Source organism: Pomacea canaliculata, linkage group LG6 (genome assembly GCF_003073045.1).
Source record: "Pomacea canaliculata isolate SZHN2017 linkage group LG6, ASM307304v1, whole genome shotgun sequence".
In the NCBI taxonomy this organism is placed as follows: Eukaryota; Metazoa; Mollusca; class Gastropoda; order Architaenioglossa; family Ampullariidae; genus Pomacea; species Pomacea canaliculata.
Genome location: NC_037595.1, coordinates 8,601,051 through 8,743,876, shown reverse-complemented (window position 1 = coordinate 8,743,876; position 142,826 = coordinate 8,601,051). Strand labels below are relative to the sequence as shown.

General features: G+C 39.2%; 9 protein-coding genes and 1 long non-coding RNA gene across 28 annotated transcripts; 6 read left to right on the top strand and 4 right to left on the bottom strand.

The window, feature by feature from the left end:
• Window positions 1–2,874: 2,874 nt before the first annotated feature.
• On the bottom strand, window positions 2,875–5,029 carry LOC112565771. Its single transcript, XR_003099488.1, has 2 exons — window positions 4,535–5,029; window positions 2,875–2,930 (listed from the first exon to the last, which is right to left on the bottom strand). It is a non-coding gene; the product is annotated as an uncharacterized LOC112565771 (long non-coding RNA).
• A 384-nt stretch (window positions 5,030–5,413) lies between these two features.
• On the top strand, window positions 5,414–31,202 carry LOC112565766 (beta-1,4-galactosyltransferase galt-1-like). 13 transcript variants are annotated; one of them, XM_025241517.1, is made up of 12 exons: window positions 5,414–5,461; window positions 5,572–5,758; window positions 8,750–8,851; window positions 19,510–19,623; window positions 22,193–22,388; window positions 22,947–23,287; window positions 24,278–24,397; window positions 25,001–25,168; window positions 25,446–25,632; window positions 26,482–26,654; window positions 26,950–27,100; window positions 27,414–31,202. In XM_025241517.1, the coding sequence occupies exons 5-10, from the start codon at window positions 22,385–22,387 to the stop codon at window positions 26,622–26,624; spliced, it is 963 nt and encodes a 320-aa protein (XP_025097302.1). In that variant the 5' UTR covers window positions 5,414–5,461; window positions 5,572–5,758; window positions 8,750–8,851; window positions 19,510–19,623; window positions 22,193–22,384; the 3' UTR covers window positions 26,625–26,654; window positions 26,950–27,100; window positions 27,414–31,202. The 13 variants fall into 13 exon arrangements, with proteins under 13 accessions (XP_025097302.1, XP_025097295.1, XP_025097296.1 ...); XM_025241510.1 differs by lacking the exon at window positions 8,750–8,851 and having other exon boundaries at window positions 19,510–19,633; XM_025241508.1 differs by lacking the exons at window positions 5,414–5,461; window positions 5,572–5,758; window positions 8,750–8,851 and adding exons at window positions 11,799–12,764; window positions 15,760–15,849 and having other exon boundaries at window positions 19,510–19,633.
• A 987-nt stretch (window positions 31,203–32,189) lies between these two features.
• Window positions 32,190–37,732, top strand: LOC112566030. Its single transcript, XM_025241956.1, has 7 exons — window positions 32,190–32,343; window positions 33,077–33,177; window positions 33,644–33,839; window positions 35,429–35,746; window positions 36,867–36,986; window positions 37,297–37,470; window positions 37,700–37,732. The coding sequence occupies exons 3-7, from the start codon at window positions 33,657–33,659 to the stop codon at window positions 37,730–37,732; spliced, it is 828 nt and encodes a 275-aa protein (XP_025097741.1). The 5' UTR covers window positions 32,190–32,343; window positions 33,077–33,177; window positions 33,644–33,656.
• Window positions 37,496–40,915, top strand: LOC112565768 (beta-1,4-galactosyltransferase galt-1-like). 2 transcript variants are annotated; one of them, XM_025241521.1, is made up of 4 exons: window positions 37,496–37,997; window positions 38,951–39,123; window positions 39,595–39,733; window positions 40,039–40,915. In XM_025241521.1, exons 1-4 carry the CDS (start codon window positions 37,800–37,802, stop codon window positions 40,291–40,293), a joined length of 765 nt encoding a protein of 254 aa, XP_025097306.1. In that variant the 5' UTR covers window positions 37,496–37,799; the 3' UTR covers window positions 40,294–40,915. The 2 variants fall into 2 exon arrangements, with proteins under 2 accessions (XP_025097306.1, XP_025097305.1); XM_025241520.1 differs by having other exon boundaries at window positions 39,595–39,745.
• Window positions 40,916–44,586: 3,671 nt separating this feature from the next.
• LOC112565769 lies at window positions 44,587–50,247 on the top strand. Its single transcript, XM_025241523.1, has 7 exons — window positions 44,587–44,796; window positions 46,473–46,605; window positions 46,865–47,057; window positions 47,681–47,998; window positions 49,170–49,289; window positions 49,601–49,767; window positions 50,106–50,247. Exons 3-6 carry the CDS (start codon window positions 46,878–46,880, stop codon window positions 49,730–49,732), a joined length of 750 nt encoding a protein of 249 aa, XP_025097308.1. The 5' UTR covers window positions 44,587–44,796; window positions 46,473–46,605; window positions 46,865–46,877; the 3' UTR covers window positions 49,733–49,767; window positions 50,106–50,247.
• LOC112565770 (beta-1,4-galactosyltransferase galt-1-like) lies at window positions 49,780–55,201 on the top strand. The gene is made up of 4 exons (XM_025241524.1): window positions 49,780–50,291; window positions 51,345–51,517; window positions 52,012–52,162; window positions 52,453–55,201. The coding sequence occupies exons 2-4, from the start codon at window positions 51,384–51,386 to the stop codon at window positions 52,720–52,722; spliced, it is 555 nt and encodes a 184-aa protein (XP_025097309.1). The 5' UTR covers window positions 49,780–50,291; window positions 51,345–51,383; the 3' UTR covers window positions 52,723–55,201.
• Window positions 55,202–61,494: 6,293 nt separating this feature from the next.
• LOC112565762 (poly [ADP-ribose] polymerase 4-like) lies at window positions 61,495–89,568 on the bottom strand. 3 transcript variants are annotated; one of them, XM_025241501.1, is made up of 30 exons: window positions 89,458–89,568; window positions 89,000–89,105; window positions 87,328–87,555; window positions 86,331–86,529; window positions 85,892–86,040; window positions 85,032–85,172; window positions 84,702–84,860; window positions 84,408–84,545; window positions 84,092–84,268; window positions 83,464–83,624; window positions 79,888–80,025; window positions 79,253–79,351; window positions 78,036–78,219; window positions 77,572–77,725; window positions 77,015–77,148; window positions 76,518–76,742; window positions 75,948–76,112; window positions 75,339–75,452; window positions 74,700–74,837; window positions 74,101–74,287; window positions 72,298–72,371; window positions 71,794–71,984; window positions 71,155–71,425; window positions 70,917–70,997; window positions 70,388–70,468; window positions 69,542–69,642; window positions 67,277–67,396; window positions 66,860–66,976; window positions 66,093–66,158; window positions 61,495–62,369 (listed from the first exon to the last, which is right to left on the bottom strand). In XM_025241501.1, exons 3-26 carry the CDS (start codon window positions 87,454–87,456, stop codon window positions 69,604–69,606), a joined length of 3,528 nt encoding a protein of 1,175 aa, XP_025097286.1. In that variant the 5' UTR covers window positions 87,457–87,555; window positions 89,000–89,105; window positions 89,458–89,568; the 3' UTR covers window positions 61,495–62,369; window positions 66,093–66,158; window positions 66,860–66,976; window positions 67,277–67,396; window positions 69,542–69,603. The 3 variants fall into 3 exon arrangements, with proteins under 3 accessions (XP_025097286.1, XP_025097287.1, XP_025097288.1); XM_025241502.1 differs by lacking the exon at window positions 89,458–89,568 and having other exon boundaries at window positions 89,000–89,109; XM_025241503.1 differs by lacking the exons at window positions 89,000–89,105; window positions 89,458–89,568 and adding an exon at window positions 88,642–88,733.
• On the top strand, window positions 89,482–117,886 carry LOC112565761 (unconventional myosin-VI-like). 4 transcript variants are annotated; one of them, XM_025241497.1, is made up of 32 exons: window positions 89,506–89,615; window positions 90,950–90,974; window positions 96,593–96,730; window positions 96,842–96,911; window positions 97,274–97,347; window positions 98,199–98,328; window positions 99,072–99,236; window positions 100,082–100,179; window positions 100,564–100,728; window positions 102,031–102,111; window positions 103,691–103,871; window positions 104,148–104,292; window positions 104,640–104,797; window positions 105,037–105,128; window positions 105,391–105,463; window positions 105,971–106,098; window positions 106,482–106,577; window positions 106,668–106,859; window positions 107,189–107,282; window positions 107,758–107,888; window positions 108,308–108,515; window positions 108,847–108,937; window positions 109,140–109,290; window positions 109,786–109,926; window positions 111,110–111,186; window positions 111,477–111,555; window positions 111,817–111,866; window positions 111,984–112,091; window positions 112,482–112,585; window positions 113,185–113,316; window positions 113,708–113,920; window positions 114,246–117,885. In XM_025241497.1, the coding sequence occupies exons 3-32, from the start codon at window positions 96,614–96,616 to the stop codon at window positions 114,434–114,436; spliced, it is 3,735 nt and encodes a 1,244-aa protein (XP_025097282.1). In that variant the 5' UTR covers window positions 89,506–89,615; window positions 90,950–90,974; window positions 96,593–96,613; the 3' UTR covers window positions 114,437–117,885. The 4 variants fall into 4 exon arrangements, with proteins under 4 accessions (XP_025097281.1, XP_025097283.1, XP_025097282.1 ...); XM_025241496.1 differs by lacking the exon at window positions 90,950–90,974 and having other exon boundaries at window positions 89,482–89,615; XM_025241498.1 differs by lacking the exons at window positions 90,950–90,974; window positions 102,031–102,111 and having other exon boundaries at window positions 89,482–89,615.
• A 1,852-nt stretch (window positions 117,887–119,738) lies between these two features.
• Window positions 119,739–126,157, bottom strand: LOC112565763 (acetyl-CoA acetyltransferase, cytosolic-like). The gene is given in 10 exon segments (XM_025241504.1): window positions 119,739–119,933; window positions 121,240–121,350; window positions 121,461–121,615; window positions 121,950–122,076; window positions 122,204–122,343; window positions 122,709–122,826; window positions 123,061–123,111; window positions 123,113–123,243; window positions 125,037–125,171; window positions 126,020–126,157. Coding segments are annotated over 10 exon segments (1,182 nt in total). The 5' UTR covers window positions 126,063–126,157; the 3' UTR covers window positions 119,739–119,762.
• A 795-nt stretch (window positions 126,158–126,952) lies between these two features.
• On the bottom strand, window positions 126,953–136,898 carry LOC112565765 (protein FAM228B-like). Its single transcript, XM_025241505.1, is given in 9 exon segments — window positions 126,953–128,854; window positions 131,455–131,687; window positions 132,158–132,238; window positions 132,580–132,692; window positions 132,695–132,776; window positions 133,885–133,962; window positions 135,386–135,403; window positions 135,765–135,872; window positions 136,637–136,898. Coding segments are annotated over 9 exon segments (1,047 nt in total). The 5' UTR covers window positions 136,757–136,898; the 3' UTR covers window positions 126,953–128,640.
• Window positions 136,899–142,826: the final 5,928 nt, after the last annotated feature.

The following is a 142,826-nucleotide window of genomic DNA, read 5'->3' as shown; positions in this document are numbered from 1 at the left end:
TTTTAATTATTTGTTTCGTTTTTCTTTAGTTTGTTTTCTTGACGAATTGGTTTGTTAATTGATTCATGTATTAATTCATTCATTTTTTTGTTGTTCTGATTCCTTTGATTTTGCTTTGTGTTGAGGGGTTGTTTTAATTTCCTGCGCGATTTCGCAAAGCCTGTCTGCTCCACCGTCTGCGACTGCTGGGAATGCTAGTGTCTCTTGTCACGTGATCTAGAAAGTGCAAAATAATTGGATGGACGGACGGACAAACAGAAAGCAGAGAAGGTTCAAGGTAATTCCCGGTGCACGGTATTCCAGTGTGTTACATGTGCACCAATGTTTTGTACCATCTCAGTACTGGTGTACTCATTCTATGAACCAGTACAGTACTCGTGTACCCATGATTTGTACCAAAGTGTTGTCCTGTGTACCAGCGTCTTTCAGTGGTTGACTTTACTGAATACTTCTATACCAAGTTTTCTCCTCCCGACATAATCCAATCCCCTTGGTTAGCCTGACATTAAGCTAGATAACTCTTCTCCAATAAGAATATTTTAAGAAACTCATAAAGTCTTGGACAGGCTGATCGATCAGATACTCGGCCATAAGCCCTCAACGATTTCCAGATACTCTTCCTCTCCCTCCTTCCTCAATTTGATTGCTTTACTCCCAAGCAGTAACCAAATAAAAATGATAGAGGCTGGAGGTAGGAGGAGGTTGTGAGGATACCTTGGAGATAGAGACCGGAAGCGTTGTCCTCAAATCGCGACCCGGTGCATTGTCAGGATCCTCGTCCTGGATCCGTGGCTGAGTGACTTCAGTCTTCAATGAACCCAGTGGTCATCCTATGAACCCAGTGGTCATCCTATGAACCCAGTGGTCATCGCTCTCTCTCCAGGTCGTGCATTTGTGTGAGACCAAGCTTTGTAACTGTAAATGTTGATGGACATTAGCCACGTGCAGTGTGAGATCACTGTCATCAATCACACGTGTCCTCCAACTTCTTTATTGCACTCCCGTGTTCCATCTGTTATACTTTATTATTTCCATGCAGGATTACATCACATGGAATGGTGAGATGTGATTATTTCAAGTAGTATGGTGAGGAAAGGAGATTAAGATATTATGATTTCGAAAAAGAAATTAAGAGGAAATTTTATTTGACTCTTTCTCCTTTTTCCCTTTTTCTCTCTCAGCCTCTTAATTTTGTGTGTCCCGTTAATGCATTTACAAGCCCACGAGAGAATCTCCATTCTTTTGTTTACCTTAGTGATCTATAGGTGCGCGTGAATGCGTGAGTGCGTGAGTGTGTGCGTGTGTGTGTAAGAACTTTCCACACCACTGTCCATTTTCAAAAATGTCTAATCTTTATCGCCCTGAACTCTCTTCAATAGAAACACATTTATCACCTTTTTTAAGACAAGTCGTGATTAAATTTCTTCCGCCAGGTCGAATGTCAGGTGTAGTTTTTAGAAAAGCGCGAACGCCTTTTTGATCACAGGCCTCGAAATCCCTCCGCTCCTCTCGCACACGTTTGTTTGTTTGTGTGTTTTCAGGGCTGAGTTGAGCTCACCAGTAACCACTTTAAAGGAAACAATACTAAAGTATACTAAATACTGATGTAAAAACACATTGCGAAGAAAAACAAATCCATAAACTTCAGGTACAGGCTTGTGATGTTAATGCAATTACTGGGTGGTGTGTGGTCAGTAGTTGATACCCCACCTTGTCTCCTCCACCCCGACCTCCTTCCTCATCTCACGCACACCATCCACCCGGCTGACTGCAAGCACCCTAACATCAAAGTCGCCATTACCGCTGTAATACCTGACCATCTATCGATGCCAGACGTCCTGGTTAGCGTGACAAGAAGTCTGGGAGGCCGAGGTCCTCGCGCTCGGCCTTCATTAACCCTCGGCGTCCTGAAGTCGATAGGATCGGGGCCCTGCTCGACAAGGAGGAGACATCAATGAAGTCTAAAGAGTTTATGTGTATATCAATATACGCCCGGCCCTCTACCTGACGGTAAGTCGCCAGCCCTGAAATCTTTTCTGTCCCCCTTATTCATCGATTCAGACTTTCCTTCCCTCTCAGACCTCCATGGCTTGCTTCAATGCGCCCTAAATCTAGTCCCGTGTTCCAAGACTATACACTTCCAAACTGTCCAATCCACTGTTTTGTATTTCGCTTTATTTTTATTTTTATTTTTTATTTTTATTTTATTTTATTTCTTTGCGTGTTGGCTGCGTCTTCTCCGAGAAAAAAAGAGAAATAAATAGCTGTCATCGAGGACGTCAAAAGACACGAGCGCCTGAAAGATGGCGGCTCTGTAACATCCGGGCTTTTCACGATATGGCTGCACGACATTTCGCTGCTCAAATAAGAGACTGACGTCTGCGAAAAAGAACTAATGGAGAGCCATCCTTTATTGACTTTGAGTCGAGTGACACATTTCTTTTCAGCCTTTGGCAGGCTCAGCGGCTTTTTTTTTTCTTCTTCTTTTTTTTCTTTCTTTGTTTTGTGGGGTGGTATGGGGTTCATTTCTTTCTTTTCTTGTTTTCTCTGACAAACAAGTTCTCAGCCATGCCAGCGTCTCTACCTCCTCCTCCTCCCACTGTGGGGCTGACTGGCAGCAGCACTTGACATCACGCCGTGTCTACGTCACGCAGACGACCGTTCACCGCCCATGCGCACTTCGTACGGAGATGCCGTGCCCGCCATCTTGCACACATCTTGACATCTGGAGAGGGGCGTGGAATTCGCGAAGCTCATCAACGACGTCGTCTGCCTGCTGATGGCGGCTGCAACCTTTCACCTCTGTCTTCTATGATCTCGATCCCTGAAATGTCTGTGCTCCTGCTGCCATCTTTGTGGACATTTTTTTTCTTGCGACAGTTCCACTCACCAAAAGCAAGACCAATGACGAATTCTGGTAGCGGTACTTTCTGCAAGGTTAAATTAACTAATTTCAATGTAGTTTTTATTGGGGTTTGTATATTTTATTTATATAAAAAGAGGCTTTTCTGTTTCTTGCACACAATTTTGTGTTTCACTTTGTGGAACGCATGATCTAACCCTTTGCCGCAAAGCACACAAAAAGAAAACTTTATTCAGTAATGGGTTTTTATCCTTTTGGGATATCATAGCTGCTGAAACCGAGGCATCCATCCAACCGTCCACTTGTGTGATGGTTACAACAGCGAGGGATGGGCGAGTTAAGCGGCGCCAGCAGGGTGGGCAGACCTCTGTCGGGAATGTGCCGCCTGGTTTTCTTGCTATGCAGTGAGCCAGTCCTGGGCTTTCGTGTGAAGCACATCAGATCTGACGCCTTCTGACCTGGGAACGCCACAGCCACATCAGAGGATTCCCATCCCTGCAAATTTTCCACCATGAAGTCCAAGCAGCCTGTCATCTCCTTTTTTTCATTTTTTTTTCGTCCCCCCTATCTCTCTCTCTTATCTTTTTTTATTTGCTTGGTCGGCTATATTTTCTCGTCACATATGTCAACTGGCTGGTTCAACCGGTACAAATGTCCAAGCAGGGTGAGTGGCTGGTTCAGCCGGTACAATTGTCCAAGAAGGGTGACTGGCTGGTTCAGCCGGTGCACTGGGACAGAGTGGTGACTGGTCCAGCAGAAACAAGTGAAAGGACTGTGAACGGCAGATGCGAGAAACCTTGTAGGAAATCCTTTATAGGTTTCTCCATTAAATTCCCTCCATTACCACAAAGCCTCCGAGACTTCTTACACTAAGGAGCTCAGTCGGGCCACTCGGGGCATTTACAGAGCTTTTCTTCTCCTTCGTTTTGTCCCAAACGTGACTAGCTAGCTTCAACAGCTTTAGCAAGATCTTTCAATTGATAGTGTTTGTCTGTGACTGTTTGTTGTAAACGAGCTAACATTTGATGTTTATGCATCTGTCTACAAATACACATAAAGTGTAAAGAAATAACTACTAACCAACCCCGAAATTATCAGTAAATAAATCACTCAAACAATTAAGTAATCCAGGGTTTATATATAAGTTATTTGTTTTGCCAGTTTCCGCTCTTCAATTAAACTGAAGATTAAAGATAATTTTCGTCATTTATAAAGCTATAAATAGGACTCATGATGCCCATGGTCATAGATAACCAGTAAGAGGGGAAAAGAGTAAAATTAACCGTACCGTGGGAACTTCGGTGGGTCGTCTATTTTCATTTTGGTAAACACGAATAAGGCGGTGAGCACAGCCACAGTGATGTGCCCTGGTCGATGTACTCCTCCATTTTAAAGGAAAGTGCCTGTCAAGCTAAACAGCATGATCCTAAAAAATTAACCAAGATTGCTAACAAGGTTAGGGGGAAGGTGATGGTCAAAGTCGAGAAAGTACACCCTCATACCTCTCTCACGCTCTTTCACTCTCTCTTTCTCCTTTTTCTATCTCACACACAAATGAGAAAACAAAAACAAAAATACCAACCGTCTATTTCTAATGGACAAGCCTCCCCAAACCCCACTTAGATGCCGACTTTTAAAGCAGTGAATTGCTGATTGTCCTCGCAGTCTAACCTGGAAATGTAGAATATGTGTTCCCTGCTGGCGCTGAATGGGAGACAATTTCCTCCGGCCTGATCAGTCGATTTAGCGAACAGCCTGCCCCGTCTCCCTCCTGGTCCCTCCTGATCCCTCCTGGTCCCTCCTGGTCCTGCCTGTTTAATGTAACCTGAAATGACACGTGTGCAAGTGTACAGGCAGACGGACGTACGAATAAAGGAGACTTGTTGACGCATGAACCAACGCATGGATGGACATGTCATATACACGTACAGACGTAATGAGACAGATGCTCATGGATAGTCACTCAACGACTACAGTCTGAAACATACCCTGGTGCACACCTGGCTTTATTTTGTGGGTGAGGATGGCGGCTGGCTCTGCTGCACGGGATTTAACGAACACATATATATATACCCCACGAACTTGTATTACTGGACTACTGGCAGACGATTTTTTTTCCAGTTAACTGCTAAAACGAGGCTGGTGTATACGAAGTTTCCGGTAAAAGTCACATTTCAGCTTAACTACTAAAACGAGGCTGGTGTGTACAAAGCTTCCGGTTTAGTCACATTAATTGTTTAGGCTCGCCGAGACCGACAGCGGAGAACTTCGCAAGAGGCTAAGTGTTGGTCTCGGTAGACAGACAGCAGTCCACCTATACACGTCCGCGCACACACAGACAAACACAGAGATAGACACACTCACACACACACACACACACACACACAGACACACACACACACAGACACACAGAGACACGCGCGCGCAGCTAATATATTTTTGAAAGCTTTGCTGGCAAACGTCGCACTATCTATGACGATAGTCTGCCTTAACATAACGTCTATACATGATAAATACGATGACGTCAGAGATATGGTGGTAATTAGTAATGGGAAAGGGACATGACTCCTGTGATGTGCATTTATTTAGGAGGTAGGGGTGAGTTACAAAAAAAGTGGATGTGTGAATATTTCATCAGACTTCCAGCAAAAAAGCAACACATAACATTGAATTATTTATTTATTTATCCTGTTTGTTTTCATCATCAGACCACATCGCAGTTGCGGGAATGCCAAGTCAGTCGTAACGGTATCGCAGACGACGCCACCCTTGAGCGTGTGATCACAACGTCACCCGACACACTGGGGGTGCACGAGTCGTCGGTGTAGATGTTGTTGTTGAGCGGACTGTCCACCCCGCGCAGTGTGTCCTCTGGGGTAATTTGCTGATGTACTGGTAAGTAGGTTTTTTTTTTTTGGTATGATGTTTTGTCTGGTTTGGTTGGTTCCTCTAAACACACTGAAGTGAACAGTCGTAGAACCCAGGCTAGTAGTGTTCACTTGTTTCTATATATTTAGTGTCATGCATTCATCTATATATTTTGCCATGTTGTCACCATCTGTTGCACATATGAGATTGTTATTATCTGATGTTATGGCTAATAATGCCCTCTGGTCTTATATCCACTTAATGAAATGAAAAGAGTTTCCTCCCGTCATCATCTTGTGCGCGGTTCTTCTTACTTTCCTTCTCCCTCCGACTTTCATGTTTTATTTTACAAGACTCTCCAGTATCTCTGTATCTCACATACTGCGTCAGCGTCAGATAACTCTATAAATACACACGGAGAACTAGGATGGAGAATTTCTGCTTGAAATATTATTGTTGCCTGTGAAGCGGGATTCAAATTTCCTCAACATGCATCCCCGTCTGTAAATGCGCCAACGGCATTCTGTGGAGATGATTTGCGATTCTAAGGAGGCAAGCCAGTGGTAACCCACCTCCCGCAATCTCCTGGGAAAGCCATGTTATTTCACAAACCTTCAATAAAGTGGTTAACAGGAGCCATGGGCAGGACTGACAGTCGGGTGGTGAAGGTGGACCTGAGACCAAGGGCTGGAATGACCGAAGTTTGCATGCCATATGGCAGCGTAGTTCTTCCATCTGACTCAGATGCTGACTGGGTACCTAAAACGAGTTGTTTAAGGGAAGGAATGAAGGACGTACTACAACATCAATAAACAACCAACAAACAACCAACAACAAACCAACCAACAAACAACCAACAAACAACCAACAAACAACCAACAACAACCAACAAACAAAGAATATAACATAGAATATATAAAACAAACGGCTAGCTTGAAGGAGTTATCATTGTTCTCTCATAATCTCATTATCTTGTAGCTAGCACTTTTTTGTTAATTGTTTTGTTTATTTTTGTATCTGAGCCCACCAGTTTAAATGCCCACAGGGACTAATAAAGTTTGTCATTGCACTAATTCTGCAAAGTTGTTACCTGGATGAAATTACTGCCACGTTGAAAATTGTCTACCCTTTAATACTCCTCGAGAGAAATTTCTCTTGCAGTTACTTGTTAGGGGCAATTATTTTAAAGAACTGCCTAGTAATTATGAGCAGCAACAGTAGTAATTATACAGCAACAATATTTCATTCTTCACTTAACAAGTCCTATAAAGTGCACTCTGTGAACTGATGATCTCGGGTCCCCTCTCACACTGGTTGCACTTCTTGTTATCAATGGAAGTACGTTTATTTTTATCATCAAAAACAGTTCTGTCAGCTGTGCTGCCCTCACCACCATCACGATGAGAACAAACGACATCAAATGTGGCTGTATGCCCCTTCTCCCTATAATTACTCTGGTAAATTGAATGGCAACGCATCTGGTAATGAAAACGCTTGGGTGTGCGGGTGTGGGGCCTGTGGTAGTGAAATGGAAAAAAAGTCTGGCAGCTAGAAGTGCTGTACTTCCGGTGATGAGTTTTAACCACAGGCTAAATCACAGGGTCAAATTTGTTTTTCAAACGCAGGAAAAACAAAGTTCAACATGTAATCAGAACAATATCTTGTTTTAAGTTTTCAAGATTTTTTTATTTCCGTGATCATTATCTTTTCATCACAGGCGTATTCAGAATTAGTGATTAGACTAAAATGTGACGCGCTCCAAATAAAGATAAGTACTGCTTGATGATGCTCCTTCAAACTCAAATCGTTTATCGATAAGATTGAGGCCTTGTTGAAAGAGGAAGAAGTGTAGAAGAAGTGTCCATGAGAAGGGGCAAGTCCGTACTTATCTTGTTTTTTTTAAAGGCTTACACATACACATACACATACACATACACATACACATACACATACACATACACATACACATACACATACACATACACATACACATACACATACACATACACATACATGAAGGAGACTGGCTGACTGCTGGAACTGAATGCGCAATCAGGAGGACTTCCGTATTACGAAACCATCACTACAGTCATTATCAATTAACCTTGGAACTTTTTTTCTACTGCTGTCACGAGACACAACGATCCCAGTCTGGGAACAGAGTAGACATTTATGCAAATAAGGACTACCACAACACGCACACAGTCGACACACAACCAATAGGAATTAGGCTTTCAAAGAAGCAGCTCCTGAAAGAGTCGCGCACTGCGACTGGACAGTTCGCTTACAACACCAACAAAGGGGGAAGGGGAGAGAAGTCGTCTAGGAAACAGGAAGCTGGGGTGCAGCGACCCACGTCAGTCAGACTTCATCCTCCGCGGACGGCTGGTGTAGTAAATGAGATTATCTTGTGTCCTGCAGTCGGGACGGGATAGGCTGTGATATTTCAAAGCACGCGACAAGATGACGTGGATTAACGGTAATTACCTGCTGCCAGAAGGTGGAATTGTGAGAAGGTAATATTTTTGTAATTGTTCTTTGGGTGGGATAAGTTTGGTCTAGAGGTAACAAGTACAGGGATAGGAAGATACCTCTGGTCCATGACTACGACCCTTCGCTGTTAATTTTTTTTTCCAGTGGTGTATGTGTATGTGTGCGTGCATGCCTGTGTACGAATATAGAAATAACCTGACTCTGTCATCTATCTGGATGCAAACACTTCGCTTGTCATGTTGGTTCCCACTCTTTCAGTGCCTTGTCCCTCTCCCGATTGTGTCGCCACCTGTAGTCTCCCTTTCCCACCTTCTGTGCTCGTCTTGTGAGATTTTATTTATTTCCTCGTTCTCTCTGTCTTGTTATTCCTTCTGTGCTGTCCATGGAGCATCCATAGTTGTATGGACAAACGAGTTTACAGTCAGCTGACATGGAAGCACTCGCTATCCTCACAGTACACGGGCAAGTTCGAAAATTGTCGCGGTCTTCACTTCCGCACTCTTTCCTTTCTGTTTCCTCCCCTAGCACCTGCTTTACCCATCATCCACCGCGCTAAATGACGTCACCGAGCCAGTGTTTCTCAACGCACGTGGGGTTCAGATCCCACAAAAACTTGGCAACGATTCTGTAAGTAAATCATTTCAGAATAAGAGAGTTTCGGTTTGGAGAGGATGTCTGACTTTTTATTTCCCGTACGTCTAATTACTGTCGTCAGCAATATATCTAATTTCTGTCGTTAGAGAATGTCAGTGATGATCGTCATCGACAGAGTATGTAATTATTGTCGTAGACAATTCACTTGATGTAAATGTACTGTACTAGTCGAACTGTAATCATACATTTGAGTGGACTGCGCGTGTCTTCGCACTCCGTCCGTCCGACTTTTGTCGTCTTCTCTACTGTCTCTAATTTTGTCTTTCTGTGTCTCCATCTCATCTTTCTTTACTTTCTATACTTATTAATCTGCATCTGAACAGTTACTTAATCAGCGAAAACTTTAACGATTTTGATGCCGTACGGATTTCAAGGGAATTCTTTCCTTTCTCTGCTGGAGAAAAAGGAGATAATATCCTTTGGTGCTGAAGCCACACGAAGATTGCAAAAGGAAGAGGAGAAGGAAATGAGTAATAAGAAGAGGAGGAATGGATGTGGAGAAAGACCAGCATTGTGGGAACTGGTGTTAGGAGCAGTGTTTCAGGAAAAGATGCTTTTTCAATGCACATTTGAATGATTCAATAGTGGGTAGATGGCGGATATGGAAAGTGAGACAGTTCCATTTTTTTGCTGCACTGGAACTATAATCCTGTGACCATGTGTTGTTGTTCTGGTGACAGGAATAGTTAGGAGACGGTCGTCAGACGAAGAGTGGAGCTGTCTATCTGGGATATATGGAGAAGTTCAGAAAATTAGTCAAGCTATTACTATTCTAATCGATGTACTGTTGTGTCTCTTTTAAGAATTTAATCTTCAAATTAAATTAAGTTTGTGGTGTAAAACTTTGTATTGTGTCGAGGCTACAATCAATGGGATAGTTAACCTACAGTTCAACAGACTTAATATGAACACCACACATTTTAATTCTTTTTCCTCCACAAATGATGGTCACAACATTTAAAGGTTTCTGTCTTCCGAAAGAGAAAAGGATTATTCGCTCGGGAATATCATTTCACGAAATAAAACTCATTTAAAAACTTTTTCCTTCCTGCTGGGTCTTTAAAGTCCAGTGACATTTAGTGCTCAACTAAACTGATGTCTCTGCGGACTCGTGTCTGACAATTTGTTTTTCACAGTTTGATTTCATCGGGCGTCTGGACCTTGCCGACCTTGTTTTGCTGACATTTGGCAGGTGAGAGCCAGAGCATTTCAAATGTCTACTGCGTGGAAAGTTGTTTTGATGATCAGGGGCCAGTTGCACAACAGACTACTAGTTTTAAACACTTTTAGGTCTCAATATTACTGAGATATCAGTTTTATGAAACAGCTTAGGTTACAATTTTAGAACTTTCTAGTTTAATTGTATTAAATAAGAAAAAAAAATAAGCTGGACTTTCATTCCCGTCATCCCAATTTTACTATCCCTCTCATAAAGTTTATTGGAATGAATTCTCTCTAGCATCAAGTTTTTAATCCTCTTCCGATTATGTTACATCAGCAATTTCTGGTCATTATAACCATGTGATCAATTTTAAACAAATTTTTTTTAGAAATTGAACCAACTCAGACTTTAATGTATTGCTGGTGGCAAGACTAAAATACGGGGATGTAAACAAATCCTTATTGTTTGCCATCGCTTCAACTATTGACCAGAAGTAAACTAGCCAACCGCAAAAGCAACAGCATCCAATCACAGGGAAGCAGCATACTTTCTGATCTCAGCCGCGCGAGAAGAGTAGCAAGGGCATTCACTCGAGCTGAATAACCTGCCTCACGTGACCTCATGCAGCAACATTTTTCTACTGGTTTATGTCACTCTAGTCGGCCACGACATTCAGAACTTTAGTGTTATTTTTTCGTTCCTCCTAGTGTTATATTTTAATGTCGTTTAGTGTTTTTGAGCCATTCAGTAATTTTAATACAATTTCATGTTTTCGGTTTATTGACATTTTGCGACATTCAGATAAAAAGTTATCGTATGTCTGCAGCTATTACAGTACAGATGATTTAGTCAATCACCGAATTACACTAAGTGTCCTGAAAAAAGAACATTAAATGGCCAAATAATATAACACTTACAAAATGTCATTAAATGTATTTCATAGTTTGCGACATCCTGCCTGAAGTGGGATTTCCGCATTGAGCTTCATTCTGTCCAACTTTGTGTTAAGCTAGTTTTAACCGAGTTGGGTTAAACTAGTATTAATTTAAATTTTATACCCTGCAGCTTCGTGTCCAAACAGACTTCGCCATCAAATAATAAAAACACAAGAAAACGAAAAATACCAGTAAACAACACAAACACACCACAATCAGCCACCACGACAATCAATCAACAGCAAACTAGGATACACACAATACACGCAGCCACCAAAGCCAACAATCAACAAGGATAAACAGGAACGAAGATTAAAGTTAGGAAATTAAGAACAAATATCTAACATTGGAGAGAGTTTTATTGCCATGAAACGCTTGGTCGTCTGTAAATGTTCCGTGTATGTCCTGCCTCCGTCGGTAGCCATTGTAGAGAACAGAGATGCTTGGAGAACAAGTCCAGCAGCCGAGCCCTATATTCTCTTATTAATAAACAGTTAATTATGTTTGGCTATTTATATGCATACACACACAGTCATATTCGTGTAGACCGTTTAAGAAAGTATTAGTTTCCTTTTTTTCGTTCTGTGAGTGCGGGTGTGTGTGTTTTTTTATCAAGAATCGCTCGGTTGTCAGGAAGTCCATGGTCTTGAGCGATGAACTGGAGTGTTTGTCCGTGTTGTGCGTGCGTTCCTCCTCCCCCTATGCTTAGTTTCTGCTCGATCCTCCTTTCATTACATACTCTGCCCCCTACAGTCTGTCTCGCCCTAGGGTTTATAATTGTTATTTTGGGACTGTGTCGTGGTGCACAACACTTCGAGTGTCAATACTTCCTTGTGGCCATTGCCTGCAGTGCAGACGGACACAACCGGAACTTGATCCCCTTACACACATTACTACAGGATTAAGAAGCAATTTGAGACTTCAAAAGCCGGCATCAAGAGTGAGAGATGTTGTCGCCATCTTGTGGTTGAGGAGCGAAGAGTTGGCTGGGAGCAAAGGAGAGATGGAGAAGAGCACTACGACCTCCTCGTGTTGGATACGATGATGCAGGCGTTGTGATGATGTGAGCAAATGATCGAGAAAGTATACTTATCTTCCCTTTCACAAAGGTTTCGCTATTGTTTGGCTTGAAAGTTACTGGAAGACAAATTTCTCCTCTTCCTGTTTTTTGGAGGTATGTCAAAGTTTCATGATCGGGGTTATTTCATGAACCTGTCTCGTTTCATCAGTTCCTGCACGGATGTATATCGCTTGTCTACTTGCACACGCATTTTCCGCATTAACATTTGAACTAAGTTCGAATTCGCTTCCTGTTTATCAGTAACCAGATAATGCGAGCTTTCGTGTTGGTGGAGTTACAAAAGTTCAAGCATTGTGATCTGTTGTCCTTCAGTTTATGAGCTCTTCAGTCGTGAGAAGAGGATGTCGACTACTTTGACAAAAGGAAGACAAAAAGTAACACAGGTATTGCAGCTTTACTGTTGACATTTATAACTTTACTGGGGTTCTGAATAATAAACTGAGATTGCTCGCAGAGACCTGACAGCCTACAGCTTCCCACAAGGCTTAAGTCCTGTTCTCGGAAGACCACCAGTAGTTCAGAGAAATACGTTCGTGGTTCCTGAAGTTTTTTTGGTGAGACCTAAGTGACCTAGCAAAATAAACAAGTAATCAGGAATTACAAGAAGAGAAGATAAACATTTGAAGAGAAGCTGAAGTTGTGGATAAACACTTGACAGAACAAGTGGTGGTAACCGAGTGAGGAGACGACCTCAAAACGTCCGGTAGGGTAAGTGTCTTGTGATTTGTTTGATGTACAGGACTTTTTCTCGAGTGTTTATTAAATCCACAGCCTCGTAACGGTAATGCAAAGATAATCAACTGTGCCTATCAATTGAGCCATAATCACGAAAAAATTAGAGAAAAGTTACCAGCCAGCCATCGACTTGTGTCCCGAAGTAAAGGGAAGGAGAGTTCTCGCCCTTGTCTGACATTCAAGAGACAACAGAAAAGCTTCTCACTTCTTTCTGTTTTATTGACATTAACATGGAAATTGTACCCTGCTATTGCTATTTTTATTTTAAAAATACTAATAACCCTTTTTCTTCTGCTAACCCCTTTCTTACTGTCGTGACATTTTTGAAGGTGTATCCGGGTAGAAAGGGTACAAGGATTGTGGAGGTTCCTGCATGTATGTACGTGAAGTTCAACGTGTACACGACTAGTAACAGCAACAGTGCAAAGCTACAATAGCTGTGGAGCTAAAGACAAATTTTAGGGATTTTAATATTAAGTGATGGGTTTGACACTGGGATTCTTCCTCTCCCTTTCATTAGCCCGACGCATAGAAGGGAGGAAGAGATGAAGGAAATGGAAAGTCCAAAATACAGAGGAAGAGATAAAGATACAGATTGACAAAAATACTCAAAACGAGTGTCACAGCTGTGGTTGTTTACTGTCGTATCACAAGGTTGTTGTTGGCAAGTGACGACAGTATAGCCTCCCTGCCCACGCTCTTATGAAAGATTAATACTACAGATAGCATGCTGTGTACCAGATGGCAGTTAACAGGAGTGCAGAAAGCACGGTGAACTTCTCTCTTTCTCCTTCACTCCTGCTAGTCTCGTTTTCATCTTGTTAACATAAAGATTCTCGAGTAATCTACGGGAACAGTCAGCATCCATTTATCCTGCAAGTTTTGGTCAGAACTGGAAAAAATGTCTGGATTTGTATAGTACTAAGAACTACTTACACATTCTCTCTCTCTTTCTTTCTCTCTCTCACACACACACCTGTCCTACCCCATGTTTACACTTTATTTACCGCACACGTAAGCACAAACCTTTGTATATATCGCTCGACGTTTATCTGAAACCAAGGGAGTGCTGAATCTTGATATGTTCGACCAGAAAGAGAATGAACCTTGTGCACAGTTTCAGATAAGAACTTCTACCCATGTCGTTGACAAAACACTTCACGCCATTTATCTCTAAGACACAATATCTCATGTCTCTACAGTTCGTGTCAACACTTTTTATTGGTGTGACTGATCAGGAAGCAGTTTCTTGTTTGTCCCAACCGAAAAGCTTTCGCTCCTAGGTTTCATTGAAAAGAAAAGAATTCTAATCTTCTGTCTTAATTTAACTTGAGCTATTTTGCTCCATTGGTCTGTGGAAGCCAGAGGTTTATGTTGGTCCTCTTTGAACCTTTAATGCATCTTGCCGTTTTTGTTTGTTTGTGTTGGTTTTTTGTTTTTGTTTTGTTTTGCTTTTTTTTTTGTTTTGTTTTGTGGTTTTTTTTTCGTTTTTTTTTTTTTTGTTTGTTTGTTTGTTGTTTGTTTGTTTGTTTGCTTATTTTTGTCTGAAAGACTCTCACTATTGAAAGACTTTGCTCCATTGGTTTATCTAAAAGTAAAAGGCTTTGCCCCTTTGGTCTGCCTGAAAGCGAAGGACTTTGCTCCATATTTCTACCTAAACCTGAAAGACTTGGAGTCGTTATGTCTGTCAGAACCCAAAACACTCGTGTTGTTTGTCGGCCTGAGCTTGAAGGATTACCCACAATCATTCTGTCTAAACCTCAAAGACATCCCGCCACTCGACTGTCAGAACCTGCAGAACTTCTGTCTTCGCGTGGAAGACTTTTCGTTGTCCTTAGTCCGTCTGCACACGAACGACTTTTGCCTGTTGTCCATCTGAGCCTCCAATACCGAGCCGTTGATGTGTCTGGACCTGAGAGGCTTTGGTCCGTTGGTCTTTGAAAGCTCGACGTCTGCACGCCATCGATTAGTTACAGGTCGTGGCTGGCTCCTCGCGCCGAGTCGCTTTCAGCGCGCGTACAGTAAACGCGATTAGGGCTCTTAGGGTCGACAACACAGCTACCGGTGGCGACACCTAGGGCCACACCGAGTCCGGGAAACCCCTATTAATGTCAGATCGCACCACTACTTGTGGCAGAGTGAATGGTCGGCAAGATCCACATCTGGCTGGCCTCGATGACAAGCAGATCTTCACATCTTAGAGAATCTGTCCGGAACGTGGCTAACGGATGGTTTGAGGAAACCATCTGCGTGCGTGCGTGCGTGCGTGCGTGCGTTAGTGTGTTAGTGTGTTTGGGCGCTCCGGCATACACCATCACATACTCGTGGGGTGAGGGTGGAAATGTTCCTGTTTAGCTTCAAAGTATTTTTTAATGATTTGCACACTGTGGCTGAAGATGACAGTGTGAACAGTTTGCAAGCTGTCCTGACGTAGCAACACCCACTTGCAACTGTCGTAACGTTTTTCTGCCTCTGCAATGTCGCCATGGTATCGGTGAGAGAGAGAGAGAACTGTGTGTGTGTTTCTAAGTACATGTATGGGTGGGTGTGTGTGTGCGTACATTGAATGACAGGTGTGTTTTATATCTCATGGGACTATTCTTTATATTTTAATGAACTCGTAACATGTGTGTGCTGATGTGGAATAAAAATGAACCGTGGTACAATCTGATCATTGTTTTCCTGTTTTAGATTTTTTTATACTGCTTGTTCAATTTTTTTAAACGGCGCTGTGGCATTTTTATTTTCAACTTTTATTTTCCTCTAAATGGAGAAAAGGTCTTAGCTACATGACACGTTTACATTTCGCCAGTTGCGCGTGCAATCACTTCCCCCTCTTCTCTCTTTCTCTCTTTCTCTCTCTCTCTCACAAACACATGCACACACACACACACATGTAGGGGCGCTCTACGCTACAAATATATCACCAATCGTTTCTCATTTTCTAATGATCCTGTCAATGAAACAGGAAAACAGATGGAGGTAAGATCGAGGACAGTTTGGGGAGCGCCAGCGATGGAGGTCACGTGACCGGCTAGGGGAGCGCTGTGGCTGCGCGGTACGTGAGGGCAAGGTTTGCTCCGTAACTTGTCTGACCTTTCTGCCTGAAAATTCTCTGCATTTGCAACACCACGCCAGGTGCAAACACAGGTAAATCCGAAGAAAGAGGGACCTAACCTTTTTTTACGCCCCCTACCTGCAGTTTGAGGTGCAGAACTCCCCCCTGGCCAGGTGTGGCCCTCATCTGCTGCTGCATCCCGGACTGAAAGGTGGGTTCACTTTTTCATGCGCGGAAACTTTCAGTTATTACATTGCGGATACAGGTGGCGCTCTGAAACGAGTTTATTGCAGTTATGTAATGGACTACAACATAATACGAAATGTAGATAACACGAGTATCGTCTGCTTGTAATTAAATCTTACTTTCAGATTGAATCATTTATCGGTCGGTGGCTTGGTTGCTTAGGTTTGTACATTTTAACTGCTCGCGGTTCTGTTCCTGCGCTGGGACTTGGCTGGCAGGCTGGTCACACAAGGTATTACTGTGTATCACCTTCTAACTATTTATGCTCCCCTTTCCGTCACAACCTTATTCCCGTTCATATCCCTGGCAGAAAATCGCACATGTTGTGACTCCATCCTATCGGCAGATGTAAGCTCTTTCGTCCCCTCCCCGCCTCTATTTGTCTTGTCTGCCATGATCGCTTGGCGGATTGGTCTTGTGTCCTGTCTTTTTGAGACTTCTGGTCCCGTGGATTTGGCTGCCTTCTGGGACAAATGAACGGCCAACACAGAGAAATATGCACCTTACCACTGTATTTTGTGATTATTAGAATTATTACTTATGTTCCTCCTGAATTCTTGTCAGCAAGATACTCCTAGTAGCAAAATGGTCTTGCAAAATGTATTCTACACTAAAATTATTTAGAAACCGAAAGTTACCATTCAGTTTTTGGTTACCTAAAAACTATTCCTTTTAATGCGCAGGTACAATAGTATAGCCATCTACAAACTAGATTAATATTGTTAATAGAATTTTAAGATTAAGTCTTGGTAACACTTGCTTTTACATAAGTTAAAGTACGAATGAAAAAAAAATCCTTGGAATATTTTAAAATGACTGTTTGCATGTTTTTAATTACTTGTTTGATGGTATGATGAACACATACATCCAGAGTATTATCTTCCCAAATTTTGATTTTACTTATAATCTACCTCGCTTTACAACAGAAAGGGTTTTGTAGAAATAATATTCAGTGTGTATACGAACGATGCCCTGGTCGTCATTACACTGCTTAATTAAGGTTCTTGTAAGTATTCAAAGCTCTGGGAGATGATGCAGTACCGTACTAAGTACTATCAACCCATTGAAATAATAATTTAATAAGATCACGAAGAAGAAATAGTTGAAGATAGGGAAGAATGACAAGAAGAAAATATTTTCCTTTCAAAACACAAAACATAGTTTGCTAAGTTAGGATGCCACACATTGTTCCTACTCGATGCCGCTGGTCTTTGCTTCACTTTGAGTTGAGCGAGCGAGAGCAAATCTCGGGCCGGACGAGACTCGGCGAGAGTTGGGAGGAGAAGGGGGCAGGATGACTCGCAAGAGAATGCACTCTCTGCCCATCGAGGGGTGCAACTGTTCAGGCAATTATATAGAGGTCTGCATCATGTTTGCTTTGTCCCGCCTGTCATCAGATCCACTCGTCCGCTCCTGCTTGTTCCCGAGCAATTTTTTTAACTCAGACCTTTTCGTGTTGGCAACATTTTTTAGTTTCAAATCTTCAAAAACTCCGATCCCTCAGACGTGGCTGTCATTTACTCCTAGTTGGGGCTGCTGTTTTTTTTTCAATGGAATGTAAAAAATTTAATCGTATGACTGTGCATTTTGAGCTTGATTGATTAGTGGGTGGATGGGTGGGTAGGTAGAAAGAAAAAGGGAAAGAAGGATGGGTGAAATCCACTGCACGTTGTCATGGGAAAAAATAAGTTCCATCACTCTCTAAAATGGTTGTCGTTCTCCTGTTTTTGTTCTGAGGTTTTTGGCTTTGGTAGGAGAGTGTTTGAGGATTTCTGTGATGCATCGGCTATCGACAAGAGTCTGCAGATCTCATTACCACGAGCTGTTTTCCACCGATTTCCTTGTTTTTTTCTTCTTCTTCTGTCTTTTTTTTTTTTTTTTTTTTTTTTTTCAAAAGTCAAGATTTTATCTTGAGGCATGAATTATCTTGCCCAACCGCTTGCTGAAATATGAAAGAGAGACACGTGGAATATTGTTGATTTACTAATAAAATGATTAATAACTAATTTAAAAGCTAACTGTTAGGGTTTTGAGGACGCAATCAACGACAGCTGGTCAGGTAGACAAACAGGTGGTCCTTTCATTTAAGGGACAGGACGCGCCGTTTGTCTAAAGCCAGAATATGTTATCACTCAAGACGAGCGTCGGTTTAATTTATTTATTTTATACTGATCCCAGATGACCGATTATCTTAGAGAAACTTATCGATTCTAATTATTTATGGTGATCCCAAAATGATTTATTATCCTGGATTATCCCGACATGTTGTTCTACCTGCACAGGAAACTACCTAATGCACATATCTGAAAAAGAGATGGAGTAAGCGATAAATAAAGGAAATGTTTGTGCACAATGAAAAAAACAAAAAAAAACGATGACGACTACAATGAGGATGCGAGGTCACGTGTCGCTCCAACATATTTCTTTTAAGACGGTGGCGATTCGCGTTTTTATATTTTGTCTGTTCATTAAAGGGCCAGAGGGCCCGCGCAGATCCTTCAAACTATTTGAAACATGTGTGAATGTATAAAGGGCAGGAGGCAAAGATAGGCAACGAAGCTAATTGTCCACCTGTACTTGCCTCAAATATGTGTGTGTGTGTTTTTATGTCAGAGACACAGACACCCCGCAGACACCATGGTCCCTAAAGTACATACTCTTCATTTCGGAACGGTCCTCTTCACATCGTCAAGATGGACAGCTGACAGATTTACATCGTTACTCCACAGGAGTGTCTGTACTCTCCCCTCACTCGTCGGTCGTCAAAGATCTCACGGCTGACAAGCACTTGCAGACGACACTGTCGAGAACTCTCTGGTGGCCCTGACTTTTACTCACGCACCCTGTTCCCTTAGTTGGCGAGCCCCTAAGTGCTGTCGGTTCGTCGTCGGTTGGTGACGTGGCCTTTGACACCCAACCCACCCCGCTGGGCGTGTTTGTCTCTCCTCGTTTTGAGTCATCCATGGTGAAATCGGTCCGTCCGACAGACCGGTTGTTTTTTTATTGTTTTGGGGGTTTCTTTTTTTTTTTTTTTTTTTGTTTGTTTGTTTTGTTTTGTTTTTTGTCTTTTGGGGTTTTTTGTTTGTTTGTTTTGTTTGTTTTTTTTTTTTTGTTTTTTTTTTTGCAGAAAGGTTATTCTCTATTTTTCGTTTTTCCCATTCCTTCAACACTCACCATTTCCTCCGTAAGTTAAACTAAGATTAAGGACTACACCTTGTACAGATAATCTCGATTCCTTATGCTTTTGTGTTCAGATGCTGCATTGATGTAGTCATGTCTGTATGTGTTTATTCGTGTGGTGTACATTATGAGTGTGTGTGTGATTATGTTTTACGTGAATGTATGTATTCATATATGTATTTATGTGTATTCTCCATGTGAGAATCTTTACAATATCCGTGCACTTTGTTGCAGGTGAGAGCGGCTGTACACGTCCCAATAAGCAGGTCAAAGGTTGTGAGCGGACAGGTGACCTCACATCACCATCTGCCATCGCAAGTCTCAGCTTCACGATACGCTCACCTGTAGGTATGATCAGGTACACACCTTTACACTCTTTTTACCTGCTTGTACAGCCCTCAGCCTGGTACACTCCTTATCTGAAGGTGAGGTCGGATAGGTACCACCTTCGTACTGTGCTACCTGACTCAGTAAGCTTCGAACTTTTTAGTTTGGGACCCACTGATTTCTCCAAGATGTCAGGTCTCTGACAAATTTCAACAAAATTTAATAAACGTCTGTTGACGATAGTTCTAAGTGTAGATACCCCAGCATGTATATCTATCAACCTTGATTTATAAACAGCAAGGTCTGTCCGGCAGTACTGGACTTAATGATCACTTCTTGTCGGTTGACCATGTCCTGATTCGCTAAAAGCACGTCGACATCCATCTTCACCCTTCTTACTGAGTTCACCAATCTCCCTGACACAGGATTCTAGCATCTTCTTATTTATTGGGAGATAAATCACATCACTGTGAAGAGCTCAGTAACGTTGAACGAGCAAATGATATTGTCATTGAATAACAAAAGCAATGAAGGGAAAATTATTTCCTCCACATCAGAGGGTAGATGTATGATGTGTTCTCTGTGTGTGTGTGTGTTTTAAACCATCGTGACCTTCTTGCTTTAATGAGAGACGGTCCACCTCTTTGATCCCTCCCCTCCCCCTCCACACCATCAGAGTTGAAAGGCGCCGGCTTTGAAGCTGGGTAGGCGTACCGTTATGTGTACACTCGTAGTCGATGGCTGTACAATATTTCTATGTTTCTGTTTCTGTGGAGAAGGGGAGTGGCATCCCCCTCCATTCAACAAGCTGGCCCCGAAAGGTTTTTATTATCTCCCTTCGCAGTGACGTACCACGGGTCTACCTGTAACTTATTTCTCAGGTCATGTTTATGTAACTTTGTTTTCATGCTTCTGTAACATTGTCCCCATATTTCGGAATTTTTTATGTCTTATTTTGTGATTCTTTCGTAATATTTCTCCACTTTTCTTGGCTCTTCTGTTGATTTGCTGTTACATTTTTACCAGCTCATAAAACTGCAATATCAAGCCTTATCATCTTAACATGACTTTTGCTGTTTTCCTCGCTTTGTTTTGTTTTTGATCAGAACATTTCCTATTTTATTTCGCAAATGCATGCTGTATCGTATTATCAAGCATCACATGTTTACATGTCCTCTGTGTTTCTCATCACTTTTTATGTACATTTCTTAGAGCTTGTTCCGATGATGTGCACTTTATCACATCATCAAGCATCATTGTTCACATGTTACCTCTTGTCATCAAGGAAGAGCACCTAAAGCTGGAAAGAGTAGGTTGGGAAAGTTTCATCAGGAATGGACTTAAGGCTAGGGGTGGTGGTCTACTGCATCGATGATCGTCTGATGTCAAGTGTTAAATATTGAAGTTGCACACATGGTGTGAATACTACGTTGATGTGAGATAGAAACTTGATACACAAGTTAACGTAGTTACCTTGGAAACGACAGCTGTGGTTCTCTAATGATAAAAGGTATCAGGAGGCGACAGTCACCCTGGCTGGACTAGAAAGTTGGAGCAACGATAGGCAGATAACAAAGATAACAGTTTTAGTCTCCAAAGAACATCCCGGGGAAAGGAGGAGATATAAAGGGGAAAAGCCGGAGTTCGTATGCCGATGCTAGAAAAAAAAAATCTCCTAAACGTAGGAAGTACGAAAAGGTGGATTTTCGACAAAACAAGGGTCGATAACTCCTGGACAGGTGAGGTTGACTAAAACTCTCTGACAAGGTTTACAAAGTGTAGCAAATACCGCAATATTTTCATGTCTATAAAAAGTATATTCTGCTGTAATCACTTTTTATATAGAAACATGTGCCTTAAAGTTCGACCCCCTCATGTGGGTCAGGTGTCGTAAAATTAATTTTAATTTTTTTTTTCGCCGTTTTTGAAAAGCATGTGGCATGAAGTGTCAATAAATGTAGTTTCAGGTTCGACCAAGGTAACAGAAGGTGAGAGTCGGGAGGAAAACGTCGATTATAAACGATTATTATAACGATTTACTCAAAACATTGCGAGAAAGTATTCTTTTAAAACAAAATGTCTTGAAATAATCTATTGCTTACGATGGTCTCTCTCTTAAAAATAAAGGTTACTGGATAGAAATAAAGAATCGAGAAGAAACATCAAGGCATTGATAAAACAAAACAAATTATAAACAGCGATATATATTTATTTAGTCATTCAAATGTACCCTTAAAACAAATTTGTTAAAGAGATATTTAGGGTTAAAGGTCACAAATTTCAGTCTGTTCACAGGGGAAGGAAGGGGTCGGAGAACAAGTGTTGTAAAAGTGATCGACCTAAAGTGCATTCACTACCAGTGACAGAAATAGTAGCATATATAAACACGATGTGAGTCACAAAAATAGATAAGTTTGTCCGACAAGGTGTGATGGATGGGGACAACAAGACACCGCTCATTCAGGTGTGTCTGATCGCCGACAGCCGGTCTCTTTTCCACAATCAGTGATTCAGTTTGAAAGTAGACTTGGCTGAAGTGTGGTTTCTTCTATCAATCATGTGACAATATTATTGGTGTTTCTCTGAGCAGGGGCGGCGTGGCCATGGCTCGTTGCTCGCGGGCCCTCATGCTCCTCTGCGTCGTGTACGCCATCGTGCTCGTGCTCTTCCATCAGTCGCTGTCCCCCTCCAGCAGCAGCACCGCCGTCGATGACCGCAAGATCCCCGTCATGGTCCGCGACAACGACCCAGCTGAAGACGACGCCGCCAACGACACCATTCGATGGGTAAGACCGGGTAAAGGATTTTCATCCGACCCTCATTTCTGTTCTATGTTCTTTCGTTCGTCCTGCCTTGTTCTGTGATATATCTGGAGTCGTATTTATGAAGCAACGGTAAGTTGTTGATCGGAGGCCAAAGTTGACAAATTTAGGAAAAAAACTTGTCTTTGTAAAATTTGACGCATTTTCACAAACCTACAGATCTTTCATTATGTTATGTGGCATCGTTACCACTGCTTTAAAACTATAACCCCAGGGGTGAAGGTATCCGTGTAGTCTAGATATAACTATGGAGACAAAACGTTTACCCTTGATATCTATGTTTTACACTGATACAATGACTTAACCTCACGTCACGATGACTACCTTTCCATTTTTACAACAAAAAAAAACCTTGTCTAAAACTCAACTTGAAATGTTTGGAAGTGTATGACCAAATGAGACAAGATAAGTGTCGCCTCGAAAAAATATTTTCTCTGTGAGAAATGGCGTCAGTACCATAACCCAACAACCGTAAGGTCACGAGATGACCTTTCCCATTTTTTTTTTAAACCTGTCATCCAGCTGCGAAGCGCGGTGGATGTGCACAAGCGGCTGCAAAACTAGAGGTGGGGATGGTGCAGCTGGAGAAGCAGGTGTTCGACATGAAGATCTCACTAGCAGAGCGAGCCCTGGGTGAGAAGCGCGCCCGCCTGCTCGACGCTCTCAAGACGCGTGGGCCGCACCAACAAAGGGAGCTAAGCAGCAGCGCCGCCGCTGGAGCCCAGTCGCAGCCGCAGGGCGTGTTGTCCGCCTTGAAAAAGGAGGAGGAAGAGGAAGCTCTGGACTACACCAACAGCACCCTCATCAGGGTCAGCGAGGGCCTGGCTGTCTTCTCCGCCTACCACGACGACCGTCAGGAGGAGGTGAGAGGTCGGGTATTGTGTGGGACTCGGGTGAGGGGGAGGTGAAAAAAAAAAAAAACAAACAAACAAACAAACAAAGAACAAGCTGTGTTTGCGTGTATGACTCTTTTGATACTTAATTTTGTTTGCTTTAAAGATGGGGAGTGGGGTTGTGAACGTGCTAAAGAGGGATAGCCGAGTTGTTAGAGCACTGGCGTTCAAACCGAGAGGCGCGCAGGTTCGATACCTGGTGTCAAAGGGAGTAAATACTGTGGAAACGACGAGGGCCATAAGCTCTGGAAAATGGTGCGGATGCAATACACGAGGATGTGAAGGGTTCGAAACCCTCATCAGCTTTACACTCATGTCTTTATAACTTACACTCTCGAAATGAGGAATTTCACCCCCACTTAAATAAGGTCACAAAGGCAGTAATGAAAAAAGACATTCTCGTTGTACTCGATGATGAAACGCTAAGGTCAGCCCAAAGATGCTTTGGAGGGAGGTCGAGACCGCGGTGGCCAAAGGTGAACGTGAAGTAGTGGACTGACCGTCGTGTGCAGGACCCACTAATCATCGCCCCAGACAGGCATGAGTGGCGGGCTTTGTCATCTATTTGTCGTCTATCCATTTGCTCACGCAACGACAGATACCGGTCAAGGGACGAATGAAGGAATAAACGACCAAAGAAAAAAAAATTAGGGCACGACCTTTCTTTTACCTTAGCCATTAAGGAACTGAAGATTCTGACTGCTTTTGTGGCAGTTCACAACAGATACCTTACGAAATCTGTTTTTACACGATACCGTCACAGTTAACACTTTCCCATCTAATGTTCTCGTTCATTATCCCATACATTCAACAGACACTTGTCGTCTGTAAGTTGCAAGGGGTCCGTGACAATAAAGCAAAGGTAAGTCACTACCCGTGGCCAACATTAGGTAACCGATGGAAAACAAACGCTAAAATTGTATTGATATCTAGTATTAGACTTCTTTTACGGTATTTCAGGTGTGGGTGCGTATAATGGTGATTATACACGGAAATGTCAACAGCCAGCGACTGCTCTGCCACTTCCACTACAACGGTGACAACACCGCCACCTACATCATCGAGGCTAAACAGTATGAGGTGCGCGTGCTTGCAAGAGGGCGTGCAGGATTAACATTTTTAATTCGGAGTTTTGTTGTTTGTTTTTTTTGTTTTTGGTTTTGTTTTTTGTTTTGGGTTTTGATTTTTGTTTGTTTTTTTTGTTGGGATTTTTTTTAAATCTCGGAGTTTTGTTGGGTTTTTAGGTTTTTGTTTTTTTGGGGGGTTTGTTTTTGTTTTTTGTTGGGTTTTTTGGTTTTTGTTATTTGTTGATTTGCTTGCTTGTTTGTTTGTTTGCTTCTTTGTTTGTTTGTTTGGTTGGTTGGTTGGTTGGTTGATTGGTTGGTTGGTTGGTTGGTTGTTTTACTTCCTTCGACAACACTACTGTCGTGAGTACGTCTATTGGAGTTCTCGAGCACGAAACAAAATAACAACCCAGTATCTCCACAATGTTTTTTAATACTTTTTCACTATGGACTCTTCAAAGTGTATTCAACAAAAGCGAGACGCGCGCGCCAATCTCAGTTACGCAGTCTTGTCCATGACATCAGAGAGACGTCATTAAGTGACGTATTAAGACCTGTGACTTCCTTCACTCACCCACTCACCCACTCACCACTCACTCATTTCACATCGATGTTGCAGATGTGCGAGAATCACAAGAAGACATATCTCGGCTTCATCTACTCCTGCTCTGTGCCGTTGGGGCGCCACCTGGACTACACGCTGGCGGTGTCGCACGTGTCTAGCAACGACAGGCAAGTTCCGGTTCCTGTACAACGTGTGTCGCCACCAGTCACTTCCGGTCAAAAGGTCTGTGACGTAGCATATTTCTGTGTTTTTGTGTTCGCTTAGCATTGACTCCTCTGTATGTTTTTGTGTGAAAGAGACAGATAAATAACCACAAACAACAGATACTATGAAGCATTCTGGGAAGAAGAACTGCTTTTCTCATCATTTTGGAAAGATTGTTTTTTTATTTAACGATCTGATCGAATGCGTCCTTTTGCGGCAGTAAAGAGGAGGATACTCGATACCCCTCCGTCAAAAGGTTACTCATCATGGCTTGTACCCGTTGGTGTCCGTCCAGGTCAGCACAGACAAGTTCGCCTACAACTTTAGCATCTGTGTCTCCCCACTCTTTGGCTCCGTGAGCCCCAAGCGACTTGTGGAGTTTCTGGAACTCACACGGCTACTGGGTGTTCAGCAGATCTTCTTCTACGACTTCTCCACCTCAGAGGTAGTGCAACGGGTGCTCAGGCATTACGAGGGCAATAGTAAGTCTCGGTGTTATAATTCCCTAGAATTTATTGATGGATGGATGAATTGTGCGTCACACTCTCTCGAGGAAAATCTTTCTCATCTGCGAAGTCATCGTGTCCGCCTTTCTGTCAGATGGAGCAGCAAATATGTGGAGGGCAAGAAGTCTGATCAATACACTGCCTATACATCAGCCGTGAAGTGTGTTGAAGTGTAAAATTCATCGCATTCGTCATTTACTTCATCACATTGTCCTTTTCCCTTGCTGGTTTAAATGTTTGTGAAAAGGAAAGTTACTGGGACTGAAAGAAAGCGATCAATTCCGGAAATTAAATAACACCTGAGTGACAGAATCTAGAGAGCTCCATTCACAAAGAAATTGTCATTTATAGAAGACTTTGAATGCAAGCTTTTAACATTCAGAATAAAATATTCAAAATCCTTTCCAGACCTTGCACCCACAGCTTGTTTCCCATTTCCTTACCACTTAAAATTACACTGTCCAGACCAGGTCAGTCTAGCTGGCCGACCGAACTCATGTAAGATTTGTATAACTTCTGTTTGCTGTCAGACAATCAAATTTCTTCGCATGGATAACTAGAAATAAATTTTCTCCCACGACAAAATAATAATAGTTGAATGGCACCAGCAATATAAGAGAAGGGACCTCTACGTTTAGTAGTTCTCGTATGACCGATGACAACAATGCTAACAATGAGCTAAAGATAACATTCTGCTAAATGCGCACTACTGTTAAACACCAAATTCTATTCGATGCAAAGAGAATATTATAGTCATGGAACTGAGTATGAAGACATTATGAAGCAATAGTATACAGTCCATCGTTTTGTTCCTCTCACCGTCAGCGCTGGGTTACGGTTATTCCTTGGCGAATGCCGGAGAAGATGTCCAGCAACATCTGGTACAATGGTCAACTGGTGGTCAACAACGACTGTCTGTACCGCACCATGGCGCAGTCCGTCTACACTGCTTTCCACGACATCGATGAGTTCATCGTGCCTCACTCCAAAGATGCAAGGTCAGGGTCATTTTGGTAAAACAAATTGTGTCCACCGAGGAATTCATGAAGGTTTTCAGGATGGTACACCTCAATGTGTGTGTATTAACAGTTTGATGTAATGTTAACTATTTGATTTTTGTGTAATAAATAATAAACGACTTAATACTAGCAACATTCGGTTGTGTAACTACTAGTTTAACATAATCATACCTATTTGGTCTGTGTAAATGCTGGATAGAAGGATTGCCAACCATGATGCCATGTAAAGTCAATCTTCCACATGTAGTCAGACTTAATTTGTTGGATGCTTCAGAATTTACTCCGACATCATTCCGCCTGAACTGCCAAACGACACGTGTGGCTACAGCTTCGCGTCGGCGTTTTTCGACGCTGGGGTGGCCACCCAGTTCCCCGACGACCTCATGACCGTTTTCTCGACAGCTAGGTCAGAGGCCATTAGCAAAGTACGTGTAACATTTTCCTTGAATCGTTCGCTTTATAATAATAATTATTGTAAAATAATAATTAGTCTTTTATTATTACTGCTGTTATTGTTTCCTCGTCTTCTTTTAACCGCCTCGCATCGGATGCAAGAGGCTTTTGCATCTCTTGTTTCCACTCAGTGAGTGCCCGTACAATCAGTTTAATGGACGATGAATGCAGATTGTCACTAATGCAGTCTGGCATTATTGGAATGACAATATGAACACTGGTAGACATATTAGTCGGTGTGTAAGAAAAACCCAGTGTGTTGCAAGTTTTGTGTCTTTTTTCCAGGTTAGGACTAAGGTCATGGTGATGCCTCGCGTGTGTTCGAAGTGGGAATACACCACGTCAGCAAGCAGCTGCTGGAGCCCTGGGAGTCCCGCCCCTTTAGCCCCGAGAGGGCGCTCCTGCACCACTACAGGGAGTGCCTCGACGACTATGGCATGCGCTGTGACTCTGGGTGAAGGACACAACCATTCGGGATCATTACATGCCTGAACTTAAGATCCGAATGGCAACTGCTGTGGAAGCCCTCAAACTTTAACCTGAAAAAGCTGAGATTCAGTATTAACAGCGTAAAACCAGCGATGTGTGTGGACAGTCTTTCTTCGAGATCAGGAAATATCGTCAACGAGCGGAGAGTCAGTGAACCCAAGATCGATTTCTACTGAAGAAGCAAGTAAAATGAGCTAATATTGATTATTACAATAATAATTATATTTGCTCCGACATCTTCCAGTCTACAGATGTATTTTCTGAATATTTCGCCTCACAAGGAAATAGTCAACTGAAAGGAATCAGCGAATTGTACATTTTACTGACTTGCTTTGAGACAGACACTTGGGTCTCTGCAGTCGAGAACCTTTAAGGCTCCTATGGACTTTGGACGTCGCCACTGGTCTTCCTTTAAAGTGCATTTTGTTCGTCGGCAGGGATCGGACGGAGCTGTTCGTCCACGATCTGTGCCGAATGCTTTCCGTGAGCCAAATACGGTGTGCTTGCTCCAATGCAATATATTTTCTCTGTGTTTGTGTGTGTGTTAGCAAGAACATTTTGGGTCACTTATGTTTAGGGGGAATGATTGTCATTCTCTTGTTAAAGAGAAACGAACAGCGCGGTTTGAAATGTCTGAGCTTCCAGGTGTTCGCTTTTTGTTGTGCAAATGTTTGGAGCAACAAACGGCCTGACAACAGAACTCCCACTAATATTTATAATTCTTTACAATGTGTTTAATATAATTATTATTTATAATAGATTTTTGGCGGCCGCAGATCTAAGTTTTTTTGTATAGCATTGTATCTGCATAAGCATTGGCATTTCAACTGTCTTCACATTGGCATTCCGTCAATGGACAGTAGTGGTTTTGTGTCTTTTACCTCTCTCTGACTTTCACAAGCCCGTAAAGGGCTCATTGTGATGTCAGTCAAAATTCTCGCCGGTACAGAATATGCTTTGTCCTTTTGAGCCGTCATTTTGCTTGAAGATTATGTTACAGAATTCCAATGATTGAGGTATGATTGACATTGTTATATTAACAATGAAGATGCACATACCACAAAACTTCATTCTTATTAGGATTTGTTAATCTTTAAACACAGTTTGAACATTGACATTATTTAATCAATGACTTCAATCGTAAACATTGAAGTTAGTAGATGTTTTCACAAAATGTAAGATATACGAGGACTAATATTTCCACAGTCTTCTGCTCTCTGTTTGGCATCACTGAGGGACGGTGTGAATGAACTTTGGTTATCTTTCTGCTTCCATCTGCGTTTCTTGTCTAGTTTTTCTCCATGTTTTCGATGTTTTCATTCAACATCCTGAAACTCATTTTCAGTCTAGTCAGTGTTAAATGAAAATGCAAGTGAAATGTCGTGTTGGACTTAAAAGATAAGCATTTTGTGAAGTTTTTACTCATGATGTTGGATTTCAAAGAAATTAATTTTTCCTTAATGAAATCTTTATTCAAAACATCATTATCTATCATTTAAGCCTACCCTGTTCTTCCACTTGCCATTTCCTGTAAGCGAATTGTCAATACAAATGTGATCAAACAATGGATATATTATAATTATCTGATATTTATTCCTTTAAACCAGAATATTGTCTTGTTCTTTGTTTTAATCCTTTTCTGTACAGGTTCTTCATGATTAACAAGAGTTTTACAAAGCAGCTGGAACTGTACACAGAATCACACGGATTCTGACTTTATTTTAATTTTATACCGTCTGTATGCCAAGTCTCAGCTGGACAGCAGCTGTGAGTGTAATCTATGGTCATATGGTCATCTTCCCTGTTCCATGTTACTTCTTCCGTGTCCAGGTTGTGACTAGACTTTTAGCTTCCCGGGTCACATGACTAGATCTGGTTAAATTGTGATACAGGAGAGGACAAGGTTCCGTGACATTGCTTCTAAAGGGAGGCATGGTGTTGATATTTGCTTGCCTCCGCTAGTAGCCCCATCCTCCATGCCACCCGACGCTTTTGATTTACTGCAAACATCGTTCTCGTCATCAGTGTCTTGTACCCGCGCTTGTCCTTCCATGTTTGGTCAGACACGTGCTGTGAATGCGACTGACAGTTCTTCCATCACGAGAAATCACTGCTATAGTAGACTTTGGTAGCATTGACAAACAGTTCCTACCTTGCCCAATATGGGTAGAAAGCAATTTCTGTTGAAACTTCAAGGCACGCAAAGGTGCTAGTCAACTATCGACATTCAAGAGTATTTATTTTCCCATCTTTGCTATAGACATTAAAGCTGTTTTTTCCCCTTTTCTGTTGGCATACTGAATGTCCTGTTTTAGTTTACACCGTTGTTTCGTTGTGTTGCCTGATTTTCGCGTACAAGCAGAGCTTCTTTTTTACTCTCCAAAATAATCCATTGGTTCTCAGAAATTGTAAAGCTAAAAACTGAGCCAGATTGTCATGCAGTCGTGTCTGTCGTTGTATAATCGAGGTGAATATTAAAGAACTGAATGCATAAATGTGATAGTTTATGCCATCTCCGGACCAAAAATATAATCAGCCAAGTGGTAAAATTCATCATATGATGATAAGGCCCTCGATCTTAAGCCATTCTTTTATATTCAGCTTTTACCGGCAGAATGTAAAGTTCTTCAGAAATCAAGTATTTTAAAAAAAGATATTGTATGTGAGATTCAAAGAGAGTTCGACACCTTATCCCTGGTCTTTGACCCACCCGACTGTTTGAACACATTCCACTTACGTCTTTAACCTGTTCTATTCTACTCCCTCGGCCTGTGGGTCACTTGGACAGCGACGCTTGCTGTGAAGCCCTACATCAACATTCCTTTAACTTTCATGTCAGACATTTGAAACTGATGGAACAGAATAATGTTATTAGTTTTTTTTTATCTAATGGAAACACTTGTGTGTTTATGTTGCTACTTGCGGCGAATTCTTTCATTCCTAATGCTTGGCACTCTACTGTTACTTAATGTTACACAGGATATTCCTATCTCGAGAAGTGGTTATCACAGGCTGGATATTTTTTGTAATGCGTTGTGGCCCTAGCGCTAATTATTTCCTATGGTTTTATGAAAGTAAAATATTCAGTACATATTCCCAAGCCATTCCAGAGCTTAAAAACCTTTTTCAGGTATGTCACCAAACTCTTTGACTGATTTTAAGGAACATTCCAGATGGTATCGTCAAGTTCAATGGTGTCATATCCTACCTGGATTTTTCTTTTGTTATTTTCTCAAACATTCCAACAAGTGTTTTTGAGTGGAAGACTAAACGAAAGCTGAATTGTAAACTGAGTGAAAGTTATTTCCACATTCCCCACAACTCAAAACGTCTTGCTTGTGAGAGGTTGGAACTGCATAATTGTGTTGAATTTAATATGGTTATGTTTGTTAACAGTTTATCACTTTGTTTCTCAAATATACAGTGATTAACAGCGTTTTAATTAATCAAACTCTTCAGGGGGGAGCCAGGTATTGTCTCTAAACTCGAAGGAAGTGTGGATTTGCAAAATATAAAATTTGTTGATCTCAAGAGACGATAAACTTCGTGCATATTCTGACAACAAAATAAATATTTGTGATACATTGTGCTTTGGCTTTGTTCTGTACATGTGGTCACGTTATACATGTGCTTGCATATAATAAAAGTTGTGAAAAAAGGAGCAAAAATACAGATGCGAAATAGACAGCAGTGAAAAGAAAAAAACCCTGGAAAAAACAGCTTGATACATCTTTCTCCTGGTTGGAAAAGCGGGTTAAAAAAAAAACATTACTCCTACTTTTGTGATATTTTGCCTCTTGAGAAAAATTTTGTCCATCTAAATAGCATATGTATGGTCGGACACAATATGATGAAATTTATTTTGACGATTTAATAACAGAAAAGTTTTCCAAACAAAATTCTCAACGGAAGTTCATTCAAACCCTAACAATTTCACGCCATCAGAATGCAAATCCAGCAGCACTGCTCCTCCGCGACCTTCCTCACACAAACTACTGTTTCGTGCCCCTTCTGATCCCCACCACCTGCTCATACAGTTAGTAGCCACTAAAGTTCTGCCGAGCAGGGGAGTGGATGATTATCAAGATTCTGATTTTATGGAAAAGCGCTAGAATATATGTTTATTTCGCACTTAAAGCTGTTTAGGAACAAGACAAAAACAGACGAACACCTGGCTTTTATCAAACCGTCGTCCGTATCTGCTACGTCGAAAACGACTAAAGGGAGAGAAGTATTGAGTGTGTTGAGGATTGGATTAACTCCCTGTGTACTAACGACCTGTCAAAGCTACGCGGGGCAACTGATATCCTTAAAATTTATACCGTTACCAGCACCTCAAAAATATCTCCACCGTCAAACACACGCAGCAAAGGCTAATTAATAAATGTGCCCCAAACTGCTGTTCTAACTGAGCAGAAGACAATCTTTTTTCAGGGAGCGTAGCAGACGGGCATCAGCCTCGATCTAGATACGAGATTAAGCCATGTGATCCAGGTGGCCAATCAGAAGAAGGGGCCAGACTTTATTTTCATTTAAGAAAAAAACCGCGCTAGATCTCGCTGCAGTTCTAGATCTTTCTAGTGATTGTGTAGTGTGACTAAGGTTAAGTCTCACAGTTTAGAATGTTCGGGGCGAAAGACAGCATGCTAGAAAGGCAACTGTTTCTTGATTTTTATTTGTAGTAGCTAAGAACAGTACGGATGACAAGCTCCTAGCTATAATGCAGGTAATAATAATAATAAGTGGGAATTAATTTATAAACCACAAAATCTCAGCCAAAGGAGAACGTATTCCGCTGAACAAGAAAACTGTAGATTTTACGGTAACGACTCCAGAGAATAAGGTTAGTAACATCAGGAAAATACTTGGAGGTTATTTATAAATCTTGAAGAAATGTTATCACATGAAACTGCAAAAAGGTGATCATCACTTCAGTTTATTCAATGTACCTCAAGGTCGCTGCCGAAACGAGTGAAGCGGGCGGAATGGAATCAGGCCAATAGATATAAACAGTTGGCCCTTTAAAATAACATTATATAACATCCTGTTGCAAACCAGAAGAGAAAGAAAACTCAGATAAAGCACGTGTAAACATGAAGGTCCAACATTTTTATCCAAATCGAACCACGACAACAAAACATAAACAATATCAAGGAGAGCAGATCACCTCAGCATGTGAGGCGAAGGGGCAGTTAGAGCACGGACGAGATCGTTCAAAGTATTATCGTTAAGCGTGTGTCATCTTTAGTCTGCGTGTCTGCTGATTCTGATGCTGGGTGTTTCAGCGTGTGTCGCCTTTAACCTGCAAAACCCAACGATTTTTAAACTTTACACCTAGATAAGTGTGACTTATATCATTAGAAAGAGTGCTCTCTGATGATTGTAAATCACTATAAATGTTTGCGTGTATTCCCCGTGTGCATCTATTATCTGTAGAATAATCCTGCACTTTGTTGCAGGTAATCATGGCTGTACACCTCCCAGGAAGCTGAGGTGAAAGGTTCCCAGCAGAGAAGTGACATTGTGCACCATCACCATCTGCCCCAATCTTTACCTTCACGTAAGTCTCAGATTCACAACATCTTTACCTGTAGGCATGATCAGATATATAATACCTTTACACTCTTTTTACCATGCTACCTGCAAGTATGGTCAGTGATTCCAAATCCTTACACTCTCACTACCTAAAAGTTTTATCGAAATAGTACCACCTTTACACTGTGTTACCTGTAAAAATCATCTGTCCCATACTCGCTTTACTTGTAGTTTTGCACAGTCTTTGATGGATACATGTTTCCTTCTCACTCCCTACTCTCAACGCAAAAAGCAGATAAGTGCGATATTACCAATCCTTCTATCCCCTTCTAAACTATTTTAATCTAATTGTAAAAGCGCTGATTACTAATCTATCAGTGCTACTGGCTCAATCTGTGCGGGAAAAAGATATAGGGAAAAAATGTCCGACTGTACTTTTCTTAAAGGGCCTCTTCTGCGAGTCATTTGACTGTGTGAGATTTTCCATGCAGGTGCGGTGTGACTATGGCTCGGGGTTTGCGTGCCATCATGCTCTTCTTCGCCATATACGTCACCGGGGTAGTCCTCTTCTTTCAATCGCTCTCACGGCTCAGCAGCAGCAGCAGTAGCGTCAACAGCAAGTTGCCCGTCATTATCGTTTACAGCGACTCAGATGAAGAAGCCGCTACCAACAACACTATTCGATCAGTAAGAGCACGAAAATGTTTCAATCAGGCTAAAGGTACAATAACCAGTCCAACATCAGTCTCACACACATATATTTGTGTGGCGTGTAGTAATGCATTATATATATATCTTAGACAGTATTCATGAAGCAAGGGTAAGTTGCTGCCTGAATGGAGAAATGAAGATTAAGCTTCTTGTCTCTGTAAGTACGACGCACTGTCAAGAATTCACAAATATTACTTTATGTTATTCTATCCCAGGGCATATTTGCCACTGTTTTAGAACTTGACCCATGGGTAAGGCTGCATGTGTAGAGTCTAAATGCTACTAAAGCCCACTATGGAGTCAAAAAGTTTACCCTTGATTTCCCTGTTTTACCTTGTGACAGCCCTCAGGTCATAAGACTACCTTTCCGTTTTCCTTTTCACAGCAACTTAGCTTGGACAGTTTTAGAGGGTACGACAGTGAGAGAGTGAAGATGGGTACTGCAGAGGAGGTGTCACAACCAGGCCAGTTCTTAGCCCCCGCGGGGCCCCGAGGCAAAGGGCATGTGCGGGGCCCTCACGCCACGATCACACGGTTTTAGTTGGGATCTAAAGTCACATATCAATCAAAAGCGCGGGGCCCCTTGAAGCGCGGGGCCCTAGACAGATGCCTCGTCCGCCTGCCCCTAAGCACGGCCCTGGTCACAACGAACTTGTATTACATGACTGCTGGCAGACATTTTTTTCTAGTTTACTACTAAAACGGGGCTGGTGTATAATATACAAAGCATCCGGTTTAGTCACATTCATTGTTTCGGCTCGCCGAGCCTAACAGCGGAGAACTTCACAAAGGCTAAGCCAGGGTGCCCAACGTACGGCCTGCGCGGGTGCCTCATCCAGCCCACTCACTTTAACAAGACACAACATAATTTAATTTTAAACGTCATGGTTCTGGAAAAATCCACCGTGTTCTGAACGAGATTTTTTATCATGTTCAGTGCGGCCATCGCGGCGAAAAAAAGGTTGAGTGTTACACGAGAAGCAACTTTACTTCTCAGTGCGCAGGCGCAGGAGTTAAGAGGTCATGTCCGTCATATGACCGTAGCTTGTAGTTTTGTGTAACACTTACTTTTACAATCGACACGTCTTTGATCCGCGAATCTTCCACAATTGATAATGTTGTTAAAGACATTCTGTCCTAGCACATGAGCAAAACCTCTTCTCGTGCTCACGCTCCTCTCACTGTATATTCCCCTTTTACACGGTTTGCGTATGCATCATCTGTTGACCCATGCGCCTGCGCACTGTGGAAATAAAGGTACTTTTCGGGTTAAGTTGCAGACCGTGACACCTGCGCTAAAGTAGATGGGGGGGGGGGAAGATGTGAGCATGGGGGGACCGCATTTCGCCCCGCAAAGTGCAGCGTCGGGATGAGACAGTCCGTAATAAGTTAGTGCCCTTCTATGAATGCTTTGCGGGCTTCCAAAGGCCCCAGAATTCTATTTGCCCCAGTCCCCGGATCCCCTCAGCGCCTGGCTCCGGGTATCTCTAGCACACCCCATACCGCAACAACGGTAAAGTCACGAGAGTACCTTTCCGGATTGATGTTACCTACCTTCCTGCCAGGTGCCAAGCGTAGAAGACACACGCGTGAAACTACAGGGCCTAGAGGAAGGGATACTGCAGTTAGAGAGGCAGGTGTTCGACATCATCTCGACAGTGGATATAATCCAAAATGGGACAAGCCTTCGCCTGGTCGACGACATCATGAGGATTGACAGAGACAACACCACCGCCGCTGGAGACCGCTTGCAGTCGCAGGACATGCTGTCGGCCGTGAAGAAGAAAAAGAAGAAAGCGCTAGACTATAGCAAAAGCACTTTAATTAGGGTCATGGACGGCCTGGCTGTCTTCTCCGCCTACCACGACGACCGCCAGGACAAGGTGAGCGGTTGTGTATGGTGGGGAGGAGAGGAGAAGTGAGAGAGAGCGGTGGGGAAAAACGAAGCGCAATGTATGTTGCAAACTTCGACCTCATTGCCATGATCAAGTTGAGTGAATGACTCTTAAATTTGACTTAAATTTGTTTTACACCGTTAGAAGAGATTGATTAAGGGGTGGGTATAACAAGCGCTAAAGGGAAGCGAAGGGCCGAGTGGTTAGAGCACTAAAGGTCAAGCGCTTTGATATTCGTGTAGCGCAGAAAACGTTCACCCAGTCGGCCCATTGAAAGTAAAACAATTCGCCCATGATCTAGAACGGTACCGAGGGGATATTTTTTCAATTAAATTTTTATTTCATGAAGATCAACAAACATTACAGAACAAAACATTGCAATGACAGCTCTTCGCCCGTCCAGAACTGTCACGTCAGAAAAGTGAAAGGTCAATCACTTTAAAAAAAAAGTGGGAAAAATCAAATTAATATACAGCATAATATTTTAAATGCAGGATCGATGCACATTTAAGAAAAGGGTAGTTATAATCGGTAGAAAAAAAATCTCTTTAAACCATTTCTTAAAATAATAATGCAACAGGAGTTAAAAATAAAAGAGTAATGAGTGTTCATTTCAGTGAGAACAGGTAATGGAATTACCAGCAAAAGTTTCGTTCAAAGATGATGTTACGGTGCATAATTTAGGAATTCATCAAAGCCTCTTTAATGTAGGATTTAAATACAAGAAAACTTGAGACTGTACATCAAAAGTGTTCTGATCATTAGAAGGAATAACAATGACGAGGGTAAAACAAACAGAAAAAAAAAACAAAGTTTTTGTTCTTTTACATATAGTCCTCAATTCCAAGAGAGAGAAAGGACAACAGCAGCTAACTAGAAAAAACAAAGAGGTAAATTAGATTGATCGAGGGGGACAAAAACTCGTCGCTGCTGCATCAATTACAGTCCCGTGGTAGTCAAGACGCTTACCTGTAACTTCCACGGAACAGCGACTTCGCTTCATGATCTCTTAACCCGTATTTAATGACAAAACCTAATGAATATTGATTCAACACACGGCATTTCACGACAAGACCTACTGATTTAGACTTCTTTTACGGTATTTCAGGTGTGGGTGCGAATGATGGTGATTATACATCTCAACTCCACCAACAAAGCGGGACTGCTGTGCCACTTCGATTACGGAGAAAACAATGGCGTCTACACAACGGAGGCTGCACAATATGAGGTGCGCGCATGTGTAAAATGTTATTGTCTTTGCTTGTTCAGGAGCGCTACTCTCGTGAGTACTTGTAACGAACGCCAGACGCATACTACTTTGTAAACACACACTTATCTCCAACAATTTTTACATACTCAAACGACCATTTTTACTCAGACTTCTGTAAAATCTTCATCCTATCTTTGATGCAATGGAGATGTGCGCGCCCATCTCTTTACCCACACTCGTCTTTGACGTGTAAGTGCCGTCATGAGTACCCCATTGAACACCTGTGACCGCCTTCATCGACTACTCTCCTTTCTATCCCATTTTCCAGATGTGCGAAAATCACGGTAAGGAATATCTCGGCTTCATCTACTCCTGTTCTGTGCCGTTGGGACGTGACCTTAATCTATACGCTGGCGATACTGTGTCGCACTTATCTAGCAACGACAGGCACGCTTTGCGGTTCCTGTACAACGTGTGTCGCCACAGTCACTTCCGGTCAAAGGTCTGTGACGTAGCTATGTCTCTCACTTTGGGTTTGCTTAGAACACTGATAGCACTTAAACCTTTTATAAACGTTTACAAAGTGTTTTCTGGGATTGACACCTTGTTCTGCGAGTGTGTGTATGTGGAGGAGACATGAATAAACAGAAAAACAAGCTATTAAGTGAAGCATCCTAGGAAGAAGAACTACTTTCTCTTGTCATCTTGAAAAGATTGATTCTTTTATTTAGCGATCCAATCTAATGCGCCTTCTGCGGCGGTAAAGAGGGAGTGTGGGGCGTAGTCGATACCCTCCGTCAAAAGGTTACTCATCATAGCTTGTACCCGTTGATGTCCGACCAGGTCAGCACAGACAAGTTCGCCTACAACTTTAGCATCTGTGTCTCCCCACTCTTTGGCTCCGTGAGCCCCAAGCGACTTGTGGAGTTTCTGGAACTCACACGGCTACTGGGTGTTCAGCAGATCTTCTTCTACGACTTCTCTACCTCAAAGGTAGTGCGACGGGTGCTCAGGCATTACGAAGGCAAAGTAAGTCTCTCTCCTATGATTGATTGGTTGATTGTGAACAGGGAAGTTACTTATTGTTTGTTTATTTGTATTTTACTCCGTTCCAGCAAGGTTAAGATACTGAAGTCGAAAAAAAACCTTCATTTCCGACAATTATAATATCTGAGTGACAAAATCCATTTAGAAATAGTCTCCTTTTACAGTTCTAGATTGCAAACTCTTAAGCTTAAAATAAAACACTTTAAAATCTTTGTAGGTCTTGCACCCACAACATGTTTCCTATTTCTTTACCACTTTAAGTACACCGTCTAGTCCAGGACAGTCTAGCTGACCGACCAAAGTCACGTGTAAGATTTGTGTAGCCTCTGTTTGCTGTCAATCTGCAGTAATAGTTAAATAACCAACAGTGTACGAGTGTATCTGTAAGTTCAGTGTTATCCTCATCCGGCCAATGACAACGTACCCATGAAGTCTGCGTAACACGTGAAGGGATGGATCTGCTGTCCACTGGGGGACTTTCTCTCTCGCGCGCGCATGGCCGTCCCGGCTGGCATCAGTTCACCCAAGCTGTGTCCCCTACGACTAGTACTAAAGTGAAGAGCTAAAGATAATAACAATAACCTAATAATTAATGTAACTCCCGCGACGTCAGTAATCCAGCACTAACCACTAACTCAGCAAATGCGCCTTCAGACATGAATGGAACAAAAACCATCGTCCCATCGTGTTCTTCTATTCGACTAGTACTAAAGCATTCGAATCTTTATTAACCCAGTTCAAAGCAAGTACATGTTCCTCGTAAATAAGGGCAAAATAGCGGAGCGAATTCTGCAAGCAACAGCAAACTTAGATACAAAATGAACAAATTTTGTTAGATGCAAACATCATATAGACATGTGAATGGATTCGAAGCGCTGCAAGACATCATGAAGCTCTAGTAAACATTGTGCATCGTTGTGTTCCTCTCGCGTCAGCGCTGGGTTACGGTTATTCCTTGGCGAATGCCGAAGGAGATGTCCAGCAACATCTGGTACCATGGTCAACTGGTGGTCCACAACGACTGTCTGTACCGCACCATGGCGCAGTCCGTCTACACTGCTTTCCACGACATCGATGAGTTCATCGTGCCTCACTCCAAGGATGCAAGGTCAGGGTCATTTCGATGTCGACTTTAGAGTGCATGCAGGTTGGCGCGATGGTTCACGGTTGCGTGTGTGCCGGTGTGTGTTTATCAGGATTGCTTGTGTGTGTGAGACATTACATTTTTCTGCTTTTGTCTCTGTGTGTTTGTTGAGCATCTCACTTTCACGTAATTAACAATATGCGTTTGTGCAATAAATAACACATTTAACATACTGTAAACATACTCTTTTCTGCTTGTCAGGTTGACGTAATTGTTAACAATATGTTTTTGTGCAGTAATGAACAAATTTTACTTACTGTGACAACATTCTCTTCCGTTAGTATTTGTCAGTTTGACATTTGTACCTGTACGATCCCAAACTAATGACTAAACTTGGTGCATCTAGCTGGATAGCGGATAGTCGACAATGACTCCAGGTAAAGTCGTTCTTCGCTCCTTCCACATGTAGTCAGACTTGTATGTTGGATGCTTCAGAACTTACTCCGAGATCATTCCGCCAGAACTGCCAAACGACACGTGTGGCTACAGCTTTGTGTCGGCGTTTTTCGACCCTCTGGTGGCTACCCAGCTCCCCGACGACGTCATGACCGTTTTCTCGACAGCAAGGACAGAGGTTATTAGCATAGTACGTGTAACATTTTCCTTGAATCGTTCACTTTATTATTATCATGATTATTATGATTTTTTTTTCTTCTTTTAATCGCCTCGCATCGGATGCATTAGGCTTTTGCATCTCTTGTTTCCACTCAAAAGAGTTTACGTAGTGTCAGTTTAATGGACGATGCATGCAGATTGTCACTAATGCAGCCTGGCATAATGGAATGACAATATGAACACTGGTAGACATATTAGTCCGTGTATTAAAAATCCAGTTTGCTGCAAGACGTGTTAGCAGGTTGTTTTGTGTCTTTATCCTAGGTTCTGACTAAGGTCATGGTGATGCCTCGCCGTGTGTTCGAAGTGGGAATACACCACGTCAGCAAGCAGCTGCTGGATCCCTGGGAGTCCCGCCCCTTTAACCCCGAGAGGGCGCTCCTACACCACTACAGGGATGCCCTCGACGACTATGACATGAGCTGTGACTCTTGGGTGAAGGACACAACCATTCGGGATCATTACATGCCTGAACTTAACATCCGCATGGCAACTGCTGTGGAAGCCCTCAAACTTTAACTTGAAAAAGCTGAGATTCAGTATTAGCAGCGTAAAGACCAGCGATGTGTGTGGACACTCTTTCTTCAGATCAGGAAATATCAACGAGAGGAGAGCCAGTGAACCCAAGATCGATTTCTACTGAAGAAGCGAGTAAAATGAGTGTATATTGATTATTACAATATTGATTATATTTATTGTGACATCTACCCGTTTACATATGTATTTTCTGAATATTTCGCCTCCCAAGGAAGTACTTTTGTACATTTTACTGACGTATTTTGGGACAGACGCATTGGTCTCTGCAGTCGACAACCTTTATGGCTCCCTTTGGACTTAGGACGTCGTAACTGGTCTTCCTTTAAAGTGCATTTACCAATACCAATAACAATAACCAACTTTATTTGTCCCAATGGGCAATTTAAATGGGAAGTGTGCTCCGTTTTCAATATATATATATAAGTCATTACAATTACAATGCAGTGGAATAGAGAGGAGCAATGAGAGATATGGGCAAGACATTCCTATGCACACCTACACACACACACCGCTGACTGTTCATCAGTGATTGAGCAGCTGGACTGCTGATGGCACATGTTCAGGTATTGACAGAATGCGGGAAGCTTTCCTTACTAATTGTTGGTCACAGAAGGAAGTCAAGTCCCTCTGTTTGATGCCAATGATCTTGAAACAGATGTAAACAATGCATTTGTTCAACTATTCACTATCTTTGGACTGAAAGGGCCGTTGAGAATCAGATCCTGCTCAAATTGTTACCATCGGTGCAGATAGCAAAGCTGTTCTGTTCTTCCATACAAGAGCTTTTCTCGGAGTTTGCTTCTATGGCGGACACTAACAGTCCTTTGTGCAGCTGGCAGCTGAGAGTCTCAGCCGTTCCACGAGAAGTGCAAATATTTGTAGTTAGTTAATAAGGGCGATCACTTCTATACCGTTTTAAATCAAAATTTCTTAAAATTTAACACAGTGTTTTACAAAAAAAATTCATATAAAAAACAAGCCGATTTTGCAAAATTCCTCTCCTACGGTTGTAGATCTATCTTTTAGGTAACTATTTCAAAAAGAATTTTTGAGTCTACTCACAAAATTGACGAAGTTATAAGCTTTTTAAAATGTTTGTTTGGGCGCCATTTTGGATTGTTTTCCATGGCAACCGATAAGCGCGACGAGTACAGTAAAATCATTTTTAGAAACTTCATTCAAAGGGCTAAATAGCTGATACAAAAAAGTCCTCGCTTTCACGTGAAACAAAAAATCTTTTTTTTTTCGACCAGTGCCTTGGAGGCTTCATACGTTGTCACACAGGCTTGTACACTGGGGCCCAAAAACACACTATGGATGGTAAGAAGCCCCGAAAGATGGCATCGGCTTGGCTTTGTATGCTGCAGGGATTGTGCCATAACATAAATCCAGTTTGGTATTATTCTGGGTTGTTGGGCAGGTCACATACTGGTTATAGGTTTTGAGAGTCTTCGGCAGATCACAGTTGTTCAAGTCGCCCAGAATAAATTTTGGTGCATCTGGTGACAAGGAATCGTGTCTGTGTATCACATCAGCAATGACCCTCCTGGATGACGTAGCATTCGCTCTAGGGTGAATCATACACTACTGTGAAGAACAGTTGTGGAAATTCCCTAGGGAGATAGAAAGGGCGAAGGGAGACTGACAGCAGTTCGATATCCGGGGTGCAGATTGTTTCACGCATACAACAGTTTTACAGTATCTTTCGTTAACATACAAACAAACACCGCCTCCAATTGATTTACCGGTGACCGTTGCGGAGCGGTCACAGCGATATTGAAGACCGAATCAGGAAATAAACAGCTCATCACCATCGTTATCCTTTAATCACGTTTCGGTGCAGGTAAACAGACATGTCTCGTGATACTCTTTCATGCACAAGACCAGCGCCTCCGACTCGTCCACCTTGTTGCGCAGAGACTGCATGTTGGCGAGTAACACAGACTGTGGTTATTCACTCCATATTTACGCTGTGTACTCTCAGACCTCTCCGTGAGATCAGTTCATGAGGGGTCGAAAAGAAGAGCGGATGGTCGGAAGATCTCAGTAGGTGTGCTGATTCGTGACTTGAACATTTTATAAATAGTCACATCCAACATCATGCATAAATGAATAGCGAGACTGAAAAACTGACACACTAAATAGAGGAAATACGCGACCACAACGGTCCCGCCGCCCCACTTGCGTGAGCGCCATAATTCATTATCATTCATTTGTTTGTCGGCAGAGAGTTGTACGTGAATATTTGTAAAAATCATTCTTCAAAATAATGTAGAATCTCTTTGAATATATATCTCATGTTTTCTGAAATGTAAAGTTTTGGCGGCAAGCTCTCTTTTATATCGGCAACCAATCCGCTCCTGCAAACATCTTTAAAGTGCGGACTACTATAATCCTTGAAATAAGCCGACGATGGAACTCTGTCAAAATGGCTTTTGCCACAGTATTTAAAAAATATCCGAATCGTAAACATTGAATTCAGTAGATGGTCTCACAAAATGTAAGATATTTGAGACCTAATATTTCCATAGTCTAATGCTCTCTGTTTGACATCACTGGGAAATGTGTTGGACTTGAAAGATAGGCAGTCTGTACAGTTTTCACTCAAGATGCTGAATTTCAAAGAAATTGTTTTTCTAAATGAATTCTTAATTCAACACATCTGTATCTATCGTTTAAGCCTACTTTGTTCTTCCACTTGCCATTTCCTGTATGCAAATTGTCAAACGTCTTGCTTGTGAGTGATTAGAACTGCATAATTGTGTTGAATTTAATATGGTTATGTTTGTTATCACTTTGTTTCTCAAATATAAAGTGATTAACAGAGTTTTAATTAATCAAACTTGCAGCGTGTTCTTCAGGCAGAGCCAGGTATTCTCTCTAACCTCGAAGGAAGTGTGGATTTAAAAAAATTTAAAATTTGTTGATCTCAAGAGACGATAAACTTCGTGCATATTCTGACAACAAAATAAACATTTGTGATACATTGTGCTTTGGCTTTGTTCTGTACATGTGGTCACGCTATACATGTGCTTGCATATTAATAAAAGTTGTGAAAAAAGCGGGTTAAAAAAACATTACTCCTACTTTTGCGATAATTTCCCTCTTGAGAAAAATTTGTCCGTCTAAAGATTATATGTACGGTTAAAGATTCGAGATATGATGAAATTTGTTTTGACGGTTTAATAAAAAAAATATTCCAAACAAAATTCTCAACCGGAAATTCATTCAAACCCTAAGAATTTCACGCCATCAGAATGCAAATCCAGCAAGCACTGCTCTTCACCTGTGACCTTCCTCACACAAACTCCTGTTTCGTGCCCTTCTCCCCACCACCTGCTCATACAGTTAGTAGTCACTAAACGTTCTGCCGAGCAGGGAGTGGATGATTATCAAGATTCTGACTTTATGGGAAAACGCTAGAACATATGTTTATTTCGCACTTAAAGCCTGTTTAGGAACAAGACAAGAACAGACGAACACTTGGCTTTTATCAAACAGTCGTCTGTATCTGCTACGTCGAGAACGACTAAAGGGAGAGAAGTATTTAGTTAGGTGAGGATGGGATTAACTCCCTGTGTACTAATATCCTAAAATTTATACCCTTACCAGCACCTCAAAAATATCTTCACCGTCAAACACACACAGCAGCTCCCATGCCATAAAACTATCTTCTGTGCTGGAAGAACATAGTGGCTGTACACTCTGCTGTTCATCCTATCCCTCAACCACGCCAGAACTATTTTTTTCTTCCTTTTTTGCCTTACCTTCTTCCCCTTTTGGGGATAATGATCATGATTATGATTATTATAAAAATTTGTCTAGCAATACGATTGCATCATTATACATGTATTATAGTCATCTAGTCGTCGTCACGTGAGGATACCTTTTAGAAAAAACAAATTTTTTTTCTAAAATCTTGTATTCTTTACTGAAAGACTAATATAAGCATTTATAATATGTGTCTTTTTTATGTTACTCAGTCATTTCTGTAATTTCTGTATTTCTGCATGCCTAGTCTGATTTGATATCCATGTGTCATTGTTAAATTACACTCATGTACATCAATCATGCATACGCACGACATTTACACTTCTGCCATTACGGGCCCTAACGTTCGTAGCACAAGTAGACTGCATCTCGCTCTCACCTCCACTCGCTCTCAAACACACGCAGCAAATGCTAATTATAATCGCGATTAATATGTGTGCCCCCAAACTGCTGTTCTAACTGAGCAGAAGACAACCTTTTTTCGGGGAGCGTAGCAGACGGGCATCAGCCTCGATCTAGATACGAGATTAAGCCATGTGATCCAGGTGGCCAATCAGAAGACTCAACCAGGGGACCATACTTTATTTCCCTTTCAGAAAAAAACCTCGCTAGATCTCGCTGCAGTTCTAGATCTTTCTAGTCATTGTGTACGTGTGACTAATGTTAAGTCTCACAGTCCACAATGTTCGGGGCGAAAGACAGATTTCTTGAAAGGTAACTGTTTCTTGATTTTCAATTTGTAATATCTAAGAACTGTACAGCTGACAAGCTCCTAGCAGAGCCGTTCTTCTATAATGCGGGTACTAAGAATAAGTGGGAATTTATAAATCACAAAATATCAGCCAATAGATGCAGACAGTTCGCACTTGAAAATAACATTATATAACGTCCTGTTGCAAACCAGAAGAGGAAGAAAACAGCTAAAGCACATGTAAACATGAAGTTCCAACACTTTTATCCAAATCGAACCACGACAACAAAACATAAACAATATCAAGGAGAGCAGATCACCTCAGCCTGCGAGGCGAAGGGGCAGAACTCTCTATCGCTGTCAATTGCCCTAAAGTCAATTAAGATATAAAGACTGGCTGATAAAAAATTTATTTAGCATTAGAGATTTAATGACGAAAAGGGAAGATTCCACAATAAGAATATTTTAAACAATTCTATCATCTAAATACAAACTTAAAAAAAATATTCAGTTGCGTAGAAGCAGTGAAAAAGTGTTTCAAGTAAGTATTCATCGACGAAAACATGAAAAGTGAAGTATAATTTTCTTATTACAATATATTAAATGACAATGAGTATGAGCCAAACTGTTATAAGAAATGAATTTTAAAAGTTGCAAAGCGAATTAAGCTTGAAAAAGATATTTCTTAAAATAAGTAAAATCCATGAAATTGAATATTAATAGTTCCACGTTAGCATTGTGCATATACGAATTTAGATACGAATTTTATTTTGAAACAGATTTAAACCACATTACGTTTTGTAACCGAGAAAAAGAAACGATCGAATACATATTTTTGAAATGTAAATATATGTTCTAAAATTTTGGAAAGCATTAGAAAAGAGAAGAATTATATAGACAAATGAAAGTGAAAAGATGCACAGCTCTTAGTAATATGGAACTGGTAACTTTTGTCTTTAACACGTCAAAATTTAATTTGTTACTAAAATGTTTTATATGTATGAACTTGTGTACATTATAATATTATAAATAATATACATTATGCACTAAATAATAACTATATTAGTTATGTACCAAAAAAAGGGATGGATCAAACATCAACAAATGAGTTCTTAGAACTTGATTCAGAAGCAAAACCTGTTCATGGAGATAATAACGAGCCAGGTTCAAAGATGCAGACTTCTTTTTAATTCGACTTCTTGTAGACATTGTATAAGTAGTAAAATTTGATGACACAGTGCATGTGTGTCGATGTGTATTTGTATTTTGTTTCCTTGTTGTTGGTTTTTTTATGTTTTTAACTACTTTTCGTACGGCTCTTTATATAGCTGTATTATATTATGCCATGAAATTTAAAAAGAATATACACCTAAGAACTTAGGGTTTATGAAGATCGAAAGGAGTTAGAGCACGGACGAGTATAGTAATACAAGTTCGTGATTAAGTGTACTCAGAGATCGTTCAAAGTATTATCATTAAGTGTCTTCTTTAGTCTGCGTGTCTGCTGATTCTGAAGCTTAGTGTTTTAGCGTGTGTCGCCTTTAACTGCAAAAAACGATTTTCAAAATTTACACCTAGATAAGTGTGACCTATATCATTAGAAAGAGTGCTCTCTGATGACTGTAAATCACTATACATGTATGTGTGTATTCCCTGTGTGCATCTATTATCTGTAGAATAATCCTGCACTTTGTTGCAGGTAATCGTGGCTGTACACATCCCAGGAAGCTGTCTGAGGTGAAAGGTTCCCAGCAGAGAAGTGACATTGCGCACCATCACCATCTGCCCCGATCTTTACCCTTCACGCAAGTCTCAGATTCACATCTTTACCTGTAGGCATGATCAGATAAATAATACCTTTACACTCTTTTTACCATGCTACCTGCAAGTATGGTCAGTGATTCCAAATCCTTACACTCTCACTACCTAAAAGTTTTATCGGAGAGGTACCACCTTCACACTGTGGTACCTGTAAACATAATCTGTAAAGTCCCATACTCGTTTCACCTTTAGTTTCAAAATGTCCGACTGTACATTTCTTGTAGGGGCCTCTTCTGCGAGTCATTTGACGGTGTGGGATTTTCCTTGCAGGTGCGGTGTGACTATGGCTCGGTGTTTTCGTGCCATCATGCTCTTCTTCGCCGTATACGTCACCGTCTTAGTCCTCTTCCTGCAATCGCTCTCACGGCTCGGCAGCAGCAGTAGCGTCAACAGCAAGTTGCCCGTCATTGTCGTTGACAACGACCCAGATGAAGAAGACGCTACCGACAACACTATTCGATCGGTAAGACCCGAAAATGTTTCAATCAGGCTAAAGGTACAATAACCAGTCCAACATCAGTCTCACACACACACATATATTTGTGTACTGTGTAGTAATGCATTATATATATATATATTTATCTGGGACAGTATTTATGAAGCAAGGGTAAGTCGTTGCCTGAATGGAGAAATTAAGATTAAGTTTCTTGTCTCTGTATGTACGACGCACTGTCAAGAATTCACAAATATTACTTTATGTTACTCTATCACCTCGAGATTTTTTATCATGTTCAGTGAGGCCCTCGCGGCGAAAAAAAAGGTTGCGTGCTACACGAAAAGCAACTTTACTTCTCAGAGTGCGCAGGCGCAGTGGTTAAGAGGTCATGTCCGTCATATGACCGTAGCTTGTAGTTTCGTGTAACTCTTACTTTTACAATCGACACGTCTTTGATCCGCGAATCTTCCACAATGGATAATGTTGTTAAAGACATACTGTCCTAGCACATGAGCAAAACCTCTTCTCGTGCTCACGCTCCTCTCACTGTATATTCCCCTTTTACACGGTTTCTAGCATTCCCCATATCGCAACAACGGTAAAGTCACGAAAGTACCTTTCCGGATTCATGTTACCTACCTTTCTGCCAGGTGCCAAGCGCGGAAGTCACACTTGAGAAACCACAGGGCCTAGAGGAAGGGATACTGCAGTTGGATAGGCAGGTGTCCGACATGATCTCGACAGTGGATATAAACCAAAATGATGTGAACCTTCGCCTGGTCGACGACATCACGAGGATTGACAGAGACAACACCACCGCCGCTGGAGACCGCTTGCAGTCGCAGGACATGCTGTCGGCCGTGAAGAAGAAAGAGAGGAAAGCGCTAGACTATAGCAACAGCACTTTAATTAGGGTCATCGATGACCTGGCTGTCTTCTCCGCCTACCACGACGACCGCCAGGACAAGGTGAGCTGTTGTGTATGGTAGGGAGGAGGGAGAAGTGAGAGAGAGAGCCGCGGGGAAAAATCAAAGAGCAATGTATGTTGCGAACTTCGACCTCATTGCCATGATCAAGTTGAGTGAATGACTCTTAAATTCGACTTAAATTTGTTTTACACCTTTAGAAGAGATTGATTAAGGGGTGGGTATAACAAGTTGTAAAGGGGAAGCGAAGGACTGAGTGTTTGGAGCGCTATAGGTCAAGGGCTTTGATATTCGTGTAGCGCAGAAAACGTTCACCCAGTCGGCCCAGTGCAAGTGAAACAATTTGTCCATGATCTAGAACGGTACCAAGGGGATATTTTTTCAATTAAATTTTTATTTCACGACATTACAGAACAAAACATTGCAATGACAGCTCTTCGCCCGTCCAGAACTGGCACGTCAGAAAAGTGAAAGGTCAATCAAAAAAAAAAACAGTGGGAAAAAATCTTGAGTTCAGATTAATATACAGCATCCTATTTTAAGTTCAGGATCGACGTACATTTAAAAAACGGATAGTTATAATGGGTAGAAAAAAAATTCTCTTTAAACCATTTCTGAAAATATTGCAACAAGAGTTAAAAATAAAAGTAATGAGTGTTCATTTCAGTGAGAACAGGTAATGGAATTACCAGCAAAAGTTTCGTTCAAAGATGATGTTACGGTGCATAATTTAGGAATTCATCGAAACAAGCCTCTTTATATGTAGGATTTAAATACAACAAAACTTGAGACCGCATAGCAAAAGTGTTCTGATCATTAGAAGGAATAACAATGACGAGGGTAAAACAAACACACACAAAAATTAAAAACAAAGTTTTCGTTCTTTTACATATAGCCTCGATCCAAGAGAGGGAAAGGACAACACCAGCTAACTAGAAAAAACAAAGAAGGTAAATTAGATTGATCGAGGGTGACAAAATTTCGTTTCAGCTGTATCAATTACAGTCCCGTGGGTAAACTAGCATCAGCGGAGTGTAGACGCCTCTTTCTAACTGCGGAGACAAGACGCTTACCTGTAACTTCCACGGAACAGCGACTTCGCTTCATGATCTCTTAACCCGTATTTAATGACAAAACCTAATGAATATTGATTCAACACAAGGCATTACACGACAAGCCCTACTGATTTAGACTTCTTTTTGCGGTATTTCAGGTGTGGGTGCGTATGATGGTGATTGTACATTACAACTCCACCAACAAAACGGGACTGCTGTGCCACTTCGATTACGGAGAAAACAATGGCGTCTACACAATGGAGGCTGCACAATATGAGGTGTGCGCATGTGTAAAATGTTATTGTCTTTGCTTCCTTCAGGAGCGCTACTCTCGTGAGTACTTGTAACAAACGCCAGACGCATTCCACTTTGTAAACACACACTTATCTCCAACAATTTGTATATACTCAAACGACCATTTTTACTCAGACTTCTGTAAAATCTTCATCCTATCTTTGATGCAATGGATATGTGCGCGCCCATCTCTTTACCCACACTCGTCTTTGACGTGTAAGTGCCGTCATGAGTACCCCATTGAACACCTGTGACCGCCTTCATCGACTACTCTCCTTTCTATCCCATTTTCCAGATGTGCGAAAATCACCGTAGGAATATCTCGGCTTCATCTACTCCTGTTCTGTGCCGTTGGGACGTGACCTTAACTATACGCTGGCGGTGTCGCACTTATCTAGCAACGACAGGCACGTTGCGGTTCCTGTAGAGCGTGTGTCGCCACCAGTCACTTCCGGTCAAAAGGTCTGTGACGTAGCTATGTCTCTCACTTTGGGTTTGCTTAGAACCACTGATAGCACTTAAACCTTTTATAAACGTTTACAAAGTGTTTTCTGGGATTTACACCTTGTTCTGCGAGTGTGTGTGTGTGGAGGAGACATGAATAAACAGAAAAACAAACATTCAAGTGTCCTGTGAAGAAGAAGAGCTTTCTCTTATCATCTTGAAACGATTGATTCTTTTATTTAGCGATCCAATCTAATGCGTTTTTCTGCGGCAGTAAAAAGGGGGGGGGGCGTAGTCGATAACCTCTCCGTCAAAAGGTTACTCATCATGGCTTGTACCCGTTGGTGTCCGACCAGGTCAGCACAGACAAGTTCGCCTACAACTTTAGCATCTGTGTCTCCCCACTCTTTGGCTCCGTGAGCCCCAAGCGACTTGTGGAGTTTCTGGAACTCACACGGCTACTGGGTGTTCAGCAGATCTTCTTCTACGACTTCTCTACCTCAGAGATAGTGCAACGGGTGCTCAGGCATTACGAGGGCAAAGTAAGTCTCTCTCCTATAATTGATTGGTTGATTGTGAACAGGGAAGTTACTTATTGTTTGTTTATTTGTATTTTACACCGTTCAAGCAAGGAAAGTTACTGAAGTTGAAAAAAAGCTATCAATCCCGACAATTATAATATCTGAGTGATAAAATCCATTTACAAAAAGCTTACTTTTGCAGTGCGTTATAGATTGAAAACTCTTAAGCTTAAAATAAAATACTTCAAAATCTTTGTAGGTCTTGCACCCACAACATGTTTCCTATTTCTTTACCACTTTAAGTACACCGTCCAGACCAGGTCAGTCTAGCTGGCCGACCAAACTCACGTGTAAGATTTGTGTAGCCTCTGTTGGCTGTCAGATCTGAACAACGACCCAATTTCTTTATCGGGCAAACTAAAGATAAAATTTTCCCCACGACAAAATAACAATAATAGTTAAATAACCAACAGTGTACGAGTGTACCTGTAAGTTCATGTTATCTTCATTCGGCCAATGACAACGTACCCATGAAGTCTGCGTAACACGTGAAGGGATGGACCTGCTGTCCACTGGGGGACTTTCTCTCTCGCGCGCGCATGGCCGTCCCGGCTGGCATCAGTTCACCCAAGCTGTGTCCCCTACGACTAGTACTAAAGTGAAGAGCTAAAGATAATAACAATAATCTAATAATTAATGTAACTCCCGCGACGTCAGTAATCCAGCACTAACCACTAACTCAGAAAATGCGCCTTCAGACTTGAACGGAACAAAAACCAAGCTGTATAAGCAAATACAAAGTTCTGTAAAATATACAAAGAACATTGTTTTTGCAGCAAGCGGACCAAAAGATACAGCATTCGAATCTTTATTAACCCAGTTCAAAGCCAGTATATTCTTTGTAAGATAATGACAAAATAACAAACTCTGCAAACAACAGCAAACTTAGATACAAAATGAAAACCATTTGTTAGATGCAAACATCATATAGACATGTGAATGGATTCGAAGCACTGCAAGACATCATGAAGCTCTAGTAAACATTGTGCATCGTTGTGTTCCTCTCGCCGTCAGCGCTGGGTTACGGTTATTCCTTGGCGACTGCCGGAGGAGATGTCCAGCAACATCTGGTACCATGGTCAACTGGTGGTCAACAACGACTGTCTGTACCGCACCATGGCGCAGTCCGTCTACACTGCTTTCCACGACATCGATGAGTTCATCGTGCCTCACTCCAAGGATGCAAGGTCAGGGTCATTCCGAGGTCGACTTTAGAGTGCATGCAGGTTGGCGCGATAGTGCACGGTTGCGTGTGTGTATATCGGGATTGTGTTTATGTTTGTGGACATTACATGTTTCTGCTCATGTGTTTGTGTATGTGACATTACATGTTTCTGCTTTAGTCTCTGTGTTTGTTGAGCATCTCACTTTCACATAATTAACAATATGCGTTTGTGCAATAAATAACACATTTAACATACTGTAAACATACTCTTTTCTGCTTTTCAGGTTGACGTAATTGTTAACAATGTTTTTGTGTAATAAGGAACACATTTTACTTACTGTGACAACATTCTCTTCTGTAAGTATTTGTCAGTTTGACAATCGTACCAGTACGATCCCACGTTAATGACTAAGCTTGGTGCATCTAGCTGGATAGCGGATAGTCGACAATGACTCCAGGTAAAGTCGTTCTTCGGTCCTTCCACATGTAGTCAGACTTGTATGTTGGATGCTTCAGAACTTACTCCGACATCATTCCGCCAGAACTGCCAAACGACACGTGTGGCTACAGATTTGCGTCGGCATTTTTCGACCCTGTGGTGGCCACCCAGCTCCCCGACAACGTCATGACCGTTTTCTCGACAGCAAGGACAGAGGTTATTAGCAAAGTACGTGTAATATTTTCCTTAAATCGTTCACTTTATTATTATCATGATTATTATTTTTTTTTCTTCTTTTATCCGTCTCACATCGGATACATGAGGCTTTTGCATCTCTTGTTTCCACTCAAAAGAGTTTACGTAGTGTTAGTTTAATGGACAATGCATGCAGATTCTCACTAATGTAGCCTGGCATAATGGAATGACAATATGAACACTGGTAGACATATTAGTCCGTGTATTAAAAATCCAGTTTGCTGCAAGACGTGTTAGCAGGTTGTTTTGTGTCTATTTTCCAGGTTAGGACTAAGGTCATGGTGATGCCTCGCCGTGTGTTCGAAGTGGGAATACACCACGTCAGCAAGCAGCTGCTGGAGCCCTGGGAGTCCCGCACCTTTAGCCCCGAGAGGGCGCTCCTGCACCACTACCGGGAGTGCCTCTACGACTATGGCATGCGCTGTGACTCCTGGGTGAATGACACAACCATTCGGGATCATTACATGCCTGAACTTAACATTCGCATTGCAACTGCTGAGGAAGCCCTTGAAAAAGCTGAGATTCAGTATTAGCAGCGTAAGACCAGCGATTTGACTCAATAGGTATCTGTATTAGTATTGAGGAGAATGATTAGTATTAATGGGAGACCCTAGATAACTAGCCAAGATTGGGAATTACTTCATTTGCATTTCCTTTTTATTCCTTCATTGTTTTTGTAAGCTCTCGGCATTTTGTTCTTGTGATGCGTTGTGTTGTTAGTTGAGTTGTGCTCTGAGGGCTCGAGTCAGTAATTAGCGTTAGACCTTACTACGAGGCTCTGCCCATCACAAGTGCCCAGACCCCATAGGGTTACGACAAACATGTTCACAGTGGCGCTATTCCTGACTTGACTTCCTGTCAATGGTATGACAGCTTCCTTGGCTTGAACGCCCCAAAATAAAGGAAATAATCTTTGACTTTAGGATGAACAAGCCTGATGTAGTCATCAGTACTCTCCATGGTGATTCCATCGAGATAGTCTACTCTAATAAATATTTAGATACTATCTATGATAATGGGACGTCAATACCGACATGATTCTCAGTAATAGACGGAACCTTCTGTACCTCCTACAGACAATAAAGCCTTTCTCTGTCAGTTCTCTCATTATTATTTAGATTTATCAGTCCTTCGTAGAGAGTCGCATCACTTTTTCTTTCATGTCTTGGTTCTGCCTATCGCCTTGTTAATATTTGTTCCAAGCAACCAGTGGGAACAGCGGGTTAAAAGGGGGAACATACATTACTCCTATAGTTATTTTGTGCCTTGTGAGAAGAATTTAGTCAGTCAAAAGTAGCTTGAAAGCAGACATATAACTAGGTTGGATTGTTAGTTGGCTCGATTGGCAGATTTTTCTCTTGGTAACTTTCAACTTCGAATTGGAATCAGATGAGTCATAATACATCTCATACGTGCGTGCGCGCACACAAACACACACGTGTAATATACACATATACATGCATGCTCAGAGACAATGGCGTTATAAACTTTATTTTTATTAATTAATCAGTTTTTAATTCAAACTTTACAAACGACATTTTCCTACGCTAAGCCAGTCAAGCCTAAGAATTTTACACTATCAAAATGCAATTCCAGCAGCACTGGTCTTCCTCGACCTTCCTAACAAGACCTCGGTAGTTTCTTCCCCCTTCTGTACCCCCACCCCTTCATACAGTTAGCAGCCGCTAAAATTCATTTAAGCAGGGGAGTGGGTGGTTATTAAGAAGCTGACCCTGTGGGAACGTGCTGGCAATTATGGTTGTTTCGCACTTAAGGCTGATTAGAAACAAGACAAATACGGATGAATACTTGTCCAACTTTTTATAAAACCGTCATGGAACTACTTTGCCAAACTTGACCAAACGTTCGTTCATATTTGTTTGGTCTCGCACGGCTAAGGATAGAAGGCATGGAGAGAGGGGAAAAGGTCACTTCACCCTCGGCGACATGCGCAAGTTAAATTTCTCCCTCTTCTAATGATGATGTTTGTAGTTACAAGACTACATCATTATTATCATCATCACTGTCGTTGCCATGATCTGCTCTTCAAATTAAAAACTAAACAACTTGCATAGTTTTGATTCAAGTAAATTAATGCACACCTGATATTAAATGCAAAAATAGTAATGTTTCAAGAAGTCAGATGTCGAAACACTAGAAAAATGCAGTAGCTCAAATTTCATACTGTATCTAATCAAGCGAGCATAATTTTAAAATTCGAACAGCCTAATTTATTCTATAAAAATACACCGATGGTTGAAATAAATTCAAAATAATAATCATCACATTTACATAGCGATTTTCTCCAGAATCAGCAGGAATCAGAGCGCTGTACATACAGACAGGCGGGCGAGTACACCTTTTTAGGGCAGGCACCAAGTGCACCTTCATATACAATGCACGGCAAAATATAAAGTTGATCAACATTGCTCTTTCCCTACCATCAAAGGAAGGTTCAAAATGCCACACAAAAAATATAACAATCATCAAGGACGTTGGTCTCAAAGAAAAAAAAATAAATAAAAATTACTGCGAGCCCCTGTAGTGTAACCACTTGTTCCAAGAAGGTGAAAGTCGTCAGCACAGATACGGTAGGCATGGATTCCACTGGATGGATCCTTCGATGAAAAGCTGTGCTTCAAAGAGCAGTCGACAGTTATATGACCCTTGTATGGGAGCTCAAATCATTATTTCCTGTGATGCGGCTCAACTTTCAATGACAGAAACATCGTTCCATCCATCAACTCTTGTGAAAACAAACGGTCATTGCAGGATCAGCCTCCCGAAAAGTACAATGTTTGCCGCATTTGTGCACTGTACACGAAGCTTGCTGAAACAGCATCAAAACTCTCCGAAGTGATCGCAGAAAAAAGAATCGGGAACAAAGGAAAAGATGTAAGAGATAACAAAAATGTATGGCACAGTAGTTTCGTGGGCTGTAGAAAAAAAGCGTTACATTTAGTGAATATGTCTGGAAAAAAATTCTCGACTATTAAAATATCTTGAAATGAATATGTGGCTGTATTGTTTTTTACATTTGCAGCATCGTTAGTAAGCATGCAATGTGATAAAACATTTAATGCAATAATTCTCCCTACTTTCCTTTTCATTGTTACAAACTTGTAAGAAGTGGGGTGGATGAATTGGTGTTTTACACCGCCGGCAGCTAAGGCTATATCACAGTGAGGCAAGCAGCCCTGTAAACAGATGCCACATGCCACAAGAGAAAGAGAAGCGTGTCCAAGACGAGAGGTGAAGCCAGGACAGTCAACCTTCGCTGTATTGGCGCTAACCGTTGGACCACCGGACCGCCCGACTTGTAAGGAAACAGCAATTCAAAAAACCACATAAAAGACTTTTTTTAACACCCATCACAGATATATCTGAATATCATACAAGGTACATGTTACAAGATTCAAAATTAAAAGCGTTGTCAAAAGCAATCTTACAAAACCTTTACACACCGGAAAGCAGGATACAAACTACAAGTCTTGTCATCAAAACAAGCGGGAAACTTTAAAGCGGGTTCTGTATAGACTACTCAAGTCCAAAAACCGTTCTTTGTCGAGGAAGCTGTGCAATACCTCAGGCTAAGCCGAGTAGGTTGACGCAGAGAGTTGGCCAATCGGATGCCAGCTCCAGCGAGGAACAGGACAACGGATGGCGTTCGTCCATGACCTTGCAGTAGCACAGCGCCTTTTCGAGGCGGTTCATAAGGTCGTTGGGTAGCTCGAGTTTTCTGCCCTCTAAGGCCAACCTGACCTTGCACTGCAGCTCGCTGTCGGCGAACCTGGCGATGGAGGCTTTGAGCAGCTGCACCAAGTCGGGCGGGGACAGCTCGGGCAGCAGAACTTGCAGGAGCGAGATCAGCACCAGTAGAGTGGCCACCACTTTCTGCAGGCTGCTGGCAGCAGACTCGCCTGTCAAAAGTGGGAAAATGCATTGATACACACACGTGTGTGCTTGTGTATGCGTGTACCTGTGTGTATGCGCGCGCTTGTGCGTGTATGGGCAATCACAGATCAGTTACATACAGCGCCTGTTCCCCTTCTCACTTCCAATGTCTATGGTAGAGGTTTTTACTTTTTATGCGAACCTCCTCGTGAGGTTTTGTAATAATGGCAAGCAGGAACAAATGAGCACAGCTGTATCATCCATAAAGCGTCAAAGCCACACTAAGCTGGTAAACACGTATATATACGTGTGTATACCACCATTGCTATTAGCCTTCCCTGCTTAAGATACAGATCCGCGTAGCCTTGTCGTCGTGGAGACTGTGAAGGTAAGTGAACCATTGTGTCTGGAGCGTGGCATGTACAAGACAGAGCCAGCTCTCTCTTTCCGCTACCTATGTCTTGCCTGATAAATCTGATTTCTTTAAGAAAGCTGCTGGAAGGGTGGGACATTTTTTAAACCATCTACAGACCCAGGTGGGTCTTGAACTGGCGACCTTCTGCTCCACAGTTAAGAGCGCTAACCACATAGGCCTTCCTATGTTACAGCGAACAGTGACAAAACGTTGTCTTTCCTACAGACCCGACCTTTATTTCTCCAATTCTCCCTCTTCCTCCACCCGTCCCTGGACTTCGCGAACGGGACTCACAACATACCCACATAATGAGTAAGTAGTGTTTACTCACCAAAGGAGCGAAGGCCACTAGAGAAAAGAAGCTGTCGACACGCCTCGACGTCGGCATGGAGGACGAGTCCCAGTTGTAGGTCGAGGGACCACTCACCTTCCTGTACAAATAAGAAATCTCATTATTTCGTTTGATCTGGTCTCATTTACACCAACCTACCTAAACAGCATTTGAACAGTATCACCTACCGAATGTTTCAAACTTTATTTTTATCCTATAATATACAGATACACAAAACATACATAAAGTAATGTATTTAACAATACAGATACACATAACATACACATAAGGTAAGACAGTCATTAGCAAAATGCATCATTATAACACGCCATCCAACAGAATGTATAGACATTTTTTTATCTTTGATGATAGGCCAACCAAAGAATATTACAAAAATCTTTATTCTTCATCAAGGTATGGTCAATGTCCTTGTCATTGTCAGCGTCACCATCAAGAAAAGATAGTCGGTTATCATCATTAAGGCATTCTCCTCGTCATCATCAAGGCAGAAGTTACCTTGTCTGGCAACATGAGCAGCGTTTTCAAGACGTCCGGCTGCAGCCATTGGTCGATGGTCCGGTTACTCTCCGCCTCTCGGATGGCAGGCACCTGCCCTTTGGCGTCGGCAGTGTAGTCCATCAGCCCGGACTTGCCCCCGACCTGAAACTCCAGCTGTCGCTGAAGGAAGTCGATCTCGCTCTCAAAGCGACTGATTATACCCTGTTCAAGGGAACCCTTCTTCTTTGTCTTCTTTTCTCTCAGATCTAACACCGCTTCTTCCTCACTCACCAATTTCTCCGGACCACCAGCGGCAATGTCTTGCGTTTGGCGAAGAGACTTTTCCATCATTTTAGATAGGGGACGTTTGACACTTGGCTGTGCTCCTTGCTCTTCTAACATTGCTTCGTCATTAAATACATCCCACCTTGTGCCTCTAGCCTTCGGGGATTCAGATCTCTCTTGGTCTGACTCTGCTCTCGAGCAGGATGCATGAGGCCTAACAGAATGATAGTAGGTTGTATCCGGGCTCACCTGGGATTTGCATGATCGTTGTATCAATGATCTTCGTTGTTGTAACAACGTTCCAGCGGCAAATTTTATTGCTAAACGTGATTCTGCTAATCCTTTTATCTCGTCTCCTGATTTAAGTTGTTGTGGTGGTGCCGGCGGTTCTTGTCTGTCTAGCTGCTCACTTGAGAACTCCTGTGATATCCTGAGTTGATTAGAACAAGGTCGTCGTTTCGGCAGTGAGTCAGCATTTGACCTTTTCGCTTTGTGTGGTAGTGGTGATGGTGGTGGCTGATTGGCTGCGGTCGATGTTAGATCGTCGTATACGTCTTCTGAATCAGATAAAAAAAAAACACTGAATGTTTGATGATACTGAACTTTGTGCTGAAGCACTTTCTAGAGGTGGAGATAAAAGCTTTTAGTAATGAATGGTTACTTCAGAATACATGCAGGTGTTAGTCCTAAGAATGTATACTATCCATAGATAGCTAAACATTGTGAAATGAACTGAAACTGGAAAGTGTGACTATACACAGTACTTTAATGATCTGTACTTGTTTTAATACATGTTGACTGCGTCCCTAATGCTTTAAATACGCACGAAAATCACGGAAAATAAAGCAATGCCTGTACTGGTGAACCAAACCTTTCAGTGCACAAAAAAGCGACCCAAAGTAGCTTCCGCGTACAGAAAAATGAACTGGGTCATCAGGAAAGAGATGAAAGCAGTAAAGGATAACTTCATCGAGGGCCAAATCATTACCACAGAGGAGGGTATAGCACGGGGTGACAGCAAAAACACTTACCAATTACTAAAGATACTCATCAAGACGTCAACACAAGACCTTAATCATCGAAGACAGCAATGGCCGCCTTCTCACGGAGATAATTGCTGTACTAAGCTGACAGACTGAATATTGCAAAGACCTTTGCAAGTTAACAATGTCCAGCAGAAGACAAACGTAACATCGGTAAAAACAACCAGATTGAAACTAGCGACCTTGCAGACTTACCAATCCAACGGGAAGAGCTCAAAAGAGTGGCATGCCATCGAAAGGCAGGAAAATCATATGAAAAAAGACAAGGAAGGGATGAAATAACAAATGCTCTCAATGCTCTGTGCCGAATGGCTCAATGAATAAATCCAGTAAATAGTCATACATACCCCTTCCAAAAATAGAAAACAGTAGCGCCAGAACTACAGAACTATGCGTCTGATCAGCAATTATGACACTTCAGAGTGCTGAATGCATGTCAGTAAATGGCAGTCACCTTTATTTCTTTTATTATTAATTTATTTATTTATTATCATTATTTTTTTTTTTTTTTTTTTTTTGCTATGCCGAAGTGCTCTGACAGGTCCTGTGACTTTCTGATTCGGGGGTCGGGAGTATTTTTGACTGCCTGTATCTTGGAACAGAAATGATTTAGAAAAGAAATTACTTTTCTCACTTTACTATCGAACAAATAATCAAAGTACAACATGAAAAGTCACACCTGCGGATGATTTTTTGCGAGATATTCTCTGACCCTTAACTCTTTGTAAGCAGTATAATACAATTGTTATTGCGCTTCAAAATGTAGTATTTTGCAGGTTAAGTCTTACTTGTTCTTACTGCTCTCGTCTAGATAAAGTGCAAATTGGGCATATTACTACTACGAATAATAAAACAGTTCAATTTGTGAAGCGCACTCTCCCGTGTGGATGCGAGGTCCATGCGCTGCACGCGAAAGACTACAAACAAACCGACAGAAACACAGCGTTTGTAAAGGGAAAACACTACGGCAAACACAAATTAAATGTATGAATGAAAATGATGAAGATTAGGAGTCAGCAGAATAGTTCCAGCTGAGTGATAACTCGAGTGGTCAAGTCAAGGCACTCGTGTAGGAGACGGGACGTAATCGAGTCGAGAAACAAGATTTCTTTGGAGAATTTCTGACGATCTCCTGACCTGGGACTCGGCGACAGGGACAAACTCAGGAGGAAACACCAAAACTAGAATTGTGAGACTGTGGGTCCATCCCCGACTTTTTCAGAAAGTATTTAAAGAACATATCAGGCGGCTGTTCAAGAAGAATGGTAGAAGGCACCTTAGTTTTGGCTTAACATCTGGCGCACAATCCGAAATCAATCCCTACTTGATGAATATTAGTCTGGCTTGCCTTTTTTTTTAAATCGAATGTTTGAAGAACTACACCAACGCTTTGTCATCTCCCTGTGACACAGGAAAAAATATGTGTGAGCCGTGAGGCTCGCCTTTCTCCACTGGCTTTCAACCGATGCCGCGCTCTCTTTGCAATTGTTTTCAAACCTCAGGGATGAGCCATGGGGTAGGTTGGCAATCAGCGACACAGCGGGTGGAGAGCGGTGCATGTCTGTCAAGGACAGCGCCTACTTCCAGGTTGTAGAGGGGTGCTAGGTCATCAAAGACAAACTGCCGACTACAGACGTCTGCTCTGAATGCAGATCGATGCAGACTAAGTTACAGGAGACAGTTTAGTCGTCCCGGATCGCTTTAAGTCCAAGTGAAAATGGTCCCATAATGGCATGTCGGACACAAGAAGAACCATGGATGAAGCAGAACTGAAAGTTAATGTCGGTGTTATAATAAAAAAAAATCAGAATCGAGAACAAGATCTTAAAAATGTTGGACACCATGAAGAATGGTAACCACAACAAATAAAATAGGGCAATCAGAATCTGTCGATCAAAACAAAACAAAAAAAGCAGCATGCAATCAAAAGAACCTGTGAATACAAAAAAAAAAAGAAAAAGCTTCGGAGACCCTGACAACTTGCTTTGAGCTGCGAGTTTCTGCAAGTGTATTTCACAGGTTATTACTCAACAATTCAGATGCATCAAACAAACCTGGAAAGTCGCCATCTCTTGCGAAAGAAAGGAGTTGGCTCTAAGCCAACCGACTTTTCTGAAACGTCCAGTATTCATATAAATTATTTACATCCACTATTAGCTTGTTAGATCATTTTAATTTTATAGATATCAACAAATGAAATTTTTCTTGTGTCAAATAAGAAGAAATTTTAACGTTTACTGGAGGTCTTCTGCTAATTCATATTATATTCAAATGATATGGAATATTTTTCCATTAGTTTTCTTTGCTTCTTAATACCAAACACGGTAAACAAATAAATAAACAAACAAATAAAACAACTGAAAAAACAATAAGACTGCTTGCTTACCCATTGGGACACACACCGGCACTTCGGCACTGGCATTTGAATGTGAGTGGCGTTGTACTGTAGTCTGTGGGAAAGGTGTTGATGACGGTGCAGTCTGTGAGAAAAATGCTGCTGGCGGTGTAGCCTGTGAGAAAGGTGCTGCTGGCGCTGTAGCCCGTGATAAAAATGCTGCTGACGGTTTAATCTGTGCGAAAGGTGCTGCTGGCGGTGCAGTCTGTGAGAAAAATGCTGCTTGCGTTGAAATCTGTGGGAAAGGTGCTGCTGACGGTGTAGCCTGTAGTAAAGGTGCTGCTGACGGTGTAGTCTGTGAGAAAAATTCTGCTGGCGATGTAGCCTGTACTAAAGGTGCTGCTAACGGTGTAGTCTGTGAGAAAAATGCTGCTTGCGTTGAAATCTGTGGGAAAGGTGCTGCTGGCGGTGCAGTCTGTGAGAAAAATGCTGCTGACGGTGTAGTCTGTGAGAAAAATGCTGCTGGCGGTATAGCCTGTACTAAAGGTGCTGCTAACGGTGCAGTCTGTGAGAAAGGTGCTGCTCCAAAGACTCCTGAATGTGCGTCCCCTCCAAATCCAAATGTTGTCCCAAAACCTGTTGCCTTTGAAGAATCCATGCCTCCAAATCCAACTAAAGGGGATCTCGCTGAAGCTAACATTTCAATTGAAGCTGGCATTGAAGCCTTGCAACCAAAGAGACCTACTGAAGCCACTGCAGGTCTGACCGTGAACGTATAGGGCCTAAAAATACACTCTGTGCTGCTTCCAGCTCTGGTTCTTCTTCAGATCTACCCGTGGGTTGTTGAAAGGAACATGGTTTTACAGAAAACGGTGCGGCTCCAAACATCAGATTCTGTCCTTGGGCTGCTGGCTGAGCTTGTACAATTCCTCCTGCGGATGAAGTTGATTGTAAAATTTCCCCAAAACTCTGCTTTTGATACGTCGGAGACCTTGGAGAGTATACGGGATGGCCTCTACCTCTGTTAAGAAGCTCTAATGCTTCAGATTCTTCAGATTCTCCAGCAGATGCTTTAAAGTATGGTGCTGACGCCATGTCCTGAACATCAGTTCTTTTCGCACTACTCCGACGAAAGAACGAATCCATGTCTGCTGACTCACAACTCCGGGTTACCATGAATCGGTCTGCAGAATCTTCACTGTCCAGGTATGCTTTTCTGCCTCTACCACCTGGTCTTCCTCCTGCGAGTCTTCTTCTGCTGATACTATTACTTTGTGAGACGGAGTCTGACATACCAGACAAACATGGCACTAAAAAAGACTCGGACGAGTGCTTCGAGAATCTGTCAATGTTGACATCTTCGCCACCCCACTCAACATCTGTAACATTCATTAATCTTGTGAATTAGCGAGGTCTGTAGCCACATGCTAACACACGCTAATCGTTATGGCTAACATAGAGCACATGGAAAACACACTGAAAGACTAAGTAGCCTGCAGAAATTATAGACTAAAAGAAAATGGAGAATGGTGATATGTACAAAAGCTTTAATCTATGGTCATCACTGTGAACAATTATTGTTGTCAGTAATGATCAGAATTTCAGCTGTTACTGTCTATAGTTTCCTTGCTCATGTTTCCATTCTAATAACCTATACCTCCACAAACTCACTGCACAAACCATTCACCTCATTACCTTTCCCGAGACAGACGCGCGCGCGCAAACAATCCCACCGTCCTACCCACTCACGCATAAACTGATAGAGAGAGGGTAAATCATGAGGGACAGCCGGTCTTTATTTGGTCATAGTATACAGATTTTCTTCCAGTTTTATAGCATTTTCTCCCTGCTGTTTAGCTGAATATTCTATTCACACCTACAAATCGACCATAGTGACCCATTGTTTAAAAGGCATTGGACGACACTAGGTGTATTAGATGTGAGAAAGGTCCAGGGTCATTGAAAGCAAACAAAATTTAACAATGAATCGGTCGAGGCCTGGATCAACAACGACCACGCACCACCCCAGAGAACTCCAGGAAGAGGCCAGCGAAAAGTGTGCTACTGGAGCAAAACCACCAGATATAGCTGGGAGGGGACTTTGGTGCGCGTAGACGTCCGCACATCCGTGAAGCAAGATGAAAGAACTCACGAGCTAGACCGATACAGCCGAGACAATGAAAGGCTGCCAAAGGTCAGACGGCCGTGACCTGTAGCGAAAGCAAAAGACGAAGGTCACGTTCTGGTACAGTGGGAAGGAAACCAGACAAGGCTCAGACAAGATCATATCCAAATGGCAATATAGGCAGCGACATGCTCGTGTTAACCAGCCTACGTTAAAGCTAAAGATGAAACACCATGTCACCTACCCCATAATTCTCTTTGACTTGGAGAAGCTGCAAGACCTGAACGTTGTGGAACAAGTAGACTGCAATGTAGACACCCTCGCAGAAAGCATCCTAATGGTACTACTTTTAACATCCTAAAAGGTTTTAGGGAGGCAGAGGAAAAAGAAACAATCCTGGGTCACGAATGATATCCTAGATCTTTGTAGCCAAAGACGGGCATTTTTAAAAAAAAAAAAGAAAAGCAGAAGAAGCGAACTGCGAGGCCAGGATAGTGATGAAGATACCCATGGAGATCTGTATTGAGGACCAATACCGAACCACTGAGGGAGGGAATGGCGCAAAGTAACAGCAGGAAGGCCTACCCGCTACTGAAGACCTCACCAAGACAGGTCACCACAAGTCTTTAGTCAAGGCAACCACAAAGAAAGCAACTGCTAAGCCGACGTACTTGGACCTGTACAAGTTCCAGCTGAGGACAGCCGCCATCATCATTCCAAACAACCAGAGAGCCTGCAGACCTACCAGTCTGACGGGAAGAGGACCTGTGAGCTGTACGCAGGCTAAAGGGAAGGAAGTCACATGGCGTTCCAGAGTAGGAAGAAACACAAAATGTCTTTACTGCTCTAAGCTAAAGAATCTGAGAACTCACATACTGGCCTAAAGAATGGACACAAACACTACTTCCTATACCTTTCAAAGAAAGAAAAAAGTGACAAATATACCGAACCGTAAGTCATGCTGAAAGTAATCCAGAATCGTATGCACTCAGCCACACAAACCTAGCCGAGCAATTGCCTGGCTTCAATCCAAGAAGGAACACAGCTGAACAGATCTTCAACTGTCACATTCGGATAAAAAAAAAATACCATACCAGTGGAATATCTTACGAAACTTTCATCATTAATTTTAAAGAGGTATTTCATACAGTCTGACTCAAGATGCTGTGCCATGTGTTGCCAAATTTACCATCGTTCGAGTCATGAAAGCGATTTATAAGAGCTCACTGAAAGCGTTTCTATTCAGCAATTAACTAGAAGACTTCTTTCAGACAACCAGTGGGTGTCTGCCAAGGCTACTTCCCTGTTGCCTGTCCTGTTCAACATCTTCTTGGAGAAGAAAATCCTTCACGACCATCACGCCTAAATTTCCATCAGTGGCAGGCTCTATGCAACCTACATTTTGCAGACGACATCGATCTCATGGAGGAACCAACAGCGAACTGCAAGACCTTACCAAGAGACTGACAGACAATGCTAACGCAACGTGGAAGAGAGACCAGCACAGATAGGAGTGAAGTCATGATTAACACCAACAGCAACAAAGATGCAGAGATCTACATGATCGGAGTTCAGCTCCAGTACATTCTTTTTAAAGATGGTTTCTGCACTTCAGAGGTCTGCATCAGGATCATAACCAACAATGGCAACGGCCGGGCAGGACAGGATCTGGTGCAACAACGCCATCAGATTTTCTACAAAGGAAAACCTATATAAAAACCTAACCTTCGAAGTTGCCATCCTACTGTAAGGATGTGAGACACAGACTCTGTTTGCCGATAGTGAGGGAAGAATCCAGGTATAGGTGAACAAGTGCCTGATGATGAATTTTCTACATGGAACAGAAAACCGGTGACTTTATTTTCCTACCCTTGTGGGACACCAGGACCCAGTTCTCGCAACAGTCAAGCAGTGCTAGCTAGTCTGGTTCGGCCGTGTTACCCAGCACGACATTCTGAGATCACTCTTCATTGTACGTAGGTGTGCCAACGCTGACAGAGGAAAAAGTGGCGATCATGAAGGAGTGGTCAATCTATGCAGACCTGCTCATCACCGCTCACGACTGACCTCAGTGGCAAGACTTGCCAGCAACTGCATCTATCCACCCGTTCTCCCAGATGACCAGCACCGGTGGACCAGCATAAGCATTCGTTAACTGTCAAGGGATGAACAAATGACCATAGCAAGACCTTGAAGGAAGAAAGAAAGGAAAAGTGGGCCTGAGGCAGCTTCCCAGTACAAAGCATTAACAGTGACATCAGAAAGGGAATGAAGGCATCTAGAGAGAACTAGACAGAGGAGCAATGCCATAAAATAGATTAAAAAGATGTGATGAGGTGACAACAAAACGGCCTACAGGTACTGAACAGTTCACCAAGACAGATTAATATAAACTTCGGTCAGCAAAGACAGCAATAGCCACCTCCTCACAAAAAGCATTGTCAATCAATGAACCGAATATTGCAATGACCTGTACAATGTCCAGCTTTAAGTTCCTCCAGAGGGAAAAAACCTGAATTCCTGCTACTACTGAATAATGTGCTTGAGCAGACTTTCTAGAGTTGGAAATTAATTTTGGAATATACTCCTGCTAGGGTTAGTAAGTAAATTATTTTTCTGAGAAGAGGCAAGGTGTTGATCTTAAGAAGGTATTCTTGCTTTTTAAAAAAAAGTTATCTTCGGATGAATGCTTCAATGTGTGATACATCTGAACAAGCACCCAATCTTCATTCAAAGCCTCTTTGGCCATTTCTTCTATCATCTGACCAAAGTGTAAATTAAGCATACATTCTGATACTTAAAGTGAGCTAAGTTGTATTATGTTGTAGTGTACAACTGATCCCTTAATGTCTGCTGTATGCTTGTCATCCCTTGTCAACTTTCTTTTGTGGTGCAAGTTGTTTTGTGCGAGTGTATTTCAAAGGTTATCTTGCAACAATTTTGGTATTAAGATTTATGTCCTATGCATCCAACAAACCTGCACATTCATAACTTAACAATTCATCAAAAGACCTTTCTGCATCTTCATCCGAGCAAACCATCTCTGAAACATTCACAATTCATGTAAATTACTTCACACCTTACTTTTAGCTTTTAAGATCACATCACTCTACTGATACCAGCAATTAAAACATCTATTTTTGTGTCTAAATTCAGGAAGAAATTTTGACCACTTTTATAGAGAATCCTCTATTTCTTCATTTTAAATTATGTCTTCTCATTGTTCTTTATTCCCTCTCCATTAGTACCAAACTGGAAGCAAAAAAAGACAAGCTATGATACTGCTTACCTTTCTCTTTTGCAAGCTCACATTAACAAATAACAACTTTAGAATATTTTTCACTTTGACAAAGGTGCTACTACTACAATAATACAATTATGTAGATAAACATGCCATTATTATTTACAACAGCAGTTAATTATTTCTTAGAAAGAGCACACACAGACTCATAACTGTGGTACACTAAGGAACTCAGCACAAATAAGAATGAAATGACTTATCACTGCATTCAGTTATCATTATCTAGTTTACTCCTTAACGAATAAGCAGCTATCAAAACTAACATATGATCTATTCTGTGATTACTACTTATTAAGTCCAAGAAATTTTGTACAACAAATAGGTAACAATATTTAACTTGTTTAGATAAAGATCATCCCATTACATAAAGAAAAGTGTAGTATTTAAAACAAAATAACGACATTGCTGTCAGTTTTAGGAGGATTCTGACAAACTCCTGTGACCTTTACTCTTGTAACTTTGATGGAGAAGTTGAGGTGAATCCACAGATATCTTCTTGCGTTTCATTCTTCTGCTCTTCTTTCATATTTCGCTGATGTGATCACATCTTCTTCTTCCACCTAAAAAAGAAACAGACAAAGTTAAAACATCATGTCATGATGAACTGAATTTTCACAAAAGTAAAGTGACAGTTTGTTTTGAAAACTGCCTTTAATTGCTCACATGTTTTTAGGCAAAATTAGGGGATAATAAAAGTCAGGACTGTAAGGTGGGAGGAACAAAAAGAATAAAACAATGGTTGAAAATGAAAATATGAAACTATGAAAAGAATTATGACATGCCTACCTGATGCAAAGAAGGGGGAAAAATATGCATTGAGAGTTATCACGTCAAACATAAAATAATCTTTAAAAACTCACAAGCTGGTCTTCTTTTATGTCCATCATCTCTTCCTGCCAGCTCATGTAGTCCAGAATGTCAATGCTCTCCTTGCTGACAAGTTCAATAATGGAGGGACCTTTCTTGCTCATGTCTTCATCCTAGGAAAAAGAAATAGGTTACTTGGTGATAATAATTTCTCTAAAAATAGCCATATTCTTATCATCATGGGTGTATCTGGAATACTGGATAACAATTTTCTAAATACAGGACAAGGAAAGGCTGGTGTATACTTCTGTTGTTCAATAGATACAAGGATACATCAGTTAATGACTTTTCATCTTTTCAATCTTTTTGGCTTGCATTCCACATCCTGAGACCTATCTGGAACTCCAAGGCACTATCTCTACGCACCACAAATGTAAAGTCAGTCCTTCTATATGGATCTGAGATATGGTGTATGACAAATACCATCCCCAACAAGATTCAGACATTTGTCTACAGATGTCTGCGCCACATCCTCAAAATCAGATGCACCCAGAAGATCTCCAACACAGATCTGTGGCAGAGAACTAACCAAAAACCTGCCAGCCAAGACATCAAGAAGCAAAAGTGGGGCTGGATCGGTCACACCCTGTGAAAGCTGGCTGACAATTTAACAAGACAAGCTCTGGGCTGGAACCCACAAGGGCAGCTAAGGGTTGGGAGACCCAGACAGATATGGAGGAGATCAGCCCACAGCAAGACGGAGGCAGCTGGCATGACATGTATCCAACTGGAAACAGACACCCAGAACCGGATCCGCTGGTGTGATGAAGTTGCAGCCCTATGCTTCAGTGAGTGGGTAATGGAATAATAAGAAAAAAGGCTTGTGCATACTTCTGGTGTTCATTAGATATTAGGACACATCAGTTAATGACTTTAATATTTTCCATCTCCTCTACTTTTTAGAATAATAATAATTAGTAGAGTGCATTTTTCTTACTTGGGGTAGTTCAATGCATTGTACACAAAAGACCACAAATGATCTGAGAGTCAACCACAGTGAAGCAACACAAGTATCAGAAAACAGATGATGCCATGGGAAAGACAAACTAAAGTGTATGAATGAAGATGAAGAACTAAGGAATGAGAAGAGTTATTACACTTTAAGTATGAAAGATACTTCTTAAGATGATGGATTTTGAGGCTGCATTTGAAAGCTTCAAACGCAGAAACAGGGACAGAGAATTCCTAACAGTAAGGCCTGAGAATGAGTATTTGCCAAATTTCTCCTTTTTAATGCATAACATAGAGAGAAAGGTAAACAGGCCGACAGAAAAAACTATACTCAGGTAGTAAGGTTTCAGTTTACTTAGACAGTTGTGCTGGAATGAGGCTGTGAAGACAACAGTAATGATCAGTAACAAATGTGATCCCTGCTGCAAGCAGATAACAAATCATTCACCAGCAATACTTATGTCCCAGCTGAAGATTCTGATATTGTATTCTGCAGAGATCAGTTTTCCGCCTAGTTTTGTTCACCACTGTCTAGTTTAATTGCGAAACATGCTGAAATTCATCAATTACTTGTTTCCTTATTACATCTCTCAATTCAGTATGTGCAAACCAACAGCCATTCCCTGATACACTTCTGACTTCTTTTCTTACTCCTCTGCCATTATGTGTAGGCTGCAGAAAAATTTAACTTTTTAATTGTACAAAGAACTTGTTTCATTATAGAATTTAACTTACCAATAAAACTACACATTACAAAAGTTTGCCTTGTCTACTGTTATGAGTTGAAAAGCATTGGCTCTGTTTTACATAATATAGATACGAAAAAAACTATATTATGTTACTTCCTGCATCACTTCCAGATTCAGTAACTATAATTTATTCCTTGCTGGTTGTCCTGACATGATCTTCAGCCCCTTAAAAAAATCTGCCACCATGTGCCCAATATTTGATGGTCCATCCACATTTCTTTTGCTCTCTCTCCCCTCCTTGTAAACAAGGCTACTTTAACATAAGCAATTCAAATGCCATTCACAATGCTATTGCTCAATCTCTGTTTACAGGACTCAGCTTTGGAATTCTTTTCCTTTTCAATGGTTGCATGATATTAGACATTCTTATCTCACTTTATAAATATCACTTAAAATGCAGTTCTTTCACTGATATTTTTGCTAACTCTTTCCTGTCTTTTTAATGTGTTCTTTGATTGTTCCTATGTGATTGGCTCTATATGTAAACCTCAGTCCTTAGGTTAGGCACTTTATAAATAATAAGAAGAAGAAGAAAAAAAAGAAGACTTATATTCCCACCTTGTCCCGCTTTTCAACAGCTATAAAGGAGGTGAACTGCGTGACTATGGAGTACTCCTTGCTCAGCTCAATGATATTCTGTTTTCATCCATTCGAACCACCTGCAGATAATCAGAACAAACTAGCGATGAATTACGAATGCTCACTTCATTCTTAAGGATTGTCTTTAATAGCATAGTTAATTTTCATGGCTACAATCACCTTTGGCTTAAAGCAGTAAAAAAAAGAAATCTGCATACTATGTATTCTGATTCATGGAAACATAACTAAGTGGGAATAGATAAAATGTATATAATGTACACATAATACAATCTTTAGATCCCTTTACCAACCCAAAAGGCAGACAACAATGTACAGGAAAATAAAGCATAAACAAAAATGCTCCATGGTTATTGTCAATTAAAAAAACAGCCCCAGCGAACAGCTGAGAAACAAAGGCAATCAAGCAGTAGGACAGACTAAAGAGCATGATGACAGCAAGGTGTGCATCTAGCGTAGGCCATAAACCAAACAAAAGCATTGCTCATTACTTTTTATAAAGATTTATCTTGTGGTTGAGGGTGTGGTTGAACTCCTTGAGGACAGGACCACTAACCCCACAGAACATGAGTAGTAGTCACTTGGTTAAAGAGAAGTTATAGCTCCAAAGCTCCTAATAGTTGGGTTGTTAAGTAAAATTAACAGAGAAACAACTCATAGCACTGTCCTAACACTGTGTCTCAAACCACTGCTCCAAGATCTAAAGTGTATGCTAGGCTTCAGGTGCAAGGGCAGACTTGTAACTTTGCTATGAGACAAAAATATGTCAGGAAAGAAGGGAGGTTTTCCTTTGTTCTCAATGCTAACCTCATGATGTGTGCGGTCATCAGACAGCATTCCTGTTTCCCAGTCCTGTATCAAAGCTCGAGCTGTCAGTCTGTGTACAACCTTCACAGAAATGAAACATTTTTTTTTAAATACAAAAGAATTATTAATTTAAGAATTTACATTTTTACAAGAAACTGTCACTTACTTCTCTGAAAATTTTGTAGTAATACGTAAGAAGAAATAAATAAATTGATCAAATGCATTCATGTTTATATGTACAGACATGAACACACTCACACACTATATCTTGATATGATTGTTGTCTATTATTTTTAAATGTTGACATTTTTTAAAGAAGTCTTTACAGACAGTAACAAGCACCAGAGACTAAAATATTATAAAATCATATTTCCATTACTATGCAGAAAAAAATTTAAACCTACAGTCATATTTCAGTTAGACTTGCAGGACACTACGTCTCTTCTCTCTATATCAGTCCATCATGCTAATGACCAGACATCCATAGGAAATCAAAATCCACATCTCTATAGCTTGCTAATTATCTCACCAATCCAGTTGTGATGGCAAGATCAGATGTTGACACAACTGTAGAAACTTCCTGACCTCCCACAACAGCAGAAAGAAATGCCTGAAACAGAAGAAATACCAACATAATATGGTTATTCTTTCTTTCTCCCTCAACTCCTGCATCTGTTTTTCCCAATGAAATCACTGTCATCTCATTCCCTGAATAATAAAAATAATTGTTAAAACGTTCTATAAAAAATTAACATAGCATCGCTCACCATTGTACAATTGGGCACAAAGCCATAGATGACCTGTCGAGCTCCACTGAACAATGCTGTGATACGGCATGGAGCTTGCACAGGTGGTGGCAAATTGTCATCATACTGACGCCAGTCAACACGGACAGATGTCAGGCCTGGCTGGCCAGCTTTTCGCAGCTGGCCCTTCACTTTTTCTTCCCATTTGGATTTGACTTTGGTGTCAAAGAACTCAAATGAGCCAGCAGATATGCGAGCAAGAGCTCGCAGTGAGTAGGCATTGCAGGATGAGCTAAGATTAAAAGTGAACTTCATTTTCAATCCATATTAAAAAGAAGCAAAACTTCCATTTCCTTCCTTTGATGCATAAACAATTAATTCACAATAAGTAGTAGCTCTTTGTTCAGTTCATATTTATACATTGAGTCATGAAGGTTATGTTTATAAGTGTGTTCATGTGTGTTTTTGTAAGTGTGCCAGCACACGGGCACATGCTTGTTGGTGACTGCACATAATTTCTGCCCATCCCTTATCTTTTTCTTTTCCCCTCTTCTACCTCTCACATTCTTTCTCACTTCATGTCTCTCCTACTTCTCTAATTTCTTCTCTCTCTCCAAACTCTCTCCCCTCTTCTCTTTCTCAGTCTACCATCTTTCTCACCTGACACCAAAAGTGAAGATGCGGGTATGATGATAGTTGTTGCTAGCATCCTTCAACACAGAAGATTCATTGTTAAGATGACCATCTGATATCAAGAACACATTTCTCAGGGCTTGGTTAGCTGGTGGCAAGAGGAAGTAAGCATGAAGAGGTCGGAACACTTCAGTGTTACCCATATCTGCTTGGGCTTGCTGCAAGATTAAATTGCATTATAGTCCCATTAAGTCCTTTTTATGGTATTTATTAGTTTATTTATAAACAAAATGCTGAACTGTGGTGTAATGATAAAGTTTCAGGAAAAAAATTAATACACTATTTGTATCTATAATTTACAAATTTTGATTAACACTTAAAACTGTTTAAACAAGCAGTAATTTTTAGTTCACGTTAGTTCGAAAAATCCCTTTTTATTCTTAGATTAATTTTATGACATGAACTGATTTTTCAAAAACAAAATGAGCTTTAAAATTACTTTAATCTATGATAATCGGCAATTTTTTGAACCTGTACGAATTTTTCAGCTTCTTGTAATGTGGTCTCATTTTTTGGTCGAGCACATGGAAATAGCTCACTGTATCCTGAAAGCAAAAACTTGGACATTCTACTGACAATTGTAAAATTTATTTTAAAGAAAAGTAATAACTAAATTGGTGCAACAAAGAAGATTAAGACATAAAAGAATGAGATGAGTATGTTCAAAATATTGCACAGTACTTTAACCTCTTTTCTGCAGATTTTACTTTATAGCAATACCATAAACATTCTGCACTTGGGCTATCTTCTGCATAGTTCTGACAGTTATTGCCTTAACAGGTAATGCCTGTAGTTGATAACTAGAATCAGTATGTTAACAATATTCTGTTTAAAAATACAAGAAAGCTGAATACAGAAAAGCTTTCTCTGTGATACTTTCCTTTCAGACTTCTTCTTGTCTTCTTGTTCCTAATCACCCCCAGTGGAGCATAAGGCCACAACTACACCACGCCATTGGATCAGGTTCTAGGCACCCCTTTCCAGTTGGGACCATGTCATGCCAGCCTCATTGTGGACTGATCTCCTCCATGTCTGTTTGGGCCTCCCAACCCTGCGCTGCCTCTGTGAGTTCCAGCCCAGAGTTTGTCTTGTTAAATTGTCGGCCAGCTTTCACAAAATGTGACCGATCCAGCCCCACTTTCGCTTCTGGCTGGAAGGTTTTTGGTTAGTTCTCTGCCACAGGTCTGTGTTGGAGATCTTCTGGGTGCATCTGATATTGAGGATGTGGCGCAGACATCTGTAGACAAATGTCTGAATCTTGTTGGGGATGGCATTTGTCACACACCATGTCACAGATCCGTATAGAAGGACTGACTTTATATTTGCGTTTAAGATGCGGATCTTGGTGTGTAGATCGAGATAGTGATAGTGCCTTGGAGCTCCAGATAGGTCGCAGGGTGTGGAATGCAAGCCTGGCTTTATTTATTCGGCTTCTTACATCTTCATCTGCACCTCCATATTTGCTGACTATACTGCCAAGGTAGGTGAAATGGTCAGAATCTGCAATACATTCCCAATGTAGTTGTAGTGGGGCTTCTTATTGTCGACTTGCATTACCTCCGTCTTCTTAATGTTGATGGTCAGGCCAGTCATTGCTGCTTCTTCTGAGAGTCGAGTGAGCTTTGTCTGTGCGTGTTGCCGCTTGTGGGACAACAGGCTGATGTCATCCGCAAAGTCGAGATCCTCATGTTGCCTGGTGAAAGTCCACCATATTGCTGCTAGAGGTTGTTCTTCTCATGATCCAATCTATGACTATCAGGAAGATTGTTGGCGAGAGCATACAACCTTGCCTCACTCCAGTCCTAACTGCGAAGGAGTCAGTCAGCTTCCCATCATGGATCACCTGGCATGTCTAGTCCTCATACAGCTGATGGATGATAGCAATGAACTTTGGTGGCAATCCGTAGTGCTCCATCAACTTCCTAATGGCTTCCTTGTCTACGGAATCAAAAGCCTTCTCAAAATTCCCAAAGGTGATGTAGAGTGGTGACTGCCATTCGAAGGACTGTTCAATAATAATATGGTCTGTGCATGATTTACCCTGTTGAAATCCTGCCTCAGTATCTTGTCTAGAGCATTCTTCAGTCTCTCTCCTTTCAAACTACAAAAGTTTAACTTTTTTTCCTTTTGAATATATCAGCTACTTGTTCAGTTCATTTTTATATCCCACAAGAATTAAAAAATGTGTTTATGTAAACTAAAAATTAAGATCATGTCTTTCCTCTTGTTTAAAAAAAAAAAGATGAGATGTTTAAAGAAACATACAGAACTTACTTGTTCCAAATACAACAACATTGAATTTCCAGCTGGCATCCATAGTGAGAAGAATCAACTTTGCTAACTTCTTTGCACTTTGGAGTGATGCCCCTTTCATTGAATTTGACACATCCAGCAGCAGAACCAATTCTGAACTGACCTCTGACCCCACTTCAAATTCTGGATAAAAGGTCAGCATGCAGGCCTGCAGTCCATATAACATAAAGAAAAGAAATATTACATAAAAACTTTTAATGATGGAATAGCTAAGATAAAATCAAGTATGTATACCCCTATATTGAAGCCAAAAACAACATTAACAACTTGCTAAACACACATGAACAAACCTGGAACATTTGCTATACAAAAAAAACAGAAAATTAAATCTGTCATGGTCAAATAATTAAGGTAGGAAAGACAAATACCTTATACAAAGATGCATACTCATCAACACTGGTATTCATGCTTTCATACTCCATAAATGTAATAGTAAATAGTAATTCATATACAGCTAAATATCTATTCTCGCTTACAAATACACACATATGCAAACACACACAGAAGCACAAAAGACATACTCTTTCTGTACCCCCACTCCCTCCACCTCTTGAGAGTACCTCATGATCTGGCTGATCAGGGTGTCGTTCTACCCACATTCGAGGAACATGTATCTCAGCAAGACCAATGAGAATCTGGAACCCTTCCTGGATATCCTGGCCAGGTTTCAGTTCTATTACTGCCTTGGTGGCTGTTTTCTGGCAAAAGGCATACAAAATCAAGGGATCACAGCAGACACGACAAACGACCCTGTGAATTCATAATTTATATCCATATATATTTTGAAGTATTAAATCAATGCTCATTTATTATTTACATTGGTTACATTTTATTAGTTACATTGCTTACATTTATTATTTACAAGAGTAAGCAACAGAACAATTGTGAGTAATGGGGTAAGCCTGATTCTATCATCTTTTCCTACCAAAGAAATACAGAAAAATAAAGATGGGGAAAAAAGTTGAAGGGATGTTGTTTGCTTTTGATACCAGCAGAGTTCATCATATAAAAACAAAGAAACAAGTTTTCTGAGCGAGATCCCTTCACAATAACTTTAGAGGGAAAAAAGACTAAAAATTTTACATAAAGGAGACAACACAGGATTTGTTAAAATGGCATCTCATGTAATTGATGCAAACTTGAATCAGACCCAATGTTAAGTTCCAAGTTAAAATGTGAACAGACAGGAAGCACATTACCTTCATTCTCACAAAATGGGTAGGGCAGACAAGACTCTTGATGTCAAAAGGCATCTCCACAGCAACTTGAATGCTGACTTGCCCACTACTGAGCTTAAAAGTTTTTGTTTTGTCCTGGAAGCAGCAAAAATATGTGACCTGCCACTACAAAATGAGTCCTACCTAAACAAAATATGAGATTTTAAAAACCTTATAATTTAAAATCGACAGGTTTAATATCAGATTTGTCCTTCTTGTCCCAAATTTGAGTGAGTCATAGAGGTTTGAAGTGTGAAAGTACAGTAGTAGGCAGTTTGAGAAAACCAGGTAAGCCTATAAAGTTGTTTTTTTTTTAACAAAAGGTACTTCTAATTGTTCAGATTGTATTAAATTTTACGAGATGATAAAACACATCTCGCAACATCATATCAAATCTCAAAAACGTGCATATCATTGAATATTTTAAAGATTTTAGTACCTTATCCTTTAAGTAAAACAAACAGCAGTGGAAGAAAGGTGTTACTGCATTCCAATCAGCATGAACACCCTCAGAAAAAAACAACATAATCAATACTTTAAAAATTTAATTAACTTTATGAAACTTTAACTAACTCAAAGGCAGCAACCTACCTGTGTCTTCTCTTTGCCTGCTGACTCTTTCTTCCATGGTGCCACACTGCCAGGTAGCCTGAAGCTAATGATTTCCTCTTCTACCTGTAATTCAGCTACGTAAGTAATCTTAATCAACACTGTGGCGCCAGGTGGTAGGTTGCCGACACTGACTGTAAACACATCCTGAAAAAGAATAACTATGTTATGGTTTATTGTCAAATCATGGATGCGATATTTCAAATAATACAAGAGTTTGGGAAATGAGTGTTATCTCTCGTTTTTCTCCTCAAAAGATTTCTTTATTGTTCATAAGTCTACACATACATCTATGTAAATCCTTTTTTCTTTCCCTCTCTCTTTTAGATATTCCTTTTCTTGAGACTTCTTGGTGGTCAATGCATATTGTTATAATATTATTCTCTTGTTTAACTAATTATTTTCTTTCTCTAGGGAAAAACCTGTGAAAAAGGCACAACATTATAAAACACCAGTGTTAATAAAGAATTATCAAAATCTCTGTCTCCGTCTCTCTCTCTCTTACGTGGCCTTATAACTATCAATGCTGATATACAGTTACGCAAGACATACTGGAGTCTCTTCATCTTGGTCCATCAAGTATGCCCCATGGCCTTCACTGATGGCCTGTTTGTATTCCCTGTGGGCTGTCTCCTTCTCCTTTACCTCTCCCACAATGTGCTTGTCATTGATGAAGGCCTCAAAGCCACACACAGCTGCCCCATCGCCAAGTGGGAAAACATACTTTGCCTCTACTGGATACATGCTGTTGTTGACATATTCTTGTAAGACAGTGACCTACAGATAAAGAACAATGTGTAAACATGATTCATTGTCAATTTTATAATGAAAACCAGTTCAAACCAATACCAAGAATGAAAGCATAATGTAGAGATTTTTGTTATTCTCTTAAAAGGACTTTATCAATGAATAATGAATAATTTTAAAAAGCAAACTGGTAAGATTGTCATAACAATTAATTAGTCTGACTTCATGAAAGGCACATTAAAGATGAAACACAAAAAGGGGAATCTGGATTTTAAAAATTACACAAAAGAACTCTAGAGGACCTGAGCTGCCAAATCAACAAGTTTTGCTCTGACGTGAACACTCTTCAGTTCCACTAGACCCTCCTGATTCTCCACAACAAGGCCTAGTTTGACACTTTCCACTGGATCTCGAACATTCTGAACATCATGAAGATCTGTAGAAAGAATTTTTTTCTTGATGGAACCATCAATGTAGGGTTGGAAAATGAATATTAAGCAACATACCAGAGCTATGATAGAATGCACACATGCATAGTCTCTCCCACACTACCCGATTAACTCAGTCATGGAGCCATATAAAAAAAAAATAATAAATTTCAAGGTATGTTGCTCTAGAGTTTATTCCTATTTTGAATGCAGCAGCTGCATGCCAAGAACAGTAAACAATCATAGGGTATAAAATATTCAAAATAACTGCAAAGTCCAGCTGGTGATCAACAGCACACTCTCTGGCTCTACCAAAATTGCATAGTATTGAGTTAATACATACAAATGCTTTTTTGTCTTGGACAGAAACTTTCTGTCACTAAAATACTTTACTTCCTATTGATTCAACAGGGATTAGTAAACAATCTCACCAATTTCACAAGATTCCATGGAAACCAAGTCCTCTGTTTCCATTAAAACATTGTCTAATGTCACCATACTTCTTGGCTGCTCCTGGTTAATAGTAAACTCTACTAAGTAGCGCAATCTCTGCTGGTTGACACTATAAACAACATATTCATCATCCTGCAAACCACAAAGAAATGTCTGTAGAATACAAAGCTTTAATCTCCTATAATTGTCTAAAAGCATGTTATATAAAAGAGCCAGGTATCATGAATAACACTTAAGTGAAGAAATACCCCCCAAAATACTTAACGCAATCAAGAATTAAGTTCTGGACACAGGATGTGCATGCAGGAAGTTTTGACCATTGCTGGAGGTCCATCAATGAAAAATTTATTCAGTGTTTATATTCTTCAATTCTATAAATGAAAAAGAGACTTTTAGGAAAAAAGCTCTATGACTGCAGTAAACAGATCCATGTTTGACATACCTCAAAATGTGAGGAGTTATCATTTTTCTTTCCCACACCATGAACACTGTTATATCCTTCAGGTGGTTTTGTCAAAGTGGTGTCAATAGCAGTATAATCATAACACTGTCCAAGGGCTACTTCATTCACAAGCAACAGTCTTGTTCCTTTAGTTTTGCTTGGGGTTGAGTACAGGGCACTTTTGCTGGATAAAATGATGAATAAAATGTATGCCTCCATCATTAGTTCATTGCTCTGCGAATATTATACTGATTTACTGAAACGTGATGTAGTTCAACTATGAACACATTCATTACTGTTAACATTAGATAAATAATATAAAAGGAAAATTGTAGTCATCTTGGTAAAGAGTCAAAATTTCAGAAGAGCTGAATGCTTGTATAGGTGTAAAGTACTAAATCTAAAACTGAACGCCGAGTTACAAAAACCAACCTTGTTCATCAAGCCATTTGGACTGACCATGTAGCAGTAAACACATAGCAGAAGAACAAACTGAACACTTAGCCTAATGATCATCTTTCCTATGACACTGGCCAGGATTCATAATACCTGTTATCCTGTAGTGCACTATGGGAAAATCAGGGTCTATAGTTATGAAGCGAGGGTAATCCTCTCTGCCTTGGAGCAAGGTGACAAATCAAGAATAAACATCTTGTTTCTGAAGTTATAAGTGATGTCTGGATCCTGCAGATGTTGTTTTTACCCCTGAAGCCATAGTTATAGAGCAGTGGCAGAGGTATCATAGGAAAAGGAAACATGAAGCAGTGTCTCAACACTGCCTTACAACCAGAAACAAGATGCTTTTCCTTTAGTTCCTTACTTTGCCATAGGAAAACGACTTACTCTCACTTCATAAGTACAGTCCCTATCCCATCATACATGGCCAGGCCTGATAAGGTAGGGGGGCAAAAGTGTAGCTGGTCTGGTGTAACCGGGCCCGAATCTGTGAAGGGGGCCCGGGCTTGGTCATGGGATTTTTTTCCTTTTCTTTGAAAGAAAGGTTGACATAACATTCCTCACACTGAGGAGTTTTTCTATGGAGCGGAGTGCTACAAGTTTGATGCTTTAACGTCATACTAACCACTCATTTGTAAAAAACTTTAAGTTAAATAGTGATGTAGATCCAGTTGTCTTATAATACACACTATCCATTTTCTAGACCATGAAAAAAAGCTTATAATATTATTTCAAGAGTTCTAATTTTCAGTAAGACCTACCTTGCATCACTAGCAAAGTAGATTCCACATCCAAGCATTCCAGCATCAGTCCGAGTGCCACCAAAGTCATCTGCCACGACTTTAGGTAAGAGCAATCCTCTGTGATAAAAATTTTCTTTAAATACAAGACATGCTATTTCAACTACTTGCAGGCTTATCTGATAACACTGTACCAACCTCTGATCACTGATATTATACAATTTTATGTTTTGGGGTTTGCTTTTGTTCATATTTCAAGGTTATGCAATAAACTAAATGTCTCCTGGTAAAAGGTAAGGGAAGCAGAGTGCCCAGTAGTTAGAGCATTGGCTTCCAAGCCCTAAGACGTGCACTGGCTAGTGCAGCACTTCCTCCAACTGATCCACAAAAATCTGGTCCCAAGAAAAGTGCAATCTCTTAACATTTCATTGGTCCAACACCAAAAAGGTTTATATATACTACTAGATATTGAATTATCAGATACTCATTTCCTCTGGAGAGTGGGGAATTTTCTCCGGAGCTTTTTCTACGTAGCTTCCAAACCAGTGACATTCTGCCATAAAGATACAGATTGTCTTCAACATATTTTCCATCTGATTGAAAAAAATTACAGCTGTCACAGCCTTTTCACTTTATTGGGAATAAATTGAACAAACCTTGAAAGTATCCCAAGAAAATTTTCTACTTTTGAAGAATGGAAGAGATGACGCTTGTTGTCCATATCATGTTGAAAATGTGCATCTTCAATGGGTCTTTGAACAGCATAAATGTTGGTGATATTTATGGTCATTTTTCTGAAAACAAAATGTACAGAAAAGTAGTGTACAGTGAGGACATGAATGATGTAAAAATAATAGAAGCTGATCATAATCAGCTACAGACTGTGTAGGTAGGATAAGACTTTTTAAATCAGATATGTACATGGTCCTAAAAGAGCTTAACTCTTTAATTATATATATCTATATTAGTGATATCATTATGAAATAAATTATGCACCAGTACTCAGAAAGATCCTGAAAAAATACATCTTGTTAAAAAGTATATCCAAGTGGTGAAATTCCCTATTCATTCTCAGTTCCAAATACCTCATTTGCAGCTTTTGTAAAACTAAATCTAGAGGCAACCAAAAATTGCAAAATGGTTAAATAATTGCTTTATATCTACATATACATATACACATGCATAGTACTTGTAATGTAGATGGCCGGTAGTCCAGCGCTTGTTAGGCAGAAAATGCTAATGCATGCCAGTAAGTAAAGGTACGATTGTGAAAGAGCGCGAAAAGTATGCTGATACAAAAGAGCGCGAAAAGTACGCTGATGCAAAAGAGCGCGAAAAGTGACACACCCGCGAGGTATATAAGGGCAGAGCTGAGACGTAAGGACAGGGGAGAAAACTACGAAGAGAAGACGCGAGACAAGCGACGCAGCCGTGACTGTAGATCTATTGGCATTAAAAGAATTGTGTAACTGCTGACAGGCTCCTGCCTTTCTGGTTTGAGTGCTGGACTGTTGTGGTCACTGTTCTACTCCCCTCACCACGCAACACTCGGTTACATCAATTGGCGCTGCGAGCAGGATTATTTGTCAGCGGGAAAAAGTGCACAATGGCTGAAGACGGAGACAGCCCAGTAGAGGCTTTACGCACATATCAGTTATTTCGCCTCCAAAAGTTTGCCGGCGGACCAACACCGAATGTGGAGGAGTTCCAAAGAGAAGTTCAGTGGGCTCTCACTATGAACCCGATGCCGCAGAATGCGGCGTGTGTCTATGTTCTCAACGCGCTGGAGGGACCGGCCAGACGGCGAGTATTGATGCAACCGCATGACGCTATCGACACACCCAAAAAGATCTTGGATGTGTTGGTTGAGGCGTACGGCGAACGGAAAGATGTCGTCGATGTCATCGCCAGTTTTTATAACCGCCGACAGCGGCATGAAGAGTCCGTTGATGAGTATGCCACGACGCTCCGCAATTTGCAGGCAAAAGCAAACAGCCTGCAGAGCGGCGCTATGTTAAATATCCACCTGGCGGCCCAGTTTGTGAAGGGGCTGAAGAATTGTCATGTTCGACGGGAAACTTCTAGACACCTGGCTGACAATGAGTCCTCTTCCTTTGCCGACCTACTGAAGACGGCAAAGCGTGTAGAGAGAGAGGAGGAGGGCAATGAAGACAGGGAGGATGAGATAGATCGCCTGACTGCACGAGTCAGGCAGCTGGAAATGGAGACGGCCTCCCAGCCTCATAGGATCCAACAAAATAATATCCCCTCCACCCGCACCGCACGACCGGCGGCACTTGTGTGCTATTGGTGCGAACGAGAGGGGCACCGGGAGGCTGATTGTCAGCATAAACAGAGATACCTGCGACGACAGCAGGCAAGACAACGAGATGGTCAAAGATTCAGCCCTATCACAAACAGCTTTTACAGGCGAGGCGGAGGGCGGCGCGGCGTACAAGCGGCAGCGATTAACAACATCTCGGATGACAGCGATGGTGGAGGGGGCAGAAGGCGAGGTTTCTGCAGGTGGTTCAACGTGGCAAAGGGATGGGGATTCATCACACCTGATAATGGCGATCAAGACGTCTTTGTCCACCATTCAGTTATTCACAAGGCAGGCTTTCGCAGCCTCGGCAAAGGTGAAGTGGTGGAATTTGAACCCAGACTGTCATACAAGGGCGTTCAAGCCACGTTCGTCTGTGGTATCGGAGGAGTGAAATGCCGGGGCAGTGATCGCCGGCCGATGTCAAAGAAAGAGTTTCAAAACAAGCCAGTGGTGCAACTACAACAGCAACAACCACAGCGACGGCAAAGCCAAGCAGAACTGCAACGGGACAGATTCCATGGGCGGAGCGGCCGGAGTACCTGTAATATCTCCAGCCGGCCAGTTAATGACAGTGCTGTGTATACAGTCAGGCCCCTTGTTGACGGCCCTGCACTGACCCTCAATAGCGACAACAGAGCAGCGAAGTCGTCTCTGCAGTTAGAAGATATTCAACTGCCGGAGACACAGAATTGTCAGGACTACGACAGTGACGAAGAAACTCCGTTCTGGTATGGTACTCTTCCACCCCATCAAGCCAGAACAAGATTAATACCAAAAGTGACAGTGCCTGTGGTGCCAGAAGTGACAGTACCTGTGGTTCCAGAAGTGACAGTGTGTGCAGTGCCAGATATGACAGTACCAAAACTGACAGTGCCTGTGGTTTCAGAAATGACAGTATCTGTGGTGCCTGATATGACAGTAAGTGTGATTCCAGAAGGGACAGTGCCTGCAGTATTCCAGCCGCGGTTTGCTGTTAGACAGGCATAAAACTCACATGGGGAGAAAACGGTTGTGTGACACTATTCATTGACACTGTAGATAACATAGATGTGGTGTAAGCATTGATTAGTTTGATATTTTGTTTATTTTCTTCTTGTTTTGCCACGGCTGCGTCTACAAAATATCATTGACAGAAATTACAGATTGACGGAATGCCTGCCCTTATAGACACATTGTGCCTCAGCAGCAACAGATGTTTCTTGATTTAAAATATTTAAGATACCTGCCCCACCCTCATAAACATATTAGGCGAGCTTGTATATCAGCCCTAGTATTGCTAGCAAAAGTTCATCAGCGAGGGCGCTGTTAGAGAAAGAGTTGGCGGGGATGTAGATGGCCGGTAGTCCAGCGCTTGTTAGGCAGAAAATGCTAATGCATGCCAGTAAGTAAAGGTACGATTGTGAAAGAGCGCGAAAAGTATGCTGATACAAAAGAGCGCGAAAAGTACGCTGATGCAAAAGAGCGCGAAAAGTGACACACCCGCGAGGTATATAAGGGCAGAGCTGAGACGTAAGGACAGGGGAGAAAACTACGAAGAGAAGACGCGAGACAAGCGACGCAGCCGTGACTGTAGATCTATTGGCATTAAAAGAATTGTGTAACTGCTGACAGGCTCCTGCCTTTCTGGTTTGAGTGCTGGACTGTTGTGGTCACTGTTCTACTCCCCTCACCACGCAACACTCGGTTACAGTAAGATTGGATCACTTTTTACTCACATATATATATAGATGTGCAAGAATTAGGTATGTTCTGTTTGACATGATTGGAGACTTCTTTTCATGAAAAATGTGCCTGACATAAGTGAGGTGATAAAGGTGATTTTTGTGGATTCTGTAACATGCAAAATTAACAGGAGTGATGTGTTGAACAAAAAGGGAATAAATAATCGCACAGAAGTTCTCCTTACTTGTTGATAGAAGAAACAACATCTTCCATGATCTGCTTATGTTCCTGTGTGCCTGGCTCTAGATAGGAAATATTGCAGCGCAGGGCACGGTACTTGGCCTGAGCACTGGAGCGTGCTGACCAGGATGTGGCTTCACTCACAGACACCATGTCTCTTATTAGCTAATACAGGAAACAGAAAAGGTGATAAAATATCACAGTATAGCTTCCATTGTTTTTTTTTGTAGTAACAATGCGCACAAGTAATGAATGGCAAGCATAACAGGGTCATGTAAAAATATGTTTGCTGAAAAATAAAGCAAAACCCAAATTACCTTCGGTGGATTATGAGAAAGCATCAACTTTGAAAGAAGAAAATCTTACACTTGCATAAGGTCAAATGAATTTCTATTCAACTCCTGTAAAATCTTAAACCTACTACAGTGAGAATATAAAATACAAAAATTAGATTAGTAAAATTTTAGAAGCACTGATGAGATACTGTGATTGGAACTTCTTTGACAAATGTCTTCAACAGTGACCTAGGATTTAACCCTTAATTTCAGACTCACAGACATTAGTCTTTCTATCTCTATCACATACACTCCCATATATATATGAATACACTAATAAATGAACCCTACGATTACCTGACAGAGATCTTGTTTCTTTGACAGCCATGCTCTAGATGGCTTCATGCTACCTCCATCTTCAGATTTGTGAGGAAGAGTGCTGTAGAATTCTTTGACAAGAGAAGTGACATCCCCATCTACCTCCTTGCCAAGAGCATCTCGTATCTTAACCAGAAGTGCTTCAGCTTTCTCAACCTATAGACCAATCACTGTTTCGTTATACAATATTTCATTTTAGTTGAAAAATAATGAACATGTCACTGATTCAGGTACATATATGTACACATGCACACATGTAAACACATGCACAAAGCAATGAAAAGAAAGTCTTTGCCTCTTCCACTTTCACAGAAGATATTGTGGATGCAAGGACAGCCTCCACTTCTCCAATAGCTTCTAACCAGATGTGCTCTGTCAGGTTCTGTACTTCACGAGAGGCTACTCCTACTTCACTCTCCAGTTCTGTAAGAATCTGAAACAAAAGTAAAGACCTTTTTGGAGGAAGAAAATAAAAAATATATCTATCTTTGTCTTTCTTTAAATTATTTCATCAAGTTTAGCTGGCAACAATGTTACTATGAAGAGACTTTTTTTCCAATCTAATCTAAATGAGACACGTCATTCCTACCTGTTGAAGCTTACGTGATCCCACGTTTCGTAGCACTGTACTCTCCACTTTCTGCATTTTGTGGTCTTTCATTTGAGCACTGTAAAGGGTTGCAAATCCTGCAAGAGCCTGATCAGCGTTAGCCACGTGGTAAATCTCTGTCTTGCAGGGATTGCCAGCCTGTGGAATCCAGTATAACCAATAAACCAATACCAAATAATATACATTACACACTGGATAACAAATTAATAGCAACCTTTTATTATTTTAATGATTATCCCTATTATTATGTCTAAATATTCTAATTATCAGGATTACAAGGAAGGAAGATAAAGGGTTTTTGGCACCCACAACTGCATCTGTAAGGTTTCCAAAGTGTGAATAGAGTCTATACTGCCGCTCAGCATTGCCGTTCTCCTTCTTGCCAGCATTGCTTCCAACGTGAATCTCTAGTGAGTAGAATGTGGTCAGGTCCTGTTTCTTGTTCTGGCCCTGTTGGATCAGCAAGAGACCTGTTAGAGCTAATATTAACATCACATAAATCTATCATAATCATGCTTAGTGATATAAAAGTAAGGCTTCTACCAGCTAAAAAAGTATAAGACTGAGCACTTTAACTGTTGTGAGGAAAAAGGTGTCTGGCTTTTGTGCTTTCCTACCTTGACTGGCAGACATTACTGCTATACATTTGATGTTGCAATGTTGTGGCATAACCTGACCAGCAGATATTATTGGTATAAGTTTGATGCCTTGAATCTGTCAGGACTTGAGTGGATGTTTCTTTTTTTCTATCATGTATTTATGGCTGTTGATATATCTAAATATTTCAGTTTACCGATATGTTCTGTGTCTTTATTTAGCAAAGTTCATTGTGCCTACTGCAAAGTGGGAAAATTCATTACATATGTCCATATTATTATTTTTCATGTCTTCCTACTACCAATACTATCAGTAATCCTGCTAACACATATATAGTTTTGCTCTGAATCCAGTTCAGCCAGATAAAATAATGACATGCAAATTGTGAATTAACTTAAAAAGGAGTAAAGGGGAGGAAACAATTAAGTTGCCACTAATACTTAGTCAAACTCATTTAATAAGTGTTTCCCCATATATAAGGTATAGCTCTGATCTTCATCACATAAAAATGTTTTACTTTTCTTCTACTTAGTTTTTTTTTAAACAGAATCAGCTCAGATGGATGGTCCTACCTGAAAAACAGCATACTTGGCAATTTCAAAGTTTTCATCAAAGTGAGGCTCATCTGGATCACCTGCCTGCCACACTTTCACATTTCGAATATTAAAATGTGGCTTGATAGTATGTCGACTCATCGTTTTAGTGTCTTGTTTCTTAAGTGCTATAAAAATACAGTAGGTGTTATACCACAAATGACAAAAGTCCAATTTAGAACAAGTCCAGGGATAGATATTTCATGGACAATTACACTCTAAACTTTAAAACACCCTGACATCAAAGTTATACTTGTTTATTTATTCCTTGTTCATTTTGACAACATTCTTCAATTATAATTTTATAAAATAAACTTGCATTCATGTAATGAAAGCACATTCTGAATGCTCTTAAAGATTAAGCTTTTTCCTCAAATTTCATAAGTTCTTTGTTAGGATCAGTGCCCAGAGTCCTAACCTGAGATCTTGCCAGAACGAAAGTCCAGTCCTTTGCTCTTCCCAGCAATTGCATACTGATCAATTGCTAATCTTTTCCCAGCACATAAAGAGTCCCAGATGTAGTCCATGCTGACCACAGGAAGGCAATATTTGAGGGCCATACGACACTTGGAGGACACATCACACTTCTCTGGATCACTTGCCACCACAAAGGAACACTAGTAATGGAAAGGCCCAACGACAGTGTTAACAATTCAAGGAAATGTGTTAAGGCAATAAACTTAATCAAGTAATTAAAGGCAATTAGTGTATTGATTATTATTTGTTTTGAACTGACTAAACCTCCTATCTGCCTCTCTATCATTTACCACAGCCAGCAACAGATCACATAAGATCCTTGTGCCAATGCCAAATTTTAAAAGGTGTAAGCTTTCTTATTTTTGGGCAGCTGTAATCTGAGTTCAGTTTATCAATCAAACTTGGATGATTATCAGGAGAACAGGAGGGATACTGAAGTATTGCATCATAAAGGATTAAAAAAATACTATGCAGGCAGAATGCAAAAGATTGCACCCTTTATTTTTTCAGACTGCCCAGCATACTGAAAATGTGTTCACTTTTAGAGCAACATGTTAAGTGTTATGTTACTTATGATTGACTATATTAATAGACAATGAAAGAAAAGTATGAAATAAGAAGTATCTCTTTCTCTATTTCCCCAATACACATATATTTATATCAGGGCTTCTGCTTACGCAAAAAAATTGTGTACAGTACGGTTCGGAGGACCCCTTCAATTTTCGTCAATGGGGTCCCATTCAAATTTGGGCGAAGAACAGGGACCCCTTAAAAATCTGAAGAAGGGGTCCCTGGGACCCCAAAGAATTTAGCCTTAGCAGAAGCCCTGTATATATGTAAATACAACCCTTCGTTACACATATCTTCCAAATTAAAATTTACAAATAATTTTGATGACAAAAAAATATATCATACACAGAAAACAAAGATATCTACACCTTCTGGGTGACAATGTATGAGACCACACCACCATTTTCAGTGATGGCTTTGCGTAGTTCCACTTTCTTCTTGAAGCCCACATTGATGCCAAGATCCAGAGCTATCTGACAATTGTCAAATACTGACATATTGCCTTTTCTTCAAAATGCAAAATGCAAAATGAAATCTTTGTGGATTTACCAAAGTATCCAGGTTTAGGTATTGTATTTTGTTTCATAAGGTTCAGACTGAAATAAAAGTATAATTAGCTTATGATTATTGATCATCAAATCATCAAATCAGTTAACAATCAATAACCGTAACATTAAAGCTGAAAAGTAATGGCCAACACTGGCAACACTCCAAAGAAACATACAGTTGAAGAATAAAGCTCCTTATGATTTCTAAGGTCGGCCACAAAAACATAGCAAAAATTAAAGCTTATTCAATAATAATAAAAAAAAACCCAGATAGGCACAAACTGCATATCAACTGCAGTTACAACCAGGTATAGGAAGAAACAATTGTGGAACACAAAAGCTGTCATGCCAGTTAGGCAGAGCCTCATTCTCCCATACTTTTTCTCTTAGTTTTTCTCTTGAAGATCACATTATCTGTAATGATAGTAAGTTTAACACTGATACGCAAGAATCAACAATCTCTCTGTGCTAAAAAAAATAAACAAATTTTGTAAACCCTGTTTTTCAGTTCTGTAAATGACGCTGGTTTTGATTAAAAATGTTAAAGCATTGAATCCCAATTAACAAGTCATTAAATTGTAGAATGATTTATGGAAATTATTCTGTGCTAGTTGGGGAATCCAGCGTCACTTAATTGATTTCTGCCATCTTTTCAGCTGTAATGTTATTGATAGCTTTTGATCTATTTCTTCTATGAATAAAACTCGTTCGCACATAATGTCAGGAAAGTGAACAGTTCCATCTTAAATTACATATTACTGTCTGTGTTTGTTTAGCGATGCATCTTTTACAATTTCTTATGCATATTTTTTGTACCTAGTATCATAATAATAATATGGAGAAAATATAATGAAAAACAACTATGCTCCAGGCCAGTGTTACAACCCTAACATAGGCCATGGCTGAGCAATAATCAAAGCAACTATCTACTCCAACTTCGGTGACGATCGTTCAAATTTACATCCGCCAAAGAAAAAACAAAGCTAAAATTACAATACTTACAGGAATTACTTAACAAAAGTACAATTTAGGAACGTTACTGTAAATTTATTTCCATTTTATATTGTTTAAAACACTTTCATGTCACGATTTCAAACACAAATGCCAATTAAAAGAAAAATACAACACAGATACCAGCTATAGGAAAGGATCATTCCTGGAAGAACTATTGCATGTTAACTAGTCGCATTTATTGAGCTGTGAAACTTCTAAAGCTGTATAACAGGAAACAAGAGACAAATTTAACTCTGGCCACTCGCATCTACTTCCTTTTATGCAAACATATCCTATTTCTAACGCACATATACATATTATCGTGGTTCGCTTTGTAGACTGTCATAGTAGGAAGTGACCAACACAGTAGAAATTAACAGAAGAAATATAATTAAAAAGAGATTTGTAAAAAGTGCTTTATAGTTGCTTTACTCTATTTGTTTTAATACTATTTTTCCCATATTCTTGTCTACATCCTTGACTAAAGTACGACGCTTACCGTCAGAATGGTCAGAAGGTGTCGCAATGTTTGGATTAGAAAGCATTGAGAGTAGCTTCCCTTCCTGCTCCGGGGTCCAATGGGTCCGTGCGCCTGTGCACTTCATCTTCCTCGTTAAAAATTTGTTTAGAAACAAATAGTGTCAAAACTATAATTATAAAATAATATAATTTTCCGATTCAAAACTATGCGTAAAACAATACCCACAATTATTTATTCACTCAAAAGTAACTTAATTTTGATATACAAAAGGATGGGTGTGGTCGTCTGCTTTAAAGCGCATTAGTGGTCTCCCCTGTTTAAAAAAAAAAAAAACAGACCGCGAATGACATCATACACTTTTTATGAAACTAGTTTTTTTCTTAGTTCACTTAACTCAGGGGTAATAAAACCCAGTATTGATTATCAAAGTTTTTTTATCTGTGCACCTCAGTTGTTTATTTTAAACAATCGTTCACCTGCGAAAGGTTAACAGAGGCACTATTTCTTCGCATGTGCGGAGTAATCACAGGCGTAACACCCAAGCCGGACGTGGTGTCGCCGGCCGTCGCACAGGTGCAAATCACCTGAATCTGCGGGTTGGGAAGTAACGGGGAGTCAGTCACAGTAACTGCAGGTAAGATTGATATTATTCTTCAGTCTAATTCTTCCTTTTTTAACATAAATTTAAATATATTGCTTTCTTTTCAATCGTTTGTTTTACTTGTGAAGACCTCGACCTACCTGCTGAAAAGGTGCAGCTCGTACCTGCAAACAGTATTAAGATACCTGAATTCCGAGCAGGTTGCCAATCACGCTTTCACGGAAATACAGGCTTTTGCGATAAAAAGGGGTGTGGTCTTTATGTTAAGATAAAGCATTGCGTGTTTCGTTAAATACAACAAAATTTCTTTATACGATACTGGTTTCATACCCGAGCTGCAAAGAGCTGAAAAGTGTCGTTACTAGGGCAGATACTACAGTATCATAGCTAGATGATTAGCATCGCGGCTAATTTAGAGCAACCTTCGAGTCTGTTCGTAATCAGTGTACGGTCATGATCGAACCAAGGACAAGTATGCTTCGACTGTTAGAGACGAATTTTGAAGGGTTTCGGGAAAGCAGACATTTTATTCAAAGATTATTCAAAAATTTTGGTTCCAGAGAACATTCCATGTGTAACGTTGCAAACCTCTGTGAAAAATAAAAGCATGCAGACATTGATGTAAATATTATCGAGTCATTTCTACTGTGAGACAAGTGTACTAATCATAAGCACAAAGATTTATGAAATAAACATGCAGGTTAATCAGTTTTATAACTCAATCTTTTGAGCAATGCATAAATTTCATAACATTTTTTTTGGTAAACTTCATCTGAAGTTTTAGGTATCAGGAATCATTCTTATAAAAAGCAGTGTCCATAACTTATCAAGCAGCTTAAATCTTAATCCACTTGAAAAGAGCTGTCTCTAAACAATGCTTATATTGTCTGGCATCTCCAACTAGCTAGGATGGTTGTATTCATTACATATAGCCTTAACAAGAGCAGCAACCACTTGATTTATTCCAAGAAGTGTTGCATAGATTATAAAACATGGTAGCTTTGGTGAAGTAAATACAAATGTTCTTGTAATTAGTACACTAGATATATGCCGATTATAAATGCAAAGCGGTCACCAGTGGGGTCAATCACTTACCACTGGGACAGCTGTTGTGAGTCTACTGTCATTGATGATAGTTATATGCCAGGAAGAAAAATGCATACTGTGTATTATAAATTTCATACACAACTCATCAAACATCCGCGCACACACACACATACACAGATTTACTGATAAGAGTGGAAAAATATAAAGCTCAAGATCGTTTATCTACACCATTCTCCTATTCTTTCTTAGTTCATGTGTTATTCATTTGTTTTCCTGTCGCTTGTATTCTGTCTATATCTTGTTCTTGTTCTTGTTCTTAGGCATAAGAGCATGCTCCTTTGAAGTGTGAGTATGCGCTTTACAAATTTTGCATTTATTATTATTTCAAGAATATCTTTTATAAAATAAGCTATTTACTTCTTTTATCACTGTCTGTCTGTTGATTAAACTGCGAGCATTGATTAAGTTGCCTGTTTAGGCAGATGTGTGGTCTGTTCGATCTGGTTGAGATCATATAATCAAGTTGATATCAAAATATGGATGGTGGACTTGGAGAATTTATTGACTTTCATACATAAATGTCAACTCAACCCTGGTGAAGTGAAATGCCAGTTTCAGCAAGAGTTAAGCAATTGCTGTAGACAAACAGCTGGACGCAGATCTTTTGTAAAATTTCTACTCGACTGTTCAAAATGTAAAAACTGCATTGAAAAGACAAAAAAATTCTCTACATACCTTGAATATTTTACTTCATATCATTATTGAGTTAATACTTAATTAAATCATCTGTTGAAGCATCAATTTAAAAATTCCGTTGAAAATTGGTTGGCAAACTGATAAATTAGTGAGAGGACACTGGTTTAAACATTTAGATCTTTAACATGTAGATCATTACTTTCTCTGCCATGATCATCACAATCAAAAGCTGATTTTGCTTAGAATATTAAAGGTAATGGCTAAGAAGAAAAACTAACTTTAAAAAATAAAAAGAATGACATCAGGTTGAGTGAATGTACTTCATTTACATTTTAAGTGTAACAAGTATTTTTATATGATTTGTTCCTATTTTGATAAAATAAAGCATAAAAGTGGTTTAAAAAAAATTACAGCAGCACAGATACACCAAATGGATAACCTGCAGCATTGAGAAGCTCAGCAAGTCATACAGTAATAAAGCAAACTTGGAAAATATTGTTTTATTTATTAGCTGACCTACGATAGCATGTCTTAATGTGTGCTGAACTAATTAAGAAAGGACAGGATGTGTGGTGGTATTAGAACTTTGTGCATATGACTTTGCAATGTTGTCTAGGGCTTTACTTGCCAAAAAAGCTTTTTAAGAGAGACTTTCTGGGGCATTTTAAGAATTGTATACTTCACTCCATGCAAGGGATACTCTCCAAAGTTGCTATTCAGGTTTTGCCTGGTGCTGCAGTGCGTTGGGATTGATGAAGAGGCATATCACATTCTCAATTGTGATCTGAATGATGTGTTCAGGCAAGCAGCCTTTGTGAAAAAAAAATCAAGGCCTAATGTGAATGTCTGTAGTGTTTTTCATTTTCCAGTTAGCTTCTTTTATTAAGTTGGTGTAGAACTGTTTATTACTATGAAATTTTTGACAGTTTGTAGTGTTTTTTTTAATGTGCTTTGATCCATTTCATTAGTTTATATCTGCTTCTTATTTCTCTTCTCTTTCTCAAGATCACATGACATATTTGCACTTGTGAGCTTCTGTATTTAAGTCCATTCATGAGTTCTGCATCATCAGTGCAATTTCATATCACTTAATTGCTAGAGTTGTAACAGTCATGATTGTGTTGGCAAAGAGCATCCGACTTGTTAAAAGAGTTTTTTAAACATGTGCCTGCAATAACTCTACACAAGTTGCAGGTATCTCTGATTTACATTCGAACAATTACAAGAGGTTATAAAGTGAACTGACGTGATCACATCAATACCAAATGTGTGCATAACTGCATGCATGTGCGTGTACACACACACATGAGTGCACACAGGATAACAAGAACAGCAGTCCCTCAGGTAAGAGAGGGGTCATGCCTGTTTCACCAGCAGCTGTTTGAATAGGACTTGTCAAATTTGTGAAGGTTGCACCCCCTACTCCTGATGGGTAACCCAGATACCTGTCCTTCCCAATCTTGTCTGTGTTAAGTTTGGCAAAAATGTCTGTCCCCTCTGTTTGCTCATTTGAGACCTGTCATTGTTGTAGATTTTTTTCCCCACCATTACCTGGACTAGCCATCCTTAAGAGAACAAGTCTGAAAAGGTTTAACTGCATTGTTCTCCCAGGTTTTCGACCAACCTCTTACACACCACTTGGTAGGTGTTGTCTTTAATAAGAATTGCAGTTATTGTTATACAGTTTGTGAAGCTTAATCCTCTTCATGAAGGTTTTTACCAGTAACTAGTACTAAACTAAAATATTTATTTCTGTTTACTTTGTATTTAAGATGCAAATGAAATGTTTTATCTTAAAAAAATGTGTGTTTGTTTAAAGGTGTAACATAGTTGTTGTTTTGTTTTGGTTTTTTTTGCAAACATACTTTTGTTAGGAACATGTACCAAAAAAGTTTTAACTAGCCTCAAAAAGACATCTAGTATACTTTGATAAGCAGACTTTCTATTCATTGTGTAAGTTATTCTTTTTGCTGATGCAGTCAGGTTGGTGGATATGAGGTTAGTGATAACAAATGTGGCCCCTCATTTTCTGTCATTCTGTTGCTTTGTTCTTGTTTAAACTTGCCAGCCAGTGATGGCAACTTTCAAAATCTGGTTTAACCAGTATGGCGAACTGCTGAGTGTGTTTATTGCCTTCACTTTAGCTGCAGCAAAAAATAAAACCTGTAGGGGTTAAATTGCAGGGGCAACAGGATGAAATGGTTGATGTCTGCTCTGGAATTTTTTATTCAGTATGTTAGTCAATAGGTCTGGGGGAATAGGACAAAGAGGCTGTGTTTAAGATGGTTTTTCTGAGTTTATTTGATGATGTTCATACTCAGAAATTTTAAGGTTTTGATGCAGTTTTTATTGTCTTCTGTAGACATCTATTGTGCATTTGTTAATAGTGAGAAAGGAGGGGCAACTGCTTAAAAATAATGCTAAAAGGTAAGGTTAGAAACACATTTATTTCATAGTTTTAGTGCTTACAAATATGTTATTTTCTCCCAAGTACTGCCTTTTTCAGTGGTTGGGGAACTTAAACAAGAGACCTCGTAGACCTGACAGCTTTGTAAAGTTGACTCAGCATTTGCAAACAGTATAGTGTAACAAAGAAATGTAAAGCATACAGTAACATGATGCTAATTTTTAAAAATACAATGAGAAGCTCTCTGTTCTCTGCAGTTTTGCTTCTTTCTTACCTACTTCCTTGTCTTACTTTATTGCACACAAGGAATGCATATGCTCATGTGGATCGTTGAATATACATGTATTTCTCACTCTTTCTCTCACACACACACAAAGAAAGGAAGGCTGTGAATTTATTTCCCCTAGATTGTAAACAGATCAGATTGTAAAGCACTAGAACCATATAGAAATCACTCAGGTTTGTGGTGACATTTCAGCCAGCTAACCGCTGGCTTGGGTTATTTTTGTACTGACTGTGTGTTTGTGAGAGATGGGTGTTTCCTAGAAGCCAAATCCACTTATGTTCATGCGTAATCAGGGAGTTGACTATCGTGGCCTTGCTGGCTTTGCTTTTCATGAACTTTTGTGTCAACATAACCCTGACAGCACCATACTTAAAGCCATAAAACATATGCTGAATGACATTGTTTGTAACCACTTTCTTTAAATTTCTTTGTGCCACTTAAATGATAAGGTCATTCTTGAAATGTAGATATAAACTGGAAAAAAATGTAGTTTTAATGTTGGAAAGATGTTCAGAATTCAGTTGTATTAGAAAGTATACATATCATTTCCTTTGTTGATGTTTTGTGGTATCTTTATATCAGTATTAGTATAAACACATCACAGTTGATTCATGTGCCTTTTTTTGCTTTTAAGGTAATATGTATTAATCTGCTTAATAAGAATGCTTTCAGACTATAATAAAAGCAGGCATTGTAGCAGACCTGTTTTTATATCATTTGCAATTTTGCCTCCACAAGGTAGCAGTTAAAATCATTTTACAAAGCAAAGAGAGCTATCTTCTAAAATGCTAGAGGCAAGATCACCTGCAGTGTGGAGTTTACAGCAACCTAAGTTATCTTATCTTGAGCAAGAGGTAGAGAGTGCAGTGTGCACATCCTTGTTTGCATTTTGAAGGCCCATCCCCAGTCAAACACAACAGTCTGAGGCTTCAGAGGTGTCATGACCATCATCCTGTCCTCTCACCTCAGCTCTGCTTTTTTTGTAACACACTTTCCATTTGTGTGTATATATGAGGAAGAGAGAAGCATTTGACATCTTTAATGTCATGGACGTGGTCATTATGGCATGGAAGAGATTCGAGCATAATATTAACAAAACAAGGCAAAATATAAAAACCAACATATGAGAATGAGCATTTTCATTCAATTGAAATCCGAAAGTACATCCAGAAAGGTGCACTCCTTCCTGCTGATAATTATGTTGAAAGGGGCATTGATTCTATTTATGTATCTGACTTTTTTTATGCCTTAATATATTTTGACAATAATATAAGACGTGCCCAAGGATGAGTTTCATTTCCGTGTCTTGTATCTAAGAAAAAGTTTCATTCCAAAAAATTCATTGCATTAGACTGAATAACTTTAAACTACTGATGCTGATGTCAACAAAAAATGAAATAATACTGTCTGACCTTTCTTTTTTTAATAATTAGCAACAAAGTAAAGAAACGCTTCTCCATGCTAAAGATATTCTTCATCTATTGTGTATTATATATTTTCCCTGTAATGTGTTGTATACTTATCTTTTTGAATGGGCCCAAAAGCCTAACAAAATAAGCCACTTGTATTTGTATGCATCTGACTTTTCCATTTGTTTGGGATTTTTAACTTATGCTGTATGTTGCATAAGATGGTGTAAGAATTAGTCAAAGTTCTGTGGTTATTTTTTCTTGTCCTGTGCATGTTCATTTACCCACGTCATATTTTTGTTAAACACATAAAATGGGTTAAGAGACCTGCTTGAGAAAGCTATCACTTGAGCTAAATTAGATGCTTTAGTGTCAAGTGGTTTCTACAAAATACTGTGTTAGATATGCATGAGATATGTCAAATACTTCAAACATCTCTCTCTGTGAGATGTGCTATATGTCATTAGCTGTCTATAAAAGTGATTTTCACATTCCCCTTTCCCACACAGTGTGTGTGTGTGCACACGTATCTTGAAGGATTATCATAAGAGAAGTCAGATTACAGCTGGAATGCCCAAACCTTACCAACTGCAGCTCTTCCTGCTTCAGCTATAGACAATACAATAAAGATTATTTGTATTATTGAGAATTTTGTCATGATCTGTCATGGTAAAATGTTGAATAAAACAGTTAAAATAAAACAGATTTGCTAGGGATTTGATTCTTCAACTAAGAAGTCAAACATGGCAAAGCTCCAGATTTTCCTTGTTGTGTGTACCGTCTTTCCATCTACATTTATAGTATTAGTATCACACTGTTAGACTGGTCAGAACTAAAAGCATTACACCAATGCAGAGCAAACTTTGTACTTATTTCAATTCCAACTTTGAACTTTCCCTCAAATGTAAGTATGGAGCAAAGTAGGTTATGCCTGGTTTCCACAGCTAAGTGCAAAGTAAGAGCATCTTGTCTCTGGGCTGACTATTCCCCCAACATATATGGAGACTTTTATATGTTTGCCTGTCACTAATGGAAATTTTATAACAAACTTGATGGATTTTGATTAACACACTTAATAGATATCGTTCCTGAAAGTAAATGTTGATTCTTTTTAATGTTCAGTTCATCTGGTTGCATATCACTTGTATTGTGTACCATTTTTCAGGCACCATTCTGAAGCAGGAAGATGGATGGGGGTAAGAAAGTCTGGGTGCCCCATTCCACTGATGGCTTCAAACTTGGTCGTATTGTGGACATTGGTTCCGATGTCATCGCTGTCGAACCATTTGATGCTCCAGGCACTGTGAGTAAATCAAGATGATTTATTTATTAGAGCGTTTGTCACTAAAATCTGTAATCTCAGTTTCTCATTCTTCATCTGTTAACGTAATGCATTCATTTACCCTTGTTTCAGACCATCAATTCCTTATATGATCGCACGTTTCCAGCAGAAGAGTATGACAACAAAGACTGTGATGACAACTGTGAGTAAACATGGTCACAGCTTCATAAATGATAAATTGCTACTGGTTAATAACGGCAGAAATAATTTCAACTAATTATCGCTGTATTTTTTGACACCATAACTCTAGTGATTCACCAATTTTCAATAGTATAATTATAATGCCAAGAGACTACCAATTGTTGTTAGAATAAATACATGCATTATTTGCAGAACAGAATTTGGTAATTGTTTGAAAAAAAATATTTTTGACAAACTTTGCATGTGTAAAATTGCGATGGAAAGGCTAATGTGAATGCTATAAATGACATTCTGTACTTTGACATGGCATGGCAGGTTTATTTAGCTGTGTGAATTGTCCTTAAATGTCTTCGTGTTGGACAGGTGCTCTGATGTACCTAAATGAAGCAACTCTGCTGAATAACATCCGAATTCGCTACATGAAAAATCAGATATATGTAAGTTTCATCGGGACATTTCATACAAACCATTGTCTTACTGGTTTCTTTGATTCTGTGGGGTTTTTTTTTTTTTTTTTACTGAAATCTGCCTGTATGTAGGTGGGTTTGTGTTGGATTAATTGGGGCAGGGGTGAAAAATAATACATTTGGAGAAAAAAGAGCGTACAAAATTTGTTTTAAAGAAAAACTTCTAATTTTATGAACTCATATTCTCATGCAGATACTCTGTATCTCTCTATATGTCTTTGCTGTATTCTAATAATTTCACATTTTAAAAAACCTACGTAGACATATTAACACAAGGGGAAATAAATTTCCTGTTATTGTTTCACTTAGTTGAAATTAGTTTGCTTCATATTCTAACTTTTTGGTATTCAAAACACTGAAATGCTAGGGTGTTATCTATTCAAAGTGCTGCCAATGATCACAGTCATCATTTCAAAACTGTGACATTCTTATGTGTCTGTATGACTGTGCATGTGTGAGCAGATTGGCATTTATGTGCATGTATGTGTAAACAAAAGCATGTGTGTTTGCATGTTCCTGTATGAATGTCTGTTTAGTGTCATGCTTTCATTTTTTTTTTATTTTGAATAAATAGATTTTGTTCTAGCATTATCTTGTAAGATAATTATTGAGATGCATGTGTGCATTAATTTCTGTTTGTTCCTACTGGTTGCATGCACTTGGAGCATAATGAAACTGCTTTGATCGCTGACAGTGTTGTATGAAAGGCTTAATGCAAAGTCTGAAGAACGTCTGTATCAGAGTGTCTAAAGCCAAGAAAGTAATGACTGAATATGCATGCATTCTGGTCATCCTGGAATGCCATTCCTGTTTTGTGTCAGACTTTCACAGCAAACATCCTCGTTGCCATCAACCCCTACTTTGAGATCCCTGATCTCTATACCCAAGCCACAATCAAGAAGTACCAAGGGAAATCACTGGGTACCCTGCCCCCTCATGTTTATGCAATTGGTAAGCTAAAATGTGCTTTGTTATCATTGGTCCAAAGCTTAACTGTCAAGATCAGATAAAGTCTGCATTTGCATTATTTTATAGACACCATCAATGACATGGATATGAAGCATTGAAAGCGATGTTATCATAACTGGAAAACAAATCATTCTCCTGCACTTGAAATATTACTTGCCCAGTTTTAACACTAACACATGAGAGGGGGAAAAAATCAAAAAACAAGAAAGCCTTGTTATCTGCTGTTCCACTCAGTGATGTAACTGAACTAACTTGAGCTAACTGTATCATGCATGTATGGATATTTTGACTGCATTGGTATTTAATGTAGGTCATGGCTGGTTGTAAAAGAAAATCTTTCAAACGGCATGTGCTTTAAGAACTAGATGTCTTTTCATCCAGCCGTAGTTTCCCAGTTCTTTCCCCATTGTTGATAATTTCTTTAATAAGGAGCAGCAATTGACAAATTTGTTTTCCATTGATCTCACTCCCATTACCTTTCTGCCTTTGTTTGAGCAACTTTTATTTCCATTATTGTTTTAGTACATCAAGACCTTGCACTCTTGTTGTAGATTGAAACCCTTATTTGCTGTATAGTTTTTTCCCCCTTGATAGAAGCCCTTGTGCATGTAATCTTGTGTCATTGTACATTAAACTTGTTTACAAGCTAAGGTAATAAATTACTTTTTTACTTAAATCCTCTTCTGCTAAATCTAAACTTTGGGGGGAATATTTGCTTTTGGCAGCTGATAAGGCATATCGTGACATGAAAGTCACCAAGGTCAGCCAGTCAGTCATTGTCAGTGGAGAGTCTGGTGCTGGCAAGACCGAGTCCACGAAATACATCTTGCGGTACTTGACAGAAAACTGGGGCACTCATGCAGGACCTATTGAACAGCGCATTCTGGAGTGTTAGTATCACTTTTCAACAATTGAAAATTATATTTTTTCAACTTGTGCAGTATCAGGTATTGTACATGTTTGAAATTTTTTAAAAAATAAAAAACTTCATGGACTTCTGTTAACTCTTTTACAATTCAGAGTTTTTTGTTTAGCTGTGAAGCAGATGTGTTCTAGACTATATATATTCAGTGCACTGCATAGTTAATCGGTTATTTGGGTCTATGAAAACCTGCATACTGAATTATAAAGTTTTGTCTTCATGGGCTACAACAGTAATGGACTAGATGGCTTACATCAGCTGAACTAGAGAGTGTGGCTGAATTAATGTAATTCAGAACTTTTCAGTAACTGGTTTACTCTCAAAAAGTTTATTTTGCCATTTTAATACAGTTCTCAGTGAAACATCTTGTTTGTTCAGGCCAAATATAGTGCCTGGTTTATTCTGCTGTAACATGAATTAAGAATAAACTTTAAAAAACAATGTTAAAGTGCAAATGTGCCTTTTTCTTAAATAAACAGTATATAGTGCAACAAACACATCAGATCTTTTTTTTTTTTGGTGGGTTGGGGGGGGATTCATCTTACAATTTTCACTGCATCGTAATCCAGCATTTCAAATCTCAGTTGACAAGAGATAGGAATAGTTTACAGATATTCACATTTCCCTTCCCCCCCTCCACACACACACACACCCTGCCATTGCCTGTGTATGTTGTAATTGTTTTGTGCATGCATGTGTACATACAAATCTTGAAGTGTCAGCTCATTGCCATAAACCAGTATAACTTCAGTACACTTGAGCTTATCTTCATTCAAATGATTACATGCACTTGTTTGGTTTTTTTTTCTCCAGCAAATCCTTTGCTGGAAGCCTTTGGAAATGCCAAGACAGTCAGAAATAACAATAGCAGTCGATTTGGCAAGTTTGTTGAGATCCACTTTGATGGCAAGGTAAGAGGATGGATTGAGCAGATATTTGTCATCGGTATGAAACTCAGACTATGCAGTCATTCTTATTGATGGCAGCAAGTATGCTAGTGCTTGTTCTTTTTTCAGAATTCCCTTTAGAAAAGGATGCTTCACATTGTGAACACTTTGTAATGGAAGATTTACCTTGATTATGATAATCATATCAGTACATTGTATTTGACTTGCAGAACTTGTTATGTTCATGTTTTATGTTAAAACTGGCTTTTGGTAAAAGCACATTGTTACTTACTTTTTCACATTTGGGGTGGAAATAAAATTTTCTGATATGCCTTCTTTGATATTGATACAATTCAACATAATAATAAACAAGATTTATGAAGCAGCATTGTGTGCAATATGTTACAGAATTCTGTGTGTGGTGGTTTTATATCCCACTACCTGCTAGAAAAATCACGCGTTTGCAGTCAGAGCAAAGATGAGCGCAACTACCACATCTTTTACCGACTGTGTGCTGGTGCCCCTGAAGATCTGAGACAGAAACTTAAGTTAGCTCCTCCTGATCGCTTCCAGGTTTGGTTACAACTGCTTTTGCATTATCATCTTGTTGGTAAATAAATTAAATTGTTTTATTGAATTTTCTTGTCAGGGTGTAAGAAAAATCTGGCACTTTGTAGAATGAGCCATATTCTTAAATTTTATTGTGTTAAACATATCTTAATAGAGATATGCCTGCTGACAGTTGTACAGAGTTTTAAGCCTGACAGTGACTTTTTAAAAGCACCTTTTTTTAAAAAAAAAATCTTACTATTTCATTAAATTATTAATGTTCACTTTACCTGTTTATTGTTTCAAGTAAGCCTAATTTTTTTAAACCCATGTTTCTTGTCAAGCGATTTTTTTATGAAGTGTTACTAATTTTTACATAGTGAGAAAAATGTGGAATTCACTTCCAAGCTGCTGAAAATGTATCTTAAATGCAGTTACAACATAAATAAGGATTTGCATTTAATGGCAACATTCTCAGCACTGTGTGTAAATATGTAATAAATTTATTACACTGCCCAATCACATTGTGCAGTTTTGTAGTTGTACAGTATTTGTGGTTTTATTTTTTCTAAGTGGTGTAATCTTAATAGATATGTACATACAAATTGGTTTCTTGTTTAGGTCACATATTTTGTTTATATTGATGCCTTGGCATGACACAGGTGTAGAGAACATGTTGGGTCATTTGTTATGTAATAGGCTTTAACTTCACTTTTTCTATCTGGCTGTTGCAAGCAGAGTTAGGAACATCTTTGAAATTGACATAGCTGTAGCATTGGAACAACCTAACCAAGAAAGCAGTAAATGTTTGCTACATTCTGATAACAGCAGACAGACATACATAAAACTCCCAATATCTCCATAAACTGTTACAGCAATTTAGGTGAAGTACCATTCCTTTAGCAACCAGTTGATCAAACATCAACTATGTATCCTTTTCTTTCCAAAGAATCAGCAGTACCAAAAAATTTTGGTATTTTTTTTAAATGAAGTTAATTCCATCTCTTGCATACTCTGAAATGGCCCAACAAGTTTCTTATGGTGATACTGTTGAAGAGCTCAGCTTGCTTGCTATTGCTATTAGTACTTACTGCCTCTCAGTCAGTCTCAAAGTCTTAGGAATGGCAAGAAAGTGAAACCATTTAAAATCCTACAGTGTTCATGTAGCAAATTTGAATCTCTGGCCAAGCACATTTTTATTTCCCCTACATTCACTTAGACTTGAGACTGTACTGTGTTGAGGCAGTCACAAAAGAGCACTCTCTCCTGTCAGTGATTGTGGGTTATCTGTGTATGCATTGTGATGAGTTGTCTTCTCTCGTGTAGTATTTGAACCGGGGCAACACGCAGTACTTTTGCAATCGTCAGTCGGAGAATTCCCTGAATGATAATAGGAAAAGTCAACAGGTAAGCTGAGGTGACAAAGATGCTTGAAAGCTTTTACTAGTTTATCCATGATTTTTTTTTTTTTTTTTGGAGTCCTGGTGAGGGAAAGGTAATTGTGTCTTTTCTACATATTTCACTTCGTTATAAAGTTTTACATATACTTTGTGAACTAAAATACGTTTGCTGCTGTCCCACATCACTCTTCAACCCACCCTTTCAATCCTGGTTTCACTGTAAACCTGGATTACTGTGTTCCTTTCTCCTTTTGTGTTACTCTCAGCTCTTGTTCTTGTTATTTGGTTCCTCTTTGTGTTTTTCTGAATTTCATTTTATTTTTTGTTAATATTATTGTTTATTCTTTTATAATTCATATGTTATTTGTTTTCCTGTCCCTCGTATGCTGTCCATGTTGCATTCTTCTTCTTAAGCGTTAAGAGCATACTCCTTAGAAGTGTGAGTATGCGCTTTACAAATTTTGCATTTATTATTAGTATATATGGATATCAACATGTTTGTGTGCATGCATGCATGCTTAGGTGGGTGTTAATTTGTGCACATTCTAGCATACATGTATATACTGTAAACTGAGGACCCAAACGGTAGTCATCAGTTTTAGTTGTTGGATTTAGTGTTTTGTGGATTGGGTAAAGTTTAGGGGATATATGTGGTAGTGTCATGTTACGGTTAGTTTTAGGGATTGAAGGGGAGAGGAAGGTGCTAACTATATAAACCTCAAAAAAGCTTTTGGTGGAATTTAGGGGTGGGGTGGGGGGTGCAAAAAATTTATATTTATCTGAGGAACTATCTATTTTAAGTTTGAAACCAAAGTACTTGCTAATAAACAGGGGGTTAGTTCTCCATTATACTGTGTTGATAACTCGGTGTGGTGGTTTGTGAGTGTGCATTCTGAAAATTGTGTCAGAATAAATAAGCATAATTGTATATCTGTTTCGTTCACTGATGGTAGTAATTGTTATGCATGCTGCTAAAACATTTGCACCCCTGCTGAAGGTATCAGCTGCAGACAGCATGTCAGACTGAGTGTTTGTGCTTGAGTAGACTTTGGTAATGGGTCTGCAAATAAAGCATTTATAAATGATTATTAGATCCTCAGTGCATAAATTCCTTTTAATTATCTGTGAATTAATTTCTTCAGCTTTAACTATTTTTAAAACAAACTAAAAGAAATATTTGTACATGGATCATTTACAGTCACTTAGAGGTATTTTAATACTTGGAGCATTTTTCCAGTGGACACAAAACTGCATGATATTTTGTTGTGAATATGTACATATTTCAGAGATAACTAATTGTAAATAATTTTTTCATCACTAGGAAAAAAATGAGATATAGGGTTGTTGTGGTAGTGATGGTGCCTTCAGTATAGACCAAGGGTGACCCAGAATATATTTACTTTTGTTGATAGCAAAACACCGGGCATGAAAAAATCTGTTTATATACTGAAAAAATAATTGCAACAAATTGTCACAAGTGTTTATAATCCAGCATTAACCCACATAAATCTGCTCTTATAAAGTTGAGGAATGAAAGTATAAAGTGTAGCCAGAATAGTCAGTGTGTTCTTGCTTTTCTTTGACAGTACCTTAAGCTTGGATGTCTTCATGACGCAGTGATTGATGATGTTAGAGACTTCCAAGTGTGCAATGAAGCAATGTCTAAGATGGGTGTAAGTGATGCAGACAAGTTGGCTATCTTCATGCTGGTGGCTGCAGTACTTCACCTGGGCAATGTTATGTTTGAGGAGAACCAAGATGCTAAAGGTCAGCCATGAGTTTTTATGTTATAAAGTATTCTGATGCACAGGAATTTCTCCAGCATTTCAGAAGGAAACCCCAGCCTTCTGCTGCACTTTTCTTTTGGGAATAAAGTCTAAGACAGTTTAATTTTTGTAGGAGTGGAGAATCCATTAGATAAATCATTTTACGTCTTAATGAAATCATGATTTAAAGTATTTAATCCATTAAAAAGATTATTCTTATGCAACTGTAGCTGATAGTGAATGGTCCATAAAATAATATTGAATGGTCCATTAAAAGGGGGCTGCAAAGTGACAGCTGGAGCAGAGGATTCGCTGACCACTGCTGCTGGGCTCCTGGGGGTGGACCGCGAAGAGCTGAGGGATTCGCTGACCTCCCGTGTCATGCAAGCTACACGTGGTGGAACCAAAGGGACTGCGATCAAGTATGTAGTAGATGTGGATCCTAAGTGTAGTTTCTTTAGAATTTGAATTCCAAAGTGCTTCACTCTTTTTTTTAATTCAAAATTGCTGAGCCAGAGTTGTGGCATGTAGCAGAGCTCTGTAATGGTCATTCAATGCATTAGTTGTATGCATTTTTTGAAATGTTTGGTTTTATGCTAGGTCTAGGGATAATTTATATACAACTAATTTTTGTTCATGAGTCCTGGTAAAAGTGCCTTTGCTGGTTCAGTAAAACTTGTGTGGAGTTTGGGGATTGTGAACTTTTTCTGTTATTGAATATTTTGTTTTAATTATGTTAATAGTACTCACTGGTTTTGTTTCTGTACAGAGTACCCTTGAAGACGGGTGAGGCTTCAAGTGCTCGTGATGCACTTGCCAAGGCTGTGTATTCACGCATGTTTGACTACATTGTGGAGTCTGTCAATCAAGCCATCCCATTTGCTTCCTCAAACAATTACATTGGAATCCTGGACATTGCTGGCTTTGGTAAGATTAGTGACTAAAGGGGTTTCTTTTAGAATTAAATTGAATATAAACATGTGTGTGCAGAGGAGAAAAACGGAGATATTGTTACAGGCTGCATTCATTTGACAGTATATAAAGATTGTTACAGACTTCATATGTGTGAAAGTATATGGATGTGTGTGCAACTGTGCATATGTGGATGTTTACATAATTGAATGTGAATGCATGTTGTTCATTTGGGCCTCTCTTTCTCTTTTTAGAATATTTCCAAGTGAACAGTTTTGAGCAGTTTTGCATCAACTACTGCAATGAGAAACTGCAGCAGTTCTTCAATGAGCGTATTCTCAAAGAGGTGATTAGAGTTTTTAGATAATTATTTAGAGTTTGATGTGCTTGTTCCTATGAATAAACACAGGTTGAGCAATAAAGAACAGCACTCTCTTTTTTTTTAAAATGACTATACTATGTGGATCACTTATGTAAATTTTTCTGTGAGTTATGGGTGTCTTTGCAAGGAGTTACCCCTAATCTTTCCCTTTGCTTTTATGCTCATCTTTACTTGTCCTTACTATTATCATTACATATCAAAAATTTTACGTAACTATATTTTTCAGGAGCAAGCTTTATATGAAAAAGAAGGACTAAATGTCAAACGCATTGAATGGACAGACAACCAGGACTGCATTGGTAGGAACTGTTATTATTTGCGATAAGCAAGGATTACTTAAGACTCGTTTAGATGGTTGTACACCATCTTTTTATAGATTTGTAAAGTAAATTTTATTACATTAAAATGGAAACCATGACTAATAAATAAAAAATGCATGAATGGGTACCTTAAAAAGCCCTGCAAAAGGTTACAAACGTCTTGCTACCATACTACTCAGAAGTCATTCAGCAGACAAGTGACCTAAAGCCCCGGTTTTCAAACTTTTCTCCAGAGGAGTACTACTTTCGAAAATTCAAATTGACTAAGTACCACCTCCCAACCCTACCCCTAGGAATACATATGTTAGTCTTAGGTTTACCAGTGTTTAGTATGTGATTTAGTGACAGTGATTTATTTTGGCTCATGGTACTTGCTTACCACCTGTAGCGGTACACGTATCACGTTCGAAAACCAGGGACCTAAAGAGTAGAGTAGGGGAGGTAATGCAGACGATGTAAACATTTTGTTATTCTTGTTGACTGCAGAGTTGATTGAGGCCAAATCTCAGGGTATTTTTGACCTGCTTGACGAGGAGAGCAAGTTGCCGACACCCAGACCTGAGCACTTCACAAGTGAAGTACATTCCCGCAACAAGAACCACTTCAGACTTAGTGTATGTAAATAATATCTTTTTTTTTCTCTCTCTCTCTGTTCCTGTAACCTTGTTCTACCACTCTTCAGTCATGAGTAATGGGTGTGAGCCTACACTGAATTAAAGTGTCAAGTCTCTCTGTAATCACTTTTAAATAATGTAGCTTCTCCTAACATTTAATTTGGGTGCACTTGCAAGTTGATTTGTGAATATGGGGATGTTTTTGTGTAAGTTGTGGCCACATGTTTTATAGCTTAGCTTTTTTTAGGGCATGAAACATGCAATAACATGATTCATTGGCTAATGGGTAGTCAGGTTGTTAAACAGCAGTGATAAATTTTATTATTTTGCTCATTTATGCCATCATAGGAAAGATTTTGTTTTAAACTGTATAATTTTAACAGGTGCCACGCAAGTCCAAGCTCAAGTCTCATCGTGATGTCCGTGACGATGAAGGGTTCCTCATCAGGCATTTTGCTGGTGCTGTCTGCTATCACACTGTGAGTTTTGTCAAACTTGTTATTGAACATTCTACATTAACATCATAATTTACATCAGTCATTTTAATCTCATGCTATAACTTTGCCCAGAACCTCTTCATTGAGAAGAACAACGATGCACTACATGCTTCTCTGGAATTCCTCATACAAGACAGCAAGAACCCACTTTTGCAGCGTTTATTTGCTGACAGCAAGGCCAACGCAGGAAAACTTAGCTTTATTAGTGTGGGCAGCAAATTTAGAAAGCAGTTGGTTGTGCTGATGGAAAAACTGAAGTCAACTGTAAGTATTCATACACATAAATTATAACGCTCCTAACTGATGATACATCTAACTAATATTGTTACATTGTACACTGTCCCACTAATTACAGGTGTATGCATCCACGTAAGGTGCCCACACATTTGTCTCTGTCACTCACACGTTTTCTATGTCACTCTCTCACGCACATGCACATGTACAAAATCCCAACGATAGCCAAAACTGTTGCCGTTACAATTGCCATATATACTGCCCAGGTGGCTTTTTCTTTATTTGGATGTAACTAAAAAAGAACTAGTAAATACAAACTCTATGGGATTTTAACCTCATCATTGCTTTGGACTACTCAGGGTACAAGTTTTATCCGGTGCATCAAGCCCAATGTCAAGATGGTTGACCACCTGTTTGAGGGAGCCAACATTTTGAGCCAGCTGCAGTGTGCAGGTCTGTTCATCCCAAAGTGTCTTGTCTAGATTCCTGTTCTTGAGTAATACACTGATGACATTGAGATGATGATGATGATGATGTAGTTTTATAACGCGCTAGTATCCACATCATAGAGATACGCTCAATGCGCGGTGATCCCAGCAGCCACCAAACTGCAGGTCAAATGATCAACTTCAAACAATTCTAAACAAGAGATCCCCACGCGTTAATCATCACGGTAAATATAATTACTGTTTGCTGCATTTGTGACCATAAAAAAAATTACTGTTCTCTCAGTAAGGCAGCTTGAGAAGAAGGCAAAGAAAGAGTATAATTTATTTGGTTGTTATGGATATAGGGCTTGTTCATGACCACATGACAGTAACATTGAAGTAGGTTTAGTGGACCACTCAATTTAAACCAGTTGCAAATTCTAACAGGTATGGCGTCTGTTCTGGATTATTTAATTTACACCAGGTGCACATTCTAACAGGTATGGTGTCAGTGCTGGACCTCATGCAGCAAGGTTTTCCATCACGCACACAGTTCTCAGAGCTGTATACCATGTACAAGAAGTATATGCCTGCAGACATTGCTCGCCTGGATCCTCGTCTCTTCTGCAAGGTATCTGCCATTTGTGGGGTGACCTCTCTAGGCAGATCAGCAACTAGGGTTATCGCTATAAAGCAGCTGGCGGCAGGGACAGGTGCCACATTCAGAGGACAGCGGGCCCAGAATATCTGATGCTTGTTATGCTGATAACAAGTGCTTCTGCCACCAAACCACCCTTATTTTATTTTGATACAGAAATCACGTCACTGACATTTATAATTGCTTTGAATTAGCTGTTGTATTTCTTTCTGCTCTTTGCAGCATTCCACCAAGTTCATGTCCCTCTCGAGCATATGCTGACTAGATATTAATGGAAACTTTGTGAGGTGTCTTGGTTTTCTTGCTCTCCCAGTAAATTCTGGAATATTATAGTACAACAGAATAAATGATGCTGGCTTAAACTTCATGTGTGTCATCTTGTCCAATTGCAGGCTTTGTTCAAAGCCCTAGGTCTGGATGACAAAGACTTCAAGTTTGGTTTGACCAAGGTGTTCTTCCGACCTGGCAAATTTGCAGAGTTTGACCAGATCATGAAAAGTGACCCTGAGAACCTGGCCATGCTGGTCAAGAAGGTGAAGAAGTGGCTGCTGTGCTCACGCTGGAAGAAAGCGCAGTGGTGTGCCCTTTCTGTCATTAAGTGTAAGTGTTTGATATAGAGATGTTATTAGTTTATCTCTCTTTCTAATAGAATTAGTCTCTCTTGCATCTTGTAAAAGGCATAATATTTTAAACATATAATGAGAACCAGGAGTGTAATATTGTTTAGCAATTATTAATTACAGATTTTATCTTTTGTTGATTGTTAATATTCAGCACTCACAACAATATTGGAAAATTATCAAGCGGACAATTCATGATATTTTTTTAAGCTGATATGTACCATATTAACCCTTGTAAAGTGAAGTTACTACAAATTTAAATGTTCATTGTTGCTATCTTTAAAGCTGTATTCTACGTTCTTTGGCTGCAGTAAAGAACAAGATCAGATACCGTGCTGAGCAGTTTGTCATGATCCAGAAGTCGGTTCGAATGTGGCTCTGTGTCCGCAGATTTAGGCCAAAGTGAGTCTGGTCAAAGTTGTTTCATGTTCATAAATTAAGTGAATTATTAGTATAAATCTGTTATTGCTCTAAGTATTAGATGACGTAGAAAGTGTGACATAAACCAGTGATTTTCCATAAATATGAAACAATCCAGAATGTTTTTACTATAAATCTAAATATAAAATGACCAGAGTGGCATTAACCAGTGATTTTTCCATAGGTATGAAACAATCCAGAAGGTGAAATCCCTGCAGACACAGCTGGCCTTAATGAGCCAGATTGTGGGTCAGCTCAAAAAGGACAAGGAGCAGGCCACTCAGAAGGTCCGGGAACTGGAAGCCTCACTGGAAGCTTACATCAAGAAGATAAGGGTGAGTGTGGTACTGTGTTTTTTGTATCTTCAAAAACAGTGGCTGTATTCTTATTTTCTTGAAGAAGAAAATGTCATTCTGCAATAGAGCATTCTTTGATTTGTTTGCTCATGAATTGCAAGGATGACTGCATTAACTATTTACAGTTTTTACATGTACAAGTAATGCATCTTTATTTATATTCTGAAAAAAATGTTTGCATTCAAAAGACAAAGCAAAAAAGAAACAAAGAAAGTTCCTTATGCAAAGCATACATTAAGTGCAATGCAGCCGTGAACATTGAGAAACTTGTCACTTCCCACCTGTTTGCAGGCACAATAGGGTATTCGGAATGTCTACATTTTTTAGTACATTTAAGACTTGTGTAAAGATTTGGGCATACCTTTGTTATATTGGCTAAGTGAAGTGGGTGGGTAAAGACAAATCTGTATTACATAAAAATGGGACCATAGTGTGCTGATGTAATATATATGCTGCGACTGTTTTTCTTTGTAGACAACAAATATCACAAGAGATGAGATGTCACGCACAACAAATACTCTGATGACCAATATTGACGTACAGCTGGCTGAATTGAAGAAACAGCTGGAGCAACAAAAGAATGCTGAAGAGCAAGAAAGACTGCGCAAAATACAGGTATGCAGTGTTGTGGTATCAGTGGGCATCAGGAAAGGCTATGCTTGTATTAAATAGCATATATGTTTGTCAAGAAACTTTGCTTTTTTGTAATTAGCCAAGAAAAGGGAATTTCTTGTTGAACTCTTTCGAAATGAGTCATACCTTTTGGCCAGTTGTTCAGCTGTTATGAATTTTTAAATGGTTCAAAAGTCTTTTGCTCAACATTTATAATTTTGTTCTTTATTCTGTACCATATGACATGACTAAGTGGAGTTTACCCTTCTAGTTGCCACAGTTTCAGATGCATCTCTGGCTCAGGTGGCAGACTTCCTTCTTTGGCTCTTCAACATGAAGGAATGGGCATCCTTCACGATTAAGGGCTGTTGGGCTATGGTGTCCAATACCTTTCACCATTTGGGGTTGTGTATGATCAAAGAGAGATTTTTCTGACCTCCTGACCAACCAGTCTCGTGCATGGCCAGTGTGTTGTCTACTGTTTACCTGTTGGAACCTTTGGTGGGTGCTCACCTACCTGAATATATACCCCACCGCCTTGTCTGTGCTTCTTACGTGGAAGATCTGTTTTGTGGTTACAGTCACTTTAGTCATTCCAGTTTAGGAAATTCAGGCTTTTTCCACAGACCCTACCTGTTTTCAGTTTTGGGTAGATGGCTCCATCTGCCTCCTTACCTACCCAGGTTGCAGATCTATTTTAAAAACTCTACATCTGGAAGGAGGAGCAAATCCTGTTTCTACCTTTGTGGGAGGAACAGGCTAACATAACGGTACAGACAGAAGCAGCCAGGATAAAAACAGTCATCAGGGCGACATAGGGCAATCAGAAGCATGTTGGAAGATCAGCATATCACAGAATGAATCGTCTGACTTACTCCTTTTCTACTTCACCATAGCTGGGCAAGCAGTGACCTCCTGATCTGCAGCCTAGCTAAACTGAGGCATGTCAGAAATCTTTTACAGGGTGCCACATCTCCCACCTGTTATTTATTCTTCATATAATCATGTCATCTGGTGCGGTATAAAGAAGAAATAGTGTCATGTCATTTGGTAAGTACTTGAGAAAAAAAAATTTACTACCTGAAAATAGTGTTTTTGTGTAACTTTCTATTCAAAAGTGGCTCATCATTCAGAACATTATCGTAGACACATGCACTTAATGTATACCATCTCTGGTAATGTGCAGGAAGAGATGGAACGAGAGAGGAAAAGGAAAGAAGAGGAAGAGAGGAAACGAAAGGAAGAAGAAGAACAAAGACGGCTGTAAGTTCTAATTGTCATTTTTTTATTTCCATTTTCATTGGTGTTCATTTCAGTTTTAACATATTTTATTCTCTATTTTAAAGTCTGAGCCAGACTTTTTAATCTGTGGTGATTTATTAACATTTTACAAATCGTTTTTTAAGCCATCAGATATGTGTACAATACAATTCAGTACACTTGAATTTAAAATTTCAGTAAAGATTTGCAAAAATTATAGGTAGTTAATTGTGCTACCTTACTATCATCAAGCAGTAGTCTGAGATAGTTTACCTTTGGGGTTTGGGTTTCAGTAAAGCAGAAATGGAAGCCAAGAGAAAGAAAGAGGAGGAAGCTCGCAAAAAGCAGGAGGAGGAAGATCGAAAAGCAGCTGTGAGTGGCTAGTTTATTTTGGAGGAAAGCAGACCTGGGTGTCTGTCTTGAATATGTCATAAAAATTGCTTGTGGATAAAGTCTGATATTATTCAAGTCTGTTAATATCATTTATATGTATCTACTGAGCTACCTTTGTCAGAACTTATGTAAAATGCTGTGTTAGCATTAAAGTCCCATGTAGATTTCTGAGAATGTGGCATTCTTATTGTACAGTTGCATTCACAGACATTCATTGGACTTGTGCTTGTACTTTTTCAGGAAGCAATGAAAGCTGAACTTTCAAAACAGGCAAAGGAACAAGCTGAAAGGTCAGATATTGTTACATTGAGTTGTTGATGTAGCTGAGAATCTTGCTAGTTTAGTGGACGATTATTGGTGTTATTTAAATGACTTGGTGATGTGTTTATTTGTGTGTGAAATTACAGACAGGCTCAGCTGGATCAAGAACACAGGGATCGGGAGCTGGCCTTGAGACTGGCCATGGAGGACCAGAATCAGGTGGAAGACATTGTTCTTCCTCCCCCATTACCCAGGTTTGTTCTGTCACTGTATTAAAAGTGCTGGAGCTAATGTTCCTATTTACTGATGCTTTATGTTCGCTCTGTTATATTCTCTTTTGATACTTCAGCAGAGTGTACCTCAGAATAGGATCTAAATCTATTGAGAGGTTTTCCTCAGAATTCAAGAAATTCTTTAAAAATGTTAAACTTAAAACTATTTTGAATAAATAATAAATAAAGGAGACTGGTTAAAAGAGTTAATTAAGTTGACTGAGGCACATAAGTAGCTAGAAAATGAGAGAATTCTTACTTTGTAGAAATGTCATCTTTTATATCTGTACGCATCCAATGATACTGATGTTGTTGGCGGTAGTGTTTTTTAGAAGTGTGTGTAAAACTAGAAATGACCAATTCTTTCATTAGATCGGAGGCAGTTCGTGCATTCCAGCAGAAGGCAGCTAACAAGAAGTATGACTTGAGCAAATGGAAGTATGCTGAACTTCGTGATGCCATTAATACATCTTGTGGTAAGCTAGCAATTCCAGTTTATTTTGCAGTGCATAACGATGGCACTGGTTTGTTTGGGTTTTTTTTTCCATTAATTACATGTTTTAATATTAAACTGATATGGTTAATTAACAGACATAAACAAGCATGATAATAATCTGTTTACTTCACTTTCTATTTTTATTTCTGAACCCCCCTAGTGACCTCAGACACTGTAATCATCCCTTTTTATACCCTTGTATGACCAACAACAAAGTGCCTAATGCATCAAGAATATTGCTATTCCAGTCTGACACTAGTTATTCGACTTTGAATACTGAAAAAATTTGGCTTGTTAGCATCAGGAATGGGTTACATTTTTAGAAATGTTATCCATTGCAGAAGGTCACTGTTATGTGCTGACTGTAGTATTTTTAAACAAATTTTAAGATTTTCTATTAAAATATATATATTTGTCATATATGTATGTTAGATAAAATCTCGAAGGAAATCTGATATCTCTCAAAACAGCGAGAACGCAGATCACAAAACTGCTCCTTAATGCCCTAAAGCCTATACACTTCAAGTAGTTGAGCATGTACCACAGTCTAATAAAAGAATGTCCTGCCATCCCTTGCAGATCTGGAACTGTTGGATGCCTGCCGTGAGGAGTTCCATCGTCGTCTAAAAGTATACCACGCATGGAAGTCCAAGAACAAAAAACGTACTGATAAGGGCGAGCATCGAGCACCAAAAGCTGTAGAGGATGCTGGTATGTACCTACTGTTGTTCTTCTGTTTCAGCAACATCTGTGTTAATATACATTAGATGTTTTTGTTTGTTTTGCCTTTTTTTCATTTTAGTGTAAATATAAACTGTTCTTTTATATATATATAGGAATATTATTTTATAGGGGCACTTAGCAGTATCATAGTTAAAACACTTGCTTGTCACCACTGCATAGAGAGATCCTGGGTTCAGATCTAGCCTTGGGACATTCTGTGAGGTTTACAAGGTTTGTTATCAGGGGTTTTTTCCAGGTACTCCATTTCTCCCCCCACCTGTACTCTTAGTGTGAAATCATCTTTAGGTATAAGCACTTCTAAAGCAACCATTGAAATGCTATTTTACACTAATTATTTTCCAAGCTTGTTTTATTGCAGCTGAAAAAGCATTCGCTGCTCATCCTGAGCAAAAAGTGCCCACTCAGGATAAAAATGCTGTACAGCGCTATTTCAAAATTCCCTTTGCGCGGCCATCTGATGAGTTCCGTGACAACAACAAGCATGGAATGTGGTATGCACACTTTGATGGAACCTGGATTGCTCGCCAGATGGAGCTTTACCCTGATAAACCACCCATCTTGTTTGTTGCAGGTAAGTGTGTGTATACATGTTTTAATTCATGCAGAATAATTTTGTTCATGTTCCAGAAGAGAAAGTTAATCAGACCTGATTCTTATGAATGTGACGCTGGCTTACAGAAGTTCTTGTACTGAGTAAGCTGCACAAGGGATTTACATGGGACAAGAAAAATGCGGAAACAGTTCAATGCACAATTTGATGTATGGTGGCTGTCCTAAAGTCTTTTTACTCGTCTTTCTGTTCTCGCCATTATATAGCCTTAGTTGTTTGCACTACATACAGTGCTGACAATAATCTTTCAAGACTCTTTGACATCTCTCTTCCACCCACTTTGCAGGAGCAGATGACATCAATATGTGTGAACTAAGTTTGGAGGAGACGGGTCTAACTCGTAAAAAGGGGGCAGAGATCCTTGAGAATGAATTTGAAGAAGACTGGCAGAAGCATCAGGGTGACGCATATCTCAAAAAGAATGCCAACAAGATATCATCTAAGTTCCTGCAAGCCAAGCTGGGTATAGCAAAATGAGGTTTTAAAGCACAACCAGTGGGGAAGCAGAGCAGTTCATGATTTTCTTCTACCACAGAATGGATGTTGTTGCAGCAGGGCAGAGAGTGGTTTATTTCTTTAGTGTCAGGGTGCATTCACGTTTTGTTTTTTTAGTAAACTGTGTTCATTAATGTGATTTTGTCCAAGCAAATGAAACGCATTCATTTTTTGGTGAGAAACTGTTATGGAAGAAACACTCGTTATCTATTTTGAAGTGGAATGTGAATCCCATCCATTGTGCCCAGTAAGCATTATGTGATGTTCAAGTCCAAACCTAGACTGAAATGGTGAACCTTTAGATATCTTTGTCTGGTTTGACTTATATTTATGCCATTTTGAATTTAGCATTTGATAATGTCTATTTCTACATTTTTCATATCAACTAAAATTACATTTTTAATTTTGAAATTATTATTGAAAATATTTTTGTTAAATTTTCAACAAATCTATCAGATTGTTATCAAATTGTATAGTTAAAACAATGTGATTTGAAGAAAGCGATTATGTCTATATTTCCTGCCTTGTCTGCAGCACTGTTTGCTTGATGATATTGTGCGAAGACAGTTCATTTTTGAAGAGCATTTATTGTATTATTTATTGCTGGGTGTGATGAGGTCACAACATGTTTTGTCGATAGCAGAGCTGAATAGCTAGTGCACTTCTTTGTTGTAATTTGTGATGTTGTTTTTTTCAAAATTAGTAAGATGCCATAAAAGTGATTGACTTGTAAAACACTTGTGTTCTGTTTTATTCCAAAGTTGATCCAATCTTGCCATGTTCCTCAGTGGTGGTGGATGTTGGTTTAACATTGCTTGAGCACAAGTCAGAAACTGGTTTTTTCCCTGTTCAATTCAAAATGCAATTTAAAAAATGGAAAAATTAGTTTTGGCCAATAGAGCACAATACAGACAGGAGGGCTCAGGAGGCAGGTTGCCATGATGTATGATTGTGGTTTTATTTTAGCGCTTTAGAGTTTTGTTTTTACTATAGTAATCATTTACTTGATGTTTTGAAAATTAGATAACTAATTACTTTTATTTAACAAAAATATCTAGATGATTAACTGTGTCACAGTGTGGTTGTGCTTAGCTTTTCTTGTCCAATTGTTTTTTCCCTAAAAAAATGGTGAAGGGGACACGTAATGAGTCTGTAGCAAGTTAAGTAGTACAGATTAGTCTGAAAGGGAATTTTGTACATTTTCATACCATATCAAATTGTGACATTGTCTTTTTGCCGGACTGAAAATGATTTTGTGCAAATGCATTGAAAACTAGTATAATGGCTTTTAGGGTGATGTTGACTGTATATGTAGTATGTGATGGTAGCAGTTTGTTTAGGTGTCACCGGTCTGGGAGGAAATTGATAGAGGACTTCTTAAAAACACATTTCCATTCTCAGTTAATTTCAAGCCTTTTGAAAGTTGTGACAGTGGTTCAGACCTGCATGTTAAAATTTATACATTTCTGATTCAGGGCAAAAGCTTTATCATATAACCACCAAACTATTAATATAAAAGCTTATGACAACACTAACCTCTTACCTATCGGCAACTGTGAGCTCAGTTTTGATTTTTACTGGGGGTAGCCTTGAAGACAATCCAACCAGAAAGACCATAGACAATTTGAAAATTGTTCAAATTTTCAATCTTGAAATCTGACAACCAGAAGTGCTTTAAAGTAAGGATGCGCAGTTTACTGTGTACATCAAGGTATTGACTGTCTCTTTTTTTAAAATTACTTACTGAGAAACTATTGATGCAAGTTATTTTGACCTTACCTTTTATTAGAGACTAGTATGTTTACATCATATGCTCAAGATACTTTTTAATCATTGATAACTGTATTTTGCCCAGTATCTGTATTTGTGAAATAAATGCTGGAAAATATTTACATTTCTTTAAACGTTAGTTATAGTTTCTTTGTGTATAACCTCATGATCAAACACAAGATGAATGTTACTAACCGTAAATAGAAGACCATTTATAGATGGTGTAAGTTTACTTAACATTGTAACTATAACAAGTTTATTAACAGAAATTGGAACTATCTTATGCAGCAAGTATTTAAATTTCATGTGATGACTAATTATTGGAAACATGAAACTTTCCTGTCACTAAGGCAAAACTAAATTCAGAGTGCAACAGAATCATTTTGGATTTATGCTGTTTATTGGTATTGCTTACTCACATGCCATGTCCATGATGTTGGACTGCTTTATTTGTGACCAAATCTGTATGCAAAATGCCGAAAGCTGCCTTGATTAAGGACACACCTTTCACTTGCTCAGATCTTAGTTCATAATCTGTGAGTGAAAATTGCATCCAAACAATCTTTAAGTCATGTGTAACTGCGGTGTAGGCTGGAGCAAAGAACAGAGGAGTATATGTGAATGTGAAATGTCGGTCTGCATGCCATGGCATCAATCCATCTTTAAGTATAATACCACTAACAGAATAACAATTTTAAGGATATCTGTAACATTGTTTGCATGTGGAATGAAATGTATTTTATCAACAAAGGATCTTGCCAACTGTGGATGCTATTTAGAGAATAGCCGGTGTTGTAAGTCGTAGCCCTAAAGCTGGTCAGATGAAAAACTAATAAATTTTAGCTCAGTGATGTAATACATTTTCTAGCATCACTTTCTGTACAAGTCACTTGCGGAAGTTTAACTTGTTGGAATGCTTCAAAACACTTGTTTAATAAGAAACAATATTTTGCACCCAATTATAGGGATAACCCTTCAAATTATGCTTCACATTGTCTAAGAGTGGGAGAAATTAATTCTGGAGGACATCCAGCTATCTTGTGCTGTGTACTTTTTTTTTCATTTCAAAAGATTTGTTTTGCTCACAACTGAATAGAGCAACATTTACACACAAAAAAATTACAAGCAGTGTTCTCACATTTTTTTTGCAACAATTGTATGTAAAATATTGTTTAAAACCATTATTTCTATGGGAGATTCTTTAGTTTACTGTGTGGTTATGCCATTTCAGATTTAATCAACTTTTACTAGTAGGAGTTTGTCTGCTTAGGATTTACCAGTGATTGCTTAGAAAATTTTAATGTTGAAGATGAACATTCAATACTTTGAAAAATTAACTTGTGAAAATAAGTTTGCTACATATTTAAAGACAGAAAATAGATTTGCTTGTGTGCATGCTTCTTCTTTAGAATGCTTCTTTGCTTTTCATTGGCATTGATCACAGAAAGCATTTCTGAGGAAAGTTAAAATTGTGTGTTGGTATTTGGACACCATGGTACAAACCATTTTGGTGTAGAAAGCTTTCATATTGCAAAAATTTTGTTGGGTGTAGTTTTTGTAGTGAGGGCAGTTTTCCATGACATGCATCTCAACAGCCTTTTAAGTATTGCAGTAAATTTGTTGAAAATCACAGTTGTGAAATAAAGCTACATAGGAAAAAGGCTTGTCTTTCTCCCATCAGTTGTGAGTTCATTACTGTAATGGTAATCGTTATCAGAGTTTCACTGTACAGCAACTGATAGTAAACCATAAAAATAATCTTTAAGCCAGGCATCTTTATTCTGCGTAGTGCTGGTAGCATCTGCTTCAGCAGCAGTACACAAAGTACGACATCCGTTACCATTACCAAAGTGCAAGTGCCAGCAATATCTGAATAGCCATAATAATATGGAATGCAATTTCAATGAGCACTAGCTAGTGCATCCCACCTCCAACAAACAGCCCACCTGAAGCACACTATGCTGTGACATCACACTACTTCAGCCCTGTAAGAAGTCACCCAAACTGTTACAATTAGTATTCAGAACTGGTTAGATGCATACACAAGACCCTTTTACTGTCACGAGATATGCAAGAATGTTATGCTTAATATTTGTTCAAAATGTGAGATTCATCACATTGCATAAATTTGGCTAATTTAATGAGGAAATGTGGGCCAGTGCACATTAAACTTGCAGTCCTCTGACTTCTGAACCACATACAAAAACACGTCACCAAAAGTTATTCCAGATAGTTACACAGGCTGGCTTAATCTATTTCTGAACTTTCGAAGTTCTTAAAATCAGTCTTCTATGCTCTCTAGTAGCTTTAAGCAAAAATGATAAACTGCCATTAATAAACCACATCATCTATTTTGATAAATATACAACCGTTCTAGGGAGAAATGACGATTTCAGGCCCTGATAAGTGCACTCTTACCTTTCCTTTATTATGAAACAGTCGAATAAAGGCTCTTTACAGTCTCTAGAGACAACTTGCAAACCCCAAATGTTGAATGAAATTCAACCAAAATCATGTATTTCTGTGTTGTATTTCTCAGCCATTAAATGGGGACATTTTGGGAACATTTCTTTTTTACAAGAAAATGAGCTTACTGAAGGTATGCTGTTGACACAATGAACTTCACTGTGGTTAACTATTAAGTGGCTTTCCCAGATCTTACAGCCCACAACTCGGCAGACCACCAGCAGTCCAAAGATAAACATCTATGGTTGCTCTTTTCGCACAGACCTGAACAGGGAAAGATCATGTTTAAATGGAAGCAATTAGGATTTTTTTCTTCTAATTGGATTTCCTTCCTTTACAAGGCTTTGTGGAGGCCTGGTTTCAGATTGGGAAAGTCAAATGCTAGGACTTAAAATCAGGGTTAGGGTTAGATGGCTGGGGAACAAAAGGCAGTGAGGGAGAGATGGACATCCTCCCCCTCAAAAACCTGGGCCCAAAATAAACTTCAGAAAATCAAATTGTTAGGGAACTGCCTTTTTGTACTCTCACTAAAAGAAAATGATAAAAACACTTGTCGCTCATAAAAATGGTGCCTACTTTAGATTCGAAGAAGTACTTTCACAATTAGCATTCATCATTCATCAATGAAAGTTGAGGAGACTGAGCTTTTTTTAAAAAAAAAAAATTCACATGTTGTAACTTGTACAAATCTGAAAAATTCTTCTCTGATCAAAAAGAGGCCAAGGAGAAAGAGGGCAAAAACCCACCATTCAAATTAAAAACATGTAGGTAAGCTTGAGCCATGATAACTACAGTTTAAAACAATACTAACAGGTATGACAGTGGTGTTAACACTTTCTTAATTGGTCCCAAGGTGAAATGTAAAATATAAAAGTGCCGAGGTCAAATGTATAAACACCAGTAAGTCTAAGGTCACACACTAATTCCTTAGTCAGCTTATCATTTAAAAAAATTTCATTTCTTGACAGTACAAATACTTAAGCAATTGCCCACCTCATGCATAGTCGTTTTTCTCTGCACACGCACCCTCACCAAAAACTACCAAAAATAATGGTCAGGAGGTTATAAATATTCATATCCTTTCAATGCATACAGCAATGCCCATCCCTCCACCAACACACAGTGCTGCCACACCCTTTTTGCCACCCGTCCGCACAAGACCATGAAGCAAGGTAACAAAGATGCGAGCTCCAGAAGCACCAATTGGATGGCCAATCGCTATGGCTCCCCCGCTTACATTTACCTGTAAAGGAGGAGAAATTTTTACACATCACAGATTTATACAGTGGGGTTTGATTTTTAGTATTAGGATCATGTGAAAAACATCACTCTAAGGTTACAATATGTCATACACACACCTGCTCATGCATGCATACAATGAATTATAAAAAAAAAAAAACCTTGATAACCCCAGCAGTCAAAAGAGAAGAGAATTTCAGTTAATCAACAACACATCCTAATGCAAAGAAGGTGCAAAATGTCTCAAGTTTTGTCAGAGTATGTGCATGTTGCCTTTCAACTTCCGTGCAGGACTTTAAGCTAGGGCACTGCTAGCAAAGATAAGAGCAAACCATGCAGAAGAATTTGGTGCACTTAGAATCTAAAAGTGTCAGCTGGCAGTTCTTGGAAAAACTCCTGTGGGTCCAATGTTGAAAGAGATGCTAGAAGTTAACTCAGCCAATCTACAGAAGGGCAGAAAAAGAAGTTCATTCTTCTGCTATTCACAGATGGTTGTCTATTGGATTTCCATAACTCAACACAAACAAGATCCAACTGATTCCTATAGGACATCTTTTTTCAAAGTGATGTCAACCAAATGATGCAACTACTTGAAGATGCATGACACCATTCATACACAAAGCAATATAACCACCAAGACATGGCGCCTCCCATTCTTTGCCAACCCTCCCCCACCCTACAAAAAAAAAAACCAACTAAATGCTTGGATTGTGGTGTCCCTTCACCTAACAGGCTTGTGGGAGCCAGCTCTCCACATTTTCATTTTCTTTCACCTGGATATGTTGTGCTTGTATTACCTATTGTACCGATCTGCACTTTTTCCTGACTTCATCATTGTTGTATTTGACTGTTTGTTTGCCTGTGGCCTTTCATTCATTTAATATGAACTCTCTCACCACTGTTAATCCTCCTGGCTAATGCAATCACAGTTTCTTCAACTTTATAAGTCATCTCTGGGACAGACTTTACATCAGTGCCAAACAGTCATGCATTTCAACATTGTACTGTTTACGATTATCAGGATATTCTGGCGATTTGATCTACGTGTTAGATTACTAATTTCTTCTGCTCCCATCCAGTCCAATGACTGTAGATTTGTCTCATTGACATCATGATCTATGAATGGTATCCGGCAGAAGAGCGACAAAGCCACAGGAATTTTATCTCCCTTGTGTTTTTGTGTTTGTACAGAGCCTGGCTTTGGCTGGGATACCGTGCTATAAAAGCTCACACCATTATTATAGTAAAACCTTATCAACTCTTTAATCAACCATAAGAAATGTGTATAAGCACATACATAGGTCACTCACCTTTGCTGGATCACAGCCCAAATCCTTAGCTACCACAACTGACTGTGCTGCAAACGCCTCATTCAGTTCAAACAAATCTATGTCTTCTACCTTCCAGCCAGCCTTTGAGAGCTGTAAACGTGAAGAAAAACAAATATGTGACTAACCATATCTGGCATTTTATTTCTGTTAATCTAACATTTGTAGTGGATGAAAGACTAAAATAAAATAAATCAACTTACAGCTGAGCGGACTGCAGGGATGGGTCCAGTACCCATGATTGTTGGATCCACCCCAGCCTGCGCCCACGAGACCAGACGAGCTATGGGGTTGATGCCTCGTGATTTTACTACTGTGCCAGACATGAGGACCACAGCTGCAGCCCCATCATTGATCCCTGTTGTTTATAGTTAATTGCTGAGTGTCAGCATCTTGTAAGTTCTTACAGAAGTGCAGAAATGATTTCTGAGATTATAGGTTGGATCAAAGGTAAGGCATGTATCAACTTTTTCCTGCCATTTTCCTTTCTCCATATATTTTGATTACAACTGTATTACCACCCCTTTCTCGCAGTCCTGACTGTAACTGTATTACTACACCTTTGAAAGGAAATTTTGGATTGCAGTCCCTGCAACATTAATAATTGCTGTATTGCATAGAATATTATACCACTCATGCTGATTGTATCATGCAGTTTGGATATCTAACCTGTCTAGGACTGCATAACACACCTGAGGCATTTCCTGCAGTGACAGTTCCTGATCCATCTTTTACAAAAGCAGGTCTTAGCTTTTGGAATCCTTCAATAGTGCAACCAGCTCTGGGAAATTCATCTTGCTTCACCTCTTGTGGACCTGTAAAGCAAAACCTTTTACACTTCAAGAATTGTTAGATAAATAACCACTGATAACATGACTGTAACAGCCACTCTTATCTTTAGCAACATGCACCAATAAACTCCATGAAAAGTGCTCATTTATACCTTTCTTGTCTGTATAATGACAGGCACTATTTCTTGATCAAAGTTCCCGGATTTCTGTGCTGTCTCACACTTTTTCTGGGACTGTAAGGCAAACTCGTCCTGTTCCCGTCTTGTCACACTCCACTGCCGTGCTACATTTTCCGCTGAAATTACAGAAATAATGGACAAAATCAGTATTCAGTTTTCCACCTAAATATTACTATTCTTATCTTAAACTTAATTAAACTTAGGCACATTGGTATTCTGCTTTAATAGTACCAGAGTTAAAAGGTGTATTTTCAGAAAAAACATTCTGTTCATTAGTAAAGCAGAAAAAAGGACTTTGTATAGTTCCAAAATACTTCACAGAGACAAATGTAACTATTAAAACAATGTCAAATGTAGTACTTAATGTTGACAGACATAAATGTTAATGTCAGCATCAAATATTGTTGGTGTAATTTTTGACTCAACATACTAACACTCCTTAAAATACTCTGTCTCTCACACATCTGAGCAGTATATATACCTGTAATGCCCATGTGGTAGTTGTTAAAAGCATCAGTAAGTCCATCCTTTATCATAGAATCCACCATATTTACATCACCAAACTTGACACCTTCTCTCATGTGGACACAATGGGGAGCCTAGGCAACAGTTCAACAATATTCATTGTAACACATTTCTACTCAATGACTTCTCTCTTACACACACAATGGATCTTTTGGTGTATGTGATCCATAAAAAGTGGAACAGAGGAAGCAACCATTAAAGCACAAGATGTAATTAAGAAATAAGCAAACAAAGAAATAAATAGGCTTCATAAACTACAAAATTATCAAAACAGCATCTCAGCTGCATTAGGTATTTTAGTTATATACCTTGCTCATGCTTTCCTGACCCCCAGCCACCACAATGCTAGCATCACCAGTTACGTATAGCCTGTACTGCCATGACAATGGCCCGCAAACCAGATCCACAGAGCATATTCACTCCACTTGCTGGGACTGTGTATGGAATGCCAGCATTTACACTCGCTTGTCGTGCAGGATTTTGGCCCTGCCCTGAAATAGATTCACACTTCATAGTAGTAGTAATAATAATAACGAAGTATAATTTCTGTGGAAATTATCCCTGCTGACAGCAAGCTCAATGAAATTGACATAAACAATTGGCTCAACAACATCTCTTTTTCACACACACAGCACACATGCAAACAAAAAAAAAAAGCCTACATAAAAAATAGACACACATGTACACAGGAAGGGAAGGTATGCAAAGAAAGCCACCAGCTACTTTTTTGGAAAAGGTAGGTCTTAAGGCCAGGCTTGAAAGCATCTGAGGTAGTATGCATGCAAAGTACTGGAGCAGAAAAAGAAAACGAGCAGTGGCCAAACTTTTCCTTTCTGATACATGGCACATGCAGAAGGTTGAAATGAACAGATTGTAGAGACTGAGTGGGTTGATATGGTTTTAAGAACTTAGATACCCTAGAGCAAGGCCATGGAGACAATGGTATGAGAGTGAGGTCACTTTGTAGTCAATGCAGGCACAGTAAGACAACCAGTGCAGCCCATGGAAGAGTGATGTCACATGACTGGATTTGTGCTTATGTAGGACAATGCAGGCAGCAAGCTTTGGAGTTCTTAAAGCTTGTGGAACAGGGAGTTGGAATAGTCCAGCTGGGACAGCACAAATACAGACAAGAATTTCTTGGTGGAAGAAATTGTTAACAAAGGTCTTAAATGGTGAATTCTGCAAAGGCCAAGAAAAATTTACTCTGATATGGCCTTGGTGTTATACTTTAGTGAGAGTGGTGCATCAATGATCACACCAAGATTTCTCACCATCTGGGAGAGTGAGATATTCGCACCAGAGAATGTAAGAATGATGGAAGATGATGTAGGTCTAAGATTACAGTTAAAAGCAGTTAGAAGAACCTTATTTTGTCTTCATTCAGCTATAATTTGTTCATTTGCATTTTACTCCTTTCCTGAGTTGACAGTATTCAGAGATATTTATACATTTTACAGTCTTGTAATTGCATATCAGTAATTGTATATTGTATAACAACAATATCCCCATGTCAGGGTAATGATTTGATGGCATGGCAACCATGATGACTGATTAAGTTACAACGTATAAGTAATCAAATAATTAAAAGTATTTTCTCTCATGACAAAGCTACTCTTTGTAATTCCACAAACAACATCTATGATTATCTGTGACAAAATTTTTTGGAGAAATTATTAACAATAAGAGCTGTAGCTGATGTTCGCACCCACAAACATCAAACTATTTATGAGATGACATGAGGACAGCTACTCAAGACAGGGAAAGGTGACCTTTGTGCATTCACACAATGAGTCATCGCTAGCTGTGCCTCCTGACACAGCCTGTACAAGCCATTAAAAATCACATGCAGCACATCACTCTCCCCCCTTAAAGCTCTGCATATTTACTGCATTTTTCTCCCAGCTAGGTACTTTGCTTGTTACCAACTTTTCCACAAAGGAGAGGAAAACCTCACTGTATGGAACACAAGATAACCAAACTGTACCATCAAATTTTTCTTCTCTAGTTTTGTTCCCTTGTTTTTAGCTCAACCAACATTTTAGCAGTAATCCTTTCATGCAGAAGAAAAAAAGAATGAGATAAATTTCCTTTTTTTTTAAAGTTACCTTAAATGTTTAAGTGATGTGACATGTTAGACACATTGCTCATAAGTTAACCAAAAGGAGATAGTTGCAGAATCACTCATGCTGCATTTAAAATGTTTGATTCAGTGAATGGTGTGCTGAAATGGGAAATAAGATTAGGGATTTTGATTTTTAAATAAAGACTACCGGACCCTTACCTGCTGTAAGAACTTGACCCATGATGACCTCTGACACATCTTCACCTTTGACATTTGCCCTCTTCACAGCTTCCTTAATAACTATACTGCCAAGATCATGAGCAGATAGTGTGGATATTGCTCCGTTGAAGGACCCTGCAGAAGCCAAGATTTTATGACCATTTCACTGCTACAGGCATTTCTTTCTGAAGGTGAGGTTTAAGTGACGACAAAAAAAATATCCTATTACAGTTTCCATCAATGTTTGAACATAAAAATTTGTAAAAACCCATGTTTTATTTAACACGAAGTAACAAGGGGAAAATTAACTATAGTTTATTATTGTTCACTATAGTTTGGCACTTCATACAACTGCTGAGCGCGCATGCACACACATACACGGTAGGCACGCGAGCTTAATTGTTGTCTAACTCTTTGAGGGCCAGCCAACCAACCGCGGTCTGGAAGTCAGACCATATATTCCTTATCATACGATATACAGTAGGCAACCGTAAATTCTCTTACAATGGTCATGTTCCAGGCAAGACAATGAATGTCACAATAATCTTCTGTCTTGTGATTTTTTCCTCTAATTCTGTAAGTGTTGTCAACTTGCCTGCGTTTTTAAATCTTTATGCAATGACACTCAGCTGCTGTGGTTAAATCAGTGTATGGTACCCATTACAAAAAGGTATCTTCTCTATTAGCTTAATTATCAGACTGAATTCTAACAGCAGTCAGCAATAGCAAGTAGAGATTTAAGAAAAAAATATATCATCCCTTTCATGTAATCATTTTTTTTTCATTCGCAAATTCTGCCTGTGTGTGATATAATTAATAAAAGATGGATTAAGTCGAAAAGGTCCAAAAAGCGGCGATACTATATATAGACGTCCAAAGTGGCGTCTGCTACAATCACTCAATCAGCAATTGGTAAAGATTAAATTGCGGGTTGCAGAGAACTAACTATTAAAGTAACAGGGTGACAGGTATAATATTCTTACCAACAGGCGTTCGAACAGCTGAAACGACGAAGACATCCTCCATTTCGGCGAAATATTTGTTAATGTGACTCGCACGGCACGCGAGGACGTCGTACGACCAAACACAAATGTTAGCCTCTGTTTGATTGGCTGATCGCCAGGCATCGAAAGTCGACATGGCGGTGTGTATCAGTTCGTGCGTGGTGCAAAAAAATGTGTATTTACCCATTCTGAATAATAAGTGACGCACGCCGTTCAGTCATAACTATGGCTGCACTAATAGTTAATTTCGGCTTGCATTTTGCGTTTATTATTTTTATGCATTATACAACTCAACTGATTTTCACCATTCATTCAGCGACTGTACGTACTGACACATAACCCACAACAACAGTTAACTTATCTACACCCATTCTCCTACGCGCGCGCACACACACACTCACTGTATACATACGAATACTAACAAATAGAATTTCTTAACCACCACCACCCTCCATCAAAATCTTCGAATATTTTGAAGCTATGTTTACACTGGCTCTAGATTAGAACAAGAGGGTCTACAGCAACTTCAGCAGTGAAAGTAACCCCCATTTATTCATAAGCCATAATTTGCATATCAGGGAAGATCCTTCTGAGCAACTTAGAGTATACAAATCTGGCGGACAATTTCTATATCAGTCTGTGAGATGGGTTATACTTTTATGCCATGCTAAGAGGGTTGTTTTGAATTACACTTTGGTAAGAATGATCAATCATCCTGTGACTTGTGTTCCATACACTGGCTAATAACAGCTAGGCCTGTATATATAATGTGCATTTAACTTTTGTGACTGCATGGTATTTTTAAGTAGTTGAAGTTCTTTTTTCTCTTACATAGAGGAACATGAAAGAGCAAACTCATGCACAAATACAAAAGCACACTTAAACACATCTATAACACTTGTTAAACAAAAATTTTGTTTAGATAAATGATTTAATCAAACACATTTTGAGAAATACAGAATTAATTCTAATATAGCTTTGCTGAAATCTATTGACAACAGCAAAGTACATTTAAGTGAATGAAATGTTTTTATTTTCAGTGTTGTTTTACAGGTCAATGTGACTACACATTTGATGCACTCATATCTAATTCTTTGAGATAAATTCTTACCTTAATATCTTAATACTTATGCGTCTCAGTTCATGCATGTTAAAATTATACTAAATGTTAATCCTCTTGAAGGTACTTAAACATACCTGAAGGAGATACATTGGAAACCCCTTAACAACAAATAAGTAGGACTATCACAGGAAACTTTTTGGAGATCAAAGAATAATGTCACTGCAAAATGAAAATGCCTCTTTTAATTACCACATAATTTTTAGTGCAGTGTTCATACACATTTGATTCACAAGATAAGTAGAGGGCTTTGTATCAAAACAAAGATTATTATCTATGAAACCCCTTAAAGCAAAGTATTTTTGAATTTCCTAATTTGAATTTTTGGTGGCAAGAAAACTCATTAAATACCCATACTAGAACCATGCACAGGAATAAAAATTATATAGAGACTATGTCGCATAATGATCAGCAAATTGGTGCTTAATTTTCAGCAAGAAATTAATGTCTCTGTGCATGCATCTTGATCACATAATACTTTAGCAATGAGATTTGAATGTAAGCATGAAACATCCAGAATTTAGCTTTCATATTATTGTTTATCAGTCACATGCATATAATTATGTCATGTTTGAGATATTACTCTGAGAATTATAAATCTATGTTTAAAGGTATTGTAAATTTAGCAATTTTTACATCTTTAACTTATTTTGTTAAGCTTCTAACAATAAAAAGTAAGTAAACAGTCTCCTGCAATTTGCTTACACGTAAGTGTGTGCAGTACAAAAATATGGGACATAAGTACCTTGAGCCATCCATTGGTCTAGCCAAAGATTTGAACTGTGACCTAAAAAAAAGTCTGATCGAGTATCCTTTACCCAAGCACTATTTTTAAATGAAGGTAAATAATATTGAAATACTGTTTATCATCTGCATTACTTAAAAGTTTACTTTGAAATTAATGAGATTGTCAAAAATGAGTGCTCGACTGCTATGTTATGTACAGTGTCAACCAACAATGAATTAACTGAATCATATACACTGGCTGAAGGTTGATGAATACCAATACCCATTAATGAAAGCAAACTGACTACATGGTAGCAAGATCTATGTCATACTAGATAGTTGCGTGACCACAATGGAAACCCTAAATCACCCAAGCAGTGGCTTTTTTAAGCTTAATTCAAGCTAGATTGTCAAAAAAACAAACACTTATCTGACAAAGTTTTCAAATCACACCTTGATGTACTACATCCTTTTGACTCCGTGTGATATTTCAAAACAACAATACTGCTGGAGATGTGGAAACCAAAATTTTCCACCTTGACAAGACACCTGATTTCATTTGAGACAGCTCAGGACACTGTTGAGGCTCCTACCAAAGCCTGCAGGACAGCTTAATTCCATGTTTATATGGAAAACGATATTGAGAAGACAATGTTTACAAACCACAAGCACAATCAAGAAGTTAATATTTGTAAGAGTCTGCTTTAAATCAACAGAAGCACTCGAACTCAGGCTGCAGAATTTTTTCATTATTCTATGTATAAATTTCCTTCACATGGTCTGTGTCAAACCACAAAAATGGGACTTGGGATACTTCACGAGCTGGTATACCATACGGCGGTTTCTCTGGAAACATACGCTTTTTCTGTGTCATCAGTTCCACATCTATGATGCGAGGATCAACTGGCAGGTTAGCCCATTTTTCAAAGTCCACTTGTGTGCTGGTACAGTTACCCTTCATGCGCAGCCTGGTTAAAACCCAAACAAGAGCAAGCAAGCATGAGCAAAGTTCATTTCATAAATATTTCAATTTTTTTTTTAATGTGCATTTTTTTATTTTATGTCTTTTTATTTTAGTTATATATTTTATTCTTGTGGCTTACTGATGGCTGACAATATGAAGAACATGACATTGTTTGCATGGGGAATAAAGCATGGAAGAAATTGGAAAGAGCACAAAATGTGTTACTTTGTGGCTGTGACTAGGGGAAGGGGGGAATCATGGTTGTTTGTGTTTTTTTAAATCTTAGTATGAAAAAATATTATGTGAATGTCAAATGATTTGTATTTATGTTTCACTCAGCAGGAATTAGCTTCTACCAACTCTATTACAATTTCATCTAAATAACACATTATAACTATATTATGCAATAGTTATTGGAATTATATGCTAGCAACATAGTGTTAATGGTTTAGTATTTACACATCAGAAGAATTTATTAAGAGCTGAACATAAATGTTTCAGATCTGCAAAGCAAACATCAAAATATAAAAAAGAAAATCTTCCACATTCACTATCATATCAAATCAGCAGTTACTCTCCTTAGAGTATTGTTATATGATGAGCTGAAGTTAAAAAATTGGATATAATCATAAGCAAATACAGAAAGACAAGTGAACATTTTTTTCATCTAGGTGAAAATTAATTGATTTTTCAATCTGAAATGAAAATGGACACACAACAAAATATTAATAAAAAAAGCAACAAAACAAAGATCTGTTGATGTTGGTGCAATAACATCATTAACTACACAACTCAAAAGACTAAATAATGTTTTTCAAACATTACAAACACTATACTGTTGCTAACTACAGGTTTGGGGACAAGTTAAATGTGAAACAAATTAAAAGCTGCATAAAATTTGGAACTTAAAGAACATACATATGCAACCCCAACATTAGTGTAACTTACAACTCAGGAATTTGGATACCTTTTCTTTTGTTCCTGATCTGTCTCAATCTACCAACAAATAAACCACAGTCTTTCAAATAAATCATATCTGAAACACTGTTGCTGAAGAAATCTGCCGAAATGGCTTTGGCGAAAAACTATCACAGAAACAACATAGCTTGCTTTTTGAAATTATATATGTAACCTTTAAAATCACTTTTAAGGTTTTGGACTTTTCTGAGCGAATGAAAGGGTGATAAAATAATCAAATGCAACCACATCAAATGTACACATAATTTTTATATTTTCATTGTTCTTCAAATACAATCTGTTCTTAAAGTTGGAACAATATTCTGGAAAATAATTTTGATATTCTACAACCCAATAACAGAAATATAGAGAACATTTATAACAAACCTTGCCACGACTGACAATCTTCCAAGACTATTTTGAACACTTTATGATCAGTCAGTAGCACCAGAATAAATCTTTTTGCTAATGTTTAAACTGTTCACAGTGCATTAATATGATGAGGGACAGAATCAGGCAATTAGATGAAGGCCATAAGATGAGAAACACTAGGTGACATGACATAAAAAAGTAACTTAATTTCCACATCAGCTTGCAAACTCATTATCTCACACAAGACCAAAAGAGAAGCTGACATTAAATCTCCAACTGATTTAGATCTGTGTAAGGGAAAGCAACAAAACAATCCTGTACTGCAAATATTTGTGCATTACCACATCTAATTCTACAAAATAAAATGGAATAGCAAGTGCCTTTTCTTTTTATTTGCAGTAACTGCAACAGGTTTTCACTAACCTGATATAACTATGGTTTTCATTAGTTAATGCATGACTATATTTACCAGACAAAACAAATTGACATTGTTAACATGCCTTTACTAGCGGATGTGATGCCATATCTGCAGAATTTACTAAGGTGCAAACTGCAAGAATAAACTAAGAATTAAAGGAGTCATGCATTGAAACATAAGAAAAACTTGCAAAACAAAGAAAGCAAATGTCACATCTAAAATATATATATACACATGTATATACTCCACATAAAGTAAGTCTACTTTAGACTGAAGAAATGCACAACATTCTAAATGAACTTTTTATGCAATGTAACAGAAACTTGATTTTAAATGCATTATGACTTTTTCCATCAGCTCTGATGTGTAAATCTCTTATTTCTCTGCTCACAATGCAATATTTAAGATGGAGAGAATGACAGGTCTGACATTCAGAGTGTTATGAAAACACAAAGCAAAAATAATAACTTTAAGCAACACCACAAAGCAACTGGACTAGGCCTTGCACACAGTTTTAGAAATGGTTCAAAATGATAGTAAATCAGAAAAAGCTTTCTGAACTTAGTAACCAGCAATCAATCCACTGCAAGTACATGTAAAATGATGGAGGGCTAATAGCAATAATGAACATTATCAAATTTACCCAGGTGAATGTAAGCTCAATGTGCTGCATGCAAAGGATTACAAACAAACCAAGAGTCAGCTATACAAGAAACATAAGCATCAGCAAGCAAATGACACCAAGGCAAAATTAAGTTCATGGACAAAGATGAAGAAATGAGCAGTGTGTAGAACACAACATTTTATGGAAGATATTTCTTAAAAAGGTTTCTTTAACACATGGTCCAAACTATTACCTGCTGGCCAAGCGGGGTGTGCTGTCAATGTTTCCAAGGGGCATTTGATTCCACTGCATAGTGTCTGTGCCATGGCGACCCAGTGGTACTAATGGCATGGGCGGCAACTTGACTTGATTTATATCCTTCTGTGTGTAAATACTCCCAGTCATGCAACGCAAAATTGTCTGCTCTTCTTCACTGCGTGCACGCCCTTGTGAAAGAAGTGGGTCTCGCAGAGCTGGTACAACAATCTGTAGAAATTCAAGCAGCTGTCAACATTGTTTCTTGACTGTAGTGATTTGGCAAGGGTGTTGTTCTTTAAATAATGGCAAATGTTTCATTAAATGATTTTAAAAGTTATAAGTATAATGCTTCAGAATATCATAATCTTGAATATTAAAAAATAAGCGTAATATCTAAATGAATTAGAGCACAGACACTTGTGCAAAGTTTTGCACTTTTCCAATAATACAAAGCCCTGTGTAAAAGCTAGAATAGCAGCACCTTTCCAATGCACTTGCATTGAAAGTATTCAAAATCATGACTTGTACAGACTCACTGATGCTCTCTCTGTTGTGTATGTGTGTGTGCATGCATATGTGCATGTGGGGAGGGGAAGGGGCAGGAGTTGGTTCATGTAATCATGTCCCTCTGTCCTTAGAAACACTATAGACCACATCATTCACTGATTTCTCTCTCAGTAATTGTACTTGCTGCTAACCTTAATTGGTGAGGGGCGATGGGCATTCAAAGCCTGAGCGTAATACTCTCCTTTATCCATAGTTTCCAAGAATACAAAGCCCTGTGTGAAATAAATATATGTATATAATACACACAAGAAACAGCAGAGCTCAGAACACTGCAAGCTGTAACCCTCAAAATCTGGTCAACCAGCTGCACCACATGGTAGAAGTACTACATTTCTACAATCATATTGACTGTTCCAGTTTCTAATACCATTAAAAAAAAATCAGCCTACACCTCAGAAAAAAAAAAAATTAAAAGTAGTAAGCAATAAATTACAATAAACACCATGAACAGACTAGCAGACTAGCCAAGAATGCTAGCATAAATGAAGCACAATCCTTATGAGCAAGCAGACAAGTAAAAGGAGAAATATTTATAACCAAACATGCTGCTCACTTTTCTGTTTACATATTCCAAATATTGCCTGTGCAGCTCCCTTTTCCGTCGGTCAACTTCTGACCAATCTTGGCCATCAATGACTTTCAGGATCTGGCGCCTGATTGGTTCAAAACATGGTCATTCCACTGTTTATGTAACAGCTCCTTCTTGCGCTGCTTTAGCATATCTTCATGCAAAAGGAATTCATCCAAATCCTGCAAAGATCAAAATAAGAATATGACACTGGCAAACAACTTCACGCAAGTTTGAGGAACAAAAATACATTTTATTAGTGTAGACTAAAGGATATTATTTCATTGAATGTACATTTTCAGTTGTGTTTCAGACTTCTCCCTAAAACTGAAAATCGATCTAAAGGAAAAGATGACAGAAGAATATTTCTTCTATTCTATTTATATCAACACCTTAATTTACAAAGAATTTAAAATGGATCTGGTGCAAAAGATGTGATGAATGATTCTATTCTTTACAGGCAAGATTTTATCATCTAGTAATGACAAATTTATAACAATTTCATTGAATAAAAATCCAAATATGGCATCATCGAGCAGAGAATCAATGATCATGGAGGGTTTCTAAAAAATATAAAAATTCCTATTTTAAGAACAAATTTAGTTTCCAAAAAGTACATCCACTGCACTTCATGCAGAAGATAAATGAAAGCAGATGTGGCCGGTTTCCCCATATAAGCATCCAAACACAATAAGAAGTTTCAATAAAAAGGACCATCATCAGAGAAATGAATCAGAAAATTTCTCGCAACAAAGATCATGCCAAATTCAAATTATAATAATTAAGCGCAAAAGCCACAAAGGAGTGCGTATGTATATTTTCCTTGAAACTGAGAAAAAGATGCCTTTCTTCACTATTAATTTTAAGACAGGTCTATAAAAACTCATATGGAAAGATTGCTTAGTAAACAGTAAGCTTTTTGAACATGGGGGAAATTGTGAAATACTAGTTTTATTAGTTCTGCCAACTGGAGATAAAGATAGTGTAAATTGTATAATTTATACACAGACTATTTATATCAACACCACATTCAAGTAGCTCACATGTTAATTATTTTTATCAGCTGGAGAAGTCGTCTAATAAATCACTATATAACTCACACAGATAACTAAAAACAAGGATTGTTCTGATGTGTCAAACAAATTCAATATTTACAGTATTCATGTGCTTCACTGTATGAAAGTGTGAATGAATTCATTAAACTATTTTTTAAAGATATTAAAACTTTTAGCACACATGAATGACTTTTGATATCATAAGTGTACAAATGATAAAAAGTTCCAGATTTACTTTTACAAAAGTGTGTTCAGTTTCCAGAAGAGGGGAATACAGCACACGAGCAGCACGACTCTCCTCATCTGATCGCTCCTGTCCAATCATAGAAAATACGATGCTAATGGGCTGAAATAAATGTTTTTCTAGCAGAGACAACAAATATTCAGTCATCACACCATAAAAAGACAAGGCATATCAGTTAGTACATATGAACAGCACAAAAAAATACACAGTTTTAGAGGATAGTGTAAAAAGCCTTGGTTGATTTTTGTAGCCTATTATTTTATACACAAAACCATCACAAATGTTTAGTAATTATGTTAGTTACATATTTATATTTCTAGTACTTCAACTGTGTAGTTAATGCTAACATTAAACACTACCTACACATGGCTGTGAAACAGCACTCTGTAAATATTATTTTAGTTAGCACAACAACTATGAGAGGGAATAAATGCCAAAAGAAAGGCAAATGTTGATTAATATATAAAGTGACCAAAAAGAAAAAAGATGATAACTCATTCAGATCTTAAGCTAAGAAAATATTCTAACCTGTAGCAATCAAATCAAAGTTTGAGTGAGGAGAACTTGGAAAGACAAAGAGGTTTTTGATTATTATATGATCAAATGCAGAAATAGAGAGAGCAGCAACACAAAAGCAAAAGGCTCGCAGTGAAAAATCAGATCATTTCTGCAGTTACAGTAAAGTGGCATTTTTAATCAGTGTGTATGAAAAAATTCTGCATCTATTTGGGCATGAGGAAAGGGTGGTAAAATAAGAGTAACTGGATGGCTGAGTACGTTTTTTTAAAGTTTACAAACATAGATATTCATTGATAATATGTTATTATTCTGAGTATGGTTTAATGATATACTTTTCTGAAATGAAATGCCAAGTACAAAAACACAAAAATAATCCTAATACTCTAAAAACAATATGCATGCATTGGAACATAATGCCACACTCAGTGCATGCAAAACCCAATCACATTATCAGGAAAAGGATATCAACTCTTTCCAGTTGTCATTTTACAACAAGTAAAGCACGAAGTCTTATATGTAATGACAGATTTATTAACCACATGTTGCACTTAAATGACCTTTTTATCCAACCATAGTTAGGGTAAGCTTGAGGTCTGAAAGATAGTTGCCTTTGTCAAGCATGATGAGGTTGGCAAAACCAGTACATAGTGCCATGATCCCTCATACATGTCCCAAAGTGATTATATAAAGGCCCTGTCACAAGAAACATGAAAATATCAACTGATCTTATCCAAACAAACTTGCCCCAAACTACTGTGTTTATTGCAGCTTATCCAGCCTAACTGTGGCAGGATAAGAAGATCCTTATTGCACTATAAGCAGATGTGTTAAATGAGGAAGTGAAACTGAAGTACATAACAATGGTCACCAAAAAAAACTGACTGCAATTACTATTACTAACATTTTCAAAACAAAATAAACATAAATGCACAGAGAAAAAAATCCACATGTGAAATAGACCACTCTGACCTACCTTCTCTTTTGACAGATCCTTAAGAAATGCAATCAAGTACATGTTCATACACTGAGTAGACTTTTGCCTACATTTTTAAATTGGATTTTATTTTCTACAACATGATTTTTTAAAAGCCTACAAATCAGTAAGCATTTTAAAACTACAGACTTTTTCTTACAAACCTTTTAGGAAGAGGGCAAGGAAAATAACTATGTATATTGAATATATTAAATGTCTTAATAGTAATATTCATGTTTGTGTGTTTATACATGAGTGTGTGCTCATATAACTCCATAAACTTTTTCCTTTTTTTTTGCTATATCTAAGCCCCATAGAAACAAACTATAAAAGTCCTAACTTATAGTCTGACACTTCATTTCTAAAACACAGGTAATACCTGCAAACTTTTGACCATTCTTTTGCTGAGCCAGTCCTGCATTTTTGCAGACTCATGCAAGATGCCAACATCCACACTTAGCCCAGATAGTCTGTCTGGTTTTTTAATCTGTTGATTAAATAACGTGGTATTAGCTTCTGAGCTCATTGATTCTGGTTAAGCAATAATTAATAGGGAGGCTGATTCATAAACATATACTGCCACACCTAAAAGTTGCAGTTAGGGGTCAAATATTTCTGTCTGATTCTTTATTTCCTTCTTAAAATAAGAATCTACACTGTTCTCCAATATCATCAAAATCTTAATCAGGTAATCCAGAGAACATTTTGCATGGTTGAATCATATATAGCAAATATATCAGGATTGAAAGATATATAAAGGTTTAATTAATTGCCGTAACAAGTCAGAAATAAGCTATTATCAGATTAACATGCAAATTATCATTATGTTCAGTTATTATAAATTACAAATAAAATATCTAAAGATGTAAGTGCATCAAGGTTTCTCTATATGGCTTAAAAATTGCTTGTTTCCATAGTGTTCAAGGCCACAATTAGTCTTTATTTCCCTAATTGATGTTGAAAACGTGATTATCCAGCGAGAAGCAGGGTACGAATTTTTCATTTAGGAGTTTTTTAGAGTATGACAGTAAGGAATACGAAAACGGACAGGACCAGAACAATGCATAGGCAGTCATAACAATATAAAAGCTAGAATGTTTAAAATCTATATGTGCCTGAAACACCTATAATTGGGTCGTTTTAATGCAAAGTTGGATGGAATGGTGCGAAAGCGTAAAATTTTGGGAATTGGGAAGCATGTCAGCAACTTTTTCTTGTTTTTTTAAAACACGAACTCACGCAGAACAATACCTGTGGTGTTCCTAATAGAGTTACACATGATGATGTATCAGTTTTGAGCTGTTTAGCAATATCCGTGTTGTGCACCTCCATGGATCCTCCACGTTTCTTCACGGCCAGTAATGAAGTCATTTCGACTGTATTCTGTATTCCTCATTTGACATGACATCGACTGCCGGTGACCTGCAAACTTTTTGATGTCAATGGTGTTTAATCGTTTCTCACTTGGCAGCCATAAGTCAACTGTGACGTCACATAGAAACGCTAGGGTCATGGCCTCTATCAGCGATGTACACAAACGAGTGTCCTCCCTTGCATAACTTCGGCAACAACGGTATAGTAGCAGTCAAATCATGCAGTGTGTGTAATTTAATCATAATATAATTACTAGAGAACGCTTTACCTGACCATCAAAGACGTCTCGATTTGCTTTGCGTAATTAAACAAAAAAAAAAAGAAAAAAAAGATGAGGTTATTTAAAGCGCATTATTCTAATGCAAAAAAAAAAAAATCTCAATCTCTTGCACTGACGCATATATTAATATAAACAAATCAAATAGCAAGCAACATACAATGGCACTAAGACACTATTTTGTGAATTATTTTATGAAGAGAAAAATCAGAATTGGGTTTCCTTTCCATTCTATTATCTGCCTCTTTTTCTTCCATTTTCACTTTGCTGCCCGCTATAGTATTGCGACAAGGGAACTAATTCTTGTTCAGCTACTAATGTTCTGACTGAGGAGCATTAATTGTGCCAGTTTGTGTTTCCTTTGGAGATAACTGTTGTTCTGTTACAGTGTCAGACATAAGAAAAAAATTACGGGAAAAAAGTATGTTCAAGTTAATTTAAAACTTTTACTTTATTTAACTACTTTTACTTTAGGATGGTCCGCGATGCAGTGATCTTGGTTGATAATGGCCTATTCATCGCTGCAATGTGCACTTTGCGGGTTTGCAGCCCGCAAAGCGCTTGTCGAGTTGTGCACACGGCACGCAGAGAGGCCTTGCCTGGATTGAGATATACGAAACGCGTTTCTATTTCCCAGCAAGGGACGACCTTATTTGGTAGACGCTGTAGCCAATCGGAATGTTGAACACAGTAGGCTCCTTTTCACTCTTGAACACAGTAGGCTCCCTTTTCGACATCAACAATAGCCATGTGTGGAGAGAACTGCTGAAGATGATTGCGAGATGGGAAATTATCCGTGTCTGTTCGACACTGGAGACCCAGACTCCACGAACAGGTATAATGCAAAATGCCTTCCAGAACATTGCGTGCTATGGGCAACGGATAACTGGTAACATTTCTTAATCTATATTGCTTGATGATTGTGTACTGTTTTAGATCTAGTGATTAAAACATTGTAAAGTATGATTTGTACTGTTTAGGATTCAGGTGATTAAACCTGTTAAGAATGCAGTGAATCAGATGTTGTGGCTGCTGATGCTAGTGATGGCTTATATGAATAAATAGTGAATGATCATGCATACCAGAAATCCTGAGAATTTCGCCATACGAAACATAAGAAAACAATTTTCTCAACGATGATAGGTTGCTTCTCACAAAACATCTACAGATAAATGAGCAGCTTTCAATAATCTTTTGGTTGATTAGCTTTTGTTATTAATAAGATTTAGGATATTAAAAGTCTAATGCTTTGCTAATTTCAGAAAAGATGTGAAGGCAGAAATGCGTTCACTAAGGAACGTCTTTTTCTGCACAGCTGTGGTGCATACAACGGGCCGCTGTAGGGGTCGTCCTGCACTTGAATGTGGCAGAGCCTACATGGCGTTTTTGGAAAGGCTAAATTTTCTGGACTTTATAAAAACAAAAAGGGTCAAGACAACCTGGTAAGCACTTTGAGTTAACCGCTAATACTATATTTTCAACTGGCAATAGCCTCTGTGTGATAGCTTAACATTTATTTTCAAATTATCTTTATCATCTGCAATATTTTCAGCTCTAGTTGTTTAATTGTCAAATTGTTTTCACATTATTTACAACACGAAAGTGTCAGTACAAACTTTTTAAATGCTTTAAGATATCTACCAATATTCCTTGTTTGATAAAATTTGGATTATTTGTTTAACTATGATAGGACACTTTATTAGTCCCAATGGGTAATCTCTTAAGATGGGAAAGGTTAAGGTGAAAAATACATCACGTAATTGTCCCGATCACAGATGCAGAACACACATGGTTATCTCAAAAGAATGCATTATTGGTTTTTCTCGACACAGATGCACACAAGAAAAATAAAAGATGCTGCAGTATGCATCTCCATCATTCTTTAATAGTTTAAATATTTTTTTTAATTTTCAATGCAGAACCTTTTTACTTGAATAGGCCATAGCCCTTTTTCAAGGGGGGGTGCAATACCATCAAAGATATTTCAATAGTAATATATTATAGTAAGCCAAATCTCATGTGCAAGTAAAAATATGCATTGTATTTACCCATACAATCAAAGTTGTATAAATCTGCGTAAACATAATACTATACTCATCAAATTATTTTAGTCAAAAGACACTATAACCAACTAACAGTAAATCATCTTTGGTCTAGTCCAAAAGTTTTCTTATTTCCAATGATTTATAAACAAAAGAGGAGAGATGTGCAGTTTTAAATCTATTATCTGAAATGGAAAAGGGAAGGGTGCTTGAATGATTTTTCGAGATGAAAAGTTTACGAAGGTCCATATAATTTAGGGGGCATGTAGGAAGAAAGTGCTGGTTCAGTTTCACTATGTCGGGCAAAGGGGCAGTTCAACATCTGATTGAGTTAAATAACGCTGCTGAATGGCATTTAGTACAGTATACATTCTAAATTTTATGAAGGTATCTTTTTATGCCTCTGTGTTTCAACCAGACAGAAAGCTGCTTAAAATAACTAGGGAGTTTGAATGTATTGATGGGAAATATTTGAAATGCTTCTGATAGCATTATGCCACTTTGGTGGTGACAGTTTATGTCAGTCTCTGCTTCAGGTTTGTAGGATACAGTTTCTTCAGTTTATAACCTTTTTGAAGGTGTGAACCTTCTCCATGCTATCATTACTGGTACACAGACCCCATATTTCAGAGGAGCCATATAAAAGTATTGACTGGACCGTGTGCATCAAAAAGTTTGAAAAACAGGTTAGGTGAAGTGTATCACCAATGCTACCATAACAAGTTTGAGAATACTATAACTCGCCCTCTTTCTGCTTTTTTCAGCAATATCTTCTAATGCATGTGTAAAAATAGCAAACTTGTGGAGAAAACTATACTCAAGTATTTGTATACATTCACAATTTTAAAAAAAGAATTACCACATAAACATTTTTCTTAACCACATATAAAACACCATTTCAAAAAATCAAGACATTTGATTTATCAAGATTACGTAAGATCTTAAAGACTGTGAGCACTGAAAAAGAATAGTTTCAACCTGGTTCTGCTGTCCAATGATTGTATCGGCTACAAGGGCAACATTGAATACTAATATCATTTTCGTAATTTCAAATCGTTCAAGCATCATGAATCAATATACTTACTCAAATCTTAACAATACAATATGACTTTGCCATGGCACGGTGCCCTCCTCATTCCGTAATTAATTTTCACTTCTCGCGCACAAGTCTGGCATCAGTGGAAGACTGTTGACTGCGCATTGTTAAGGGGCTGCAGCTGATGTGGATTCTGGCGCCAGTCTCCTCAATTAATCTATGGTTTCAGTGTCTTCCCTGTCAATGAACAGGGTGGCACACAACTCTTGGTCCACTTTAGAATCTTAAGAAGTTGTGGAGTGCAATACATGCTATGTGTTTACTGTTGTGGCGCCGTTCCGGGCTATGGGCCATTTGGTTTCTGTAAACACCCAAAGCGTGCCGCCAGAATGCCAAACAGTTTTCTACCAATTCTTCTCGCTCTCGACAATATATAGTCAAAAATTCGCTGTCGCCTCTCTCATCTCCTCTCTCGAGCATCTTGTAGGTTCTGAATGACTCTTCTGAATGGGAATGGCTTTAGTAAATATGGTTTAAGGGGAAAGGCATCGTCCTACAATAAAATATGGGACAGGTGTAACAGTGACAGGCCTGGGAGAGGAACTGGTGTTGGAATATTAGAAGTGTTGTTCTCAAGAGCAGCAGCTGAGTATTGTCTCTGATAAAAACACCAGCATCACCTGCCTGCCATTTGCTCCCAGCGTTAAAATACAGAATCTATATTTTTGCATCTACAACTGCCGAAGAATGATGCTGTGGATACTTTAAATTTTATAGTGTGTTGACCCACCAGTGGGACCGAATGGCAACTGCTTGCCATCTATGGTCCAATGCAGTTTGGTAGATTCCATCGCTGTGCAAATTCTTAGTGAAATTTGTTGCCATTCTGCTCAGTACTTGGACCTGCAAACACAAAACAAACATCACTTTTAGCTAAGTATAATATTACATGTGCATCTATCTATATAGCTCCTATTATTTCATGTAGCAACAGATAAACAAGATTTTATTGAAATTTACTTTCATGAGTATTTTATCTAATTTCCAGAGTTTGGCATCAACAAACTCCATCGGAATCCTCAGAAAAAACTCTTTGTTCAGAAGAGGAGACAGGAGATATCAGAGTTCTTCCTCACTTCTGTGGGGGCCAGCTCAGGAGAAACAGCTGAAGCAACTGCTGCCCAACTCACCAGTGTGTAACGGCAAACACCACCACAAAGGTACCAGAAACTGTGCAAGGAAGAAGAGGAAGGTAGACAAATTAGACACCACAAGCCAGTTCACGGGCTGTGGAGCTTCTAGAACAACTGCATACGTCCAGGGAGAAGTTCATGGAGAAGCAATGGCGGGCCAAGACAGGCTACCCGAAAATGAGTTGTTTTTACCCAAATGGTAGCTCGTACAACGGAAAACTTTCCTGACGAATTCGAGATCAAATGCAATCGGATGTATTTATAATGATGCATGGAGATTAGAAAGAAATTACAGAATACCACTTCATTAGAAAAATAAACATCAAGTATCCCACTTGTCTTCAGGCCATTATGTATTGTTCCGCAACATACCAGCATGAAGTCATTTTATAATGGCAACTCATTTTTGTTTACTTTTACTGATAACTTTGGAATTGAATAATATAATATGATTGTCTACTTAAGCCTGATGTCTGTGTCAAAGAGACACACACAGAGTCCTGCAAGCTACTCGGACATGTTACCTGTAGCAACTGAGACTCTATTTTTGGACTTGTGTTTCACCTTGAACCAAACGGATAGCATCACGGACCTCTCTATGTACAAATTTTCTGTCGTGGGGCAGAACCCGTGAAAAACACGTTTTCTTTTTGTAAAGCACTGCTTTTAAGGCCTTGGTCACCAAGGTTTGTTGTTTAGGATAAACAATAAACTGCTTTGATGGACTGGTGCAATCTACTTTTTTACTCTAACTTGTGTGTTAAATGGTCTGTATGAGTATGTATGCCTGCCTTGTGAGCGAAGACAAATTCTGTCCTGGTCTCCTCGACAGACAATAAAGTCTGTTTTGATTTGATTACACATTTATCAACAAATCTGACTGACAATGAGGTTCCAATATAATAACACCGCAATCATTCATCGACCCTAATGATGTACATCCATATTTCTAAGCTTTATCAGCAGTGTACCTTTAAAAAATCCACTCGAAGAATCCTGTACAATGCTGCACACGTATCCATCACAATTTTGTGGATGGGTGTTGCCTGGAATCCGGAAAAGGAATGCTAGGTCAGCAAATGAATTGCCTGAAAAAAAAAATCAGATCTTGTCTGTTCCTCTGTAATGCATTCACAAAAGTGTGATCCCACACAACATCTTGGCAGTTAAAACTGAACACTTGGCAATAACAAATTATATAGCAACTACTATAAACAATCAATAGTGATGAATTCTGCACTTTTGTTTCTTTATGATTTTATTCACTGAAGCATTTTGCCAAATTAAAATGCTATATCGATCAATCAAGATCACCACCACAAAGACAAGTTGTAAAAACAATGCACTAAAGTGGTATAATAAATGTGAATATTCACAGCAACTGCTATAATTGCCACCCCACCATTTCCCGTTTAAGCTTATCCTTTCTCGTCTCTTATATTTCATTTCTTGAACTGTTACTGCTAAGTGTGCTTCCTTCTAAGGTTCTTGTTACTGCTATATCTGAGATAAGCATTTA

What these genes read in the sequence shown, in the direction of transcription:
- LOC112566030 (XM_025241956.1), top strand. Translation starts at nt 33,657, where the DNA reads ATGGCTCGGGGTTTGCGTGCCATCATGCTCTTCTTCGCCATATACGTC. An exon ending in CCAACAACACTATTCGATCA is followed by an intron (nt 33,840 to 35,428) that starts GTAAGAGCACGA and finishes CCTTCCTGCCAG; the next exon opens with GTGCCAAGCGTAGAAGACAC. An exon ending in CGGAGGCTGCACAATATGAG is followed by an intron (nt 36,987 to 37,296) that starts GTGCGCGCATGT and finishes CCCATTTTCCAG; the next exon opens with ATGTGCGAAAATCACGGTAA.
- LOC112565768 (XM_025241520.1), top strand. Translation starts at nt 37,800, where the DNA reads ATGTCCGACCAGGTCAGCACAGACAAGTTCGCCTACAACTTTAGCATC. An exon ending in TCAGGCATTACGAAGGCAAA is followed by an intron (nt 37,998 to 38,950) that starts GTAAGTCTCTCT and finishes CTCTCGCGTCAG; the next exon opens with CGCTGGGTTACGGTTATTCC. An exon ending in CCTCACTCCAAGGATGCAAG is followed by an intron (nt 39,124 to 39,594) that starts GTCAGGGTCATT and finishes TGGATGCTTCAG; the next exon opens with AACTTACTCCGAGATCATTC.
- LOC112565762 (XM_025241501.1), bottom strand. Translation starts at nt 87,456, where the DNA reads ATGTCAGTATTTGACAATTGTCAGATAGCTCTGGATCTTGGCATCAAT. An exon ending in GTTGTTTCTTCTATCAACAA is followed by an intron (nt 80,026 to 83,463) that starts GTAAGGAGAACT and finishes TTTTGTTTTCAG; the next exon opens with AAAAATGACCATAAATATCA. An exon ending in TTGTGCCCAATTGTACAATG is followed by an intron (nt 70,998 to 71,154) that starts GTGAGCGATGCT and finishes CTTCTGTTTCAG; the next exon opens with GCATTTCTTTCTGCTGTTGT.
- LOC112565770 (XM_025241524.1), top strand. Translation starts at nt 51,384, where the DNA reads ATGTCCAGCAACATCTGGTACCATGGTCAACTGGTGGTCAACAACGAC. An exon ending in CCTCACTCCAAGGATGCAAG is followed by an intron (nt 51,518 to 52,011) that starts GTCAGGGTCATT and finishes TGGATGCTTCAG; the next exon opens with AACTTACTCCGACATCATTC. An exon ending in GGACAGAGGTTATTAGCAAA is followed by an intron (nt 52,163 to 52,452) that starts GTACGTGTAATA and finishes TCTATTTTCCAG; the next exon opens with GTTAGGACTAAGGTCATGGT.
- LOC112565766 (XM_025241510.1), top strand. An exon ending in ACGACGACCGTCAGGAGGAG is followed by an intron (nt 23,288 to 24,277) that starts GTGAGAGGTCGG and finishes ACGGTATTTCAG; the next exon opens with GTGTGGGTGCGTATAATGGT. An exon ending in TCGAGGCTAAACAGTATGAG is followed by an intron (nt 24,398 to 25,000) that starts GTGCGCGTGCTT and finishes TCGATGTTGCAG; the next exon opens with ATGTGCGAGAATCACAAGAA.
- LOC112565769 (XM_025241523.1), top strand. Translation starts at nt 46,878, where the DNA reads ATGGCTCGGTGTTTTCGTGCCATCATGCTCTTCTTCGCCGTATACGTC. An exon ending in CCGACAACACTATTCGATCG is followed by an intron (nt 47,058 to 47,680) that starts GTAAGACCCGAA and finishes CCTTTCTGCCAG; the next exon opens with GTGCCAAGCGCGGAAGTCAC. An exon ending in ACGACGACCGCCAGGACAAG is followed by an intron (nt 47,999 to 49,169) that starts GTGAGCTGTTGT and finishes GCGGTATTTCAG; the next exon opens with GTGTGGGTGCGTATGATGGT.
- LOC112565761 (XM_025241496.1), top strand. Translation starts at nt 96,614, where the DNA reads ATGGATGGGGGTAAGAAAGTCTGGGTGCCCCATTCCACTGATGGCTTC. An exon ending in GGAGAACCAAGATGCTAAAG is followed by an intron (nt 103,872 to 104,147) that starts GTCAGCCATGAG and finishes GTCCATTAAAAG; the next exon opens with GGGGCTGCAAAGTGACAGCT. An exon ending in AGGAAGATCGAAAAGCAGCT is followed by an intron (nt 111,556 to 111,816) that starts GTGAGTGGCTAG and finishes GTACTTTTTCAG; the next exon opens with GAAGCAATGAAAGCTGAACT.